At 40.2% G+C, this 125758-nt stretch overlaps 3 protein-coding genes across 22 annotated transcripts; all 3 read right to left on the reverse strand.

Moving 5' to 3' along the window:
• Positions 1 to 5674: 5674 nt before the first annotated feature.
• On the reverse strand, positions 5675 to 67976 carry eya1 (EYA transcriptional coactivator and phosphatase 1). 18 transcript variants are annotated; one of them, XM_065948885.1, is made up of 19 exons: positions 67757 to 67976; positions 63155 to 63221; positions 38894 to 39021; positions 38309 to 38374; positions 36915 to 36992; positions 34892 to 34958; positions 34365 to 34510; positions 33392 to 33529; positions 28853 to 28935; positions 28142 to 28328; positions 27310 to 27452; positions 26492 to 26575; positions 23012 to 23101; positions 13501 to 13559; positions 13225 to 13385; positions 12908 to 13022; positions 12593 to 12714; positions 11748 to 11848; positions 7454 to 9652 (listed from the first exon to the last, which is right to left on the reverse strand). In XM_065948885.1, the coding sequence occupies exons 3-19, from the start codon at positions 39015 to 39017 to the stop codon at positions 9572 to 9574; spliced, it is 1845 nt and encodes a 614-aa protein (XP_065804957.1). In that variant the 5' UTR covers positions 39018 to 39021; positions 63155 to 63221; positions 67757 to 67976; the 3' UTR covers positions 7454 to 9571. The 18 variants fall into 18 exon arrangements, with proteins under 18 accessions (XP_065804964.1, XP_065804957.1, XP_065804972.1 ...); XM_065948892.1 differs by lacking the exons at positions 7454 to 9652; positions 63155 to 63221; positions 67757 to 67976 and adding exons at positions 5675 to 6237; positions 46101 to 46446; XM_065948900.1 differs by lacking the exons at positions 63155 to 63221; positions 67757 to 67976 and adding an exon at positions 46101 to 46452 and having other exon boundaries at positions 27310 to 27449; positions 34365 to 34507.
• A 30305-nt stretch (positions 67977 to 98281) lies between these two features.
• Positions 98282 to 102095, reverse strand: LOC109993530 (transcription factor 21). The gene is made up of 2 exons (XM_020646518.3): positions 99028 to 102095; positions 98282 to 98846 (listed from the first exon to the last, which is right to left on the reverse strand). Exons 1-2 carry the CDS (start codon positions 99448 to 99450, stop codon positions 98763 to 98765), a joined length of 507 nt encoding a protein of 168 aa, XP_020502174.1. The 5' UTR covers positions 99451 to 102095; the 3' UTR covers positions 98282 to 98762.
• Positions 102096 to 102229: 134 nt separating this feature from the next.
• On the reverse strand, positions 102230 to 121123 carry trpa1b (transient receptor potential cation channel, subfamily A, member 1b). 3 transcript variants are annotated; one of them, XM_020645110.3, is made up of 29 exons: positions 121002 to 121017; positions 119107 to 119231; positions 118783 to 118950; positions 118145 to 118307; positions 117785 to 117960; positions 116248 to 116355; positions 115940 to 116048; positions 115188 to 115333; positions 113839 to 113975; positions 112323 to 112371; positions 111102 to 111201; positions 110905 to 111005; positions 110241 to 110416; positions 108840 to 109004; positions 108466 to 108580; positions 108113 to 108279; positions 107585 to 107675; positions 107354 to 107413; positions 107164 to 107259; positions 105708 to 105778; positions 105409 to 105565; positions 105150 to 105239; positions 104726 to 104895; positions 104500 to 104629; positions 103836 to 104018; positions 103653 to 103721; positions 103289 to 103390; positions 103079 to 103197; positions 102230 to 102793 (listed from the first exon to the last, which is right to left on the reverse strand). In XM_020645110.3, exons 3-29 carry the CDS (start codon positions 118876 to 118878, stop codon positions 102580 to 102582), a joined length of 3360 nt encoding a protein of 1119 aa, XP_020500766.2. In that variant the 5' UTR covers positions 118879 to 118950; positions 119107 to 119231; positions 121002 to 121017; the 3' UTR covers positions 102230 to 102579. The 3 variants fall into 3 exon arrangements, with proteins under 3 accessions (XP_020500766.2, XP_065805132.1, XP_020500773.2); XM_065949060.1 differs by lacking the exon at positions 118783 to 118950 and having other exon boundaries at positions 121002 to 121123; XM_020645117.3 differs by lacking the exon at positions 121002 to 121017 and having other exon boundaries at positions 119053 to 119222.
• Positions 121124 to 125758: the final 4635 nt, after the last annotated feature.

Here is a 125758-nt window from a genome sequence, read left to right on the forward strand (position 1 = left end):
CCCAAAAATGAATGTTATCCATGATGTTTTTTTACGTAGAAATGTAAGTGACATTTCTGTTAGCTCACTCAGCTAACATAGACGCTGCCATCTTGTTTGGGTCTGTCGACCAATCAGAGGCCGTATCTCGCTACACGTAAGAACCAATGAGAAGCCGGTGCAACAAGGAACAGATGTCACGGCCTGCTCTCAGCGTAGAAATATGAAAGAAAGAACTGTTTTGAATTGCTTCATCCTGATCTGTGCTCTGTTTACAAGCGTGTGAGTGTGAATGAAATACAGACACTCGTTTTCTTAGTATGGAAAAAAAAACAAAAACATTTTAGACAAAAACAAACAAAATATTTCTTAAATCAATGACCAGGGTTTCATTCCTGTGATATCTACAGTGTTTATTTCACTTCCCACTGATCACCAGGAAATTACATTTTTGCTTTTATTTTATATTTTGTATTTATGGTGATGTCACTTTTTTATGACTTCATCTGACATCCTTATTGTTTCTTATCTTATCTAGTTTTGTCCGTTCCTCACTGTATTGCTTCTAACTTTTGTTTGGAAAAGCAAAAAAAAAAAAAAAACCCTCTGTATCACCTTCCTGTACTTAACCTTATAGTTATTGTCATAGTAGCAGCTTCAGGCTGATGGTGCTCATAAAGAATAATACGTTATTGATAAAGATGTAGAAAACCCCTTCTCCATAGTTACCTACCTGAATGCAGGCCTTTAGACTTTGCAATGCAGCGAGTGAGCAGTGGTGGTGGAGAAGAGGGCATAGCAGGGGGTAAATGTTGGATGTGTGAGTTGTGGGTTAGGTGGGTGCTCAGGGGGAAGGGGAATGGGTGAGGTGTGGGGAAGAGGGGAAGGGGGTTGAAGCCTTGGTTTCCTGTTCCCTAAATTCCCAGCTCCTGTCTGCTGAGCAGGTACACAAAGCCTCCCTTGAAGGGTTTGGAGAGGGGCGGCAGGATGAAAAAGCAGTCACTGATGGTTAACAGATCTGTCCCCCTGGACGCTCCCCTCCCTTCCCTGCCTTTCCCCTCCTGCACTGCCATTTGTTTACACTCCCCCTAGCCTTTTTTAGCATTTTCTGGCCAGGCCGGGAGACTTGGCGGGGCTCCACGCTGCTGATTGCCATATTCCCAGACCAGAAATGTCACTTACCACTTTGCTCTCCTTCATCCGCCAGTTAAAGCCTTTGTAATCCCCCTGAAGAGCGGAGTCACCCAGGATATAGAATATTTTCTCGTGTCTCAGTGGCTACTCGCCCCCATGCTGCCCCTCCATCCCCTCTGTGTCCCGCCGCTCACACAGAGGCCGAGCAGAGAGACCATTTCAAGCCAACTGGAACGATGCATTAACATTCCTGCTGGGGAAGGAGAAAGAAACAGACCAAAGAAAAGCAACCAAAATCTTGCACAACTCTCCTGCAGATCTTTTCTATTTGCAATAACACTGACCCTGTAGGTATTCAATTGCTCAAATGTTGCTGTTTGCCCCAGCTATTTTCATACCTTTCACTACTGGTGTTTCCCACAGAATGACGGTATACCTGTAGTAGATCAGTGCATCACAAACGACTTAAATCTGCTTATCGTCCCTGCAGTTCTCATATCCTCACATGCACACACACAGCTGCACTTCGCATCTTAAATCGCACAGCTGCTTTTCTGCCCCCCCCCCCCCCACTCTTTACCAGTCTGCTACGATCCAATCTTTTTCATCGTGTGTGCATTTTATTTAAGTTGCCCAAACAACTTAACTCCCTAAAAGTTGGAATTCTGTTATCACAAGAGGTGAGTCTCATGCAGGGAGCAACCAACTGCACCAAACGATTAGCCGCAACACACTCAATGCATTTAAGGAGGAAAGTCACTGCAGGTCTCTCTTCTTCCTTTTGTCTCTCTCTCTCTCTCCCTCTACCTGCCTAGCATACAAAATCTTCAAGCGACCGACCTAGAGCAAGTTTATCGTCCACTAGTTTATCCATCCAAAATGGCGATCTTTATGGCGCATATGGACAAAAACAGAAATTAAATGGAAATATGGTTCGCAATTATACTTGGATGGCCTTAAATATACCTGGGCCGCCTGCCCATTTATAGTCTATGTGTGGGAAACACTCACTATTTTGAAGATTTCTGACAACACAGTTAAATATACAGGTCAATAGAAATTCAATTACAGATATCATACATGCCTTTTAAAATTTCAACAACATGTCAGGGTTAGTTTGGATAACTCACAGACGTCGTTGTGATCAGTTTTCATTGGAACTACTCCCTACCAAAAAACGGTTCTTATACAACCTGTTGACAGCCTGTTCTCAGGAGAATGCAGAGTTAATGGAGTTCTGTTTTTAAAAAAGTGATGTTGCTTTTGATTTATTTTTCATGGCCAATGAAACTATCGTTTTGGAGAATTTGTTCCAAGTGGAACAGGGAACTCAAAGGGGTCGCTTACCCCCATGGCTGAGATTGTTTGGACATATGTGAACACAACAATTGCACTCTGATGCAGAGCAACACAAGCGAGCTGAGATTGCCTATAGGTGGTCTCGGCTTGCTTACAGTCGAAACCCTGGAGTGGTTTTCTTTGCAGAATGCAACCAAGCCAGCTACAGGAACAGATAACTAGTGGACTCAGCTACATGAGTAGTTGTTAGTTGTACTGATAGTACACTATAAGCAGTAGTAGATATCAGCAGTAGTAGTAGCAGGCTGTTAAAAGGTGCAGTAATACAGCTACTAGCCAATACTTAATACTTGACTACAGGCAGAGAAAATAGCAATAGGCTAACATTACTCATTGCAGCCATTACAATATCAGCAGAACAGCACAGGCCTCGACAACATTAACCGGTTCAACAACTCCTTTGTTGCTTGGGGAATTTGTCCTTCTCATCACTAGAAACCTCAACTTTTGCAAAGCTGGTGTCTTAACATATTTCTGCTTTAGTTTCTCGGCCCTCACTGACACTGCTCGGCAGAGCTTTCGTTTATGCCCTGACTCACAGGTTTGTGAACTTGGTGTGTCCAGCATTTGACAAGTACGCTCATCATGTAAATGTTGATGAGGCATTTGAGCTCCTTGCTGCTTCAAGTCAAACCACAACACAATTTGTTGGTAGGTAAAATAGCTAATGTTAACTGGCATCTTGGAGCCATCCCATAATACAAAGTGCGACCAGAATTTTTGCATAACTCACAAGTTAGATGTTCATTCCTTGAGCATTGGTATTAAAAAATAATACAATATATTGTATATGTTTTTGCAGGTGTAAAATAATAAGTTAAGTCTTGGCTGACTTTTTCAGGACACAAAGCAGAAGCAGGAAAACTAAATCCAAGAGCCAGATCACACAGCCAACCTACCAAACAGGGTTCACCTTTTTCTTTATGTCTCCTTATAGAATAAAAAAAAAACACATCACACATGACTAATCGAGCATAAACAAGCCATGGTGGGACGCTGGACTGTTTTATTAACCGGATGACATCCAGGTTATTAAACTGGCTGAGAGGCTCTTTTTGCTGCCAGACCAGAGGGAGGTTGGCCCGACTCCGAGACCCGACTTGGGAGAGCCAGCCCAATTAACACCAGAGAGTGAGGTTGTTACAAACGCACACATTTACACACATACACTTTCTGACCACGTAAACACCCAGCGTATGCTAACACACAGAGCATACCGGGAGGTCTGAAGGGCAGCAGCAGGTAAATAAACCCTCAGGGAGCTGGTAGCAGCTCACAGCGCTGGGTTAGCTAAGAAGTCATGCCCGTGCATATTAATACACACTCAGTTGAAGGGTGGCCTTAGCTCGCCATATAAATCCCTGCCACTCACTTTAAAATGGAGCGCTGTGGTGGGCCCAGTAAATATGAGGGAGAGTGTGTGTTTGACCGCAGGTGCAGGTGTAGTTGTAGTGTGGTTAGGCAGAGGGTTAGCGTCGTCTCAGGTCGAGCCCTGGCAACACAATCACTCTCATTACAACAAAAACACAAACACAACTACATGGTGGTTGATGAGCTGTGGTTAGACGCTATATGCAACTGTGCTTTTGTTGCTGAATTTGCTCCAAAAATAAACTTCAAGCTTCAGCAAGTCATTCTTTTTTTTGCAGCACTTATTCAGAGTTCAATTCCAGCTTTAACTTCCAAAGAAAACTGTGTGAAATTCAAAGAAAAAAGACAATAGTCTGTGATCAAAATTAGTGGGCATCATCATCATGACTGATGATTTACCTTGAACTTTTTGCAACATATCAGTTTTATGCTCCATATTGGAATGTGAGATTGCATTTGGTCCCATTTGTTTAGTTTAGTTTATTTCTGTGTGAAGATGTTCTTTCTTGTTTTATTTTTCTGTTGCTTGTTTTAATTGTGTGTATTTTTTATAGTTTTATTGCTAAGTTTCCTGTTTTATTTTGTAGTTCTTGCTCCTGTGTTTCATGTCTAGTTGTACTTCCTCCCCTATTTGCCCTATTCAGACTGCCAATTCAAGGCACGATATTTACATAACTGTGAAGTTTTGCCTTCACTGTGAATGTCAAAGAGGTGTAATGGGGGGATGAAGTGGGGGGCACTGTACTGCCTTGAGAGGTAGTAACAGAGGCGTTGCAGGGGCTTGACTGGATGTTGCGGAGTCAGCGGGGGAGAACAGCACTGTATGTGTGCATATCTGAGTATGTGTGTATGCGGAGCCCCTGCTGTTTCTCTACTATTCGTGCTTCAGCAATGCTGTAAGGCAACGTGAATTCACAAATTCATTATGACGGCAGATCTTAGTTAACAGGCTGTCGCCGAATCACACTCTGAAAAAAGGGCTAGTTTCACAGTCTAGTTCCACTTGGGAATTCCTCATCTATGTGAGACAGGCGTCGTTGAAGAGGCCGGGCCTCTGAGTGGACACTGCTGGCAGGGATCCCTGGCAATCCACAGCTTCCTGATTACCAGCTGCCCCACTCTACCTGTCAAACCCCAGTAACTGAGAAATAAACAGACAGCAAACAAAGAACTTAGCACCACCAACCACCACATCATGACAACAGGTTTGTCACTCTCACTTGTCTGCCAAGGCTAACTGAACCATGCACTCTGGAGAGGAGGAAGAGGCCTGTCCTCATGTGAAAACCACTGGAAGGGAAGCTGCAATCAGTAACAGAAGGGTTTTTTTTTTATATTGCCTCGAGACACACAGCTTCAGCCAACTCAAAATGAAAAGAGGCAGACTTTAAAGGCACTGAAAGTGTGTTTTTGGTTATTAGATTTATCAGACAGTCGTTGCAGCTCTGTTAAGGTTGGAGCCTTTTCGTGTCCCACTCCTGATTTTTTTCTTGTTGTCTCAATCTGTGGACATCTGCGCACTACAGAGACAAATTCCCCTAACTTGAGACACACTAGCCACCAAGAGGAGAACACAGGCCTATTAATAGGCTTCCTGCTCATAAAAGAGATGTGGCGGATCAGGTTTTTTGGAGGGAGTTTGATATGCATGTAATACAATATTAGTTCAATTGTGATGCACCGTCAGAGGCCCCCTCTATGGAAATCTGCATGAAATCACTGTCTGGGCAAGGTCGTAAATCACCAACACTGTTGTTTATTATTGCAGTACAGTTTTATGGAGGGCTGGCGCTTTGTTGGGACGTCCCGGAGAGGAATGCCCAACAGAGGACCTGCGATGTAATGGCCCCCTTTCTTTCCACGAGGGGGTTGATGGGAGTTCAGTGAGGATCAGGCCTCTTGAGAATTTCATGGTTACTGTAAAGCTTGATTAAAGCACAAAAACACCTACATGCTTGGTCTGTGAGACGAATCAAAGGATGATAAATCTCACAGAGAATCAAAGTTTGGATAGAAAATGTAAGTCAGGCCAAACAGGCACACTCTAGCTCTTATTTTTATTCCCGTCTGTTTTGTAAGAGTAGCCAAAGCGGCTGGCCGACATGCCACAAAACACCCACTTTTTCTCTCACAAAATGTCTCGCCTGGTTGTCTGAGTTTGTCTGCCAGGTCCCAGAGCATCGGGAAAACTTATCAAAGAACAGACGTCTATTCTATGCTGCAGAGAGAGAGAGAGAGAGAGCACAAGGCAGCCAGGACCTCAGACACTGCTTAGTCTTTCAGCTGTTTTCGGAAGTGGGAAAAGCACATTAGGGGTCACTGGTAGCAGCCTGACTCCCCTCGTCCAGCCTGGCAGACACACACCTCAGACCGGGGCCATCACTCCAACTCCATCTGAAAACATAATTGATCTGGATATTAAACGGGCCGTGCGGCTCAAAATAAAATTCCATGCATGCTTAATTCTCCAGCGTGGTTTTGGAGGCCGGACACTTTCTTCCCTGACCGGGCTTGTGTTACATGCTGTACTGTCTTAGCTGTGACCACCTCATAAAATCAGCCTCATAAATATTTCTCATGTGTTATTTAAACTAACTCTTTGGCCTAGAGTATTTGATTTATGATAATTATGCACGGAGGCTGCTATAGACATTTGGATAGAACTATTAGAAATATTTGGCCGAGCATTGTCTTTGAAGAAAATCTAGCATGTTTTTTTTTTTCTTTTGATGAATTGAATGAAAAAGATTAAATGCATTGTTAAGCACCTAAAGCAGCATTACATTTTACATGTTAGTTACAGTCCCCAAAGAATATGCCTTTCATAAGTGGCCTCCTTGGAAGTATTATAAAGCAGATATTGTGCACATTGAAAAGATGTGATTGGCAGCGTTGATTGGCATCTTTGGCATGATTTTGGCAAAAAGTTTCATACCGAAATGTTTAGTTTAAATTTTCTCCAACTTTGGTTTGTTTACTCCTGGTAGGCTTATCTGCTGACATCACTGTCAGTCTTTATTGATGGAGGCAGATAATAATGTCACTGAAGCAATATCAACAGAAAATGGCCCATTGTGAAGAGATGTCTGATAATACATAAATATTTTACTGTCATAGTATTTAGTTTTTTTAGGAGTTAAAGCTCCTGTGAAGGTTCATATTAATTTTGGCGCCCTCAGTGTCACATCTTAACTGTCTGCTGCTCTTTTGCCCTCTGGACGAGCAAGTCATGTTACCTGAATAAAAAAAAACATCCTGCTTTCTTTTAACCGCCAAATGTATCACTCATTGAGAATCTTTGCCATGGTAACGGTAAAAAAAAAGGTTGGTTCTGCAGCACACTTTTTCTGACACCTACCCCACTGCAGCGGTTACAAGCATAAAGGGTTTCCTAAAGCGATGATCAATCACATCCCTGATGATCTTTTTTTGCTTTCGCTGGTCACAAAGAAGCATCACTATTAATCCCAGCTTCATAACTAGCTCCCTAACTATCCCACACATGAGCATTAAAAGAGTATTTTCTGCCTTTGGTTCAGTAAAAATCATTTAAAATATTTTAATTATAAGTTTTGAATTAAAAAAAAAAGAGTCAGAGGGTGACATGATGTAACAGTTCACAAATCAGTTTTATTAATTTAAACACAATCAAATAATAATGTCAAAAACATCTGTACACATATTTTGCAGACACAACAATCTTTTGCGTTTCACAATGAGGCCCGTGTAGTGTAAAGTATTTCCAGTTTGCATTTATGATTGCAACATAATAAAAAAAAAAGCGTGCTGTATGAATCTATAAAACATTTCCCCTATTTACCTTGATCTAGCAGCAATATGTAGATACCCCCCGAGTACAGGGGAAGAAGTCGTATGAAAAGATGGAGGAGGAGGAGGTTGTTTGGTGGGTGGGAATAGGAAGGGATTCCAAATTGAAATGTAAAGGCCGACAGTGATCATGTGCAAAGGAGGGAAAAAATGAGAAACACGACGGATCGGTTTCCGTTTAAGAAATTCACAGTCGATAGCACATGTCCTGTATGTTCACAAACCCTGTGAAGGTATAGTGGCTTTTCTCGCAATGTTCATTACAGTTTCCCCATCCACAGATGTAGATACATTATAAAAACAAAAGGGCTTCATGTGTTTCAGCTATTTCAAAGAAGGACACGATATATTTTCAAATAAAAACACTACATCATAGAAAATGTTGCTCGCTGTACAAGAGTCGTTAAAGCGCTTGTATAAAAGATAATAAAACCTATTCAAGCCTGCTTTTTTTTAAAACCTCAGATTTATTCAAATTTGTTGTTAAAGTGGCTCCCAGGAGGCCAGACATGTCAAGTATACACTTCCACACCATAAGTGAAACCCTTCTCAGAATTAAGTTTGCTTCCAAATTGACGGGGTCGGTGCTGCAAGCTGGTGAAATGCTGTGAGGACACATTTGAATGTGAGCTACCATTCTGAATGACAAAAAGAAGAAAAGAAAGCCTTTTGCCCCTTTAGAACATGAGTCTAAAAAAGGGCTTGCAGAAGAGAAGAGCTGTTGAAGAGAAGTTTCCTCAGGACGAGAAACATCACAGAATCAGATGAGAGCGCATTGACACTTGACATCCATGCTTTTGGTCTTGACAAAACAATTTATCACAAAATCCCATTATCTACATATTTGTTTACTGAACAAAACTTGAACACTTCAACACTTTCAGGCCTCGCACAAGCTAATGTTGCGAGAGGATGCCTTTTTTTTTTTTTTTTTTTTTTACTTTCAATGAAAAGCGTTGCCACCTTTCAAGAGCACGTACCTAAATGAATATAGGAAGGAATAGTCCAGTGATTACAAACTTACACACACAAAAAAAAAAAGATTTCCTCTATACACGATTGTCTCAGCAATGTAAATAAAGATTTTAGTTTTTTTCTTAAATTAGTAGAAAACCCCTTTTTTCTTGTTTCTTCCATCAACGTCTTCCTCTCACTGTGGTGGAAACGAATAGTACTTTGTTAAAGGCACAAGTCTTTTTGTCATCGAGGTACCTTTTTGGTAGAACGGTGCCACCCACAAAGTCTCCGTTCATAAATAAGAAGCACAGGACTCCCGGGCCGACAGTTCCTTTGTGTGTCTGTCATATGACAGAAGAGAGCGAGTAGGCAGACAAATAAGAAAAAGGGTACAGGGGGGAAAGGAGGGAGCCAGAAGGACGGAGAAATGTCACCACCAGTAGTCGGCTGAGTTCTGTGGCGGGGCGAGGCCGTCAGTAGCTCTGCTCCCCTCACAGGTGTGAACCCTGACAGAGTCCCGGCACAAACAGGAGGCCGTAAAACACTTTGACAGCTTCAGAAAGCGGCCGATTCACAGTAACCAGGGCAAGCAGCTGCAGAGCCGTAAATTCACCTCTCTCCTTCGCTTCAAGATTTAAAAAAAAAAAGAAAAAAAAAAAAGTTTCAGGTTAAGACAAAGTGTGACCGTATGTCAGCACATTAACCGTGTGCTCAGCCTCTTTTTTTTTTTTAAACCCCCATCCTCTTCTTCCTTTCTTCCTGTGGAGGGCAAGACAGACGCCAGGCAGCACTGGGGGGGGAGGGGGGGGGGGGGGGGTGGCGGTGTAGACGGGTTTTTCTGAGCTGCAGGGTCTACAGTAAGCTTGGGACAGGGCTGGAGGGCAAAGGTGGAAGGCTGCAGGGTGTGCTGAGGCGGAGTCTAGTGGATGGTGGTGGTGCAGTGCTACAAGTAATCCAGGTCTAGAGCGTGGTGGAGGGCCATGAGGTCTGAATGGCTGGAGATCCTCCAGAAGGGCATGTTGTGCTATGAGATGAATCAAAACATCACAATATGTTAAAGAAGTGCTTTGTTGATTTAATGTGCTTTAATTTTGCACCATTTTTCAGTCAAAAAAAAGGAAATCTAAGCTCCTTTTTTTGGGACATATTAGAGTATTTTCGGACATTTCAAAGGCAGAATGAACAGAAAAGACTGATATCATTACTTGACTTTTATAAATAATTGAGTGACTCTCAGGCAGTCTTAGCACTTTCAAGACATGCTAAAAAGATTTGAATCCTCACACAGCTCCTCATAAATACAATAAGTGAAGCATCGGGAAAAGCCATCATTTCAAAAACGCAGTCCGACTGCTCTTCTAGCTCCCTTGTGCATATATCTTTACAATCAAGTAGTACTTCTGTACCACTCACTAATTTCTCTGCTGCATTAAGTGCATTTTTATTCCATCCAACTAATCCAGCTGCTGTCTTCAGCTTCAAAATCAAATTAACTCCCAACAGTGTCTTTAGAATAAACCTCCTTCCTGTCAGTGTGTGTTTTAGGACAGTGCAAATGAGCTGTTGTTCCCGAGCAGAAACCTGAGAATCGCACAGAATGAAAGGAGCCTGTCAGGTAGAGTCCTCAGCCTCAGTGTGCGGAGTGACCCCCCCCCCACCCACCCCACCCCCCACCACCCCTTTATCAAAGGTACGGCCTCTCCCAGGCATATGTTCCGCTTAGGAGAGCCTGCACTGACCCTTAAAAAGCTCTTTGCTTTTTGTTTTGTAAATTGTCTTTGCTTTTAAGTTTAAAAGCTAGAGATGTTATCTCTGCCTTCTCTCCCAGGCGATGGTAATAACTGGAGGCAGGATTGTTTCAGCTTTTTTTTTTTTCTTTCTTTCTTCTTTCGTTTTAGATGAAGGAATAAGGCCTGAGAGGACTTTAAGACATTTTGCTTTTGTAGTTCCACACAGTGTCACGTCTGATATGTGCCTCATGACGGGTGAAATTGTTGTGTTATTTCACGTCCTCTCTGATGTTGACACAGAAACCTTTTACCGCATGGTGTGTCGTGGGACTCACACCACTCAGACAAGGGGGGAAAAAAAACCTCCTTATCCCTCCATCAATGTCACACTCCGACAACTCAAGACTGAGTAAAAATATTTGCATTTTTTCCCTCCACGATTATCCCTCAAGACCTTATTCCCAGGGTGTGTTCACTTTTCATAATACAGAGCTATTCTTTTACACACTTATCCAGGCGAAAGGTTGCTACTTCTTCCCTAAACGCCGCATAGTCACTCTTCATCTGTCTTCACGCTTCTCCTCATTGTTTACTGAGAAACAGGTGAAAAAGGAGCAGCAGGATTTTCAAAGGGAAAGTCCAAGTCTTCAGCCTAACACTGCGGCTCACCGACACTGACAGTGAAGTATGCTCTCGGGCCGCTGATTCATTTGCAAATGAATACGTTTGCTGTGTGCAGTTTGCACGCTACATTTGTTTTACATTCAAACTTGGCAAAAATGCTCAATTTACAAATTAGGGAGCAAGATCCAACAGGTACTCTAAGAAGTTCTTCTGAACACAGATACAGCAGGCATTGCCTTGATCTCTCCGGTGCTAACAGGCTTGTGATTGCAGTAAATATTCTAATTCCATCAACAATGATTTAAGGCTTTTTCTGCGTGCCCTGTTTACGCTGTGGCTTCAACATGCTTGAAAGGGCCTGCCGAGCATTACACACACAGCATTCATGCTGCTCAGGGCACCGAGCAGGAATATATAATTATGCCATCTCTCCCCTCCCCTGCTCTGTAAACCTGAGACGGCAGAGGAAGAGCGCTGATTACACACTACAGACTTTCTCTCTTGTACTTGGATGCACTATAAGCGGATAAACGAATGAAAGTAAAGTAAGACTGTTGAAAGGCCGAGCCAGAGCGCTGATTCCTTTCTTTGGAGAGGTATGGCAGGTATGTTTTGTGTTCTGTAAGCATTCATCCTGAACTCCTGACCTCACAGAAAGTAATAACAGGTCCAAACATTTTTCTTTACTCTTAGCGCTGTTTATTTCTCCCTCAATGATGCCATGTATTTACAGGATATGGTATCTATAATTGTCAGACTTCTTACCTTTTTCGAGCCTTGCTCCTCTTCCACACCATCGCCGACCACAATGTAAACAACTTTCCTCCCGAATCTTTGAATTACTCTCTCAAAGCAGCTCTCCTTCCCTGTGGAGGAGTCGACAGCAGCATTTCAGTGGAGCATTACACACACAGATACATAGACTCCCACTAAACACCATCAAGTTGATTCAAAGGCACAGGGTGACAAGAGCCCCTTCAAAAACACCAAGCACGCACAAAACAGGGCAGAGTGTAAACACTTTGAGCTCAGCGAGGAGATGTGATAAGATCAGCCTTTAGATAAAGCCAATCTGAAAGGCATTAACTCTGCCCTCCTTCTCCTCAAATGCACTTAAATCAGTTAAATCACTCATTCATGCTACAGGCTCTGGTAAGGAGGACCAGTGCGCTTCAGTTCAGAGGAACCCCGAGCTACACTAACCCTGCATCGACGAGGCCTGAAAATGGTGCAGGAGTGAAGCTGGATGTTTATTTTGCATTAGAAACAGTGAAGAAGGAAAAGGGGGGGAGGTGGTGGTGGGGGGCAGCTTGTTTCTGAGGAATGACATAAATGTGCAGAAGTGGTTTCATATGTATGCACACTGAACAGGAGAGGCCTGGGGAGGCCCAGTACAGGCCAAACACCAGGAAAATAATCTCAGGCTGATTAGTCTTATTCCTTCATAGAGGAACATCAATCCTCTCCAGTGACTTAATCTCCCACCCAATCCACGCCTCTGTCCTGTCACTTAGGTAGCATGTGTCTGAAATGTGTACTCTTACCAAGCTAGAAAAAGAACCATTAGTGTCACCAAAGGGATTAAAGCAAAAGAATCGCACAGTGTTTACCTATTTTGGTTGCACTATAAATATTCTCGATAGGAAAGACTATTCCCAGGCCGTAGAGCAGGACCTTAGCCAGGGCAGGGATGAGCTGCGTGGTGGTCACCAGGATATTTACACAGTTTGACCTACAGTAGAGAAAAGAGAGGAGAGCAAAGGGATTATACTGAATGAAGAGAAAAATCATCCAAAAGATAACTTGCTGCACAACAGTTTTCTTCAATAGCTCAAGAGTACAGAGTTCACTTATTTACACCCCATGTGTGTTTCTGAAAAACTGTGGTATGGGACTGGGTACAATTTTCCTCACTGGATTCCTACCTTGAGTGGATTAATGTTAGTGCTTTCAGTGCCAGTGTTAACCAGGAGTCCGTCAAGGCTTCAATTTCTGCTCGCAATTGCAACCAGGCTTCCCTTTTGGCTGGGCCCAGCAGACCTGAAACGTAGGGAAACATTGTTTGGGTTGGACATGCACTCCGAATACCACTGAAATTTTCAAAATTTACCCTGACCGGGTGGTGCGGCATGTGTGCTTTTAGAGCACACACTTGAACACGCGCAGACTCTCACACAAACGCCAACGTAATGATGGCACAACTCATTTATACTGGACAGAACTGCTCCTCGCTGGGGATTACCTCCGACGTTATTTTTGTAGGTGGTGTAGATTTCTTTTACTCGTCTGTAGCGGAAGGCAAGTTTTCTCATCCAGTCCACGCCTCCCCGCACGCCTGTGGCCAGACATAGATTGGCACTGGTCGCTGCTGCGTGGAAACCGTCAGCGCCGAAGTTATAAGTACTGAAATAAAGATGAAGGAAGAAACTATTAGTACAAGTGCACAAACATTGAACGTGAGAATATAAACAGGGTGTTTGACTGTTGATTCAAGAATGAAAGTGAAACAGTGTTGTACCTCAAATCCTGGCCGTTGTCATCAGAGGACACATCATCGATATGTACCTGGTCACATTCCTGGAATACACAGAACACAGTTTGAGAAACTAAGGAGTCACACATTTAAAGAGAGGTTTCTCCTTTTAAAAAAGGATTCCCGTGTATGTTCCAGGTCATTTTCCTCTAAAAACAACATATTTATTCAGGAATTTGTACTTTGGCCGGACATCATGCTCCTAATCCTTTTTTGCCTTGAGTTTCTCTTCATATGCTTTTGAATCACTGCCCATTTCCCTGTCCCTCACCAGCTCTGTCCAAACAAAAACTAACCTCATCATCAGTGGGGAAGCAGTGCTACCACTAGAGGGGTCCAACGATATGCACACCCACAGACAAAACCAATTAAGTCTCAATCTAAACTCTAAACACTCCCCAGGTTTTTCACTTGAGCAGCTATTTCTGCAATACTGATATATATACATACAGTAGAAGGACGTATGTGGGCTAGCTGGATGTATAAAGGACCTTGGCACTAATGGTCTGTGTGTGTGTGTGTGTGTGTGTGTGTGTGTGTGTGTGTGTGTGTGTGTGTGTGTGTGTGTGTGTGTGTGTGTGTGTGTGTGTGCATCTCTAAACATATGTGTGCACTCCTCTTCCCCCTGTGGGGGTGCCAGGCTCCTCTTGGAAAGGTAGAGGGATTCTGCAGCTCTGCACTGATTCCACCGGTACACAGTAACACAATCCAGACTTTCTGGTAAATGTAACCTACTAGAAAAATTGAACCTGATGCTAACCGCCAATGAAATTATGACCTCTGATTGCTGCTGCGCCACACACCAACACAGCCCTGGGGCCAGGCAGCCGGCAAGAGAGCTCAGGAGAAAGCAGACTGAAAATCTGTTATTAGTTTTCCATTTATAGGAGAGCGCTAGTGCCTCCCCCCCTTCCCTCCCTCCTCTCCTCTCTCTGCCCTCTCAGCCAGCTTGAAATGTGCAGGAGTCCTGCAATGGCATTCAGATCAACACTTTGCACACGGGGCAGAGCAGAGGGAGACTTGCTAAGCTTATTTTTTGCTAAATCTTAGGATTGTTAGCTTTAAGAATTAGCCTTGACAAGGGAATGTGACTTCAAAATCTGAATTTGTTCCACTCACCGCTAATCTAGAAGAAATAACAGAAAGCGCATTTAATATCTCTAAGAATTTCCCAGCAAAGTTATACATAAAATAGGTTGAGTAAATGCCATAACAGGTTAGTGTCACCTGTTTAAAGTGAAGTGAGAAAAAAATAATTTCTTGTGGAAGTTGAAACTTGCAGGAGAAAATTCCTGCGGCCCTCCTGATTTTTCAAGCTTTTTAATTAAGTTTCATCCGGTTGTTAAGACACCAAAACACAAAAAGGACTTCCTTGTTTTAAGTCAATCTAACTGATGCCAAATACTGACGTTATTGCATTCCTCTCTAATGCTGGAGCGGGGTAAGGGTAATGGCTTTGGACTGTAAACCTTTTTTATTTTACTGGTTCCCCTCTGAACAAATTTTTCATCTCCCTGGATTTGTGGGGAGAGGGAGGGTGAGAGTGACGTGCTGAGAAACTCAAACCAGCTGTTCTTTAACAGAATTAAAATCTTGACCCCCAACCCCTGCTCTAATGCAGCCATTCTCTCGCCAAGCCTCTCCCAGCAAGCCCCGAGATCCAAAGAGGAAAAGACTTTGACCCCGTGACCCCTCTCCCCTCCTCTCTGGGGCTCCGGCACCCCGATAAGGGGGAGGTTGGAGGGTAGAGAGGTGGAAATGGAAGAGAGTGGAGGGTAAAGGCTGGGGGATAGAGTCCAAAGTGACCTCACAAGGAGCAAACGCTGAGCCCTGAGTTCCAGGGGACGATCTGCCAATTGGAGACATGTTTTTAGCTCAGTTGGCTTAATCTGTTTTAAGATACTCCCCAGCAGATCTTCTATATTTGAAGAAAACAGCAATTTGTCGCAGCTTGAAGATCTGCTGCCAACAAACTGAAGGATAAATGATGTGTCACAACTCGAAAACTACCGCAGAATTCAGAACTCAGGCCAGAACTGTTGGTTTCCTTAATTCCTTAAGTAGTGAAGGCATGTCTGTTTGTTCAGCACAACAAAACCTGCTGGGTTAAGCACCTCGTAAATCTGTCTTTTAAAGACCTTCCATTCTGGTGCAAGTGACTGGAATGCTTCAATTGTGCAGTAATCACCTACTGATGAATCACACACAATTGGTCCACTTTCACTTTAATACAACCATTCAGTTCCAATTGTTTTCTACATCACTGCCTAATTATATGCTGTCTCCCTGACAACAATAGTTCCTCATGTTTTTTCTTCCCCTGTCATGTGTTTCTCTCAGAGTCTGACAGCTAGCATGGATCCAAACAGAGATCTGAGAGCAAAATTACAAAGTGTTAATTATGGGGTTACTTTAGGAGCAGGAGCTAAAATTCCAACACAAACCCAAACACAGAGATCTGAGTCATACATTGGACTATAGTCATTAAAACTGCTGCCTCATGATCAAAGATATTTAATGTATTTGAAAGTTAAACAAATGTGTGGAGAATAAAGTGGAGTGGGCTAGTTGAGGAAAAAACAGACTCCAACAATTACGGTTCCCAGCTGGGGCCGGTATAAACCTCTGCACCGGCTTCCTGGGAGGACTGGGAGCGCTGATGGAGGAGGTGGTTGTGGTTAATGTCGTACAGTAACCCTTACACGTACTCATTAGGAGCCACTTCTGAAGGCCTCGTAAACACCACAGAGCCGTGGACTCTGCAGGTTAGAGTCAGTTTAGTACAGTCGTATAGTGGAATTGGATGGGATGGAAACGAAATCTTTGGGGCGATGAACTTTACTCGCTGACTGACTCTAAAAACTTCAATTGTGGTTGAATGGAAACGGAATGGGTAGGAATGGAAATAATTAGAGAATATTTAAAAAAAAACGCATGCTGAGTAGGCCTGCATGATATGAGAAAAATATACGATTTCCAATGACATAATCAATATTGTGATAATATGAAGTTCAACAAATAATAGAGTGCATGTTAGCTATCTCTTACAACTTTTATGTCTATCTTCTGTTCTTCATGTTTTACATAAAACCCGTGTTTGGAGCATTGTTTTACTGAATTCAATTAAACACAAAAATATATATTTTTTTACCTCTAAACTGCCCCAATTAATCTGAAGGTAGCTGCTAGTCAGCTTAAGCTTCATATGACTGCATCAAAATGGTGAAAAAAAAAATTGTGATAAATTCAGACTTTTGCGAAGTGTTGACTGCAAATGCTAGTATCGCAATATTGATGAAATGATGAGTAACTGTGCAGGCCCAATACTGAGAATACGGAAAGACAAAAGGAGAAAATACTTTAAAAAAAGTGTTACCTTGTGACAAATAGGCTCTAATTCATAAGCACTCTGAGTTGCTGTCACTGACTCATTGGAAAGCTTCAAAAAGAAATAACATCCTGCTTTTATTTTGTTTGTATAGCGAATAACAAAAGAATGACAGGCCTTCATAGTGCTGGTACTTTGAGGGGCGGCCTGAGAATTTCTTAGAACCTTTTGAACATCTCTTTTTTCCATCGAATCCCCCCCATTCTCCCCTCACCAAGCAAACAGTGGTCTTTCTAAAACCTACAATCACTGCTAACTCGCACCAGATGTTCCTACTGTACTCAGGAGTGAAGACCCTCCACCAGAAGCCATCGCAATTACTCCTTATGCAAACACTGTGTCGCTCTGTTAAATTCATCAGGAGCCTTCTTTCTTTTATCAGTCTTCCCTGCTAGCAGACAGTCTGTATCTGCACAGGAAAGACGAAAAACACCCAAAAATGTGCATCAATTGAAGACAGGGTGATTCAGGATGCTCCCATCTCTACATCATTCACCCTCTCTTCCTCTCCCTGTCTCTCTGTCTTTCCACTGGTCTGCTGAAAACTCTTCACTGCCGAGGAAGTTATCAGAGCCCTCTTTGTTCCCCTGGCGTCTGTCATTAAGCAATCAGTGATGACGGCCTGAGTCTTCCTGCAGCCCTGGAGAGAGCTCAGAGTGGTGACTGCAGCAGTCAGAGGCCGGGAGAAGAAAGACTGGCGAGTCAGAAATACATGTTGCCAAAACACAGAAAGGATAGAGCTTTTTTTAAAATGTGGAACCCGGGTTTTCCCACAAAGGTTGAGGTCACCCTGTAAGACAGTGTCCACTTTTTCCTGCCCCGCTCGCCCCCTCTCTCTCAGGTGAGCTGTCGGTGGGTGGGGGGGGTGGGTGGTCAGAACCACACTGGGAGCGATAACAGCCGTCATCACAATATTCCTTGTGACCCTACAGGCTAATGCCATGTGAAAAAGACTCATCCATGGTTCGCAGGTTCTCAATACGCCACTCCACCGGCAGTGGCTGTCATCCCCCCCGCGGTCTGTGACCCCCAGCAACTTCCTTCTCCGTTCCCACCACAGGCACCCCTGTCTGGGGGGGGGGGGGGGGGGGGTGTAAGAGAGGGGTGTGCAGAAGGGAAGAGTGGGGGTTGTGATTACCTGGGGGTCAAACACAGGATGTGGGTAACAAAGGCAGAGTTCTTCGGACCCACTTCATTCCAATCCACAATCTGTGCTTGAACAGCCATGGAATTCAAACAGCGGCGCCAAACAAAGCACAGGTATAGAGACGTCCATGCCTGTTTTACAGAAATTCACACGATCGGGAGGAGGGATTCAGAGGGAGCAGGAGTGGGATTTGCTCAGAAACAGACTGAATTTGACAAAGTAGGCCATGAAGCGCTCTTGCAGTGACTGGAAAAGTTGAAACACCCAACAGGTAGGCAGCGAAAAGTATAATTAAGTTATGTGTGATGGATGAGCTGCTTTTCACTTTTCCTACTTATAGGGCTGCAAGTCCAAACCACACCTTGAGGAGGGCCACATTAAATACAATATCAAATCTCAGTCATTTCAGCATTTCTCCTCTTCAATATAAAAAAAAAAAAACAGTTTATTCTTGCCAAGTGGACTGTTGTTTGGACAAATCTGTGAAAGTATCTGTTCTGTTCTCCACATACAGGTGCTGTCCCTCCCAACTTAACATTATCATTTGTTAACAGACAGTAATGTAATATTTTCTGTGCACCTTCAACCCCTATTTGGGAGCAAGGTGGGTGTGAAGTGGAGCTCTGTGGAGGGAAGATTGACAGGGTGGCTTTGAAACCTCCACTTTCCCTTTGTAGTCTTTCCAAAACACATCAGTAGTCCCGCTTTGAGACGTGATGGATGTTGAGGAGCATGAAAGAAGTGCTGCATCAGTAACCAGGCACATGACGAAATACCCACATTAGTGTGTGGAGACCCAAAGAAGCCCATCTGACCAAATAAACTGTGTGAAAAGGCTTTTTTTCACTGCTGCAACTTGGTTTCAGCAGTGAATTTTGAAAATTTGAAGTGAGGAACTGCAAACGAATGGTTTCATAGTTTTTGACCGGTGCAGATCAACATTGTGAAGGCGTTTTAAAAATAGAAATAAATGTAAATGCTAAAAAGCTACAGTGTTAAATGGTAGCCTATCAACTGAATGACTTAATTTCCTGATTCAATGAAAAGAACAGTAAGCATTATGTTCCACCTTACTGGGAATAAAACCACAAAAAAAACACCATCAAGGAAAACACCATAAAGCTACCAATCATTTGGAATGGCGACTACAGACTGACTCTACAGTGGGAAATAAAACCAACAGAACGGCTCCACAGTAAGAGGCTCTGGAGGGCTGTTTCAGCCACGAGGAGAAAGGAATCCATGCGTTTCACAGTGTCTCTCATTAACAGGCAGCCGCTGGGTGAGAGTGACAGAGGAGGTTTCAACCCTGTGACTGCAGGCTGGGAGCTATAAAAGGCCCTCAGCTCAGTGACACAGGGTTAGTCCACAGGTACATGTGTGAGAGAGAATAAGACTTTGTGGGTGCCCTTTTGATTGTTTGCATAGTTGGTGTTTAAATGTGTGAGCGAGTGTTACATTTTGCAGCAGAAAGTGTTAAGAGTGCATGTGCACAGTGTGAAGACGTCATAGGAGTAATTCAAAATGTTCCCACCTTTAGACACCTCTCCCCCTCTCTCTCCCTGTGAGTGGTTTGCCCCCATGCCCTTTATCCTCCAGACAGGGAGGGTTGTTTTCTCACCCAGGGAAGAGGGGGAGGCAGTTAGCCCTGTGTACCCCACTGAGAGGGGAGCACAGGGGGCTCAGCCAGCAAAAAAGGGGCCCCCGTTTCCCATAGTGCTCGGCGTTAGCTTTACCTACAGTAAACTCACACCCTGAGTCACAGCAGAGCTGTCAGTCTTCACAGTGAGCTCAGCCTCAGTGGGCTTCATTATACACATCACTTCGGACCATCAGTTAACTCCATGTTCAACCCCATGACACAGACCCAGCCTCCAGTGAAGGTTATTCACTGCACTTCAAAAAGAAAGTCTTCTCACTTATTTATTCATAAATGTATTTTATAACAACAAAATAATTATTATTCATTGTAAATCATGGAAATCTAATAATACAACAAACAAGATAATACAATGAAATATATATCTTGATTGAATGTATCCATAATTAACAAATACACATTTTTAAAAGATTATTTTTTTTAGATTTTTTGTTAAGCTTAAACATAAGATTTTCCGTCATAATGAACATTTGTCAGCCACTCATGACCCTCTAATCACTTTGTCAAAAGTGTTTTCTGTTGACCTGGGAGCCTCAGGGCAGCCAGCTCTGCACACTGAAAGACAATAAGAACCTGGTGAAAAGTTAAAGAGGTGTTTTTCTGTTGTGTTGGCTTTTTTGTTGCTCATTTTTGTGTATGTATGTATTGTTGTTAAACAATTCAATAAATCTGTTTGGAAAAAAAAAAACGTTATCTATTGAAATAAAATTTCTTCTAGAGGAAAAACAAATGCAGATGAGTTTTAGGGATCACATTTCACTGAGTTACCTTACTGACACTTCCCGCATTGAGAGCATTTTGTGGATACAAAAAGATTCTTTTAAAGGGCTGAGCAGGAAGGTCAGTTTGTGTAATTTGTGTTTGTGGGTTTGCAGGGGAACTCTTTATTTCGGCATTATTTCTGCGAAATCTTAAACATAACTGTGAATAAAAAAGGAGAGCGCTGATCCAGAATAATTAGAGAAGAAAGAAAGAGAGAGAGAGAGAGAGAGAGAGAGAGAGAGAGAGAGCGATAGAGAGAGAGAGAGACGTAAAGGTGAAACTGATCCCTGTTGACCCCTTTGGCATGCCCTCTTTCTTTTTATGACTTTCCTCTGAATCGTCACTCAGCAGCTCTATCAACACGGCCCAGCCTCCACTCTCACACACTCTCTCTCACACACACTTGACCATATAATACACAAGAACAGAGTGTTTACTCAGGCTTCTGCAGGCTGAGCACAAAACGATGCTCAATTGTGATTAACAGAGGCCTGTAGATAAGCTTTGTGCATTGTTTAAAACTAATTAAACACAAAATTTAACTTAGGCAAAATGAACTGTGGTTGCCCTTATAGTGGCTGTGTGACCATATTTAATGTTCTTGAGCAGAGGCTGGCAGAACAACAGTGTTAAGACTTCGATGGAGCACTCACACACAACGCTAAGGCCACTAACTCTGCACCTGTGTTTCTGCACAGCCTTTGGGGTCTCCCTTTATGGCTTAGACTAAATTAGATGGACCATATGCATTTCTGCACATGCTTAAATACATAACTGCTGCTGGCTGCAGTATTTATAGTTGGACTCTATTTAGCTCTATCGTAGATGGAGGACTGTAAATCAGCAGAGAGGAAACACAACTGGTTAGGCATTGCTGAGAACTGGCACTTAACACTCGGACTGGCCGAGCTCATTTTAAGAGGAGAGATCAATACGCCTTCGAGAGAATGTCACTCCTCCTCTGGTGTGATTGTTAATGACAATCACTGCAGCGTCTGCAAAGAGAGCTTTACAGTACGGTTCTGAGAAAGTTTGTAGCAGACCACAGATTGTTGTTAAAATCATAAGAAAATACTCTGGCTTTAGTTTTTGTAAAAAAAAAAAAAAATCTCAAGCTTTAAAGTGTCAAAACAAAATCTAATAATTTTGTCACTGAGATAGAGCAGAAGAAACAAACTTGTTTCATTTTTAAATAATTCTATAAGCTGGCAGAGCTGCCAATTCGTCGGAGAACAGTTCCATCACACATGAAAAGAAATCAAAACACAGGACAGATGTGGTGAAAAACCACATTTAAGCATTGTCACAAACTGCCATCTTTTCAAATGATTGGGGCAGATCTGTTAAATAAAGTGCAGCTTCAACGGATTCTACACGGCCAGGGCATAAGGAAATATTTAACCAGCCAATTGCAGCCAATTAACTTTGATCACGACGACTGCGTTTGGAATCTCAGTCACTCATCCGTCTGGGAGAGTATGAACATTTTTTCCCTGTGTCTTTTTTTTTTTTTTTTTTCCGTTTCTCCCCTCCCTCTTTGGTTTGTTTCATGTAACACAGCCGAACATGGTGGTGAGTAATGAGACTTGGCAGACGGGCTGCAGATCTCCTCACACTTCAGTATCAAACAAAACATTTCCTCTACTGCGAGTGTGAGGTCAGCAGAAAGCAGGACAGTGAGGGAAGCACTCGGTCAGTGGGATCACATTCACCGGTTAAAACAGGCGGAGGGAAGGGACAAAAGGTGCTAAGACAAAAAACAATAAAAATCAAAAAGGGATAAATCTAAAAATTAGTAAATACAGAGACAAATTAATTTATTTGTAAAATCAGCAGATCTTTGGTGTTTGGTTAGGTTGGTTAAAATCTGCCCTGAATGAGAACAAATGGGCCACATGCTTTTCCGTACATACAGTCTGAGCTCTCCCCAGGGTGAAGTAGACACTCAGACACCACTACGCATGTACGCATGCACACACGCACACACACACACACACACGCATCCTTGATCCCTCTATTCCTGTGCCCCAGGGGCAGATTTTACACCAGCCATACATGAATCAGGGAGGCAAAGAGGCGTGGGAGGGGAGACGGCGGGGGATTTCATGCTGTGACCGAAAGCTCTATGGTGTGGGTGGACAGCGACACCGAGCAAACAGCATGACACACAGACACACAGACGGAGCGGCCACAGAAACACCGGAGCCTGACAAATTGTGCTAGCTTCTATGAGGGGCTGGTGACCCAGGAATGACAGAGACTGACATCATATGTAAAATTCATGGTATTCCTGGGGCTCGGAGGTAATACTTCACCACTATGGGACAGATAACTGAGAAACAGGTGTCATGCTATGTATGCTTGTTGCTGCTTTTACTGAAATCCTTGTACAATTTTTCTTCTGCTCCTGTTTGGTCATTTAAATTCTCCTCTGACCATTGGAACCATCATAAGGTGAACACAAGAGTGTGAAGAAAAGGAAAAAAGGAGAGCTAAAGAAAGCTTAAAGAAAAGAGAAACAATTAAGAAATTGTCGCACCTCTAAGTCGTTGAAGAATAAGTGTGTGTCTGCCAGGTTGAAGATCATTTCCTCCATCCTCAAGCCTAATGACACAGAGGTCGGCGGATCCTGAAAAACACACAAAATGAAATAATTACCCAACTGCTGTATACTGAGGTACTTTTTCCATTTTGAAAGAGTTAATGTGAAACAATAAATAACGCTGTTCCCTCTTAGTCACTCAATTAACGCTGAATCCCTTTAAATTCCCCAGCAGACCGTTCCCATAAAAGAAGACATTAGGCAGACTTGAAAGTTCTGGCCTCTGTTTATGAGCCTCCGAAAGAGACCAGAATAGTCATCAGAAATGCCACAGACTTGAATGAATGCAGTAAAAGCATGTCTCTTCTCAGGAGGGGTGGTCGATCTAGAAGAGTTGGGGTCACAGTCTCATCGTAAATAGTCCATTCTCCACATACTTGTGTGGATGCATCATGTGATCACTCAAGAGGGGGATATAACACAATTCCCCCTGAAGCGAACACACTGAGGCGTTTGTATTCAAATGTAAAATTCTGATGCTGATTTCCTTTATTCGGCATAGCTTCAATGTTTTCTGAAGTCGAGCTGTCCGTCAGTAACGTGACACATGCTGTAATGGTAATTAGGTTGCAGTGTCTGTAAGATAACACCCAAAGAGAAGCCAACTACACTTAAATAGTTAATGAGTCTGTGACAATGTGTGACATTTTCTTTTAAAAAAAGATCATGAAAATGCAAAAAAATAGTTATTTCAGGGCTTTTTCTCACACTTCTGCTTGACCATTTTAACAGCGTGATAATAACACTTTTCACACATTAATTGCTTATTTTAATATTAATCTATATAATGTAGATTATTTTTTTCAGCAAACAAAGGTAAAGTAATAAAAGCAGGCTGTCAAGGAGAGCTTCATGCAGCTGGTTGAGACTGCGTTAAAGAGTCTCTACTCAGGACCTGAAACAGGGATTACAGAGTTAAACCACCTAAGGACACACCTGAGCTTTCTGCTGATTAGCTGTCACACCCCACAATGCTAATGTTTTCACTAAAATGACAGAGGACAAACCACACAAGTAGAGCTCAATCCCCACTTCCAACCCTGCTTTCCTCCCTCTTCACCTCCCAGTCTGAATCAATCTTTCAGTCAGAATTCATCAAAAATAATTAGCCTCCCACATCAGCAGAACACCAGCTCCCTCTCTCTAACCTCTGGCGCTGCTCTGTGATTTAGTATTATGGTCTGGTTTGGTGGGAAAGGGAACTCTTCTCCGGGCCAAGTGAATCCTTTCCAATTAAATCTAAACAATCAGTCAGTGAGGGAGTTAAGAATACAAGCAGGCCAGAAGGCCAAAGTGCTGCTGCTGTCATTGCTGCAGCACCACCTGTCCCGAGACGTCAGTGCCATCCACAGGGGCGCCAAGTCCCCCCACTACCAATAACAACCCCCCCAACCCCACCCACTTTAAGCTCGAGCTCTGGCCAGCCCAATGGCTGCACAGCTGGCCTCAGCCATCAGCTTTAGGGGGGTGAGCTGCCTTGATGCCAATTAAAAGAGCTGATATGAGCAGCAGTGTGTTTGTGTGTGTGTGTGTGTGTGTGTGTGTGTGTGTGTGTGTGTGTGTGTGTGTGTGTGTGTGTGTGTGTGTGTGTGTGTGTGTGTGTGTGTGTGTGTGTGTGTGTGTGTGTGTGTGTGTGTAAGAGAGAGAGAAAAAGGGAGTCAAGGGGAGTGGGTGGGAGGTCACAGTGAGGGAGAGAAAGTGTGGATGCAAACACACTCAGATACACAGCTATTAATAGTAAGCTAAAAGCTGCTAGGACGAAAAACTGCTTTGTACTTATTTGTTAATGTCACTGAGATTGAGATGAGCAAAATGCCAGAAGGCTGGAGATGGATGGGTACACTGTTGTTGTGTGTCTGTGGTTCTCGGGGACGTTTGTCTGCGTCCCTCTCTTTTCTGACATAGTTTACAGATCTTCATTTCATGCTTTGTGATTGCTGTGAGTAGTAATGGCTTTCTTTTATGGTTCTGCTTCGATGAGATGTCAGGACGTGAGGAAGAGAATCGTCGGTGAACGAGAAACTGGAATGGGCAGAGGAGGAGAAAAAGAGGGAACAAAGGAGAAAAGAGAGAGTGAGAGGGACTCTAGCGGCTGTCACATTCTATATGAGCTCTGATGGAAAGGGCCCTTATGGAGTCAGGAGTGTTTCCTGTTTCAGAGGAGCACACAGGAGACCCTGTGTGTCTCAGTGTGTGTGTGTGTGTGTGTGTGTGTGTGTGTGTGTGTGTGTGTGTGTGTGTGTGTGTGTGTGAGTGCATGTGTGTGTTTGGTTGGAGAGCTCCTCATCACTGAGCCACTGCTCCCTAAGCCTCAACTCTCTCTTTACCCAGCATGCAGGGCTGAGAATAAAGTAAATAAACAGTGGAGGGTCGTGGGGCAGCCCTCTTTCACCCCAAAAACAAAACACTGCCCCCATCAAACACCGCCTCATAGCAGAACAAAGGCAAAGAGCATGTGCTGCAGACGCTAAGCTCTGAGACATATGAGGAGCAATATGTCATTTTTTGACTTCAAACCCAGACACCTCGATAGCCAAAACAACCGGTGATAGAAATGCTGCTCTCGGACTCATTTGAAAGAGATGATTCATTACTATCTTTTAAAGTTGTGTATTTGTGATGAGTTATTTTTATTCATGTGTACCCAATCTAAATGGGAAAACAAGAGCGGAAGCTGCACTTTGAAGGCTATATAGAAACCTATGACCTCAAGAAAACCATGAGAATAGGATTCTGCCTTTTTCCCAAATTGTTTGCTTTGAAAGTTTAAATTTAGAGAAGCAATTTACATGGAACAACAAATAGCAAAGCCTGGAAAGTAAACTCTTCATCGTATAAGCACACACAGTGTGACATGGGATGGAAAAGGACCTGCCAGTATGATTATAATATATGTTTGTGTATGTATTTATATATACATATGCAATAAATATTTTAATGGGAATCCTAATTAAAGCAGGTTTAAGGGAATCTTTGTGTTCCAGTTTGATTTTGGGGTGGGCTCAGACTCCTGTGGGGGTCTCCAGGGAGAGCCCAGCCTGAAAAGGATGGATTGAGAAGCACTTAATTAAACTAACAATGTGGTATTTCTGAAGGAGAAAGGAACACTTAGGATGTGTCAATAGACATCCAGAGTGCAACTGTTGTGAGCCCCTACAGCCGAGCCCTGTCCGGCCACGCATAGCTTCAACAGCTGCACAGAGCAGTCAAATACTTGCCAAGCCTCATTGGACCTATTAAAAAAAAGAAACAATTATCTGTACATTGAGTTCTGCTCAATCTTCTCACTGCGGGTTCAAGATGGAGTGAAATCTATCCTCCGCTCGATGGCCATTTCCCCCTTTTATTCCTCCTTTTAATATTTATGCGTTTTGCTGATAAAATACACCGCTACTGCCACAGTCTGATGTCACTCACCCGTCCATATCTGTTGGCATAGGAACCCGTGAGCAAGGAATGGAAAACGATGATTGTTTCATCCAGGTCCCAGATGAACACTCGCTGGAGAATTGGGGGGGGGGGGGGGGGAAGGAAGGGAGAGAAACAAAGAAAAACAGAGAGAAAAAGAGGCAAAATCAATGGTGCACTCTGTAGGGCTGCAAGGTGATCCTCCTGGTCAATAGGCCAGGAGCGTGTATTTGTGCGCCACAGGGACCAGGATCCATTTGCTTGGGTTGGTCACCGCAACACTCCTCCCATCACTCCACCGCACGCTTTCCATCTCCTGCCCTTTACATTAGAGTAATCAATAGTGACAAACTAATTAACTAGATATGTTAACATGCCGTGATGTCAGCGCAATAATGGGTGCTATTAACCTTGTTCAAATTCATATCATATTAATGAAGAGCCCTCTGAATTACCCAGAGATTATCTTGACATATGGTCACTATCAAAGTGTTTTATGGCCTCATGGTGCCATTGTTAGTCAACGCTAGTGTCCAGTATTTCATGACTAGAATATATATATTATTCACTTCATTGGTGACTAACTTAATCTCACGGCCTATGGTTTATTCACGAGGTATACGTGAGATCTTTATATAAGTTTAGTGAAGTCATATATTCCACACAAAGCATAAATAATGCATTTATAGTTAAGGAATCAAATATTTAAGAATGAATGCCCATCAAGTGTTAAAGCCAGTGTGGCAGCCATATAGTAAGTGGATTAGTGTCCACTGGCCTCAGACAGGGCGAGGCTGTCTGTCGCCAAGGTAGCAGGCTCACCCTACCTCAAGGTCAGAGTCAGGCGGCGGTGATGGGTTGTTGTTCCTTCTTCCCCGGCCACGTGACTTTCCATCCGAGGCTCGGCGCAATCGATCTGAATCTGAATCTTTAATGGGGGTTGATGGACTGTGGATGGTACTGTACTCTACTGAGAGGAAGCAAAGAAAGAAGAAGGAAAGTATAAAAAAAAAAAAAAGTGTATTGCACATGAGCTATTATTTGCTTTCAACAAGAAGTTTGAGTCACCATGTGTCTTGATGCAGAACAAAAGGCTTTCCAGGATGTTTAAGTGATTATGTAGGCTTACAGGTAACAAACATATTATACATTTAGTTGAAAAATAAAAACTAAAAGCTACTGTTGGTCACACTGATTTAATAAAAACAAGGTATGGGAGTGCAGGCCAACTATGAATAGCAAAAATGTCTTGATCTAAATGTGATGACAGTATAAAATTACTGTTCGTTAAAGCTTGACGTCTTCTGTGATGCTTCATGACAGTTACAGTACAAATGCAGTCACAAGATTTTGACTCACCTTTAAAGATACGATCAGTACTGAATTGCCAAATGATGCATTAAAGTCTTGTATAATTAGGGTCAATTGTACATCTGATCCCATGTTTTCACATATTGTGCATCAGGGTTTTTACAATTAATGGTTTAGGGCTTTTATCTCTTGGTTTATCGGGAGCAACTTCAAGTGAATGTGTTGGCACGCTTGTTGATTTAAAAAAAAGAAAAAAGAAAGAAAGAAGAAACGCGTCTCTCAGCAAGATCAAACTCTTGATATTCAGGTTTCACAAGGCATCCCTGCTGCCTGATGTTTGATTCTTACCTGCGGGGTTCTCTGTGAGCGCCTGGCTGGTGATGCCAGTGGGTGGCTCCTGGAGAGTGTAGGTGGTAGTGGTGGAGGGCGTGCTGGGGCTGGTGTTGTTACTTGTCATGTAGGGTGAAGTGTAGGGTGAGCTGTTGTAATACTGAGCATACTGCCCCTGGCCAAAGGATGGATAACTGGGGTAGTCCTGTTGAGAAAGATGGAAACAAAAAGGGAAAAAGATAAGGCAAGTGGAGTAAACGAAAAGATAAAGAAATGTAAAATGTGGTGTAAGGAAGGGGATTTAGATGAAGAAGGTGGATTAAAGAGAGACATAAGGTAGCGGAGTAGAAAAAAAAAAGAAGTAGGAGGTTTGCCACAGTAATGTGAGATATGCCCTGCACCAGTGTAGCTACTTTACAGTGCAGATTCCAAAACATAAACGCAAACATATGTCTGTTCTGTCCTACATCTGGACAACGATCTGTCTTGTTTTTTTCTTCCTCTTCTTCTCCTTTTCCTCTGTGGCATAAGACATTTGTATTGGAGGAGGCACAGTAGTTAATCCTGCATACGAAGCTTTTGACATCCTGAGTGATTTATGTCTGAATATGTCACGGATGAAATGTATGCATAAATGTTGCATAAAGATTTCCAGGCCTGCAATTCAGACTTATATAAACGGATAGCTTCATACTGATAGCAAAGAGCAGAAGGACATGCACAGATTACCTGCTGTGTGCTGTTGAAGCCGGTCGAGTTTGTCAGGGAGTTGTTTCCTGTGTACAATCCTGAAGTTGTTGTGAAAGTGCCACCTGTAGGTGAAAATGACAGACTTTTTGAGTCGTGTATTCACAATTTCATACCAGAAAAACATCAGAACATCTCTTAGTCTTAAAGAAGTGCATTGACAGAAATGAGATGGACCTCTGTTCTGGGGAGAAAAAAAAAAGATTAGGTTTTTGTGAAACAACTATTTGAGGTGGTGAACAGATGGAGGCCTTAGGGAGCGCTCCGAACCTTATCTTTGTCCTCTTCTTTTCTTATCAGTGATTGGATCAGAGCTGATGAATGACGAGGGGTGGACTGAACCTACCTACCAGCCCTCACATTGTGAAGAAGACAAGAGACTGTTTTCTGTGAGCTATTGGGGATTGTTTGTTTGTGTGTGTGTGTGTGTGTGTGTGTGTGTGTGTGTGTGTGTGTGTGTGTGTGTGTGTGTGTGTGTGTGTGTGTGTGTGTGTGTGTGTGTGTGTGTGTGTGTGTGTGTGTGAGAGTGTGTGTGTGTGTGTGTGTGTGTATTTGCTGCTGAGATCGAGCACCAATGAATATGTATGTGTCTCTTTTCACTTGCTTAAAGGATGGTTCTCCTCTATAATCAGATCATTCACAGGGGTTGATAGCATCTAATGGCTTAATAATACACATGACATGAGCTCTAGCAGCAGTGGCCCCCTGAGGGCACGATAAATCCACCTGCCCTGTTATGTTAGGCAGGAGAAGCAGCTATTAAAAGAACACTGACAGGCAGAAAGACAGGACTTAGAGCTAAAAAACAATTATTGTAGTGAAGGTAATTTATAGTTATGAGGAAAACTTTAATTAAATTATGACAAAATATAACATTTGTATATCAGGCCCTATTAATTAAAGTGGATACAAATAAGCTTTTTTTTCTTCTTCAGAAATGCAGGTGACATTTTTGATTGAAACCACTCCTGCCTGCAGCCTAAACCATGTTTATGAAGGTTCATTAAAATGTCTTTAAAGCAGAAGCCTTGTATTTGTTGTAGATCTCAGCTTTGAGAAGGGACTAATGCTTTTTTTAATCTCTTAAAGCAAATGATGAATATTGAAAGGCAATATTTGATGGACAAAGAAAAAAAGACTATAATTGTTACATGATCATTCTATGATAATTTTCCTGTATGTGAAATATGTTCCTGTATAATCAAATAAATGACATGTATTCTCTATGGAATTATAAAAATGGAAACGCTTTTGGAAGGTGTTGACTTTCTACAGCTTCGTAGCAGTGACTTGAGTTTTAAAGATTTCATCACAAACAATCCATTTAAAAAAATTGCCCTGATTGATCACAGTTCAGATCAAACTAATACAAATATGACCCCTGGGCTTTATTAATCATTTTTGTTCATTGAAAGACAAATAATGTATCCATACATACATCAATAAGAGACTGTTATTAGCACCACCATTACATTCTTTAAAAGAGCTTCAGCACTCATCACTTCAGTGTTCTTCCAAAAGCCAGAGTGAAAACGAAGGGGGAGATACATTTACTGTTTCTAAATGGGGGCGTAATTACACCTTTGTTCCTATAGACAAACAGAGGGAGTTCCTTTCATCCTGTGGTCATTGGCCCCATCAGGAGAGCCCTCCCACACCGTGACAAACGTGAAGCAGCTTTCAGAACAGGGGGAAGGTTTAGGGAAGCCTGGGGAGGGGGGGGGGGGGCATGAAGGGTACCGTATGGGAGAAAACAAAGCAAAAGAAACGACATGGCGCAGTGTTGAGCCTTGTCAGTTAGCTAGAAGAACCCAGAACTGTGGCTAAAAGAGAGAAACAAACACCTCCAAAGCCTCCATTATAACCAGGATCCGCTAATTATTTGTGCAGTTTCTCGCTCTTTGCAGATTTCATTTTGTTCTCCCGCCATGCCTCTACTGGTTATTTTCATCAGAACTGTTCGCACCCTCTCTTTGTTGTTTCATTTGATATTGCAAGACCTTGAGGGGGAATTCTCAAACTTTTCTGTTCTCCCGCAGAAAGTTCAACATCAAGTGAAAGACTTGCAGAACAATAAGACAGAGACCAGGAGGAGTACAACTGGAAAGGAAACAAATTAGCCTAATGCACAGTTCAAAAAGTCGTAAAAGCGCCCACTGGCAGGGCTGGAGGGTTGCTGAGTGGGGGACAAGGAGTCACATAAAAGCCAAGGGGACCCCTGCTAGCCCTGCGAGAATGAGCCCATGCTGTTGGGAGTGGTGGCGCTGGTTATATTCAAGGGGGAGAAAGAGGGGGTCCTGTGGTTCCCCCAGGGGGCATGTTTTCTCTCCCTCCCCCTGTCCTGCTCCAGTTAGTTCACTCACTCAAGAGCAGACACCATCCCTCCCCTCCTCTCCTCCTCCTTCCCTCCTGCCTTCTGGCTCCTCAATTGGAAGTCCATTTGCTTTGCTTGATCAGTCCCCTTGCCATGGGCTATGTCTATCATCAGTGCACAATATTTGTAGCAGAAGTTCGTATGCCCCACTTGGGAATAGGCTATCAAGTCCAGATGGGCTCTCCTTTAAAAGAAAAAAAAAAGAAAGGCAACCAAGGCTTCGGCTTCTTCAGCTTTGCACTGCTGCTGAGACAGAACGCTGGAATCCAATTATTTACCTAATTAGCATCTGCTCTCTCCGACAATCAGAAAAAAAAACTCCCTTTCTTCACACACCTCTGATATTTAAGCTTTTCTTCTGAAAGTCCAAAAACTGACACAAGGGATTCCAGAAGTGAGGCGTGACAAAAATGGCTTTATGATACTGTGCCATGACTTTAGCACCCATATAAAGCTCCATGGCATCTGACTTGAAAGCAAGGCGCTAAAACATTAATCTAATCGTCCTCCGCTTTGACAGCTGGCCACAGGCTGGTGGCAGCGACACAAACAGAGACGGGGAGTATCAGATTTGAAAGAAAAAAAAAAAAAACGACGAATATTTGGTAGGGACACCCAGGCCTCAGGCACCTCACAAGCAGATCAATAGGCCATAGAGAGTAATGGTGATGGTGTGGCAGAGGGCCAGGGCCACAGTTGGAAAAACTCATGGGCCAGAATAGTGGTCAATCTGTCATCTGACGTGACTGTCAATTACTAACGCACTTAAAGCTCTGTGGGGCTTGAAATAAATAGAGATAGCAGGAGAGTGAAGGAGAGATAGAAAGAGACAGAGGGAAATAGAAAGAGCATAATACTTGGAAGATGAATGGGCACATAATACTGTCATCGTGAGTTAAACCACTAAGAGCAGGATAGCAGCTTCTGCATTCTGCCGCACATGCTCGCTCTCTCTTGTTCCCTTTTCTTCCCCTCTCTCTCCCATTTTCTCTCTCTCTCTCTCTCTCTCTCTCACTGTGCATCTCCTTTTTCAAGTGCATCGACAGCACGCTGCAAAACTTCGACTGCGGCCGACTATTTGCTTAAGAGGCGTGGAAAAGAGGCTTCCCCGCGACACATCTGCTGTTGAGCTGGCGTTATTTATTGTGAGATGCTCTGGAGGCTTTTCAGCAACATGTAGAGATGTTTCTACTGTCACACATTAGATATAGCAGGAGAGAACTAAAATACTATGCTAGCCATTATCTGGCTGTGCTTCTCAAGTGCAGGTGGAACATAGGCTTACAAATAGAAACATTAAAAGGCATAGGGCCCTCTAAATTTAAACCAACTGGAGAGGGGAAGCAAAAAAAAAAAAAAAAGGGGGGGACAGGGTGCAACAACTCATCTTTATCGTTTCCAAGGCCGTAAATCTCGATGTTCTCAGCTCTTAAACAAATACAAATATGATCACAGGGAGAGAAAAACAAAGGCAGGGGAGTGGGAAGCGACATGGCTTGTGACTAAGTTTCCATCTGTGTTGATTCTTTTAAGAGGAGAGGAGAGCAGAGGAGAGGGAGGCAGCCGTGGTGGCTGAACATAACGACCGCCAAGATTTAGCCATCTTTCGGGGTGAGTGAGAGGGCCGTGTTGTGAATCAGTCTGACTCTGCATGCTATTAAATCAGGGACAGATACCCTTTTTTGTACCTTTTTTTTTTTTTGAAGAGCCCAAGAACCCTTATTTGGATGGGCTTAGAAGAGGGAACACATGGCAGGAGAAAAAGGAGATAAGACAAAGAAGTGAAGAAGACGATGGAAAAAAGTGGTATTGGAAATATAATGTGAAGACCAGAAGACAGAAAAGATGGGTACTTTGACAATAAGATAAAGAGGACAGAAATAGGGACCAAACGGGGAAGAAAACAGGAAGCATACCAGCATCCAGATTCCCACCATATTTTTAGATGTTGGTGCATGAAAATCTGCTTTGTGGTTTTGTAAACCTAACACAATGTCAAACATTTCAGCTGTTCAGCATTTAAAGTTGTAAAATTGGACATTGCAGTCATCTTAAAGAGGTTGGTGGCATCTCGCACAGCTTCTTAACATCCTCTGAAGGGAGTTGTGAAGATGCACAGAGAAATACATTCATTAAAATGTCCTCACCCTGCATCTGGTAACTGTAGGGAGCCTGTCCCGTCTGCGGTGTGGTGAAGCCGGAGCTGTAGCCCAGGAAGCCCGTCTGTCCCGGGGATTGGGACTGGCTCAGACCCCCTTCTGTCTTTATGCCTGCCCACAATGGACCTAAATCAGTTAGTGACACCAGATCGGTTTGATGCACAGACAACAGTCAACACAGGTTTAAATTACACTGCACACAGCAAAGGGATACAGCATCTGTCTGTTAGCATAACACAGTATTCGCAATGCAGGAGCACTGATTATCTGATCAAAGAGTGAACTACTGTATCATCAGCTTACTATTATCTCACTGCAGAGGACTTGTCTACTTGTAAGAAGCATGATTGTTTGATTTGATGTAATCATTCATTAGCGTTATCAAAATTACCATCTCAGATATGTCATTTTTGAAAAGACGCACAAATAATTAAACATTCTGCTTTTGTTTGTGAGTTGAAGTTGCCACTGCTTACATTCAATCAGTCACGATGCAGCATCTATGCAGTGGTAGGTTGCAGGACTCCATTCAAATAAACAGAGTAAATTCCTCCACATATTGGAGAGTCTTTCGGGGTCAAAACACTCTAAAGACTTTGGACAAATAAAGCCTTCAGTGAGTCATGTACTCTGTGCTTTCTCTTGCAATGCCAAAGGAAAGCAGGTTTTGTTTTCAGATTTTTATCACTAATCTTTAGGATCTATCTGAACAGCTTGACAAGCAGATTCTGTTTTATTGCAATGAAGGAGAATGTGCACGCTCTCAACAGAAACTCCACGTCTCTGCTGCTCCTGCTTTACTGGAGGAATTTTACTATATGGAAGGTGATCAAAAATAGGGAAATATACTCAGGCTGTTTTCTCTCCCTTTGCATGCATACAATGTAAAAAGTGTTAACAATATGACCTGCATATTTAAGTGAGACAAGGAAGGTTATGATGTGCCTTATGGAAATCTTACCATAGGCCGGGATGCCGTACGGCTGGCCAGGCTGGGGGTAGCTAGCATAAGCTGCGGCCTGCTGCATTCCTGTGGTGTACTGCGTCTGCCCATATGCAGCCATATTTTGGGATGAAGGGGTAGGAAGAATATGCGGATATGTTCTGCTATTTGAGAAAAGAAACAAAAGACAAAAAGTGAGTAAGGAAGGCAGGAAGAAAGGGGACCACGTTGTAACCCTACAACCAAAACACAAACTTTGCTTACTGACAAATTCCTTGTGATTGTGCTCCTTCATTTTAAACACTGAGCCAAGCTGTAAGGCAGATAGCATCGCACAGCACATACACATAGTGAAAGAATAATAAATTGCAAAGGAAATTTTTGCGAGATAATAATTACAACAGATTTAAGAGTGCGCAAGCTGCAGACATCCTGGCAAACAAAGCCGTCCGAAAACCCCCCGATCTAGCAGAAGGATCTAATTAAAGATCCAAATGAAGTTGGATGCTGCTTATTTTTTTAAAGAAAAATAAAAGAAGCCTTACTTGGAAGGGTAAATCTGCGGAGAGAACTGGTGAGTTTGTCTTGGGCTGAAGCCACTGGTTCCAATAGCTGAGGAAAGTCAAAAAGAAAAGAGGCAAGCACATATTTAAACATTAAGAAATAAGGTAAATATTATGGTTTGCCAATAGAACTTCTGGATTCCAAGGAAATAGTAATTACATTGCATTACTCTATTTATTTCACTAACCTCATTTAAGGTTGAAAACTGGAGAGCAATAATGAAGTCAAATAATCAGGTAAGAACATCAAGTTTTTCTGCTGATCTACGTATCTCTGAGATATGTCTGGGCTGCTATGACGACCGCTGGTGTAAACACACACAGGATGGTCGGAATCAGCCCTGGCCTGTAGCTTTTGTTGCCTCAGACCTTTAAACCCACACCCACATTAGAAGTGACATCACTGATTGCAGCTAATGAATGCTACTGCATAATCATTCCTTCATTAAGTGTACAACTCTGCGGTTCCACGGTGCTGTTAACTCAAAAAATACGTCTGATTTGAATCTGCAGTTAGAGCTAATATTGTTTTTTTTTTATTATGCCTAAAAAAAACTCTTGTTAATAGCAAAATGTGAATTTATATTAGAGTTGTTGTTCAGGTTACATACCGGTTTCTATTTCCAAAATGTGATACATGTTAGAACAAAAAATTCAATTAGATCCACAAAAAATGCCCAACGATACAACTGTACTTAAATTGTTTTTTTATTATTTTATAAATAATTATAGAAAGAGAAATGATTATTTATTGCAAAATTAAATATACAGTTGGAATAAAAAGAACAGATTTACGTATAAATTCCTGAATCCATTTTTGCTATTTCACTTAAAAATTGGAAGAATTGAGGAAATAATTGAGGTCTGAATTTCTGCGCATTACTCCCATTTAACTGCAGCAAAGCGGAGTGGCACAGTCTTGAAACATCTGTCTAATTGGTCGTGACATGTAAAAGAAGGGATTTGGTTGCGGGGGAGCGCTAACTGCATGTAACTGTACGCTGTAACCCCTCACACACGTTATTAATATTGAACACTTTTCCCACATCAGCAGCACCTGCCGCTGGACAAAACCTGCTCTTCTGAGCGGAGCTTTGGGTTTCCCCGAGGAGGATATGGGGTGTAAGATTACCAAATTTCATTAATATTGTCAGAGACAAAAGTCGTGGCTGTGATTTTTCTGCTTCTTGCGTAAAGTATCAAATACTTAGTTAAACAGTTAAGGAAATACAGGAAAATTAGCAGGAAGATAAAACCATGCACAGTTAGATGTGGTACTATTAATACATGTTACAGAAAATATAACTGAGTCCTGCAGAGTGACATAGATATCTGTGAGGACGGAAAAAAGGCAATGAGCTAAAAAATTATCACATTAGAGACTATTTCTTTAACAATTCCTACAATGCTCATTATACTCAGAGGTCCTGGTTTTATTTAGCAATGCCTCTGTATATGTGTCAGTGTGTGTGTGTGTGTGTGTGTGTGTGTGTGTGTGTGTGTGTGATGTTCTCCTCGCTGAGAGCAGGGTGTGAAAATCCTGGCTCTGACAGGGCGATAGGGTAACAGCCCGTGGAGAGCGGGGGCCACTGGGACGCCATGTCACTCCAGTGGACAGACAGCCTCAGTGCATTATAGGTCATAATTCAGCCCTCACTGGCATGGGAACCAGCAGGGCTAACACACACACAAAGATGTGGAAGCAAGCACAGCATATAAATATGCTGACAAAGGTAAGGTAAGAGGTGCATGTACTTTAACACTCACAGACATTGACACACACACACACACACACACACACTGTGTTTTAGCTGCAGGGACACTTCCTGGGGCCTCGGCTTATCAGTCACCCACCTGTAGGCTCATCTCTCACTAATCAGTTCTGCTGCTCTGTGTGTGTGTGTGTGTGTGTGTGTGTGTGTGTGTGTGTGTGTGTGTGTGTGTGTGTGTGTGTGTGTGTGTGCAACACATGCCACTTCTCCCTCCTCCAACCTCACAACCGTACCTGATCCTGAGAAGCTGTCTAGAGAGGTGTCTGCTATCGAGGTGGCGATTTCGCTGCTGCTCATTGGCTCACTTTTAACTGCAAACAAAGAAGCCACAGTGTCACCAAAAGCACCAAATCAAGTCTGGAAGAAAAGGAAAATAAATCCGATTAAAGTCCCACTGTCTCAGGCTCAGAGATTTTCACATTGAACAAATAATGTTTTGACAATACAGCAAAACGTTTTTCAGGTAAATCAATACCAGGCAGGAGGAAAAAGTCAAACAACATTTCAGGCTCATATAAAATAATGCCAGAGTATGAAAATGAATTATATCTGACATTAAATGTTATATCTAACCAATTTTAAATGCCTATAAATATGAATTATAATTTATTTTTTTAATCGGGATTTGCATTTAAAAATGTGCTTAGCTGCTTCCTTAGCTTGGAAATGTGTTTTAAAAAGAACGTTTTACTATTTTACAGAATGAAAAATCTAACTTTAATTTGACATTTCTTTCTACTTATCTAGAAATACTGCCTCCTTACAAAATGATTTAACTGTCATGATAAATGACCGTCTTTCTGTACTGTAATGTAGCATGAATCGCCAATAAAAAAATCGCTCCACAGGGAGCTAAAAGTACAATTGAAATGTCAAGGTAACGTATGGTGTATAAACTCTTTTTAAGAGTGTAGCGAACGCTGTGTGACCCGGGCTCCCTCGAACAGATCAGCGTTAGATCTGTAAAGACAATTTCACAGCTTTGTGACAGCTCAGGAATCTTTGAAATCAATCCATTTCTCTTCAGGCTGGCGGGAGGATTTTTTTTTTTTCCCCTCCTTTTTTTGGCAAAACAAATTGACAATGTGGGCAAGGGAGTCATGCTCAGTGGAATCCCTCATGGCTGAAGAAGCCGTTTGCTGTCATGTTTTACATGTTTCAGCTATGCTTGTTCAGTGCAGAAACACGTGTTGACAAAGGGGCAATTCTTTGCAACAGCAATGCGAGATAAAGGAAAGTGGTAAGGTGCATGCATACACTAGCACACACTCAGGCCACAGAGCACAAAAATATCCACGATGTTCAGGGAACAGCAAGGAACTTCAAATTAAAATTAAATGTATCATACGAGGATGCCATCGCGACCATTCATTAACGATGGACTCAAATCAACTGTGTGTAAAACCATGCTCCAAACAAACACAACAACAATAACAGCAAATACCAGAGTTTCTGAATGAAAGGCACAATAGTTGAGGCAACTTTAGGATTTTGTAGTAGGAATTTTTTTAGGACTTTGGTTCAAAGTTACTCATTGGAACTTTGGTTTAAGATGGTAGACTCTTTTGATTAAGTGGGAGAAACACCAAGTATTGTCCTTTCATTGTGTTACTAAGAATAGACAAACCTGCAGAGGACTGTGAGTTAGAACCTAACAACCAGTCTGCAGTGGTAAGCATTGTGATGCTATCACCTACGGGACAGAAAGAGTTGCAGAGGGACACATGACAGTTTGCACTGTGTCGGGTCCTGTCTCATGAAAACACACATACTAATGAAAATAAAACCTGAGGTCAAAGCACAGAGTAAACTGAAGATTACATGACCGGGGGTGGGTGGGGGTGGGGCTTCACTAGACAAAGGCTCAGATTTAAGCACAGGTGAATCACCTGAGTAAATAACTATGTACAGTAGAGACCTTATGCAAAGCTCTGTCATTTCCATTCTGTTGGCTTTGAATAATTACATGGTTACTTAAATAAACAGCTACTAGACAGAGGACAACAACTACTAGTAGCACTGAATTGAAAATAATCTACGCCTCAAACCAGATACACAAACTGCATCTATTGGCTGATTAAGACTATATTTATAATTGAGGGGAACAACACTCTGATCAGATAGTATCACTAATATCACAATTCTCAGCCCCCTTTATCTGAAATGTAGAATTGGACACACTACACAAAGCAAATAAGCATCACACACATACCTTCAGTGCCATTGGGTGTCATGGAATTGTTATTGATGTGGGAGTTGTCGAGGTTGGGACCATTAGGAGATTCACTGCTTCCACTTACTCGGCTGTGAGGACTGGCTAGATCCTGCATTTCCATAGACCTATCGAGACACACACACACCAAATCAAATTACACATATCACTCTGGTTTCACGGAAGACACGGAGCACTGATTCACAATGCAGTGCACACAACGTATAGATCAAGTTAAATCAAATGATAATAATAACACAAAGTAAGAATCATATAAATATGTGTTAATATATAAATAAGTCACCCAGGAAAAAAAAAAGTCAATTTCAATTATATTAAATATCTATAATTCACTGCGATAAATAAATAAAAATAATGGCATTTTTATATGAAAATGATGAATACAATACAAAATTTCACCCATACACACACACACACACACTCACACACACACTATGTACAAAGAAAACAGCAGAACTTCAGGCAAAGGAAAAGTAAACATTTCGACATGACAATTCCTGATTTCTCTCATCACAAAAATCACACAAAGTGTTTACTGTCAATTGACTGTGTTGGATGTAAAAGTGAAAATTGCCCTGAGTGTATATATATCTTTTTGTGTGGTATCGAAGACTGTTAACAGATGTTTGCTGGTTTGAGGCTATGCTTAATGTGCCTGTTAAAAGTGCAGCTCTCTGCCTGATTGTACGAGCCCATGCCTCAGTGAGGGGCAGATGAGAAGCTCATGAGGCGTGTGTTTGCTCTGGCAAACTCCTTAATTGTTTCTGTGTTTATACAAAAGACCACGCCACTAAAAACATTATTCCATCTTCTCTTTTGTGCGCTCAAAGGATTTGATCAAGTATAGACAGCGGGGTGTAAAGAAGGCACAAGTGATTGGAAAACCACGTCCACTAACTCTGGACCCCATTTGTCTCTGCCACTATGAAATAGCGAGTTAATGAAATTAGGACAAAATGTTTTGTACATTATACTGTCATTTCCAATTATATCCCAGGGTTCTGGGTATCTGTGCTATCGACACACATCAGCCTTTACACAAGGCCACAAAGATAAATGCTCAAGAAACTCTGAGCAGTCTGAGTGCTATCAGATGGCACGAAGAAACCAGAATTATGAGATAAAAAGATTCAATTATGATATGCATTTACTCTATTTAATATGTTATTCCACTGTTATGATATTATGATACTTTGCAGTATAGATTGGCAGATATAGCTCTTTCTTGTGGTTTAAGTCCAATTTGATTATTAACAGAAAGAAAATGTGCTTTTAAAAACAAAAACAAAAAACTAAAATATGAGTCGTAAAATAAATCTGTGTTAACTATAAAACTTATAACAAAGAGCTAAGTCACTTTTAGTGACACATGCATAATGGAAGCTTCATTGTTCTTTTCCCAGAAGTATATTAATTTACTTCACCACTAAAAATAACCCACCAAGCATACAACAGCAGAGTTACTGTTCAAGCACATTGAGGACTGTGCAGAAAAAAAAATTCTATTTCCACATTTCACACTCACTACTTAATCCTGTTTCCTCCTCTTTTGCCCAAACTTTATTCTCATTAGCAGTTGGCTAAAAAGCCTTCACTGACAACACAGTAGGCTTAAATAACGTGTCAGCTGTTAAGCAGAGTGTCTGAGTGAAATCTCTGATGCCCTGCAGAGCGCTACAAGTCTCTGATGCTCCTGGCACTGGCTCAACATTGCTCTTACCTGCACCTAGAAGGATTTGCGTCCTCACAAACCACACTCCACCTCTCTGTACTCTGCCTCCACCTGCCCCAGCAGAAACAATGTCACTCCTTGTTATTGCAGCTCGATGTCACAGTCCAGAGCCATCCATGACACAAAAAGGCTTGTCTGAGAAAACATTATTATTATTCTGGAGCAGAATGGGAAGAGAGGGCTTGCGGGGGGAACAGAGGCGCACATTGTCTCCACTCTCCGAGCCGCAGCCACTACTCTGCTGTTGTTTCCTCCTTCAGGTCCTCCCTCCTCCTCCCTGAGCGAGGGGAGCACAGCCAAATGACGGAAAGGTGATTCATCATTGGTCTACGACAGCTGCAAACTGGATTAGCCCTCCCCCAATCAACATGCAAAGAGGCTTAGCCAAGGTAAGCAGGAAGGGGCGGGTGGGGTGTGCGGGGGTGAAGGTAGGCAGAGAGGGGTGAGGGGTTGGGGGAGAGCTTTGCTGCTTGAGGTAGCCTGCTGCTGGAAGGGAAGATGGGACTTGTTGAGCAGAGGCAAGCCAAGCGTGACACCCCCAGCATCTTCAGCAGATCTTTCATCTGCAATTGACACTATCTGAAATTTATCAGCACTCCCCCCTCCCCGCATACTGACAGCTCCTAATGACCGTCAGGGCTGCTTCCCGCGGGCCTGCCCCAGCCTGGGGCCATGGCACAGAAACACACAACTTCCCAACTGCACGGTGGACACAAAGGCACAAAGAGAACAATATATACACTCTCACACAGACATTATATAAATCTTTTCTCTCTCTGTGGCTTCTGTCTTTTTCTTTTTTATTCTCTTTTCTTAAACACATAACTCATGTCCGTATGTCTCTGCACACACACTTACACACAGGGCACTTCAGAGGCCCCCAGATCAGTGGTGCAAATGCACGCAAACACACACACACATAGACAAAGTCACACACGCAGGGCACTTTAGAGGCCCCCAGATCAGTGGTGCATCTCAGACAATGAACGAGACTGGAAACAAGAACACGGAGAGCATATGGAGCCACATATGTTTCCTATGACGCTGTGAATGCCTCTATTACTCTCCTTTAGCTGACAGTTACATTTCGCTGTCCACTCCCGCTCTGCTCTTCTCTCTGCAAACATCAAGCAGAGCCATATACATGCACGGCTAGAACACTATATTAGCCCTGACTCAGGCCCACCGTGGGGATACAGGGTCCAAAAAAAGGTCAAAGGTATTCAACTGGTCAGGAAAAATGAAATATATATTTATATAAAGTTTTTTTTTTCCTGGCATAATTTTTAATGGCTGACTGTTTACATGAGCCAGGGTAACCTGAGCTGCATGGTCTTACGTTTTTTTTTTTCTTTTTTTCAACAGGCTTTGCTCTTCACACCAAGGGAAAGCCTTCATGAATACCATTCTAGCTGTGCATGCTGCCTACTAAATGCTTATGGAAAAGGTTTCCCTTGAAAAAACATTATGTTTCATTCTCACTTTGGAAGCTACAGGCAACAGCAGCGTCTCCTTGCATTTCCAACGCTAAAAAATGCAGGGGATGTCAAAAAAAAAGAAAAGAAAGAAAGACAAAAATATCAATGGAAAAGAAAGGCCACAGAGGTAAAAAGCCATAGACGAAAGAGAAACACATTCTGCCACAGCACATTAACAGCGATCACAGAGCTGTGGAGAGAGTGTGTTGTGGTGGAGTGATGTGGTATAATGTGTGTGAGTGTGTGTGTGTGGTGGCTGGTTGGTTGGTTGGTTTCTCTGTTTAGTAGTGAAGGCCAATGCAGCCATTATCATGCTGATGTTTGAGCCATCGCCAGCAGGTGAAACCAGCCAGGTGAAAAGAGGGGGGGGGGGGGGGGAAGAGAAGGGAGGGAGACAGGGATTTAAAAGCAAAATCAAGCCTTTCTTCTGCGCCGCTAAATATTTATTGTTTAAAAGGAAGAAAAGGGGTCCGCATTCACATTCATCTTTGATGTGCATCTTAGTTCAACCTGAACAGGTCTTTGAAGCTAACAAGAACAAAGCCGGGCTAGATGAAGCGCTGCAAGTGTCATCAAGAGGGGAGGAAAAAGAAATGCCACAACACGTTTCTCTCACGGTTGTTTGCTGGCCCCTTGTTTCGCTTAACTTATTCCAAGACCTGCGTTTCCAAAGGTAAACAAAGCCCCAGCCGAGCTTTTAGTAAAGATCAAGTCAGCATGCAGGCTGTCTGACCCGGCACAAATCTCTTCTTCACCTTTGGAATATAGATATTTTTACTTTTCAGCCCAGAGTTATAATTTTTTATATTTTAAAGTTTATGTTTAAACTAAAATAAACATACTAAAGAGGAGGGGGGGGGTGATGTGTGAATATGCTTTTTTTTTCGTCCTCCATGCCCTGTGTCATCCTTCATATAGGTAATAATTTTACAGGATCACAGCCTCCACTCCTTTGAATTTTTCAGTCTAAGTAAGCCATGTGTTGTGAGTTACAACTTTTAAAAAACAATGCTTTAATCAAAATCTAACTTTAAAACAACTAATCCCCACTTAAGCTGGTCAGCTGAATCCACATGGTGGCCCAGGAAAAATAAATCCACTCTCAAAGAATGTAGATGGAGACAACAATTGGACACAGATGTGAGTGGATTTAGGCACAGTTTACAAAATGCTACACTTCACTTGTGTCTCAATACGTGGCTAAGAAAATGACGGCTGCCAACGAACGCAACATTGAACAGCTTTGTGTTTTTTTATTGTTTGGATAAGGTAATTAAAAAAAAAAAAAAAATTAAAACTTCATTGGGTTACTTTTAAAAATACAAAGTCACTTTAAACATATAAAAATAAATAAAAAACATGTATATCCAAAATGTTCTGTTCAAATTAAAAAAAACAATCAATTTAAATTGCATCCTGTGAATACTTATTCATACAGATGCACTGCACTAGTTTATGAAATAAAACTTGTGGCGACAAGTTATCAAAGCACCCGGTGTTTCACACACAATTTAAAATATTCAACTTGTCTGTAATTAAAAGCACAATTATTAACAAATGTCCTGTTTGTCGATGTGTAATTTGTCCCTCTTATTGGGTTCAATCTGACATGGTGCTCCAGCAATTCTCTCAATAGCTACATTAAATCTGTTAATACTGTGCTCTTCAACCCTCCAAATTATTTCCAGAAGGCCGGTTCACCTTTGAGGGGCCATCAAACAAGATTTAAGGTGCACATTTTATCACAACCTGCCTACCACCGTGACCACCGCAGACCGAGAGGGGCTTTACACACAAAAGATAAAATACAGCCCAGTAACAAATCTTGACGATTAAATCACCTTAATGCTCGGGGCATGTTATTTTAATTCTCACTAATCAGATAAAGTGATCTATCATGTTTATAAAATTATTATCTCAACAGGATAGGAAGCTGATGAAATTCTAAAATGCAAAAGACGCAGTTTTTTTAAAGGCAAAAAATGAAATGTAAATCATCAGTTGGGCAGTTTTCTTTAAGCACATTTGCAGGGCATGAAATTTTGATCAAATCTATTTTCAGACTTCTAACTCTGCGGGTTTTCTGATTATCTTGCGCATGTAAACATCATTCCATTTACAAACAAACACACAAGAGAGTATTAGTGATTGAGGCTTTGTAATGACAATCAACAGAAATCTCTAAAGCTCATTTCCTGCTCTTTCAGCCACATATTCCAGATCCAAACAGTGGTGTGTTAACAAAATAAGAGCCCATAGTATTTAGTAAACACCCCCTGCCCACTAATCACCCAGTTAGAGCTACTTAATAAGAGGTCCCCTATTTCCGTCTTCTTTCTCTCGCGCTCTCTCGCTCGCCCCCTCTGCTTCTTCCTCGCTGGATCAATTAGCCCTCTGTGTCTTTCACCGTTTTCAATCTCCTCTCTGAGAGAAGAGGACGAGGGCTCAGCCCCGGCTAGACACATCAATACGGAAGACATCAGGCCTTTGGGCAAACAATGCCACCGTCACCGCCAACCACTCCTGCTTGCACACACTGCAGCTACACATGCATGGAGAGATCCTGATCTCTGCCTGCACAAAGCAAATACACAGAGTAAACAGCCCCCCAAATCAGCCGCCTCATTATCTGTTAATTGGATAAATAAGGTTATTGTGTGAGTGAATGGCTGCTGCAGGCAGTCACACACACTGTCATGTTTGTCTACATGGAGCGGAGGCCATTCTGCAAGCAGTCTGGCTTTCTATTTCCTCTCTTTTATCTACAAACACACCTTTTTAAACAGCCAAAAAGGGCAGCAGTTTTTGAAATTATAGGAATTAGTGGAAAAAAGTAAATAGAAAAAAAACCCAATTTAAAGAGATGAAAAGTGTTTTACACACACATAATAATTCCCTGACTTGAGATGTAAGCCTGCGATCATACACACAACATTAAACCAGAACATCCTTCAATTAGAGGCTGGTGATTACAGCCGCTGAGTCATCTTTACTACACGCTGGATACGGGCGAGCGGAGACGCAGCACGGCCGGGAGTCCAGGCCTGTTGTCTCTGAGAGACGCTGAGAAGCTCTCAGGTCTCCCTTCAGCATTCCTGGCCTCAGCAGATGGCATTACATGTCAACTGCTTTAACTGTGTTAGTTTTGTTTGTTCCGCCAGTCCAAAAAAAAAGAGACTCCTGCAGGGACCGATGTGTTTGATCCGAAATGTAAACGAGGCCGAGCAGAAGAGGATCACATGTTTCAGAGGGGAAATCTGAATACATACGTAACTAGCAAACTACTAAATTACAATTCTTTAAATGTTAATTCAAATCTTTTGAATTTGTTTTGATAAAAAAGGTTGGGATAACCAAAGTTATATATTTTTTTAAATAGAGATTAAAGGAGACAATTTACTTAAATGTCTATCATATTTACAGAGGAAATTGAGTGCAAAATATCTGAAATTGCTGCCTGTTCTAAATGTAATATTAAAACACATTATAGTTAGATTTGATTATCATTAAATGTATTGTGCCAGACTATCAGTGTTTTTTAAATAGTATCATATTTTATTTTGAAATGTACTTCTTTATGAGATTTGTATTTTTTTTAAGTAAAATAAAAAAATACTTTTTTTTAATCTCTTATTATCAGTGTCTTAAATCTGAAATGTAAACATTGAAGCCTCTCTCATATTACCATTAATTTAACATTCTCATTAGCTCTACAGTTTGACATTTTTCACAATAATTCAGATTTAGTAGGATTCTGTCGTGTACGATGACAGTTAATGATAAGATTAGTGACAAAATGTAATAATAATAATGTAATAATTACTTGAGAATTAAATGTTGAATTAAATGTCCATACAAATGAATGTAATGTTTGAGATGATTCTTCACACAGTGAAACACTAAAAACAGACAATGGGAAAAGACAGCACTTAAACGAACATGTCAGACATAAGGCGGAAATTAAAATGATACTCACTACAATTATGGTTGAATCCCTGTGTGTTTATCCCTTCTTAGATCTTCTTTAAAAAAAAAAAAATCATCTACAGGAAGGTTATCAGTCCAGCAGAACGGACAGCAAACTTTCTAAAAGAGCTCTTCAGGTGTTGGTAGAATCAGTAGCACAATAAATGTAAACTACAAGACTACTTTTTTCTTTTTCATTTTAGGTGTTGGAACCCATGGAGCCCCACGCGCTATCTCAGGAGACCCAGTCCTAGTGAGAAAGAGAGTTGTCCGATTACTGCTTCAGGCAGTGACTAGTGAGTGTCTGAGGAAGAGGGAAAAAAAGAGAGAGAGAGAGAGTGAGAGAGTGAGGGAGAGGGAGGGAGGGAGTGAACGAGGGAGGGAGAGGGAGGCTGCTGCTGCTGCTGCTGCTGTTTGAAAAAGCAGAAAAGTTGCTCGGCGCTCTCTCACAGGAAGACTTTGGGTCTGGAGGAGGCACAGGGGAGTTGTGCCTCACACCAGCTCCCCATATGTCATTCACTCACAGCTTAAAGCAATAGAGCCCTCTCCAGATTGTATCAGTGGAGACTTAAGACAATGAAACGGCAGATCTCCACTGGCCTGTCTGTCCACTGGAACACACGGCTCCGCTCACACACCCCAAGGGCCCACACTTTTCTTCATCCCCCCCTTTTGTTTTTGTTATTTTCTTTTTTTCCACCACAAACCACATTTTTTCGTGTAAGTCGTAGGCTGCTGCTGGATTTCTCTTTCTCAGAGAGGGACTTCAGAGAGGGACTTCAGAGCGTAAACAACAGCTTAGGTCATCAGCTTAGGTGACGAGAAACCGGAGGTCTAGCAGCGGCCGAGCGGCTCGACTCTGTCCGTCTCCGCGGCAGACTAGTGGAAGTCCTCCGTCAACACATACACGCCGCGTCTGTGTGCGAGGTAATGACTGCCTTCTGTCTGCTCCAGGTTATTATTTCAACTGTGCGAAGCTGCCGCACAAGGCCACGCTGCTACTGATGAGCTCAAACTGGTGATTTATTCAAGCTGGTGATGAAGCTTTGCAGCTTTTTGCTCCAATATGTCATGCTGTTTTTTTACCCAAGAATATCAATCAGAGTAATGGATGGTTGAGAGGTCAATGGAGCATTTTAAATTTGTTTGATTTCCACATAATAAAACTGAGGGTGAAATAACAACTGCTATACTGAAAAATGATTACCCAGATAGAGGAAATCATACATTTACGACAGTAAAGAGGTGGTGAGAGAAGAAGAACACCCACGGCTAGAAGAATATATAGTTTACTGTGTTAGCAGTTGGCGCATGTATGCACTGCTTGTCTCCTCTGTAACTTTATAGTCAGTATGTGATGAAAAGAATAATAAAAAAAACCGAGGATGTGTGTCACTAAAAGAGCTTATTCATTGAATTTTATGGGATGAAAAATAACCCCCAAAAAAAAGGCAAACGTCGTCTTGATCAGCTGCAGAGTTCACCACTTAAACTGAAAGCAGGTCAACACCATGCAGCCTCTGTAGCAGCAGTCAACAAGGAGCTGACAGAAATAGATCCGAGCTGCAGTGCTCCTGATTTAAATACACCGCAGTAATGATGTGGACGTGCTGAAAATGCAAGTGCGACCTCCTCTTCTGCCCACAGGTAAATCCATATTTGCTCACGTTTCAGTATCCTGGCATGAAATAAACTGCACATTGAACAGGCTCTTGATAACTCGACTGACTAATTGAAGCTTGGGGACTCTCAGGTGAATATTTCTAATAGCAGAGGAGGGGTACACATGCCAGTCGAGCTCGTCCTTTTACTCCGCTGCTCGCTTTTTCAATAAGCAGCTGTATAAAATTAGCCTGAGATGTAATTTTGCAAGTGAGTTATTTTCAAATTGCACAGTATAATTATCCAGAGTTGTTTATGTCTCAACGACTAAACTCAGATTTTCCTGCAGTGCTCTCCTGCATGCAGAGCTCCACGGTATGTTTTGAATCAAGGCTCCAATCAGGCTGGCGGTATCTGAGGATGTTCACTCCTGACTATTTTCATGTTATACAGTATATTCTTAAGGTGTAAAAATACAAATGATCTGTGCAGAAAAGGAAGAATATGATGTTCAGTTGTGACTATTTTCAAGTTATACAGTATCAAGTTAAGGTTTAAAATGCAAATTGTGTCGGGCAGAAAAGGAAAATTAAGATGTTGAGGTTTTTTAGCTGTTTTTTAACCGTTTTATATGAAAAAAGTGCAAATTTAAAAAGGCACAAAGAAATTTTGTACATATAAAACCTCGTTAGTTGCATACATTAGAACAGTTTAATCATCTTTCCTGCAGCTATAAAAACTGTGTACTTAACAGAACCTTCTTCATGTGCCAAATGGAGGCTTAACAAAAGATGCACTGATACCGTTCGACTGACATCAGCGCTAAAACGCCACTTGCCAAAAACTATATCAAGTAAGAAATTTGAGAAGTGGGCTAAGATTAAATGTGAAGCCGTTCTTTATTAAGGATTATCTTGATGGGACTCAATGGTCTTCATGTGGGGTTTCAGAGATGCCTGCTTGCAATTTAGAGTGAAGAGAGATCTGCACTGTCCTCCACTGCCAACAGGTTATCCACTCGGCTTCACACACACATGAAAATAGACTCACTTCCAAATGTCTGATTCCTTTTTGCAGATAAGGATTGGAGAGTTAATGTACATCTAACTGCAATCCTAGTACTTGGAAAGATTTAAAACCCTCTATATTTTTGTATTTTATTTTTTCTGATGTTCCACAAGTGAGTTTACTTATCTTGACATAGAAAACGTAAACAGTGTGAAAGGTGCAGGAACGCCGTGACAAGGGATCAAATGATACAGATGAAACAAAACGCTAACACCCCCAGTGACACAGTTGCAATATTTTCATATGCATATGCTGCAAATTTGTTTGGTTAGAACCACTACAGTGTTTATACAATGTCACACATCGGGGGGATCATGTTCCTTTTCTGACAGAAGTCTCAACAGAGCGTTACACTCTGAACCTTCCCCCAAGAAGGGAAATCTGAACGTGGGATAACTCTGGATAAAATAACAGTTTTTATATATTTACACAGGCATTACCAGGTGAAGTGTTCACCTATTGACTAAGGGGAAAAAAACAACAAAAAAAACTTAACTACACAAAACTCCCACATTTCAGCCTTGCCCCTGACACAAGTGGCACATTAAGGTGTGCAGGATGGCAATTTGTCAAAGAGCTCTGTGAGCGCTATGTTCTAGTTATTCCTCAATGATTCATGTGCACAGTTTCCCTGTGAAAGTTGACTGAGTGACATATCTCAACCAAGGGAAATTCAAGATTAATTCAGGACTTTTCCAGTCCTCTTCTGATCCTGCTGCTTGTGTTTTTCATGAGAACCCAAAAGCACAACAACCAACATCCTGTCAGGGCCCCCCAAAAAACCTTACCTTGAGTTTAAGATGCCTTTCTTCATGTCGTATATTCAACACAAAATAACACTAACCCATTTATCTGCCATGCTTTCATCAAACTCTCAGGAGAAACTTTGATGATGACACGTTTTCACCACAATAAAGATTTTGAAAGTGCAGACAGATAATTTTGAAGTCCCTCAAGGTAAATTAGAAGCAAGTCAAGTGCTTTCAAGTGGTGAATGAAAGTTAACAGTGAAGCCCGGATTCCTTATAAACAAACATCAGGTCGGCCTGCCTCGCTGAGGAGCAGTGATGAAAGTAAACACAGCATACCTCAACATGAAAATGCTTCGGAGCTTTCCTCCACCAAAAGAGGAACAAAGGAAATGGTAAACCTCAGCGGACGTCACAGACTTAAATTCATGTTGTAGTCAAACATAACAAGAAGAACATGATTTAAATATCCATTGAAGAACACTGTAAGGCAACTTTTTAGAAATAATTTCAAAAGTCATCTCTAAATGCTGTGTTTCCTTGCTTAAAAATTCTATAGTATTATGTTGGAGAGGGATCCATGGGTACATTTATCCATGCACCATCAGAGACAAGTTGTATTTTATGACCGGTGAGGCACACCTGGAGAAAGTCTACGAGGACCCCGAAAAAATCCTCAGACAGACACTTTATTGCTCTCCAATGGCCCCAAAAAAAGGCAAACAAGCACACTTTAGAGACCTATTACTCAGAATGAGACATCACTGAGGTTGGAAGTATCACCAAGGGCAATACACTCAGGATATATAGTCTGTTAAAAGATAAAGAGAATAACAAGAGTAAATTCAGCCTAATAAGTCACTTCAATAAGATTTGTTCAATACGTGTTATGATTTATGTAAAGAAAATAAACAAATTAGTATTTGATTTAAGAAGGCCAGAATATACATTTATATTATATCAGTGATATATCAGTGATACTACACTCTATCTGGACAGGTATTTTAAGATTTGTAACATTTTAAAAGGATGTTTTTTTTTGGTTTCTCTGCAGACAATCTTCTTCTGTTCAGCGGCTTCTTTCAGGGCTCTACAAGAGTCTACCCCGGTTATAGCTAGATATCCTTCAGCCTTATCTATTCTGCATCAAATACAGCTCATACATAGTCTATTTTAACCCAAATACATTCAATTCAGTCTTGAATTAAGCTTTTTTCACTGGTGCAGCATAAAACTTAACCAATGTGTTTGCAGTCAGGAAATGAACTAGTCAAGTGAATTAGTTGAAATAGTTTTTTTTTTTTTTTTTTTTTTAACAAAATGCAATCAAAAGAGTGGCACATATCTAAGTTCACCAAAAAAACAAAAGTACATTTTGTATGTTTTATTTTTTTCTACTTGAAGCTGCCCTACAGTCTGATCATCTTCGAACAGCGAAAAACATTCAGGTTTAATAAAAGTAAGTTGAAGTTGATTCCTGTACAATGAATCTTCTGCATCCATGCCATACTTTCAAATATGTTCACCTCGATACAGTAACTTTTTAAGTTGAGCATGTGTTAATAAAGTGGTTGCTGTGAGCTGTGAACCTTTCTGGTAATATTCTGGTATACAGTTTAAAGAGTGAGCCTCATCAGCAATGCCACTAAATCACAGTCAGCTGCACCCTAAAATACCAATATGTTTGGTAATAAATTTTCAGCACCCCTCTAATGGCAGCATTTGTCAGGGCTGCCCCAACTGTCTGGGACGGCTTCTGACTTGCGCGACCCAGGCGGCCAGAAATGTGGCACTCCCCGTCTCCTCCACAGCTGCCCGCACAGTTGGGCCCAGGTCAGCAGAGCGCTGGGGGCCGGGCTGTTCATCACCAGGCTTTAGTGGAGCTGGGCCTGTGAGGAAGGAGGGGCCACTCATATCATTGGGAACTTATGTTCAGCACACCACCAACTCTCAGTGGATTAGAGTACAAAATGCAGAGGTTATAGACTTCTGCCTTGCAACCCCACCCCCTCAGGCTGCCTCTCTGTTTCTGTTGCTCCCCCCTGAGTCACTCACCACACCCCCACTAGTCCAGCCACTGTGACATTTGTGAAGCCAGGAGTCCACATAACAAAAACACATTAGGCAAATGTCTGGGGTCAAACGTCTGTTTGAATTGGCCAGATGAAAGCCACTTAGATTGGGTCTGTGCCATTCTGCTTAGCAACTAAATACAGTTACAAAAGAGGCAGAGCTGTGCGAGCCAGCGGTTTGTCTCACTGACAGAATATGCTACCGCATTCAAGTTCTGAACCCGTGTGTGCCAAGGGACGAACACAAGAGCTTTGACAAGGCTATTTAAGCCTGGGGTGTTACCAATCAGCTCCATGTCCTGCATAAATATAACAGAATTAAGATAGAGCGGAAATAACTTATATTTAACCTACATGCACATTTGTTCTTTAGGAAGCAAATGCAAGTGAACCCAGCAGGGGTATTTGCTGTGATGAATGGGCATTCCCATCAGACACCAGTTTTCAGTCATTTTTAACTCCTGGACAGACTTAACAGCTGGGCTTATCGGGCACTTAAAAAAGACGAAGCTCAGATTATCCAGGCACCAAATGTCACTCGTTTTATAGAACAGCAGGAAACATGCTGAGCTGCACAGTTTTTCACAGCCCAGAGTACAGTGTGAACTATTAGCGGCTTGCTGAACTGGAGGCTCCATCCAATCAGGCCACAGACCGACTTGAAGCATGACAAGAAGTTCGGAAATAACCAATGCAGTAATCGCAGTTTAAGAGTTTGTGAGACGAGTGTTGACATTTATGCTAATAGCTTGAACTGAACTACCTCTAAGTGACTTCTGTGCATGTGTCTGGTACTTGTCCACATCGTTGTCTGTGAGTAACGGAGACAGCCTTTCAGTTATCGTTTTTACTAAAACTACTGCTGCACTATCAATATCCGGTGAACAGGAAGAGCTGTCCAAGCGACTTAACGAATAAAAAAGCAAAGACTGCATCATCCATACGAAAAGACGAGGAAGAGTGGGTAACAAACGGAAGGAAATAAGAAGAAAAACTGTAATTCATTGAGATTTAACATCAATTTTGTCCATTTAAATCAGTGTTATTATAATCCTAGTCCATTCAGTTAATACGGACAAACATATCATTGTGAAAGACATCAATAGAACCAACTGGACCAAATGATATGCCAACTTTCCATGTTTGTTTCCTCTTGATGTGTTTGGAGCAGCAGTGGGACTGCTAAAAGGTGACTTCCTGCATGAGGAAATGGAATTTGCAATGCATTGCTTACAGAACACACTCCCTTTGTACTGGGTTGAAAAGATGTTGTATTTCATCTGGCTTGTACGTCTTACAAGTGATTGGAGGAAATACAGCTTTGTATTTTAAGATGGGTGGATATGGATTTTCAGAATAAGAACTTATGCTAAACATGAGAAAAAAGTTTTATGCATGGTGCTCCTGAACTGTTCACTTTTTTTTTTGCTACTAAGAAAAAAGTCATTTTTTTCAACACATACAAAATTTGTCTGGAAAGCAAAAAATCATACATTAACTCTACCAGGCAGGACACTAAGAAGCCAGATTATAGCCAACAGAATACAGCCTGAGTGCAATAACAGTTAGGATTTCTGCTTAAATTATCACCATGCCAGGAGTTATTTCTTCCAACTTCTCATCCTCTTATTGTAGTTGATGCAGAGCAGCTTTACTGGAATTCATTATTCTGTACAGTAAAAGGAGCACTACAGGAGGGAAGAAACAAACTGACTATGGTAGGTGAATAACCGCAATTATGGACTGAAGAGTGAGCATAGCTTTGAATGTATTGACATGTAAGATTTACGTGCATTAAAAAGCTTTAAAGAGGGGAATGATTGATTGTTAGTTAAGTTAATGTATCGCGTCCATAAACTAAATGGATTCCTATTGATATCCCACCTCTTTTAACAGTCCATCTCATTCCATCTATTGTGAAACCTCTTTAAATATTATCTTTGGACTCCAAAGGTTCTTCCTGTATCTAAATTTGCTTTCAAGAAGCACTATTGATTTCTTTTAAATTGAAGTCTACATGTCTTAAACTGAACATCAAATATTAAGTGAAACAAAATGAAAGAATTCCAGTAACATGCATGAAGACAACGTTGGATGTACTGCTAAAATACAGGAGAAAAAAAAGAAAAAGAGACAGAGTTTGAAATTGGAGAGAAGTTTGTAGAAGCTGCCAAATGCCTTGAGGGGGATCCCTTCCTGAACTTTGTACTTGACACCTTTGATAATGAATCTAACCTTTTCAACCCTGTGAGTCAGAGATAAATTATCAATTTAATATGGAGGGATTCCTGATTAACATTTCCCTCAAGATGCACAAGGTGAACAGATGTGATGAACTGCCAAGGACCTCTGATGATGAACGTATGAATCATCAATACCAGCAGCTTCGCACGTCTTTGCTAAAAACACAAACCAAACCACAACAAAGAAATTCCGGCCATCCGGGGCATTGCCTTTGACTCCAAAATAAACATTACGTCTTGTTGCAGGGATCCGCTTCTGGATTGAGGGGTGAAAAACAGACAGTTGGGAAAAGAGTGTGAAACCTTCTTCCTACTTCACTTTGTGACTCAATTCCTGAAGCCCCAGGTGTTTTTTGGTTTTTGGTTCTCAAAACATCCAGTCGGGTCTCTAGTCAACTTTCAGTCCGGCAGAAGCACAAGAGAATTTCTCTCTCCCGAATGAATGAATAAAAATTGTTGGTAATGCTTTCTGTGCTGACTTGTACCAGCTAGAAAGATCTATATATAGCGAAGCAGCCTGCCATGGAAACAAACAACCACGGAGCCAGGGATCAGTTACAGGAGTAGCAACTTTTTATAGGTCACCAAAACTTCCAGTTGCCTAGGAAACAATGTTGAAGAATAGCACTCTTTTGGACGAGGAACAGGTAGTACTGGTCAGGGCAATTAGAGGGCTCATTTTGTTGAATGGGAGTTATCAGAGAGCTGGGCTGGGGGTAATTGAGGGGTTTGCTCATTCACTGAACTCGGACGTTGCTGTGAATGCTGCACCTGGACCGAGGCACCTTGAACAACTCACAATGGAGAGAAATGCCAGTTTGTTTTCTGATAGCCAGGGGGAGTATCTGGTGGAGTATCTGGAATCTTGGATTGACAAAAAGCCACTATCTGCAAACTATCTGGTAATATTGTTCATTCTGTAGCCAAGCTAAAGTGGATAGCAAATGATCTGCTGTGACTAAGATTGCAGAGGACTGATCTTGTAGCGTGTTACTTTTTTTTTTGCTTTTTATGAAACATAAATTTATGTACATATTCTTTCTGCTCATTTCTCCATTAAATTACTTATGCATATCAGAAGCTTTAATACTAACATAACTGTGTTTTTTAGGTAGCAGGTGTCTTTACATTTTTCCCCTGCACGCCTCTTTATAAAGATCTTTTGTTTCATTTGTTGTAAGAGCGACTGGTTAAAATCAGGTTAAACCTCTTCCTGTTCCTGAATAATCCAAATAGCCAACCTGAATTCACTCCTTTGACTCTCAGAGCACCCTGGCCTGTCCATTGCATGATGACTATGCAATTTACAAAATTACAAGCTAGCTGAAACCCTGCCCTAAAGAAGCCCCAGACTTGGCCTGAATTATTAATCAGCTATTGATGAAGGCCTGATAAATGCACCCGGCTCACTGTCCCAATGACATTCTTGTCTCCTGCCCTGGGCCTCTTCTACCGCTCTGCCTGCTTATATGTTGCTAAAGTTATGAACATGTAAAATGTGCTCATTTCAATCACAAAAGGTAATTGTCTTCAACAAAGTATCAGCTTACAGATCTCCACTGCTGCTGCTACCTCTCTCTAGCTCGGGAACTCAAATAAACACACTTCCATGCCAGCTAATTACAGTTTCACACTGTGTGACAGTCGACAATCTTCCCCATTTCTGTTGGCTGGACACCAAACTCTTCTAAATTGCTCACACAAGGGGAATCAACATGCCAATTTGATAGAAGTATACAAACAACAGCAGAGAATTACAGTCATCATTTTGATTACTTATCTGCCTTTAGGTATTAATATAAAATCCACAAAGCTTTAAGAAACTTAAGAAAACATTACTGGGCACCTGAGGATTGCTTCAATTGCGACATTGGTTTTTGGAACAAATAAAGCAAGATGAAACGTCTGCTTACTCCATTTGATACATAAATACAAACATCTTGGTTTGATTTGCAACAAAATGCAGATTTTCAGATGATAGTCAAGCCCTTCTTACTGACCTCTGGGCCTGGTCGCCCATATCTCCACCACCATCACCTCCAACAGCTGCAGAGCACTTAATAAATTGCACCTTTAACAAAAGGAAAAGGTGATGAATTGAAAAATGTTTAGCCCGTTCATGCATCATTAATGCAGTCTCTCCCTCAAATCGGCCACTGATAAATAATTAAAACTAATCTCATTACTGGAGTTTTCATTATGGGATAATTTAATTAAATGAAAGCCGAAGGACCTCTGAGGGCCTGGAGCCGCTAGGGGCCCCATGCCCTGCTCCTCTAATGGGTCGAGGACAGGGTAGTGCATTGGTAATGCACAGGAGCCCATACATTATTTAATGGATCCCACTAAGTAAGGATGGATCAATGATAACTTGTCATCTCGTCAATGTGTTGAAAGCAATCCAAAGCCGGCAGCAAGACAAATCCCAATACTGGAGGAAAAAAATATCAGCACAACTAAAGAGCAATCATGTGAAGATGCAGGAATGAATATTCTCTGTTAGTGCTAAAAAGTTATCCCCAATCGAGGATGCCTGTGCACTCCACTGATGGGGAAGCATTGGAGGGAAAAGACTTGACATCTGTTGCCAGCATTAAAGTTTAGGTCAGACGTGCTTCAGAGCAAATGGTGAAGGGTACAAGGTGTACATCTGATACCAAACAATAAATGATATCAGAGTCAAATGGGAGCCATTAAAAACCTTCCGAGTGAATGAGTGGAGAGGCTAAAGAGGAAGAGGGTATCTTGGTTAGTCTCAAGGAGCACTTACAGCACTCTAATTATCACACAGTAGATGCACACATCCAGCTCTCATTGAGGAGTCTTCACCTGCTGTCAGATACACAAGGAAATAGTTCTCTACTAGAACAGAAATAAATAACAGCTTATACAAATATAGATATTCACTTTTTGTGTGTACTAAGCAAACATTTGTCACAAAGACTAAAAAGCTGCATTTTTTTAAAACCATTTTTACTCTTTGTTATGAATAAAAACCTAAGAGTTGGTCCAGTGTGTCTCTTCACAAAAATCTGAATACTTTTAATAATGGTTGAAATATTTCAGCTTTACGGTCAATAGCCCATTATATAGGAGGCTCATTTTGTTCACTTATGATTCAGAACTGGTTTGAATCTCTCCTGTTCTCAGAGGGTTTTTTTTTTTTTTTAATAAATCAAATGTATTTGATTTGATTCTTTAAATCTGTTTCCATCTGAAGATGTCGATAATGATGTTAATAATATTTAAATATTTAAAGTCCATGTTGAACAGTTGAGATTATTACTCAGACTATATTGTTATTGCCATTCTATAAAATTAAAGAGATGCAATGATTAAGTTTAAACAACAAAGTGGGAGGTGTGTGATAATGAAAAAGTAAGGTGACAGAGAATTTCACATCATGTATATGCATCTCAGGCCTGAATTTCAAAGAGGAAATCTTTAACGTAAACATTAGCATTTTGTGAAAACAACTGAGTAATTAGTTTAGGGCATAATAAGCTGGAGGAGGCACACAATGAAAGAAAGCATTCTGGCTTTAAAATGAATAAAAATTGATTGAGTCCCAATAAAAAACGAATTGGCGGAGTGTTAACTGGATTCCACATAAACGTCTGTAGCAGTCCCTGGCCGCTTTATTGTGTGCTAATGCAATAGAGAACACTTAGCAATAAATGCTCCTCTCTGATGAGCTCACAAAGGCTTTCCAAGATGGCCTGATGAAATTGTAAAAATTAGATTTGAGCTAGCTGCTAATGACTCCTAAAACAAAGGAAAATCTCTAAATAGAATTAGCCTGCCCTCTTCTTCTCTAAATACATCATATGTAAATTACTGTCATTTGGAGAAATATGCTTGCCTGGAAGGTAAAGCCTTCATTAGAGATCTCTGTAGATTTGGGACTTGAACAGGAACTCCCCCAGGACATTTAAAAAGTTTGAGCACTCAGAGAAGGTACAGGTATTGTTCACTCAAGACAACAGAGAAATGACTAAGAAATCTATTTTTCATTATTTCACTGGATTTTGTTCCAAAGCTGAGGGCATTGACAACAAATTGACAATATAACAATACTGTGTGTGAAATTCTGTTCTTCCAGTCCACATAAAGCTGTACTGATACCAGATGATATGAATGCTGAATCAAGTATTGGCAAGAACATGAATTGACGTACTGATCTGATACTCATACTAGCCCGCCAAAAATGATGCCTCCTCACAATAATACTAATATAGCATATATAATATTGCAGCTACAAGCAAACACTGTTTTACAGCCACAAACAAAACTGGTTTCGGGTTATTATGTAACAATGACAAAGAAAAGCAATGCAGTGCTAGCAGAGAGTGTATGGTCTGTCAAAGCTAACACAATTAATGTCCAAAGAAATGTGTTCAAGAAATGTTATCGCGCTGAGATCTGAGAGGTACACAGTGTTGGTCAATACTCAAGTCTCTGTATCAGAAGAAAAACATGGTCTCTGAATATCTTTCATTTGTATTAAATTTGAAATACGGTTGTTCTGAAAACACCAGGTCAATGTTCATTTTATTTGAAGCGCCACAAACACCAGAATAGTGTCTGAAGGTTATAGAGTGTAGTTAACCCATTAGTTGAAAGTCTGTGCAAGATACTATGACCATTAAGCGCATACAATATTTTATTTAAGGCTTTTTAAAATAACATGGGGTTAACTGGTTGCGTCATGTTTTCTGTGGATGATTTTTTTCTAGATTGTAATAAACTTTAAGACTTTAATTATTTAAAATTAAAACCCTAATAAGGTGGTTATATGGGTTTAATAGGGAGTTTTTATTTATTTATTATTTCATAGCTGAATAAGTATTAGACCACATTCTGGACTGGTCAAGACATCTTTTTTATTTCAGTCATTTTAGGAAGTCAGAAATACGTTTAAATTATACAGCAATGTAGCAGACTACAACAAATGATTTAGTCACTCAGATTGCACCAGAATAAACAATAACACTTTGTCCTCTAAAGGTTCAAAAGTGACCAATTATTTGCCACCTCTAGAGATCCTCCACTTAACCACTCAAAGACCATTCACTCTACTCTGTATTGTTTGGGCAGCTCAAGAAAAACAGACATGTATGACAACTTTGCAGGAATTACGCACCAATTAAACAGGATAAGTCGTGTTTGCAGGAGCTGCTCAACTGTTTCCTAACACAAACACAGTCCTGCCAGTTGCCTAGCTTCAGGACACAGACTTTGTGTGTTCCTACCAGGTAGGTAATTCACTTATCTGGCCATTGTTCTCTGTTCATCCCTGTTTGAATCACCGGGCTTTGCTGTGAGATTTGCCCAGCTTTAGGAAAAACCTCCACCAAATATAAGCACAGACCTCACAGGGTTTCCTAAAATAAAAGCATGCAGAAGGTTTAGAAGCCTTGAATGTCGGAAATAAGATTCATACCATGCATTTGAACGAAACATGCACAAATGGACTGTCACCGATATTCAATATCTAACTGTGAAGAGAAGCTGTACATCTGTAGATTCATTTTGCATCATGAATATTTGTCGGACACATGTCTGTTTCGCTGCAATTGAGACTTGTTCTATGTGGTGGTGAGGTCTGACAGGAGGATCACATATGTAGCAACAGCCAGACTGCAGCTGTGGGGTATTTCCACTGCCTATAAGCACCTATCTATTAGTGGGCTTCAAGAAACCTGTCAAACTGTTACTGCACATTTATTAACACTTAGATGCGACAATTCTTTATCAGACAAAAGGCCTGCAGATGTTCTAATCTACACAACATCTCCCGTTTCTTCGCTTACATAAACAGCGCAAGAAGTAGTTTAAAACTGAGCTACCGATAAAAGAGGTTAAAGGAAAATGTTACTTTATAAAAATGTGCCAAACTTACACCTTTATTTAACAGTATAGATATTTTTTTTGGAGGCAATAAATAATTGACATGCTAAAAATATAGCTCTATCACTTTCTGATATGTAGTGTAGGTGTCACATTTGATGTATGTAAACATCTAATCGTTCCTGATATTCTTGAAGGAATCAAGCAGCGGATTACAGTAATTGAAAGTCCATACTGTGACAGAAATAACTGTTCTCACACAGGGGCTAGACCCTCTGGTGCCTTTTGCTGTCTGTTGGCGAGAACTAAATATATTTTCTGCATTCTGAATGGCATTCCTCTCTAACGCATACGTGCCAGGAGTTAACAGTGTGAGAATAAATAACTTTCTCAGCCAAGCCTTGAGACCTGTCAAAGATGGATGCATATCTGTGTTATTTATTAGTTTGTTTGTGTAAATCTATATCAAGTGTATAAGCAGGTGTAAAGAAACGTTCATGTCGTTATTGTAATTTTGTCTTTTATCAGTTTACATTAGTAGTAAGTCTGATAAACTTGCCTTCATACATATTGACAGAGTAATGACCCTTTTGGCAGAGCAACAGGGCCTAATTTTTAAGGATCAAAACACTGAGCCAGAATTATGTCACTCTGACCACCTGTTCCTCCGAAAAACGTCACTGGCCTTAAGTAGTTCCGGCACGCATCCAAAATGTGAACTTCTGAACCGGAGTGCTTACTTTCTCATTTGTGTAGAAGCAGGAGGCGGCAGCGTGTACTGTAGCAACAGCCACTCTAATTTCGTGGTGGTAGAGGAAGGGTTTACATAAGGGATGTGCTGCTCTGTGCCTGTCACTCAACCCGCCTCTGATTGGCAAACTCAAGACTGAGGTTGATGCTGTTTCATGTCAGCTAAAGGCTAATGAGAGATTAAACATCAGTAGCAGAAATACTAAATATTGTTCCAGTATTTCAGAGAACAGGAGTTCACATTTGCTTCTGTGGAAATCACCCACGGAACATTTCCTTTTGGGATAAGTGGAAATAGCGCTCATAATTAGAAGCTTATTCAACCTTTTTCTTTCTTGTTTTATAGAAATCATCTGTGCAGATTAGAAAAAAAACATGAATAACACATGTGGTAATTGTTCGAACCAATGAACACTTACAATATCTACCAAAAATAGCAGAGGCAATCACCTCAGGAAAGACAGGCTTCATTTATTAATAATTGCCTGCGCATTAGTTTTGACAGAGGGTCACAAATATAATAGCTGAGCTCAACAGAGCTAATCCTCCCTCTGTCGGGGGAAAACACTCAACGTTCTGCTGCTAACGCCGTCTTTCTACAACACCAGCTTGCATTGCAGGTGTAGCAGTACAGTATATTTCTTTTGGATTGGAGGAGCTCTAAAATAGCTGTGCAAGCATTTGTGGGCCACACACAGCTGTTAGTGGTGTGGAGCTGCTTACATCATTGGAGTTTATGCCAATTAGCTTTTCTCCCTCTTTGAGCGCGCTCGTCATGAATTAATGACACACATAAAAATAGAAGGTCGTGTGGGCTTGCTCCGACTGGCAATAAAAGTCCAAGAAATTCATGTTTTGTTAAAAGATATGGCCAATATCAGAGTTGACTTTTAAATACAAGTTACTTGAATTTGTGTGTTTGTAAGTTTGTCAAAGAGACAAACTGCTATGATAGCACAGTACATGTTCCTGTTAAATTAAACAGGCTCACTGAGGAAACCCGCCCAGCAGTGGTGCATTATGGGGAGCAGGGAGACCCCCCTGTGATGTCCTTGATGAGGACCCTCGATCCACTCACACTAAAGCCAATGTGCTGACAGTGGGGATCAGGGTGGTCAGAGTTATTCCAGGGGTCCTGCCTCTCAGCCCAGAGCCTGACCTGTACAAGAGGCTGATAAGCCACAGACACAGAGTGGCGGTCTCCACACTGTAAACTACAACCAAACCTGAAGTAATGTTTCAATCTGTGGGCGACAGCAGACAGGAGGGGAGGCAGGCAGGCAGAAGAGGGCACTGTTTTTCTTCACTGTTACACACTGTGAAGTGCAATGACTAAATTATTATCTGATCACCACGAGAAACAGAACCTTTAGCTTTTAAAATTGTACTGCAGCCAGCAGATTTTGAAATCATTAAGTGTTTTTTTTGTTTTTTTTGTTTTTAAAATTGAATTAATACATTTGGATTTATTCACCTTTTATGTTTATGTGGTTACTGCTGGCTGTACTACAAATTACCTTAGCGTTAAAAAAGATGTTCTTGATCCTGATATTTAAATGGAGTAAAACATGCTGTCAGTATATCAAAGAAATGTGGATTTTCAGTCACTTATTGACAGAAAAATCACAATTTTGTTTTAATATAAGAGACAGACCTCTCCCATGTTTAAATATTACATTCAAACATCGTAGCACACCTTCTGAATGAATCTATAACCTCCTGAGTATGGAGGTCAGTCTGTGCTGTAACAGTGAAGAGAAGTAGCCACATACCTCGCTCCATTTGCTCCATGTGTTAAGGTGTCTATCATGTGTGAAACAAGCTATTTTTCTTCAGCCGTGCCTTTTTGACTCGGGTGACATAATGCTTTAGAGAGTGGGGTCTGCTGGTGGGGAACTTTCCCCACACTTACTTTTATACACCTTCATAAGAACAGCAGCCTTTCACACCGAGTTCAGCAGGAAGAGGTAGTAAAAAGAAATGGCCGAGACCTACAGTATTTCATAATTAATGGGCAGCAGTGCGGGGAGAGCGGTCCACGCTGACGTAAAAAGATCAACAACGTGTAAAAGTGATCATTCATTCTTCAGAAAATAACAGAAGGGAGACCTTGTGCCATTTGTTATTCCTTTCACAAGTAGAAAATAGAGCAAATTTGAAATATGCATCAGGCCTTTTTTTTTTTTAAATCTCTGATTGCTCTGCTTTATTTGGAAGTCCTACAGAGCTGCTACTCTGCTTGCTTATACAATTTAATTTGTTACTGAGGTGGTCCCAAGCTCATACAGGGTCACCACCTGCAAGTAGTACTGTAAATTACTTGGTGGGCCTAATTGTCCATGTCCTCTGTATTACTATAAACCACTAGTGCTGTGCTAACTCTATTGTCAGGTACTTAATCAAGGCCACCAGATTTATTTCCCTGCACTAACTCTGGGGACAACCACAAGCAGGGGCCTGAGTAATTGGATCACATTTTGCATCTAAAATTAACCACCTATTCTAAGTGAGATCCAGAGTTTGAAACGATAACAATAATGATATCAACCAATACCTTATGAGGCATTGCCTTTCATTCTGGGAGTTGCATAATGCGTAATAAGCCCAGATGTTGCTCGGACTGACCTCACCTGGGGGGGTATGGTGCCATTATGCCAATCAAACGCTGAAACACTTGATCAGTCACAGGCCTAAAGCAGACCGGAGGAACTCAATTATTCAGACTCTTACCTCACACGGACACAGCAGCAGCAGGAGCCGCAGGAATTAAGGTTAGCCCAGTCCCTCTTGCACGGACCTAATGAAGGAATTGACAAAGGAGACAAATTAATTACTACAGTTAAACTTAGAGAGACAGGGGCATTATTACAAACATACTGAGGATTGAATGTTTCAAAAATGTTCATCAAAAAATCAAGTTTAGCATTTTTCATTCTTTATCAGATAAATTACAGAGGGATCGCTTGTTAAATGAGTTTGGTAAAAAAGAGTTGTGAATGGGCATGAACTGAGAAAAGTAAAAGATTAAGGTCACATTAAATAAAATAGCTGTATTAGAAGTTGTAGTTTTTTCAGTGTTATTTCGGTGTACAAAGACTTAAAAAATAGACAAACAAAATAGACAAGAGCAACAGAGTGAGCGCATAGGATTGTTACTTCTCTTTACATTTCACTCCCAAACTGAACCTCAAACGCTTCAGACACAAACTGATCTAGTTTCAACATTTTACACGTCAACAATGCAGTGCGGCGTACGCAACTGAAACACATTTTGTTTGTATGTTTGGAAAGATGTTGTGAAGGAACAACCGCAACACTTTTACATCATAGATTGACTGTATGGCAAGACTACATTTTACAATCAATAAAGTCATTTAAAAATGCTTTCCGTTCTATTTTCCTCATTCAGTGACTGCATATAGCACTCTGTAATAGAACTCCTTTTTGTCAATGTGAAAGAGTGAGAGCAGTGAGAGCAGAGTGAGCACTGAGCATGCAGAGGGAATGTGGTCTGTGTTGGGATGTCAGAAGCATAATGGCCAGCTGAGTCATAGGTTATAAAAAGCTGTCATTAGGGATTTCTGTCCTCAGCAGCTCATCACACAGAGCTGTGAATTATTTATTACGCTGGAAACTCAAGTGCCCCGTTACTCAAGAGCGCCTGGTTTCCTGCACTTCCCTTTCCTCGGGCTTGTTTAATAAAAGCATTTACTTGTTGTAATTAAAGTCCTTGAGAGGATACCATATATAAATAGGAATTGATTTCATTAATGTAACTGCAGTAGTGACTTTTTTAAGTGGATATAACAAATTATGCCCTCACAGTGTTAGCAACTAATGAGAGGTTTTATACAATGGAAACGTACAATCAAAGTGTTTGTATGATTAGGATGGACCTTATATTTACTTTGCTCGCAGTCCAAATGACCCGCCATTTAACACTCACATTGCATTTATACATTTATCTGATCAGGCTGCATAAGAGTCAAGCCTTATGGAAAGAATTTGAACCTCTTAAAAATGATTTGTAGCATGCATGACATCATGCAGACTACACAGGTGACACTCTCTGTTCTAAAAAAATAAATAAATAAATGAAGATCCACCAAATCAGTTTCACTTCATTTTCTCTCCTCAGTTTTTGATTGCAAAGTCAATGCAAATCAGCTCTGGCATTTTTCCCCAGTCTGTTTTCTTCTCAGTATATGAAAATGGTTAAAAATCCCATGGGTCAGTGAAAATGATCCCTCCACTCCAGTCGCCTGCTCTAAGTCAGCCAAAACATTCCAGACTTCAAAAGGCGGCTTTGCCTACCAGGGCCATTCAGTGTCCCAACCTCCATGGCCCAGGAGGACTTGGTTATTTGGATAAATTAATTTCTGGAGTCTGCCTAAGTTGCAAAAACAACCTCCTGCCTGACAGCAAATTAGTCTAACTGAAAAACCTTAAATGCATAAGGTAAAGGAAACAAAACTTATTTTTTTCTTTGCAAAGAAAATTGGTTTCTGTTTATTACCTGCTCCGCTTGGTTTACGGTTTGATATATTTCTGGAAATTTTATAAAGAGAATAAAAAATATTGCTGAATACATCTGTAAACCTATCTGCTGGCAGGTGAGGAGTTTCAATAGGCAACATCAGCACACAGGCTGTAAAACACACAGGCTGTGTACAATACACAGCTGACAGGCTGTGCACCATAAAACAGACTGATGATAAAGTTTAACAACTGTCAGTGGTATGGGGAAAAAATATAATAAAATTGAAATCTGTTGAATATTTGGGCGTTTCTGAAAGAGATAAAAAAAAAACAACTTAAAGCACAGACTGTGAAAATTGGGAAGAAAAATGGTTACGGAGGGAAAATTATGCAAACAGATGAAGACAATCCAGAATTAATGGTCCGCAACATTTTCAGGCACTCGAAGAGCTGTCCAAGGACACCATAGGGGAGACTGCATGGCCCCAGTAATTGGAGGAGCATGTAACTTCAAAAGTGAGGAGAACAGACTGGAGAACTTCCCTCTGAAGTCAAGTCTTAAAGAAAACGTGAAGCACATGTACAGTATTGAAGGGAATCTGGTACATGTGTGAATGAAAATTGTTCTATTCATTGCTGCAGACATGATACACTGCAGTGTTCCTGCTGTGCTACCACACTTTTAAAAGCCAAGTGAATTCAGACTTTGGTTCTTAAGGTCACAGCTGTTCCAGCTCAGGTCAGAGATTGAAAATGTGAAATGCAGCATAAAGAAAAAAAAAAAACTGGGTCAAAACAAAACAAGGCATTCCCAAAAGCAAATAAAAACCTCTATAAAATATATCATTCAGAGGATGTGACATCACCCTAAGAAAAACAAACAGCCTTCAAATGAAATAACCGTAAGTCACATTAAATGTGTCATTTATAAGCTTATAGATTTGGACTATGTTCCCCTTCTTTCATAAAATGGATGATATTTCTTCAGGGCAATCCAAGTACAGGAAAGGAAAAATGGGGCCTTGTTAGATAACAGTTTCATTGCAATATGAGAAGAAAACGATATAGGTAGTAATTCAAAAATTATAAGCTGATTAATCAGTTAGTGGTTGAAAAGAAAATAATGTTTCATTCAACAATAAAAAAACCAAAATGTCATGTTGGTCTTTAAACATAAAAACTGTGCAAATGCCATGTTGGCCTTTGCTAAAATATGGTGGGCGTTTTCTGACATTTTATTAAACAATTTATCAATGGGGGGAAAAAAAATCCTATGATTAATCTCCTATGACTATAATCTGCATAGCAACCTCAATTAGTACTGGTGGGGTGACTGGTGAGCGACCAGAGGGATTTTTGTGCAAGAATTGAAGCTGCTTCCTGCTCTTTCTGCTGGCAGGTATCGTTTTTGTCACTTGTTTGCCAATAATGTGGATATGTCCAATTACACATAGACAGAAACTGTCATTATAGCGTCACTTTCTGTTCCTTCGTCTGCCATTTCATCTTCATCCTTTTTTAAGTCATGTCCTACCTCCTGAGATTCCCCACCGCCCAATCCCGCTGGACAGAGAAAGTCCTCCTTCTGTTTGGTGCATGTGTGAACAGAAAGTAAATAAGATTGCAGGGCATCATGTCCCGAAAAATCTGCTACTTAATTCAGCCAAAACTGAGCAGTGACCTCACAATAAAGCTGCATCAGGTGCATCAATTCGGCAGCTTCTTGATTTGACATGTAGACACTGGAGCACTACTAATAACAAACTTTTTTTGTGTAAGAAAAAACACACTTAATATAGAACAACCAGCATTAACAGTTGAGCCGCTGTTTCTTAGTGCTGCATTGCTACATGGCCTCCTTCTGCAACCTAGACTGTAATCATGATGGCATAACTTTGACATAACCTACACTTCTGTCTTGATGATGTGCTTCAGCTATACATCATGAAAATGAGTCCAAGTCAGGAGAAAATGAAAACAAACTGTATTATATTGGAATGGGAAAAGCAGAGGGGAACACAATCTTTCCAAGGTCTTTTGGTCTGAGGGAAGAACACCATGCATGCTTGATTCAATCCAACATACACCGACTGAGGAGAAAATGTCCATTTTTAACCTGTTATCCATCACTGTCAAGTGTGGTGCACAGTGAAAGAGGAAGCAATTAGACAGAAAAATGACTGCAGCCCGGGGCAGAATGAATGAGAGTAAAACCCAGGTACAACTGATGTTAACTTAAGGCAAACGATATTTTGATAAATGTTCTGTATGCAACTCCTACTACCTGCATTGACCTATTTTGGGGAGTGAAACATGTTAATCTTACCATATGCTACTGAAGGAAAATATGAGACAACATATGCAATAGAATGAAGGCGCACTCATAGGCTTGCTTTAATAAAGGATTATGTTCACTGTTAGGTATGCTCAGGTAAAGTGCTCCTAATTCACTCTAGCACCCAAGAAAATGACCCTTCCATTTTAATCTTTAAATATAATCTAAGGAACCTTTACAGACTAAGAATAATTTACAAAAACATAATCAACTCAATTGTATTATTTGGGTTCAAGTTTAGTTGTTATTTGTTCAATGTATTTCTCATCCTAACCATTTTTAATATATCACTGCGGATGGATACATGGTGTATCAATCCGTCAGACACAGCTACTACTAGATCTATGATTTATAGTCCCTCTCTATGTACTGCTGTCTCCGCCCATTTTGAAAAACGGCACAACACCACGCTGTCAAACTTCAGCACTTACGCAACATTACACTAGGTAGGTGGACGAACACGAATTAAACAAGTAGACCTGATGTACGTACACTCGTGTCTTTAGTGCGAACCTTACCGTATCACCGCTGTCACCACATGCAACAAGTCTCTCTCTCCATTAAATTTCACGTCTTCCAACACGTCAGCGACTGATGCTTTTTCTGTCCACGCCTGCAGGAAAACGTGTTCCTGAAAATAAACACCAACGCAAACAGCTACATGGGCATGGAAAGCGTTTCAGTGTCCGTCCTGGAACCCGAAAAGTTTTGCGGAGCTGCGGAATCGGAAGGTTACAGTGAATTGACAAACTGGATGCGCATGCACGTGTGCGCGCGCGCTGCCCACCGGTATCAAATGTGTGAGGCACGAGATCAACTTTACACCCTCTGTTTTGAAGTGGTCCACTGTTATCGTTAACAGGTCTTATTGCAGTGTCATACATTTTTATTATATCTTACTGTAGCTTTCAGATATTGTAGTTTAAAAACAGTTACTTCAAGACTTTATTTATTGTTTCTTAATATTTGATTTAATAAACCCCCTAATCCCCCTTACAAGTCTTATGGATGCTGAGTTATTTTGGTCCTGTAATATAAAAGATTTCATCTTTCTATATTTCTCTGGATATGAACTACAGCGCCACCTATAAGTACCTCTACAGTCATGAAGGTTGTTAAATGAGCTTCTTTTGAGATTAAACTATTTCGAGGATAAATTAGACACAACAAAATATGTTTCACCTCTAATGGTTGTATGTCTCCAATATAATTTTATGCACACACAAAAGAAGTCTAGGCCCAATGCTTAAGTTAAGTTATTGTTTAAATTTACTTAAAGGAGGATTATCCTACTAAACTTTTTTAAAAGTGCACATGCAGAGGGTAAAGTAAAATGAATTTGAAATGACCAACAACAATGATATGTTGTATACAATAAAAGTTGTTTTCTGTAAGTGTTTCGGGAGTTTTAAGTTTTTTAATTGACTAGCAAACTAATACAGTAAAGCCAACACTTTGAAGCACATTGGAAAGAAAAAAGAAAATTCCAGTTTTAGTATAACAGCTGAATGAATGCATCCATACTTGGGTGAATGGCCTCCATATAATAAAGCAATTCTCATTCTACTCATTTGATAATATCAGCTCATTGGACTGGATGATTGGATGGACAGCCCTTAACAGCCTTCAGCAATACATCACAAGACAATTCTGATGATTTGTTGCATCAATTGACTGTTCTGGTAATCTCATTTAGGCTGGAAAATGCACTCATCCAAAGGTTCCAGTGCAGGCCTTCATTTCCACACAGCAGCCCACACACCTTCAGATAAAGGGGTTCAAGTGGATGCAAAGCGCCACATATCCTTGAGAGCATTTTTTAATTTCTTGGTGCTCCATCTGTTGAAATGATAAAGTGCAGCCATAATGGAGTGCAACAAGATTAAATTAATCAGGTTTGTCCATTACACCGCCGCAGGCTCTTCACAGATGATTGCAATTTTCTCTGTCAGGCCCATTATTGTGAGATCTGTTTAGTGGGTTGATGCAATTAAAATGGACTTAATGTAAATTTAACAATACAAATAACACTTCTGTCTGTGTATGTTTGAGAGGGGAGCGGCTGGAGGGTCCTGAAGTGCAACGGTAAACACCCACTGTAACCATTTTTAACTTCAAACAAACCAGGGTGCTATTTGATTAGTGCGGACGCTGTGATCAATAACTATGTTTCATGTTTTCATGTTCTCTGTGATGTCAAAGGCTCCGGTTGCACAGACCACCCTTGTCTGGACACGGGCAGAAAGGAACACAACACCTTCCACAAGCGTATCATGATGTCCATAGATCATTTGAACCTGCAGAGGGGGGTGGGGGGGATGGGGGGGTTTAATGGAGTCGCTCTGATGAAAGCATATAAAGTGCACGCCTTCACTCTTCTGTATGAATCTCACGGTTCACTACGGTAGGTGAGGCAGACTTGAGAGAATTTTTTTTTTATTAATTTTTCCCGGAGCTGATCTAATATTTTCCTGATTGGTTGCTTCCTCCCGCTGGATCAGGTCACTGCCAAGGGACAAAGCATACAGGATGTGCGCTTAACAGGAGGAGATCTCGGCCTAGCGCCACAAAGCTCCAAACGCCACTTAAACACGGGAACGGCGGAACTGTCACGCTAAAAATGTCAGATGCTTTTTATTCTCAGCACCTCCATAATTTTTGATTTATGCCACACAGTAAAATATAACAATGCACCGATGCTTCTCAATGCATGTAGATACTCCTACTCTCTAAGGGAACAGGTTTTTGGTTATACCTCTGCTGGGAGACGCATTTTTCATAGATCTAGAACCTCAGAGCAACATCTGTTTTAGGTGATTTCACTGGATTTGAGGCGGCTGAGCTTTAGGTTATTGTGACTAAATGAAGAATTACCATAGCCAATCAGACAATGCACTTTATTACATTATATGCTGCATTTCACATTGAGGTCAGGTGTTTTGTATTAGTCTCCTATCACATTACAAGCAAAGTAAAATAACCTACACCTGGAGAAAGACAACAGGGAAGAGGCAATGTTTTTTTTATTATCATTTTCTTTTTCTTCTTCTGTACACTTTTTTGTTTCAATCGCACAATTAGATTCATAATACCTGTGTGCCGCCCAGGTAACCCGAGGAGCTTCGCACAGTGTGTTCTGGAGGCACCTTTCACACAAGGTGCATTCCAGTGGTCATGCAGGGCCAACAACAAGTCAATCAATCACATCTTGTACTCCAGTAATCTAGTATGTGTCACCCTATCTCTTTTGTTAGCCACAGGGACAGCAGCGTTAGGAGGAGAAGTAGGCGACAAACGTCACAACAAAATGCTTTTCAAACAGCTGAGGACACAGAAAACAATATGAAGTCCCTCCCAAAGATCCGATTATAAAATGTTTTCTTTGGTTTTTCTTGAAATGCTTTGCTACAACCACACACAATTTACAAGAGAACACATTTTTGCATTAAAAAAAGAAACAGAAATGTATCACATTTTTTGTATGATTATAGTATAACTCGATTTGTATCTATAAAGAAGCATCCTAAGAATGAAGGAGTTAAGCGATAGACTGGCAAAAGAAAGTCGGTCAGTCAGTTAAAGGGTTTAATCATCTTTCCTTTTGATATTTTTTTCCAGATTTAAATATTCATTTATTTTTTGTGTCCTGAAACTTACTGCAATTTAGATATTTCCTTTTTATGTTCTAAACTGGGGTTCTTAAAGTTAGGTGGGAGTGGTTTATTTTTGAAGACTGCTAAGTTTTCTGAGGAGGCTTTTAAAACATTAAGCAACCCTGTGAGACTTCCCTTGTAATACTTGAGATAAAAGACAGAATATTGTAATGTTGTGGTATATATTTAGGTATTTGCAGTGTATAACTAGAAATGCGTTTTTAATTAACTACCTAAGATCTGAATCAACCACAAAACAAACCAATCTGTCCATTAATAACCATGTTGCCATTCGTGGTTGTCAATATGTTTGACTTTTTAGACATTCTGCCCAAATATACACACATAATAAGAATAGAAAATCTTAGATTAATTACCCTTATGGTATACGGCCTTGAGGGGATGGCTGTCCCATTGCCAAATCAAATAGCCCTGCAGGTATGAAAAACCCTGAAATATGCGGTTCAATCTGTCCTCTATCAGCGCTTATTTTGGAGAGGAAGTATGGCCAATTTTTGAGTGGAGCGCAAAATAATGAGCCGTCCACTCCAAAATATGTTTAATACAAACATACAAGCACCAGAACCAAATGCCAAATTCTCCCACAAAATAGCTTATGAAGGCCCCATCCAGTGGGATAACATAGAGTATGGGAAATGTTGTGAGCTGGAGAAGTGCTCTGAAACTGCTCAGTACAATCACTCAGCTTGTGTGGATCTTTTCTTGATATGTCATGAAGAAAACTGGTGAATGCAAGACCTCTCCTTCGCCTTTAGCTGAGTCGGGATGGTTTTTAGTGACGCTTTCAAAAGGAGGATCTTCTAAACTTTGCCAAAGTGTGCAGAGTTTTTTCATGTATGACTTTTTCACCATTGCAGGAGAGTTATGACTATTTTAAAACAAGTGGCATTGCATTACCTTTTTTGGCTTTTAATATAAAATAGATCTTTGAGGAAGAAGTGTATGTGAGGTTGAAAAAAATATAAGAAATTCCAAAGTGGGGTAACCTTATTGGTTTTTCTAGGATGTAATATAATTTGACAGATTTGCCATCTGCAACTAACTTCTTAAATCTCACTTCTTTCCTTGGTATTGACACCATTTCTGCCAGGTTTGCCTTACATATCTGTGGTTTTATATAATAAAACAATAACTGGTAGATGTACAGACAACATTATTTCTTTTAAAAACCATTATACATATAAATGTAGTTCTGACAGCTTAGCTATCTTTCTTTAAAAGCATTTATGTGTCACTCACAGGTTTTATCATGGCACTTTCTACCAGAAGGTTATATTTCATGGTGATGTAATATTTTTTCTTTCAGGGAGGGGATGGGACTTATTGGATTTGTAAAGCACCCACCCTGCTATTTTATAATAAAGACAAAGTAACCTCTGCCATAAAAACAGGCCACAACCCATATGTAGCTGACTTAATAATATACCTTCACCCAGGCTTGAATGTATTGAAAACATCTATATCCTGAAGTGGGAAACACGCACTGAGTAAAAATGTGTTTGCCTTGTAGCAATAGGTCAGCAATAGGTGTGGTTGAGTCTGCAGACGGATGGTGATCATGTGAATTAAACAGCATTTAGCCACACTTGTCTCATGGGATTTTACCTTGGCTACATGCAGGCAGACACTGAGCCAAAACCCAGATCAGTATTTTGACAGCAGAGCCAGAAAAAACAAAAGTGTTTTGCTTTTCCGTTAAGAAAAAAAAGCGTGGCAGAAAGAAATGAAGATGTAGTGGAGAGAAACGGTAGTCCCCTCAGCCACTGCCTTACTCAATCCATATGCGAGGCTTAGAGGCAGGAAATACCCACAATTCAGTGTAATCAGGGTAGAGGCCGCCTATACCCCATTGGAACAGACCTGGTGGAACTGATTGGGCACCATTGGGTGAGCAAGAGCAAAATGTGCAGCACTCTCAAAGTGCTACATTTTCATACAGCCAGTCAAAGTAATGGAAGGGAACAATTTATATCTCCCTTGAAAACTTAAGTAGAAGTGGATTTGTGATGGTTTTTCTGTATGATCTTTAGGTTGACCCCTAAGCTCGCGGCTCCACATTGCTGCCAAATGGAATGAGTCCTATGGGCAGTGTTGTGCAAGTTCACACTTAAAATAAGCACGCTCAAAGTTCAGTTCATAGCTTTTAATGAAGTAATTCCCGTTCATAGTATAACATTTTGATTTTGAACCAAGTTCACTGTCCAAAAAATTATATGGTTCAATTTTTTCTTAAAAAGTAGTCATCATTGATTGTAGTCATCTTTCACTCACCAGTTTTACCCAAACTAAGGCCATAAACTTTAAACTGTTAAAATGTCTTGTTTTTTAAAATAAATATTCCAAAGATTAATTCTTAACAGGAAACGATAAGGAGATGTGTGTGCTCAACTGTAAATTATTATAATTATATAATAAAACATTACATAGGCTATATTAATATCATGATAATAGTATAAGACATGTCAATAAAATAGTCACATGTATCCCTCTTCACATGAAAATGTTGTTTGCCCTCCCGCAGCGCTGGTTTCAGTTGTTTTACAAGTTTATGGGAATGGGCTTTTAGAAAAATATCTTTTTTTTTTTTTTTACATCAAAACATCAAACATTCAGCCACAAAAACAACTGAATGCAGAGGAGAATCAAAGAGGAAGGCAGAGAGCGGGAGATAGAATTAAAAATAATAAATATTGACTGTAACTTTTTTTTTTAATGAGTAACTAAATTATATCGAAGAAAGTTTAGCAGACACCCCAAAAAAGAGCCAAGAAACTTTGCAAGCGACAGAATTCAAAAAATTGTATCTGGAACAAACTCAGAATAAAAGCATTGTAGGAAAACACAGGTAGTGTCATCATAGAAGAACAAGAACAGATTGAGTTTTTGCTTCAAAAAGCACACCATATTATACATTTAAGGCCTGATAAGTTTTGTGCAGATGCATAGAGGGTATTTTATATATGACTTTGGCACACTGTGCTCGGTGACTCTTGTTACTTCTCAGAACGTGAGCTGTCATGTTCTGCCTCCAGAGTGAACTGAACTCACATTCTTGTTGATGAGTTAAAAATGTAACTGTCCAGTCAAAAATATGAGTGCATTCATAAATCGCTACATTTCCAAAAAATGATTGTTTTATCCCTGCAAGGGCATTTGTGTAACCCCTGCATACTCTCTGTTAGTTTAAAATAACAAATTAGCATTGGTATTTTCTCTGGTGTCATCTCTATTCACAAACACACTTTTTAGTGTGGCACAAACTCATAAACAACAAGTAAGACTTCAACACAGAAACTGACAATGTGTATCCTTGAAACAGTTGTTTGACAGGTCGATTGGTTTGTAATATGATGATGGAGAACTGCTAGCATCATAATACTTCCCACAAGCTAGCGTGATAGCTGTAGCTCTGTGTCAGAATCTCAAAGGGGTTTCCCAGTTCTACAAACAGGGTCTGGCTAGCTTGTTGTCTGTAAAGTTTGATGTTAATAGAATTTGAGAGGTCTGCATGTTTACTGATAGTTGGTTTTTGATTCTTTTGAGGAATTATTGGGGAGACTGAGGGGAACTAGGGGGCCAACAGCTGATGTGGTTTGGTCAAAGGGAAAGGGAACATCTGCCTTTGATTTAATGTGTGGCCCAATAAAGACTAATAGCACTGGTGCAGTTTATGTCTTTCTCTCTCTGACTTCTCACTCTTTGTCTCACACTGACTTCAAAAAAGGATATATTGTCAACCATCATGCAGCCCAGAACTTCTTTTTCATATTTTCTTTTGTCTTCTGCTCTGTAAATGTAAATACTGGCCAGTACATTTTGACTAGGAGCGAGGACTGGAGTAGTTAAATTCTTGATTTGTACCTCTCGAAAAGTCAGTCTCACAAGTCCCCTGTGCGCCTCCACCCCCGCTCTCCACCTCCTCCTACACAATTCCCAGGTCAACAAAGCTCTCAATATGAGGCACGTCTGGTCTACTGTGACAGCATATGGTTATCCACTCAAGGTGTCCAGAGACGCTCATTCTTAATACATTTCAAATAAACAACAGAGTAAGGGGCTTATTCAATCAAAGCAGGAAGAAGCATAGAAAAATTAGTAAGTGTTTTTTGCTTAGAATCTAGCATTTCTCATAAAATGATAATGCTGTTTGATTGAAGGGACTTTGATTTAATTATTTCAACTTTTTTTTTATCCCTGTCTATAATCAAAGTATCCCCTTTTTTGCAGTGAACCGTCTGGCAAAAAAGCGGGCTATACTGTAGAGTAAACACTCTAAATTGGACACTGATTACATCATATTTTCAATCAGGGGGCTTGAATGGCATCTCATGACATTTTATAGGCACTGTCAGTTACCTTTTAAATGCACTCACCATTGAGATGATGCTTATTTTAAGAAAACAATTGTGCATATTGCCTATTAGAGGCACAGTGCTTGGCAGCTCTGTTCAGATTTTTGCAGTGTAAACACAAAGTTAATATTAGAATGATGTAAACCCAGAAGGTCTACAGGCTATTACCACCTCTACTGCCTTAACTTAACATTAAAGCTGATTCCATCACAGTTAGTCTTCTCCTGCAGATTGGAGTTGCATATTCTCTGATTGAACGATAGACAGATGCTGCCTTATGGAGTTTGTGTGCTGTAGTTGTTATGGGGACAGAGAGACAGGCATGATGGAGACATGTGCTTAGTCTGATAGCATCTCTGAAAGGCATCTCCCCTGAGTTAATGGGGGAGTTATCCTATTAGAGCCCCTCCTCTGCTCCATTCCTCATCTTTCTGCAAGAGAGCACCCAATGTTGTCTACTCCCTCTGGCAGGGAGAAGAGGCTAATGGCCTCAAGAGTGCAGACTACAGCCAGAGCCAGACTGTCCAGTAGGACCACCATCAGCGTGACCGTTGGACGGATCAGCTGTTTAGGCCAAAAAATAAAGTATTTTCCTGATTTTATGGAAGCTAATACTTTTAGTCACAATTTAGTTTTTTGTTTTTTGATACTTGACACATTACAATGATAAATCAACTGTATCTATTAGCACCACAACAAATGTACAACTGTAGTTACATAGAATTTAATTAAAGGATTTTAAATAAAAAGATTAAGATTACCTCATAAAACACTTCTATTACTATTGCTTGACAGAGAAAAACGTTTAGCCGCACCACAACCAGACACAGCAGTAAACTACTTCTCTCTTATAAATACAACAGCATGAATAAACCAATATTATATACAGCAGAAAAGTGCACCAGTAGCAAGGGTCAATTTTTGTATTGTAGGTGCCCTTACGTGTGTACACTTTACTTTATTTTACATGTTGTGTAATATTTCATCATATTTTAAATGAATACTTTCTCTTTGATAATTTTACTTTGGAAAAGTAAAGCTGTTTTAGATCATTTTGAATGACTCAGGTCCTCTCCATTATCTCATGGTGTTCCACAGGGTTCTGTCTTGGGGCCCTTTCTTTTCTCTCTTAAGACCTGGGGTAATAAAGCCTCTCAGACGATAGCTCCTTAACTCTGGTGCACTCTGCTCACATCCCTGAGGCCTGCTGAATCTGTTGAATCTGTTGAATCTTCAAACATCAGTTAAAGACATACCTGTTAATCAACCTACATTTTGCTATTTTACTGTGTATATTATATATTTCATCTGGGGACTGAGTTTTAAATGTGTTGTTTGTTTTATTTGTGTGGCTCATGAGGCCATTTTACCTTTCATGTTTATATTTCTGCATGTTATGTTCATGTAAAGGACTGTGTGACTTATTTTCTGAATAACTTTTATTGGAAGAATATTTAAATAAAACAGCTACATGTGGTCTGTTTAGAACATTTGGCTAGATTTAGATTGTCAGTTGGAATTATTATCCTTGTCCAGCTCTGAGAACATCCCTCTTCATCCTCTCTGTACAAGTCCCCTGTCTGTCTCTGTCTCTCTAACCTTTTCTCTTTACCTATCGCTCTCCACTACTTCTTCCCAACAACTGATTCTGTGGATCAATAATCTCGTCTGGTGCCCTTACATTTCCCTCAACAACATACATGCTGGGCCATAAATCACTGCTCTGGATCTCCGGCAGGAAGGATTCCTTAGCTAGAAAACATCTCAAGCAACCACAGGTCAGGTGGAAAGGTGAGGACAGCTTAACGGACTGTCCCCAATAACGCGCCCTCTTCTATTGCTTACTTAAAGGCTTTTTTCCCATGTGGTCTTGACTCAATGGATGGATAGGGGAGGTAAATTAGGAAGACACATTAAGCAGTCACCTCAGACTTTGAAGAACAGCTTTTCAAAGTTAATTGTGCTTTTTAGACACCAAACTGAGCAAGTAGTAGAAATATAAGAAGATGGGGATTTTAGAGGTTTTTTTAAGATGTATCGTTTTTAAAATAATTTTAGACAAATATCAATGAAGAATGTATTACTGAGTTGCTATTGACCAATTCTATAAGGTGCAGAAAACCAAGAGATTTAATCATGTGAAAATAAAACTATTGCTATTTTTATATATTAAAATATATTTAAATGTACTATTTCATATTATGTTTGGTCTCTGATCTTCTTTCATCCAGAAAGGGAATGTACAAATAAACTATGTAATAGTAAAATATTATTGATATTATTTTAAAATAATTCCTCTTTTAGAGAGGTATTCAAAGAAACAGCATCCTGCTGTATTAAGCTTAACCCGGCTGCTGTGTAAATCACACTTCCTCTGAGTTACCATCATATAAAGCATTCTTACTGCACATATGTTCAATGAAAGTCAAAGGAAGCAATCTTTGAAGAAGTCAGGAGTATGCATCTGTGCTGTTCCCTCCCTGCTTTAAAGCTGCAAGTTATTTCCCCATGGCTCCTGAATGCAGCATAAGACATTGACCTGGGCCTCAGCAATGGCCCCCTGATGGCCAGCCTGTCTTGGGATGATGGCCATCTTCAGCATATTTGAGCACTTTAGGTCTTGACATTTTTACAGCATAATTTATACAACTCAAAGAAATCAGCAAGGATACACTTGCAAAATGCTGAAGTAATGGAAGTGAGAATCAAACTGGAAGGATTAAAACAATCTTCGACTTGTGCCTGCATGAGGCTAGCTTGGTCAATCACAAATTGTTCTTTAGGATGGATTTTTTAGGACATCAAAGGTGGTATGGGGAAGGTGACTCACCCTCAGCAGGGGAGGCTGATATATGGTGTGAGAAGGGAGACGGTTTAGGGCTCATAGAGGGGTTTATGCGGAAACTTCTTGGACAAACTCTCACCGCTCCGTGTGTGACCTTTAGACCCATGTTCAGCGGGAGAGAAGAAATATTTTTAACAATTTCCTCATCAAAAGATGCCCCAAAGCAATAGTCTATCACCATCCAAGGTTTTGGTTTATACTGTAAGCATGAGGGGTAGAATACATTATACAAGAATCATGTTCCGTGTTACCACATATTTAAAAAGTTATCATAATCAATGGGGCATGCAGTCCTCCTTGGGCCTCAAATCAACCCTTTTCGTTTCTGCAGGAGGTGAATAGCAGCTTAGACAGGCCAAAAACAAACAAGCAGCACAAAAAGTGTAAAGTTTGATGGGTTTTTTTTTATGATTTTGAGTCAAAGGTATTTCCTGGAGAGGCCAATGTTTTTCCTACCAGGCTATAATTGTGGTGATTTACACCAAATGGCTACAGAAACATTTAATTTCCCCCTTTCTCTGTCCTTTGCTGCAGCACAGGGAGACCATTGTGTGTCTGCATTACGATAAAGAATACACAGATAAGTGGAGACTCGTAGCAGACAATGGCTTTTCTATTGCGAGTGTATGTAATCGTTTTGTGGAGGGAGGCACTGTGTTTTGGCAAACTGCATCAGATTCATCAGGCTGCAGGCATCCCCTTTCCTGTTTGCTCCTCGGGTTTCCTCCTCCTCATCACAGTGTGGAACTTTACTATACTGCTTGCTCTCAATAGGCAGGGCCGACGCTAAGATTTCAGATGCTGGCCAACCTTTCTGAGTGAACAGGTGTTCCCTCTGTCTGCCTGTGGTCGAGGTCCCGCAGTGGAAGCATGGGAAAGGGCAACCACCGCAGAGGTTCTACCCCAGCGGACAGGTAACAGTGTGCCTTTCAACTCAGCCTGAATTCAGCTAAATTGGCATCCTTTTAGGAACCCCGGGAAGCAGTCGGATCTAGGAAATAAAGAGCGGAAATTCGCAGTGAGATTCCCAGTTGGATTGAGGAGCACGGTGCTCCAATAATGGGAAAGGAGAGAAACTATTTTGATGTGTAAATGAGATAAGAAAATAATAGGCTTTGGTGAGGATAGCTTTACTTGTTGCTTAAATGGATCAAACAAGACTACAGTAATCGTGAATTCCGTAAATAAATCAGTTATTGGAAAACAACTGCACTCAGTGAACTCATTTTAACATTATAGGTGTCATTTCCTCAAGACAGACCTTTTTTTTTTTTACATCTGATATTAGACAGAAGGGATTTTAGGCCTAGTGGTGAGCAGGTCAATAAGAAGAGAGATCAAAAGAGCAGCAGTGTCAGCCCTCAAGCAAGCAGCCCATCGGTGTGACCTGTGATCCCAGGTGCAGGTGGGGAGGAGAACACTATGTCACATATATATCTTTGAGGTGAACACCTTAAACCAACAGTGGTGCCTGGGAAAATAGTATTGCTACAGAAAAAGATTTGATTATCCCCTGTATAGAATTCAAATGCATATTTCTGAATGTACAATCAATTTCATGCTATACGACTGATCAAATCAAATTCAATCAAAAAATTAAGTTATTATTAGTTACCCCAGATTTTAGCAAGAACAACTGTAGCACTTCTGTGAATACTTACTGACAAGCTCATTAATTTAACATGATTGAGGTAACAGCATTTTTAACCCTCTGCTAGTTAGCAGCTGCCTGCCAGCTGATGTTAGCCAAAGGCTGAATTACATAAAGTAGCTTCCTTCCAGCTGACCTATTAACCTACTAGGTTTACGTTCAGCCATGAGGCTAACTTATAGTATTAATGCATTGCGGTCAGACAGTCCTCTACATCTTCCTTCTCACTCTCTTCCATCTGTAAAATCACAATATCTCCACCACATTAGAATCCTAATTATTGAAATAAGAAATCTGTTAACGGTTTCTACCGACATGACTCTATTTTCCTTCATTTCTAAGTGATAGCAAAAGTACAGCCGTACATAATCAGCCTTTTAGCTTGAGCACACTATAATGCAATAACTTGTGGTATTTCCCTGAATTGTTTCATTTTTTTTCGTGACTCCCACAACAAGAAAATATTTAGAGTAATAAATATTAACATGTCCCACAACATATCTAATCAGACTTGAAACGATATGAACTAACCAATCACAATCGCAAAACATGGACCACAGATACAGTCTATGAAGTACTATTACATAAAACAAGTTATGACAAAAGTTTGTTTTCTTAAATAGCCTAAACATGGAGGCAAAGTATCTCTATAATGACATTTAACTATTGATAAGCACCAATTTGTATCCACTCTCCAGGTTGCAATGTGTAAAGTTTAGAAAACAGCTAGTTCTGTTTAAAAAACTGAAGGTATTTCTTTAGCACTACAACAGTTATTAATGGTAACTCTCGATGACATCACTCCTCTTGTGATCCCCTCCATTCACAAGTATAGCCCAACATAAACAGCTAAATCATCAAAGTCAAGCATGGCCTGAAGAAAGCTCTGGGGTTGTAGAACAAAGACATTTGCAAATGTCTTGTGTGACCTCCATGCTCACATTCTGCACACTGATAATATATTGATGGGAATGCCATTAAAAAACAGTTTCGAGCTCCTCCTGGATTCATTTGCACTGACCCAGAATGCAGTATTTTCTTAACACAAGCAGCAGGCTGCTTTGATGTTATCTCCCTATGCAAACAGTGGAGGGCCGGCTGCCCCCGCCCCGCCTGTGGCCGCGGAGGACGGCGTCGATTAATCACAGTGAAGCCTGCGAGGGCATGCTCATAAATCGCCTCGCCGCTTCTTAAACAGGAGAGTCCCAGGGCGCAACGCCGTCATTTATCAACACTCTCCACTCCGGATGAGGAGTAAATAAAACTCAGAATTTGTAACGGAGGGAAAATAGGGGGCTGGCGTCCTGGGATGTTGAGCATATCCACTGGTGTAATTGTAAATAAAGAAGTGCCTAAACTCTGATCTCCAAGCAGTCGTCAATTTAACCTGTTAATTTAATGGAAATTTCCTTTAAAGTCTTTCTTTCTTGAACTTATCTCACATCACTTTCATGTTACAATACATGTATTACTTATGTCTTAAATATAAATCTATTTGGATCTCGGGGAAAACTTAAATGAAACGTGTGTTTTTTCTATTAGCTTGGCGGTAAAGATGAATGTTAACTTTTAATGAATTAATTTAACACTTCTGTCACTTTTCTTTTAAAGCTAGAACTCTAAACATTAAATAGTGTGTGCTCTATTTACCTTTGTATGACATACCATTGACAATTAATTGATCAATTAACTCTGAAAATAATATGCACAATTCATCATTTGTGCCCATTTTGAATATTTGCTTGGTATCTTTTTCAACCCTGCAGAAGCTGCTTCTAATCAGATGTGCCTTTACTGGCAGCTGTGTGGCAGAGAAACAAATGACTACCATAGCTGCATAATGTTTCCCTCAAGTGGAGATAAGGGAAAATGCATTGGTCCAAGTTTGAGAATGTCCCCAGCTTGAAATGTGACTCAAAATTCAAACTATATGCTGTGGAATCTACATGAGATATTTTTTGTTAAGGAAGAATTCACACGGGGTCAGTCAGGTTTAAGATCTAATGGATTTTGTTATGTATTGTAGAGAAAAGGAATCCAAGTATGTGGGTTAAGTGTAATGCATGACAGTTCAACAAGCTTATGGTGATGCCTGCTGTGATGTTAAAGACAGCAAGATGGTTCAAACCTCATGTTGTTTTTTGATAGGGCTAACATGGCCAGGCCATTTACCCATTGAATATACACCCTACTTACAAATAAAAAAAACCATGAATACCACAGTCTCATTGGATTCCTCTTTGGGTCAGGCTGCGGAAGTAAACTTTGCTCCTTGTGTCTGGCAACACTGGCGTCCTGTGAGAATCTGGGAGAAGCAGCAGCAGAAAGCACTATCTCCATCATCGGTGCTCACCAGGCCTGTCCTCACACTGGCAACCCCACAAAGCCTGTCCGGAGACAGATGACAGCGCCACAAAGACAACACAGGTGGCTGGCTGCAGACCACCTGGAGCAGAAAAGCACAACCACACTAAGATCTCTGGGAGACAGCACAGTGAGAGGAAAGTTTGGAAATGGGGGGATTGAGAGGGAGAAAATGATGAAGGGAGTGAGGGGGTAGACATAGTGAAGGGTAGGATGAGGAAACAAAGGATAGCAAGGTAGGAGCTGTGCGGTAGAAAAAGTTGCAGGTCATAAGTAAATAATTGTTATGCAACATATTTTGAGAGGTTTTTAATGCTTACTAGCTATAACTCAAATGCTCAATGAGCAACGTTTAAATTTTTGGTACGAACCACTAGAGGTGGAAAAAAAAATAGTTTTATATAAAAATCGAGATTCTTATCTTCTGAGATTTTAAATCAATTCATAACTTCCAAAAATAAAATAAACACTTGGGGCTAATCAGTCACTCCCTGCTAAGTGCCAAGGCTAGCTCTTTAACTCAGTAGAATGCCAAATGGAGCAGCAAGAAATCCAGCCAGTCTCGCAGATGGCTGGAGTAGATCTTGAAGTATGTACTAATTCAAAAATAGACTTTGAATCCATGGATCCATGAATCCAGAATGGTTTTGAATCAAAAATCAATTCTGAATCGAACTGTGACCCCAAGAATCAAAATCGAATCGCGAGACACCCAAACATTCCCAGCCCTACCAACCACTCTAAACCACTCTAAAGCTTACCAGTTAGCCTAGCTAAGCACAACAACTAAAAACAGGGGAAAAGAAAGCTTTCTCTCAAGGTTACAAAAAATCTGCCTAGCAGTACCCGCTAGAGCTGGTTAATAACATGTTATATCCTGTTTTATTTTATATGTAGCCTATAAAAAAGTGTTAAGGCAAAAGTTGATGCTTCAATTATAAACACAACTATTTTTTTGATCTGGGAGTAGTGACTTCTTGTAGTTGCAACTATTATTTTACATAATATATCCATTTATTTAAAAAAATATAAAAACATTAGCTATTACTATTTACTATTTTTTTAAACTATTATCCCATCCATAGCTGGGCCTTCTCTGTTTCCAGTGTTTTGCGCTAAGCCAAGTTAACTGGCCATAGTCTTAAATTAAACATAGACACCATCCAAATATACTCATTCAACTCTTAAAAAAGCAAAAAAAAGCCCTTATCCATAAATAATGCTCAAGTAACAAAGTTTGGGACCACAGGTTGTTGAGGATAGGATAAAAAAAACTTGTATTTTTCTCAATCTGTTTTAGTTGTAAGATTTGTTAGCATAAATAGTGTAAGAAAAAAATCTTAAAGGTTTTTCTTCTCCATACTATTACTCATAGTGAGGGATAAAATCAGCAATGTTTACACAAATCTATCACCGCTATCAGTGGAGGACTTGTCTCAAATGCCACAATAAAGCCGCTACCATCAAATCTGACCTCTGTCTCCTATTTCCTAGAACAATACATTTAATAATGATATGGTCCGTCACAGTTCACATTGCGATTACATGCCTTCCTTTTAAGAGTTTTTTTCCTGACCAAGATGAATCTCTCTTCAGGACTCACATTCATGCCCACCTTTGAACTGCAGGAGATACTTTAGTGGCGTGGCCTCGATCCATTCCACCTTTAGAGTGAGGTGAACATTTATCCAGACGCCACAATCCCCTGGATCAAATTCTGTAAAAAATGATGGAGAATTTCTGGAGCCAGTGGGTCTTCAAAGCAAAGACGGACTTCCGATTTAGGTGAAGTGGACTTGGTAGCTCTTCAGACCTTAGATTAAGTTGTAAAAGGAGAAAGAAAGAGACAGGTGAAAATAGGTTGGACAGAGCAGTGGTGTGGGACTGATTCGAAACAGAGGAAGTCTAAACTGCAAGCAGACATGACAACCATAGACGATATAAAACATGGATGAAGTCTCAGTGATGTCACCTATTTGTTTCTGAAGGGGACCTCTGAAGCCCATTGAAGGCAGTTGCCATACTGGGAATGAAGAGATCTTTGACGTCAGTACGTTAAATGTGTGTTTTCGTAATCGTAAGGGGTGTGACGTCAACGCTACGGCTCTTCCAGCCAATCCTTACTGTGCAGACTCTGGTAGAAAATACACAAAGAGGGCCACAGCAATCCTCTCCCTTCATCCGGCTCAACAGAAGGACTCTTTAGGAAGCTATCGGTGTAGCAATTTGTGATTGAGGCTATTTGAGTCAAATTACCAATTTGGTTTCAGTACAATATATTTTACAACCTTGTTTCTATTGCTAAATGAAAGATAATATAATAATTAATTACTTCTTCACCAACTTCCTAGCTAACAGTTATAATAGTGTTTTTTGAGTGCTCATGTTTTAGTATACTTGTACTAGTATTAGTGTTGATTTACTACAACACCACATTTTACAAACTATTGGTTAATGTTAGATGACAGCCTTCAGTCACTTTCTAGCTAACGATAGTAATGTATCTTGGAATGTTAACGGTTTGTATCTTCTGACTGATGGGTAAGGAAATTGTCACTTTTGTTTTAGTGCAACAACCTATCAAATAACTTATTAGCGATGGCTAGATGACAACTCATTTTAGCTTTTAGCAACTCCCTAGCAAGACCATTTTTTTTATATTTGATGACAGCTAATGTTAGAATTTAACACACAGCTAACTAGCTAACACTTACATTAGTTTAGTCATTTAGCCTATGGCTTTATCATTGCTTTGAGTTACACAAACAAATGGGCATTTAAGCTTTCAGCCACGTATTTTCAAATATCAAATGATAGTCTTACATTAGCTCTTTATGGCTTTAAAAGTCATTAAATTGCCAATGTTGATATAGAGAATGCAATGATGTCATTTCAGATATTCATATTTCGGTACACAACTAATATATTTAACTTTCCTTTTTTAAAGTTTTGCGAGCTTTCACAGGATAGGAAATCGTAAATGACATTGTGCATCCTCATCTGTGCATTACAAAACAAAAATAGCTGCATGGTTCAATTACAACTTCTAGTCAGACAATCCCATTTTTTGCCTTCATTCATCAATACTTCTTCCATTTTGAGCTGCAGACTACTGTGTATGTGCACTTCTGGGTCCAGTAGCCTTTCTACTCCAGCATGAGGCCTAACAGTCTGCAAGCCTCCTCAACAGCTGTCATGAAAACCAAACAGACACTCTTAATTGGTGTTCCAGACTCAAGGAAACTGGACTAAAATATTTGCATAATTTCACAGAGGACTGAGGAAATTGTTAAAACATGTGAGCCCTGGCTGTTGTAACCCAATACCTGCAGGCCAAGTGGCTCTTGGGTGCCACCCAGCGCCAATGTTGCCAGGATGGAGTGATGGAGGGGGAAGAGAGAGAGTCGAGGAGTGGAAAGGTCATACAGGCTGATCCTAGAGTGTCTCACCTTCTCATACTGCTCAGAGCCAGAGAAGACCTGACACAGGCCAAGCCAAGCCTGCAGTATCATATGAACACATCACTGGCTGCTTCTTGGGTAGGGTAAACAACACATTCATGTCTACAACAAATGTCTTCTATTGTTTTGCAATTATTGTGTACATACTGTACTTTTTGGGGGGTGTTTCAGGCTCAACAGGAATCTTGTGTTTTAATAAATAAAGTAGATTATGCAGATGAGAGATGCTTGTGTCTTAGTTTATTTGATGAATCATATGTGCACAAAAATAAGAATCATTAGTGAGGAAACAAAGAAAAAGCTATGATCTCTGACTTTATTAAGGATATTTATTTTAGGATTTATTTTTCCTTAAATGCTGGAAATATGAGACCACGTCTAATTATACTCAAGCAAAAACCCTGCAGCTGACCGTAGAAATGTGTAACCTTTGAGAAGGATTCATAGCTTGCCTTAACTTAAGCTTAAATATCCTCAAACCAAACAGGTTTTGAGCCTGTGGCTTCTATAATAGCTGAGTATTTAGAAAGGAATATGATGCATTTCTAGCAAATCAATTTCAAGGATAATTGATGAAGGGCCTGAGATGCTCATGCTTTTAGTTGATCTTTAGAAAAAAAATATGATAAGTCTTTTGAAACAAAAGTTGCCAGCATAAAGTAAACAACCATTCCATCCAGTCATCATCAGTGCTCCAAAACCTTTCCTGATTTTGAACATACATTTCAGTTTTCAAAGGTGTTCATTACTCATGGGTTAACAGGGACAATACAGAAAAAAATGAATTAATTCTTACCTTCTGAGATGTTTGCTTTAACATAAAATCAAGCATGAAGCTCTCTAGCACACGGAGAATTCTGCACTTTACTCCCCCCAAGAATGTTCTTACTGATAATATTATCAGACATTAATGAAGCGATTCTACAGTCTAATCATGTCACATTTCTATGTATCGTATTGGACATATTTGTAATGATGTGCATGGGCGTATGCATGTTTGGTTGGCGTGCTCTTGCCTATATATCCTCTGATTTACTGGACAATAAAAGAATAAAGTCAGCGTTTAAAGCAAATAGATTAAGCATATATTTTACTGAATGTTTTAAGATCTTATTAAAAGGTAAAAGTGTCTTAACATTGTGCATCTGAATGCCAATAGGGATATGTGTAAATCAGGTTAGAATACAATGTCATACAATAAAGGACTATATAACATGCTTCAAAACTTTGATGTTCTTTCATCATAAAGTATTAAAGTATACTCGTTTATATTAGTATTAGTACATCTGGTCCGTGTCCTCCTCCATCCTGGTTCCCACATACTGAACCAGGGATGTGGGCGTCCGCAGTCACAGCTGAGGCAGGGCAGGGTAATTAAAGTAGTCCGAGCCATGTGGAAAAGACATAGAGCTTTAAACGCCCTCACTGGAGATAACATGAGCGCCATGCAGATCACATGGGAGGCCCCATTTACTGGGGATGCCAGCTGCACTGAGACACTGCAGCAGCTTTGTCACCTTGTAAACGAAAGTGGAGAGACATAGACGTGTGGGGAAGTCAATGAGTGGTACTACAGTCTGTCTTTTTGTTGCACACCAGAGGCAGCAGGGAGCAGAGAGGGAAGCACGGGGTCTGAAATTGTACGGTACTCAATAAAAACGCGGAGGAGGCAAGTATGAGACGCATGAAGTAGCTCAAACAAGCATCAGGTGTCTGTGGGATTTCAAAGGAAATTTCATGCTGCAAAAGAGTATTTTATGGGTCTCAGCTAAGAGAGGTTGTGAAATACAAGCCTGTGATTGTTGACATTAGATATTATATAGTTTCTGTTTTTCAATATAGCTGCAAATAAGCCACCACTATTTAAAAATTGATGTATAGATAAAAGGGTGCATTAATTATTCACCAGAGAGACACATTATTATTATAAAAAACAACTTTGTATTACAGAGGAGTGATTAGATCTAATCAAGTGTTGATAAAGTGAGTAAACGGATCATGAAGCGTCCGCTCCTTATGAATACAACAGAATTATTAAGTGATTATGGCAATTACACACCCACTAGGGTTTTGTGCTTGTCTTTATTATCAAACAGATTAATCAACCCCACAGGCTCAGGCAGCTGGCTGAAATAACATTCACAGTGCAGAAGATAAATATTGAGGATTAAAAACCTTTTTTATATATTTTTTATATTTGAAAATGTAGATATTTTACACATAAGCATGACAAAAATACAAGTTTACCAAATAGAAACATGTTAAAGAGAAAACTAAAATGGGCCTTAAATTGAACCTTGCGGTACACCACAGGTGAAAGGCAGTGAATGGCAGTGTAATGTTTTTGATGCCAACCCAAGTTTTATGAAGCTCTAGAAATAAAATGAGCCTCTTTTTCAAATTCTGCCCTGTGGTCTAAAGGAATTAAAACAAAATTCTTACTCAGGAGTCATGATTCCCTTTACACTGTTTAAAAGGGTCCCAAGCCAGAAATGGGGACCAGTGATTAAAACATGTATATGCATACTAAACGATTGTTGTAGTTTTTTAATTTATCAATGTAGTTTCAATGTTAAATTTAATGTTGATTTCAAAAAGTATGGCAAAATATTGATATGATGAAATATAGATATTGATGTGATGATGAGTAGATATTATAAATTAGTTTAGATATGGTTGAGAATTTGTTCTTCAGAAAAAAACAAATATTTTTTTAAATGCTTTTACTCTGCATCATTATTTATAAATGGTTATCATTATATAAGTTGTTTCTCCATTATGTGGCTCATAAAAATCATTGTCACAGGCGCAAATAGTGTGAGAAAGATGATGGATGGTTATTGGGAGAAAGTGTTGAAAGAGATCGAGCGCATCTGTGCCAGTATGATGTACTGTTGAAGGAGGGGAGAGAGTGTGTATTTTAAGAAGGAAGAGACAGTAAGAGAAACAGAGTGCGTGTGGCTTTCAAGTGTGTCTCTTTCTACAGCGACAGAACAAACAACCTCCCCTATCATTCCCAGCCTTGAGAAAACCTCCATGGATTTAAAGCTCCATCAGCCCAAGGGGGGTGGAGGAAGGGGCTCTTTGGCTGTCCTTGGAGCTGCCTGTTTGTCTCTTTCCACACCGTCGACTAGCCAAACAGCATGGTCCTCCACCTCTCCCACGGGTCAGGTCCCTCTCAGCCTCTGGCAGGCTTTGATCTGACGGACAGAAGAAGGGGGTCTGAGAGGACTTGGGGAACTCTGAGCTCTGTGTGTGAGTGTGATCAGACAGAAAGGCAGGGGGATGGTCTGGGTCAGGTAGGGTCAAAGGCCGACGTCCATTCCGATTGTCTTATTTGTTGCCTACTGAAGAACAGCTACTGCAGATTGCACAATCGGAAAGACACCCACTTATAATTATATGATAACACAGACGGTTTAAAGCCACCAAAAACTGAAAGTTGAAATTTTCTATAGAGAAAGATTTTATTGCGGCTATAATCTATATTTGTACAATATTACATATAAATTATATTAAGTATGTAAAATTGAAAAGATACAGATAGCCAACCTGTAAAGAACCCACAGAGAATTATTGTATATCCTGTATCTGCAGCTAGTGTTAGCCTATAGCATAGTGTTGTAGCTTTTGGGCTTATTGTTTTGATCTTGGGCTCTAAGCTGTTTTGATCCATTCTCTCAAGTATCAGTTGCGTTTTCAGGCAGCGCAATTTTAAAAAAAGCCCTAAATTCTTAATATTTTGGCAGATAATGGCAAATACATTAAAAAATATATATTATTATTTAACCTTTATTTAACCAGGTAATTAACCAATTGAGACCAAGATCTCACAACGGTGACCTGACCAATAGGGCAGCAGCACATGTCATAAAAAACACAAAAGAGCTGTGTTAAATGAACATTTAAATGAACATTTAAGACTGGAATGGATTAAAAGCGGGAACATTTATTTTGTCATTTCATGGGGATTATTAAAGTTGCTGATCATTTTTAAAATGATGTTCTCTGCTGGTTTAGAAGGACCAAAAGCTTCGTTTTTGGGATTCTGATTTATTTAAAAAATAATAATACAACTGTTTTATTTGATACGAGCAAACGAGCAATAAGCTATTAAACAAAATAAAGGTATTTAGCATTTAAAGAGCCATATATTTTTCCTGAGACCAAAACATTATATTTTTAAAACACACATCTAAATTAACACTGATGTCGATAGCTTAGTTTAAGCTGAAACTGTTTAATTGCAAAACTGAACTCATAGGTTTTTTGATAATTTTTTTTGAATTTTCTTTGTTGCTCTAGAAGGATCAAAACTTTATTTTTTGACTTTGAACCTTAACAAATTTAACAACATATTGTGCATCACGCCCTTGCATTTAAATACTATTAGCTCGACGTTAGGGGTGAGCAAACATGTTGTAATTGTACTGATTATCTTACATCTTTTAGAATATGTCTCACAGCCAACCAAACCAACAACATATGGGGAAAGAGACAGAGAGCAAGTCTGATCAGATTTGTCACCTGTGTGACTGGTTGCATATCTGCGTGATCACTGGGTATGTGTGTATTAGATCTCCCCATGTGCCCCCTCATCCCCACACCTTTTCCCCACGGGCCACCTCTCTGACCACCACACAGCCATCAGCCCTCCACTCACTTCTGCACAGGACAGCCTCCTTTTGAAGGCTGAGTAATTAGCGTGCCATCTGATACACCATCCGGCCGTAGAGGCTCTCCAGAGGGACACACACACACGCACACACACACACATACAACCCACATGAACACTTGCACGCTTACACGCACAGGCGATCCATCAAACGGCGTTAACTGGCCAAGTGTTGCTGTCAGCTGTGTCTCGGTGTATGATGGTGACCCCGAGGTCAGCCCAGAGAGACCATCATGGGCCATAATGACAATCCCCTCTTCAGCAATTTGGAACTGGACGCACCATAAAACTAATCCTAAAGATGTGGTGTCTGGTTGAAGGTCTCTAACAATCAGCCTGAAGGGATAGTTTGGTATGAGGAACAGTTTCATATCTAAAGAATAATATACACGTGTGGTTAAGGACACCACAGTTTCATTGTTGGGTTATTTGTAATTGTAATATTTTTATTTCACAAATAAAGAATACATAAATTACATACATTTTTTAAACTTCTTTATGTCATATTTGTATGGTAAATTAAATTTATATTAAATATTCAGGGATGACTGTGAATAGGCAAATAGAGTTCTATCTATGATAGACAGTAAACTATTTTGTATTTTACAATAAAATTAAAATTTTGATTAGTAAAAGCCATTTTTGATCTGAATATTTTATGTATAAAATGTATACATTTTAAACTACATACTGTTTTACTGAAGTCGAGTGGAAGAAAAAACTGAATCAAACTCCCCCAAACTGAACTTAATCTTGTGACATTTTGTATAAAATTAAAAACATCATTACAAAGAGAAAACACTTCGAGAAATACTTTTCAAAATGATTTTAGATGTGATCGATGTGAATGTTGTCTGGGAGATTTTTTTTTCTTTAAAAAGAACACACTTTTGTGAAGTGTTAACTATTTCTCTAAACCACAGACCACAGTTCAAACACATTAACATGAAATTGTAAATTAAATGGATCTATCCTTTCGCTCAGTTTGAAAGGCCAACATTTATCTTGCACCTGTGCTGACAGGAAAACGTTCCTCTAAGGCAATAAACAAGGGGGGGAAAACACATCTCAATAAATGTCTTTCTTCTTCCTAGACTTTTTAAGACATCACGTTCGACACGATGACCATGAAATCACTTTGATTTCTCCTGTGGTCATGGAGAGTTCAAGCCTCTTTGAAATAAGGTTGGATTTGGGGTTTGGTTGCTTGGTTGTGGCCATCAGAGCAACTTTGACAGACTATTTTTTACACAAGGTCAAAGGTGATTCAGCGATGTCAAAATAAAACTGATGGAGAGACAATACGTCCTTCCCGACATTTATTCAGACTAGCAAAAAAACATAAAATCATTAAGGACGTGTGATTAGATGGACTGAAGTGATGGTCTTGTAAAATGAAACTCTTTCAACATATTAAAGAAATAAACGTCTAAATGAAGGTTCTTTTTGATTACTCGTGAATCTTAAATAAAATAAAAAGACAAAAGCAATTAAAAACTGGAAAATAATAGTTTGCATATCTTGTTCAGCATGGCTGTTGGTGTTGACCTGTTTTTTTTTTTTTGTCTCAAGTCTCAAAGCCGACTTTTGATGTGGCGAACACTGCCATAGGCCATGTGTCAGGGAAGAAAGAGAAAAAGACAAGAGAGAAGAAAAAGGAGGGCAAAAAAAGATCTAATCCATAGTTGCAGGTGTGTTACACTTTTGTTGCCCCAGCAGAAGTTCACAACAGACTTGATGACAAAGGGCCGGGCCCCATGCAGCCCCATTGTGGCCTGGAGAACAATATGGAGGCTGTGAATGGCTAATCCCTCTGGTGCGCTGACAGGTTGGGCCTTTAAGCAACCTGGGGACTCATTTCTCTGCTGGGCAGGGCCGTCGTCTGACAGGGATGGGAAAACCCGGAGATGCTTATAGCGACTGAGCCTTCGCCCAGAGCGGAGACTGGGAGACCATTGTGAAGGAGAAAATATTATCTCTATTGTCAGGTTGTGGCCGTCTTTGTAATGTCAGAAGATGAACTGGGGTAGAATGTGGCACCAGAAGGGGGGGGGGGGGGGCAGGAACACAGATAGAACAGCTCAGACTGTGTGAATGAAATTCAGACAGGGGGAAGAGTTGTTTTGTTCTAAAACGTTGTCTCAAAACACATATCTTTGATCTCATCGTTGTTCCCATGAGTGTTACCCAAATGTCAAGGAATTTATCACACAAAAAGATTTGTGATAATATATATATTTATTTATTTTTACGGTATTTTCTAGGCCAAGTTTATTATTGCAGATGACTGTTCACCATTGAGTCTGCTTCTGCTCGAAGTTGCTGCCTGTTATTTACAAGAAATTTGCCGGTTGGATTAATGTAGAGTCTCTCTAAGCAAAATTAGAAATGGGTGTATCGATTGGTTCATTTTATATATTTTGAACCATTATTTATTATGCCAATTATCATATTTTATCGTACATTTTATTGCCTGAATCAAATTTCTCAAACCACAAAACAGCATCCAATGAATAGAAATCCTCCTGAACCTCTATCTGTATGTTTATCATACATCTCCTTGCATGTCTGCAACAGCCTATCTCACAGCCCATCTTACATATCCAGAGACTCAGACACAATGGGAGAAATGTGTCGTGAGTGTGTGTGTGTAAAGCAAACCCTTCTGAAAGAACCTGCTGGTGTAAATCTCTCTGTGTGAGAGACAGAAAGGCGAGGACAACATAATAGGCCAGGGAGCACCGCCCAGTGCTTGTAAACAGGGATAAGTCCACATGCCCTGAGAGCAAACACAAATATCTGTTTCTTCTGGGCTAACACTGGCACCAGGACTCCACCAAAGAAGACAACAAACAGCATTCAGAGCTGATATTCGCTTCCTGTTGTGCCGCTCACAGTCATTGAGACAGTGCAGGACGAGGGCCAGAAGAAAGCCTCAGGGTTTGTGTTTGGATGTTGTTTTGTCAATCTCCTCCTCCTCACCCCTCCTCAACAATTTATGCATCTTCCTTCCCTTCTTCTTTTTTATCCCTTCACGATTGGCTCATCCTTCCCTTTCAGAGCGTCCAGCTCATCACGCCACAAAGCGCCTCCATTCTCTCCTGAGAGGAGGCTGCGAGTCCTGCGCTGTAACCAGATCAGCTCTGGAACAGAAGAGTGTGTCATCTCCACAGAGGAGCAGGAAGTCTCGTGCAAAAAAGGCAGATCTCAGTCTCTGTGTCTCTCTTAGTCACATTTACACACCAGAGGGCATGAGTACTCATACACAAAATGTTTGAATATGTTGGGAAAACAGCATCACGTTTGACGCTTGGGTATTTTTTACAGCTTGCTTGGAGATTTACACTGATGTGATTTTGTTCTTTAAAAGATGAAGTGGTTAATTTTCTTTCCTTTTCTATATTTGGAAGAAAAGCAAAGAAATAGACCTGTGTAGTTTATTCCTCTGAACATTTAGACCTCCATGTTTTCTAAAACCCAACTGAAGTCACATTATTGACTGAGTTTTGAACAAAGTCAGACATATTGCTTCATTTAATGAACAAAGTCACGGCAGTTAATCTGATTACATTCATACTTGTTTGGTATCCTTTTTCATTGTACATAGAAGACCATTATTAGGTGTGCGTTTGTGTGTGCGCACGTGTGTGTGTGTGTGTGTACATATGGTTGTATGCTCTTCGTGGGCATGGAGGAAGGCGTGGTAGGTTTTAGGTTAGGGAATGTTTATGATATTATCTGGGTTTTTTTTAGCTCTTAATTATATTTTGTAATGATTAATTGTGTATCCTATTTTTTCTATCATTTGTGTGTTTACCTGCCCAGGTACTACAGATAAATTAACTAGAAAATTAGCTAAATCTGGTTCAATGCATCGCCTCTCATTGATTGAGTTTAACAATAAACTAAATTAAAATAATTCCACTTACACCTTACAGCAGATATAAATCAACAGAAAACTACAATTTACTCCTGTTGAAACTGCATTTGATGATAAAAATAGTCACCATCAGTTTTTAGCATTAAAGGCATTTCGGTTAAAAAAGAGAACACTGTACATTAAAATTAGTAAATCTTAAAAATGGAAATTATTTACAGACTATAAACTTGAGTTTTCTATTATCTTTCTATGGTATTTGTTGATAGCAAAATACACTCCTTTATCAATAGTCGCATCATTTTGGTCGTTGTTTTTTTTTTTTATAGAGAGATGTTTGTCTTGCCATTTAAAACCACAAGCTTTAAAATGGATGTTTTGTAATCATAACATTTATAAAAACTTGAAAATGGCATACAATTTTCAATACATGCACACATAAATATGTCCTTATCGTTCACTGACCTTCAGGAGGAGAAACATTCTCACCACAATATTCAGTCAGACTCCAGGTTTGGATCAGTTGCAGTTACATTTCTGGTTTCTCAGTTCAGGGCCAGGTTCCTGGAGAGCTATTACAAAGTGAGTGTGGTTACAGCCAGGAATGAAAAAAAAAAAAACCCAACAACATCCATATCCATATTGCACTACAATCCCACAGAAATAATTGCAACTACAGCAGCTTTTCCAAAGACATAGACTGATTGTTACCTTAAATGTCTGTTCTAGGTGAAACAGGGGTCAGAACTTTCATACCTGGAAAGAATGCATTTCGTAAACAAAGGCCGGACACTGCAGAGGAACTTATGTGGAAGTGTATACATTAAGCGAACGTGATTGAACTAGTTTGGGATTTACATATCCCTTCTCTCATTAGCAGCATTGAGTGAGTGGATATTGAATAACAAACATGCTGAGAGTGGGTTTGGAAAGCTCAAAGCGAGCAGGCTGGATTCCTGCTGACTGTAAGGCCTAAACTTAAAGCAGCAAAGGCAGACTCACTGAACCCTGATGTTAGCTTTGGACCCGTGGTTCCTTCCTGTTCATGCAAATTCTTCTACAAAAATGTGTCAGTAGTACTAAAATGAATTTTGCTGAGACTCGGTGGTTGGAAATGCAGATTTAGATCAAGGAAGTATACTTTGAATTAACTGAATTGAAATCTAAAAATATTGATTTAACGAATAGTTTTAACAAACAAGAAAACATCTCTGAGTTAAAAGCATATACAGATCAACAATGGAATTTGCACAGTAGCTGAAATCTTATTTGCATGTCCATGTATTTGTTCAAAAAGAAAAGTTTACAGAGATGGTGATATTTGGTGGCCATATTTGGAGTTTAGAAATGAAGCAGAATGATTATTTGGTTTGTCCTGAAAATGTGTTTTGCACAGTGAAGGAAAATCCCCTTTTTGTGTTGAACACATGCACCATTGTAGAGATATGCTGCCATCTGCTGGACAAAAACATTACGGCTCTCCAAATCAGGATTTTAAAGAAGTTGTTCTCTAATCGACAAATTCTTGTTCATATTTGTGTTTAAACTTTTGGGCTACTTCATCTGTTTAAGGTTAAATAGAGTTGAGCGTTGCTGCATGATGTTTAAAATCAGGAAAGTTTCCATGCATTTCCATTGAACTGATCGTACCTACAAATGTTTTTCTATTGTCCATGTGCTGTTGTTAAGATCCATACTTTTCCCAATACAATTAAAAGAAAGTGTATGTAAATGTTTAGCACAGACTCTGACAAACAACATGACATGTCTGACATGGTTATAAACAAGTACGTGTGTATTTGTGAATTAGAATGTGTATTGAGGATGTATGTCTGTGTTCTTTGTTTTTTACATTGATTGTGCTGACGGAGAACCTGTAACACGATCAAAATCTCTAATGTTAGATTGTGTTATTGTAACTACGGGCTCCAGGTGGTGCTTTTGTTTCTTTGTGTGTGTGTGTGTGTGTGTGTGTGTGTGTGTGTGTGTGTGTGTGTGTGTGTGTGTGTGTGTGTGTGTGTGTGTGTGTGTGTGTGTATTGTTTTTTTGTATATCTGTTTCTGGGGGTTGTTTTCTGTTTCTATACATGTGTTTTTTTTATTTCTGTAATTTCTGAAAATTATATTTTCAACTTGTTTCTTTTTGTTCATTCATTTAGATGTCTTGTAAATCTTGTCAAATCAAATTAAATGTGATCACAAGTCTAATACAAACCAGATAACACAAACATCTAAGTTCCACCACATGTGTTTTCTGTTGTGTAACATGTCAAAGTGTCTTTATACTGTATGTCTATCAAATACTTATCATTTAGCTCTATTTAAACTAGTTGACTTACCACAGATTTGCCAATGGCATATGATTATTTAAAACGTATTTCCCAGGGATTAGTTATATTATGCTGCTATATTATAAATTGGCAGGAAGATAAAAGGGCTGGTCCAAAATGTTGAAGGGAAATATTAAAGCAAAAAGATATTAAATGGACTTGAGCTTGTATGGTGCTTTTCTAGTCTTCTGACTTCTCAAAGCGCATGTCACAACATTCACGCACTGATGGCAGAGGTCGCTTTGTAAAGTGACCATCATAAGTAACTTATCCCATAAATACACATGCATACACCGCTGACGTATCGGACATGTGGCTGCAGCTGGGGATCGAACCCCCGACCTTCCGGTTGAGAGAGGACCAACTCCACCAACTGAGACAAAGCGGCCCCATTAGCAGTCATAGTTACAAAAGTTTTAGGACTGTTACTTTTTGTTTTACGGGCCAAGTCTTCAAAAAAACAATTAATTAGTTTTATTTATTTCTCAATTAAAATTCACGCTGCATTCACTGCACATCGACGGTTTTTGATGCTTAAAGTGATGAAAATAATCATTCATTTGAAGCTTTTTGTCCTGCTACATTTACCTGTGTTCATGTTCCTCACCACTAGATGGTGCTCTTGCAACTTTACAATGTGCACCGGCTGAGGTGGAATTTCTACAGCATTTCTCCTTAGCAGCAGTTTTTTTAATGTCCCACTTAGCCTGCCATAGATTTTGCACAAACTATTTTTTAGTTTATCTGTGAAATGACTAAACCAATCTCAGCCATCATCATTTTGTTGACATGTCATGTTTTGATAAATGGCCCCTCATTTTCAGTGCAGTCAGCAAGTACATGAGATGTACAAGTCTCTTTCCCTCTGTGGCACATTTGGAGTTGATGGTGCGAGGACGGAGCAGGCCGAGTGTGAGAAGGCATCAGCTCATTAGCCGTGTGGGTCCGGCAGAGCGGTTTCTCCCTCCCAGGAGAGCAGCTCAGACTTCTGGGAAACTCACCAGCTCGCCAACAGCTGTGGCTCTACATGAACCTGATGAAAAGTCTCCCTCTCTCTCTCTCTCTGACTACTTCCTTCATCTTCTTCAGTCTGTCCCGCAGCGGATCTCCATCCGTCTGTACTCACATCAGGTTTAACTGAATGAAAGGAGTCAGATCAAGAGATGGCTGTTAAACTTTCTAGAGTGGATGTTTGTCAGAATGTGTGTAACTTTGGCTGTGTGTGTGTGTGTGTGTGTGTGTGTGTGTGTGTGTGTGTGTGTGTGAGAGAGAGAGAGAGAGAGAGAAAGGGGGTTCAGCTTTGCCTCTGCCTGAACTTTTGACCAATACTTAGCGAAGGATTTTGTTTTGACTGAAATATGAACAACTGCAGCTAGTCTGATGTGGCAGCTCTGGATCTCTGGAGTCCTGCTGTCGATACAAAATGTGATATAGTACAGATTTAGATGATTTCATTGCATCTAAATCTACAAAGCTCATCAAATTGAGTTTGTGTGAAGAATTCACAATTTTGATGGCTCTATTGGAGATTTTAATGATCATAAATACGGCCTGCAGAAAGCTTTATGGCAAAGACACACACAGCTGCATCTGCATTACATCTGATTTTATGCTCCCAACTAACGTAATGACAGAATATCCATCTGTTAACAGGTTCCTTCCAAAATGCAAACTGTGAGCTTGGTTACATGCAGGAACCACCTACATATGAGTGAGTGATGCAGCTACTGGAGCATTAGATTCAGCTGCAGAGATTCATGGAAACCAAGGAAATTGCAAAAGTTTGGAATTGATTGAACACACGGACATAAGACACACACTGTCAGAATCATTTTATAGCAACAATATTAACCACAATGCAAACAAAATAAATACTGTAGATCTACAGCTTATATTGCTGGTTACAAATCAGAGAAGCACAAGAGATGAAAATATTGAGTTGTGGGATGACTGAGCTCATCTAACTGAAGTATACATCAAGTTCGTGATCAAGTAGTAGTCAATAGATGAAAAACAAGTTGATGGTGAATCCAAATCAGGTTATATCCAAAAGTAAATGAGCTTACACACAGTGTAAACATGGCAAAATACTTATTACAGCAAACATGCACACAAGAAAATACATCTGAAAACACCATTCCACCACTGTCTTTGTTGTTCTTGCAAACCGGGTCAAAGGTCGTGTTCAAAGCCTTTTCTGGGTGGACAGGTTGAGGCTGAGCCACAGATATGTAGACGATTATCCAAAGATGGCCACTAACTGGACAAGAGGATTCTACTTTTGAAGGGTGGAGGGCTAAGCTGTAGCTCCACACAGTCTTACAGTAGAAGAGATATCTTGGCTGTCCTCTGATCGTCCTGTCATCATAAAAGGCCAAGTCTGTCAGGGCAAAAACAAAAGGTTCAATGGAAAGGAAAGCAACACATCCAGCACATAACGAAACCGTTATATTCAAGTTTATGAACAGCTAGAGGTCTTTCAATATACTGAGATATTTAGGCTTAACACTTTGATTGCGTAGGTGAAAAGACTCAATTTTTACAAAGTTGTATCTGCTTACCAAGTTGACAGGGTGCGCAAATCGATTCTCGAAGCGTTCCTCCTGCAGTAGCTGTCTCAGGTGAGAGATGTAGCTCGAGGCGAGTCTCAGCGTGTCCAGTTTGGACAGTTTGGTGTCCGCAGGTACCCAAGGCAGGCTCGTTTTCAGTCTGGAAAAAGCCTTGCTCAGCACTCTCATGCGCGACCTCTCTCGGGCGTTGGCCGCGTTTCTCTGCGTTTGGCGCGCGTCCCTCTGGTGGTGCGCTTTGTTGGCGAGTTTGCGCTCAGGATGCTTCGTCCGACCCTCCACGGCGTCGCCCTCCAACTCCTCATCCGAATAGCGGTTGAGATTGTAGCAGGTTGTCTTGTGTTTTTTCCTCTCCAGAGTCCGTCGGTGACATGTCTCATAGTCCTCAGCATCACTCGCTGCAGAGCCGGTGGACATGGTGCGCCACCTGTGCCTCTGTCGCGCACACGAGTGGCTTTTTAACGACAGCAGTAAATGAAGTTCTAGATTCTAAGCGTGCGATTTGTTGGAAAACTGGACAAGTGAGCTAAACTGTTGACATATTAAAACTTCGATTACGGAATCCTACAAGTTATGTCTTCAGTGTTACAGCAACAACTTCCTGGGGTCAAGTCTGAAATTGCACCTCTCTCCAAATCTGAAGCATGCCCCCCTTGCTTTGCCGCCCCTCTAATTTAAGTGTCCAGGACTTGGCATGTGTACAGTTTTTTTCATAAACTCTCTCCTCCCCCTTTTCCCAAAGCCACCATGACCTCAGCCAGACCACAACTGTCTTCTTGTGTTTACCTTTGAAGACTTCATTTTCTCATCTGCAGCTTGATAATGAGACTAATCTGTGCATGTAATCGTGGTTAAATCAAGTGGGATGTATACATGATGAAATCATTAATTACTTGCAAGGATTGATTCCCTGAAACACAGACAATGCTCTCAAATGTTGCTCAAAATATGAGAATATAATCATAGACACAAGCTACTTCAGAAAACACACATTAATATTGAATAATTCTTTTGGTCGCACAGATGTGTTAAGTTGATAGAAATGTCTTGATGACCTTATCAAAAGTGCCTAATCCTCCACTGCTTTCACAGAGGGATTGAGTTTCTGCAGATGGAGCGGCCTTTCACACGCAGCCTGCCTGCACCAGCACCAGCTGTTATCGGTTCCCATGACATCTGGAGCGTTGGCATGGCAAGGGTGTGGCAGAAGCAAGAAAGGCACTATGTTACTTCCCACAGAAGCACATTATGTTTTTACAGAGCATTGTGGCCACTTTAGCTTTTGCTTTTCTATACTTTTCTGAGAGAACCGAAAGACAGAGATCAGACAGGGTAGAACACTTTTGTGAGGACTGAGATAAAAAGAAAAAAGTTTGGAATAAAACTGAGATTGCTCCGAGCCTCAGAGCTACTTGAGTGCAGTGTGTGTTTGCAGAGATACCGCACTGACAGAAAGCTTTCGGAGAAACAGTAAACAGAGAGAAAATCTGTTCAAGTAAACCAAAGACAAACACAAGGAGAAGAGTGTGTCAGAAAGTGCAAAACAAGCTTTGGATCCAAACTATAAGGGCGCTTTGAAGCGTGTGAGCACAGTATCTCTGGATAAATGGAAACTTCTGTGGTCTTACAGTTCTGACAAGAACCCCCCCTTTGCTTTCTCAACATATTCCCAGAAAATCCCAAGTCCCTGATAGCTATTACTCCACATAATATGTGTGAAATCAAGATTTTTTTTTTTTTATTATAAGAGCTAGACTCTGCCAAGAAATACCCAACTGCAGCTGAAATCCATGCTGGATTTGGGAAGCAAGTCATGCCAGGGAAAATGCATTCAAAACTCTTCTGAATGCTGTACTGTACTTCAACATACCCTGTAAGGTTTAAGTTATTAGTTACTAATATGTTAAGTTTTAAAATGTATTATACCTTTGTGTTGCTTGATTATAATGATAAAATGGATTTCTGCAGCATCAAAATGCAAGTAACTGTATTTTATATCTGTATATCTGTATATCCAGCTCCTTTATGCCGTTTTCACAAGACCTGACATCAGCTGGACATTTGAGGGATTTTTTCACCGAGTTTATCCTTGAATGTGTCATGAATGACACATTCAATCCTGTGTCAGGATGAAATGTTAGGGTTGGAGCTTCAGGCCGGGTGCCATGTCCTCCCCTGTCACTGCATCCATCAGCAGACCCAATGGTCTGACTGACACACCTGAAGGCACACACTAAGGGATACTGCGGCTGGATTTACTCTTCATTTCAGAAACTGTCATTTTCTTGTACATAGGAGGAGAAGGTAGTGGATTTGTGACATATATTTCAACCTGCTGCTTCGCTCATTGTCAACAGCAGAGCAAGCTGGGTTCAAATAAGAGCGATCATTTGTCATCCTTTAGAGGGAGCTCGAAACATTGTCCAAAACATGACTGTAATTGATGGTTACATGGTTGTAGTATTAGCCCTGGGAGTAATTAAATTCAGGCCCAACAGTAATAAATATCACTTGAAAGTTGGACTTAAAGGAAGAGCTAGCATTTGTCAATCAGCAGAGACTTTCAGGGGTCGTGACCTCTATCTGGGCCCAGTGTTGGGAGAAGCAGAGGGACAGGTGCAGGCTGATGATGTCAGAAACTTTTCTAAAACCTCCCCTTGATTCCCATGAAGCTGCTCAAGTGCACACATCTGCTCAAGTGCACAAATAAGAGGGAAAAATACGTCAAGGTTTTTGGACATTTAACCACAAGCATTAATCCAGGCAATATATAGAAGAACGTTTTACTCATGTATGACTTACTTTTAGCCAACCCTCAACCCACAGACTTCTGATTCAATCTTTAAAACCTTAAAAAAGGAGTGGTGTCATTTTTAATCTAAGAGAATAAAGTCTTGTGATTGTCATAGAATCAGTCAACATGTTTACAAGTTGTATACATCAATGTTTAAAGACTTAAATAAAGTTGTGACAAGGCGAACAATCTCAGTGATTCACAGTTACTGATGGGTTTAAATATCTTCATGTGTTGGTCCTGACAACTGTCCAAATATGATCGTCTTGATGTAAGATTTTATTAACCTGGAGAAATTCTTTGCTTCCTTCACCTTGATTTCAATTCATTAAAACTGTTAGCATTCACATCCTACAGTTCTAGTTTTAGTCTTTTTGATTACAAAATCAAACTTGTTTTAAAAAAAACTGCTGAGACTAGATTTTGTTTTGTATCTTTTTAGATAATTTACATGTTTAATGATGAAACAAGGCAATACTAGACATGACAAGTCATATTTAAGACACAATAGAGGACATATTGCACATAGACACACACAGCAGCATTAGATTAACAGTTACATGTGTGCATAACGGAAAAAAGCTGCATGAGCCCCCTTAACAAGAGCACTCAAGTTACAGAAGCTGTATATAGTAGATGAAGTTTTAAATCTCTAAATTATTGAATATATTCTGTATGTCATGCCATGATTAATAGACTTCTTTAGTTTATATCTTTTACTTTATAAATATTTCTTATCTGTCTGATGCTCCTCATTTCTTTTGAGCTTCGATGGCCTTCATCAGAGGGACCCAGCGAGACACACTGTGTCCTTTCGGTTTGACCTGACTCAGGCTAGGCCACATGCTGCCCCTGACGTTCACAGGGCCGTCGTGCTCGTCGGCCTCTGAGGTGATCTCCATCTTCTGGATGACGAGCTTCAGGAGGTCGTGCTGCTTCTCCATCATGCTTGACATCTCCTTCATCCTGAAGAGGAACATGTCAGACGTGGACTCGATATAAGCTTGAGTAGATTTGTAATCAGGTGTCTAAAGCGCTGAGTGCTTCCATGTGCTTATCATTGAGGGAATGACAGTGAGTCACAGGCCTTCTTTCTCTGTGACCACTAGGGGCCGCTGTTGCATCAAAAACTACGATTCAACTGTTAGATAAACCACAGTTTTGGATTCCTTATGTTTTGGATACTTAATGATTCCACAGAACAAAATAAAACTCACATGGGATCGACATGTTCACCCTCTTGTGCTTTACCTTTTCTTCTGCTTCACGAGCTCGTTCTGTATCACAGAGCAGCGCTGTGACTTGGCCTGCACACGACTCCACACTTCCTGTGTCTCTGCATCACCCATGAAAAGGTGAACAAAAAAGCGCTGGCAGAGAGAAAAGGAAGGAAATATTACTATAAAAAAGGACACATCGAATGTTTTACTAATAAACTATTATAGAAAATATGTCACCTACCTTGGAGCACTTGCGGTTTGGGTAGATGATCAGGGAGGGCTTGTCAACTCGTTTTAAAAACCAATAAGGCAGCTTGTCTTCCAGAGCAGTGTGGAGGTCGATCTGGGCTCAGATTTTCAGAGATACAGTCATGAATTATACTTTAAAGAACATTTTAAAGCCATCCAAATGTCTTGACTTACATTTTTAAATGCATCTGTCCCACCATTTACACTCAATATTCCAACTAATGTCTTTTGTATCATCACAAGATGTATTATCTGTTCAAATCTAAATACTACTAAAATTATATTTGGGGTTTTGTTACTTTGTTACTACTTTTAAAAAAGTGCTTTAGGACCAGAATCACTTTGTCTCCACATACCTGCATAGCTATTCTCTTTAGGGCTGCATTTCTTTGTACTTCAGCAATGTCTCCAACAGCTAAACCGATCTACAACACAACCAAACATACAAAGAACCATTATAACCATCACATTAAGTCATGCAGCTTTTGGAGATGCTGATGTCTTCAAGTAGTGGATTTAAAATGGCCGTAAATACTTACCATCAGGTTCACCAGTAGGATCGGCATGAGCAGAACAAAGTTCACGAAAATGAAGTAAGTCAGAAGGCCGAAAGGAAGCTGGTTCTTCAGAAAAGGTTCCAGGAAGTTGTTTTGGTAGTTCAGTTCCCCAACCATCATGACAAAGGTTTGCATCACTGAGAGCGGCACGCTGTCAAACTCTTTCTAAGGGTAGAAAAGGAAGCACATTTCATCTCTGTTTATTTCAAATGCGCCTGTGCTTTTTCTGAAGATCAGTATAACAACCCATAATAGTAAGACATGAATGGGTGTGATGCCAATGTTTAAACCAACCAAAACTTTGTCAATTTTCTTAAAGACAGTAGATCACTGTAGAACTGTGTGTGATCTTACTGTAAACAGAGTCCACCAAAATACAAAACATGTTGTGCATGTAACATAAGTCCAGAGCATGATACAATACCATACAGTATGATACTCTAGATATTCCAACTCCAATGCTGCATAGATTAAGCTTCAAAACAAGTGCTATGCTCTGCATGATTAGAAGATAGAGGAATAGACAGATAGATAGCGGTTAACCATTAAACTTGAGTGGTAAGAATCACTGGTGCCTAGTGGGCTGACTCAATAGGATTTAAACTCTAAGTGTTTTTAGGAATGTGCTCCCCGCCCCCTTTCCTACCCGGTTGAGCATCAGGGCATGGAAGGCCAGACCAAATGCTAACAGCAGGTACATAAAGAGCATTACAATACGCAGCAATGTCTTCATGATCTCCCCAAACATCACAACATAGATGCCAACGCCCTCAAATCTGGAGAAAACGGGAGATCAAAGCAGTTAGTGGTCTTCAACACTTTGAAGATACATGATGTTGAAAATAGTTTGTTGAAGTTAGATTGGAACGTACCTCTGGAGATAAAGGAGAAATCCGACCCAGGAGTTCAACACTGCCAGGGCTCCTGCTTGCCAGTGAAAAGAACCCTCTACATTGAGGATGACAGGAACGATGAAGAGGAGGGACAAGATGGCTGAAAACCAGTCATTGTGGTTGGAATAATCCTTGAAGTATTTCCATCGCTTTTGAATGATAAGAAAAGAAAAAAAAAACAGCTAAGTCACAAAACTCTTCGACAGACCAACTTTCTGCTACTTATAACCAAAACGACTGAAGGTTGGAGGTGACTTTCTGACTGTGGTCATTCGTGTGACATTTAAATCAGAGGTTGCTCCATCCATCACGCTTGATTGCTAAAGCGTCCACACGGACCTGCTGCTCAACAGATTTATTGGCATATGCTTCATCTGAGGTAACGACATGTGAGTTACCGTACCTGCTCCAATATCCGCACCACTTCCTTCACTAAGGCGTAGATGCTCATAACCACGACCATCACCATGCAGAGGGACAGGAGCAAGCTTTGCTGTGAAATGAAGACGAGTGAGATGTAGTTTATCTTCATAGATAACAACACTGAAAAATATTGTGTTTCTGTTCATGTAGTCTGCACAGCGGTGAACAGTTTCCGGCTCTGAACTTAAAAACAAACAGAGCTACAGAGCTTTTATAAAGATCTTCTCTGTCATTAGTACCTCAATGAAAGAAATGGGAACCATGACGATATCATGCTCGCCTGTATCTGTGGTGTTCAGGGTGGGCCTTAGATTTATGATCAGGTGAGTGAGGGGCAGCAGGCCTAACAGGTACATGAACATGTTGATCACATGAGCAATGCTCCCATATGCAACCCTGAGGATTCGAACAAAGAAAGAGACAGACCTGTTACATTTGAAGACCTTAAAGATACACATTCTAAATGATAAGTGATCTTTCTTGCAACATATCAGAAGAAGAAATCTCCTTTCAGGGGTTAAATCACATATACACGTACCATTTCATTGCTAGGTACTTCTTGCAGACAGGGTGGTTGAGGAGTTCAATGCGGTTGTATTGCACCATTGCCTGACGAAAGACAAACAGAAGAAATAGCCTGATGTTAACTGCACATTTTCTGCAGGCAGCCTGACAGCCGGAGCCTAAAAGATTTAAAAGTGAATACATCTTATTGATCTCCACGGGCATAATGTAGGTTGACATCAGCCGGCACAGAAATGCCATGAGGAGTTTCTAACAAATAATGGCAGATGAGGTTGTTTGTTTTGCTAACAAATAGAATAATTTAATGCAACTGTGTATTAAAAGAAGCTGCAAGCTACAAGTCATCTAATAAGACTCTGTAGACTCATGAAATTACATCTGTGAACATTTGCATGCAGAATGAATCTATTGTAAACTAACTGTTGTTATATTCAGGATAACAATGTGACAGGAATGATGAAAAGGTAAGCAATAAACCTGCCTATATGTGGCAGGGTTATTTCTTACTCCTGCTTCTCTTTAGCTGCAGGATGTGTCTAAGGGGTGGCCTGGAATGGCATGGACCCCTGAAATCTGATTGGACAATTTAGGAATTACCCTATTATCTAAAAGTGTGATTAGCTATTTGCCTAATGAGAGGTGGGACACAAGTTCAAACAAACCTTTTGGGGTGAGTTGTAACTGTAGCCTATATATGATGCCTTGAGTCAGGCTTTTTTTTTTCTCATCACTTTGCTTGTCTGGAGCCATAAGTGACCATATTTGTATGAAAGTGTGGAGCTCTCGGGGTTGGCAAATGACAAGTTGTCAAAGCTGGTATACATCAGTGGCTCATTCATTAGCTGGTGACAGAGCTAGTTTATGTTTGTGTTTCCCACAGAGTGAGATTCTTTTTATGGTGATTGACTACAGCTGTGTTTTTTTAAAATCCGACTGAAGAAGCTTAGCTTGTCCCTAGCTTGTCTACAAACCCCCCCAATTATGAAATGAAGAAAATCTTGTCCATCTTTTGTCTGCTCCACTTTTCAGAAGATGTGTGCTCAAACAGGCCGTTTGGTTATTTTTCCCTTCATGACATCACAAAGGGCAATAACCTCTCCCCCAGGTGGGCGACGCTCCCACAGCTTGGTGTTCTTTCTGCCCTTTGAGTCCGCCTTTGCACCGTAAACAACTAGGCGCGGAGTGAGAAAGCCCAAGCCACCCAATCCCTTCCAGAGAAGGGCGTGGTCAGACACAGAACATTTACATTTAAAGCTACAGACACAGAAACAGCCTGTTCTGAGCAGGGCTGAAATAGAGGGGTTTTATGGACATGATAAAATACAGGATCAGAGTGGATTTATAACAAGGAACTTCAGAGACATGTTTTGGGGAGCTCTAAAACGTGTTTAAACTTGTTGAAAAGGAGGATAATATGTGAACTTTAAAAAAAAAAAAGAAGATTTTTAAGGACACTAAAAGTTGCTTACGTTCAGTGCAGCCAGGGGAGGAGTCTTCGTTATATTGTCAGTTGACTTCTTCACCTTAATAAGAGGAGCTTGGAGAAATCCAAAGTCGTATTCGATCTACATTACACAAAGAATTTGTTTTAGATTTAGATTGTTGGGTACAATAAAGATTACTGTTATTTTCAAATTGTTAAACTCGAAGTCTAACTACATGATAGTCGGGACTGTTGTAGTCGTCATCAGATTCCTTCACACAGCTGTCCAAAAGGTGCTGTTACAGAAAGCAAAAAAACACAGTGACCGAAATGAGAGCCATCAACGAGGAACAAAGTTATTCTAAATGTGAACAGTGTATACAAAATGAACTGCAAACAAAAGTTATTAGGTCTGCTGTGAGCACATATTTAGGAGCTGTATATTGTGTTCCTTGGCTAGTTGCAACCTTGTATGTTTCAGGAAGAAATTCAATCATATCTTGTATGACACAACGCTGGCTAGAGCCAGGGATGAACAGTCTCAGAGCCTCAGACAATCTGTAAGAAAGAAAATAACAAAAACAAATTTAACAGAACAGTTTGCCTTAAAGTTTAACCTTTAAAAATGATGGTCAACCCATTGGAATTTATAAAAAGAAATTGTGGCAAACAGAAATCCACACTACTTCTTCCACAGCTCAAATTACAGCAAATACAAAAAAGGCATTTACATCTTAAGATCTCGCTATCAAGCTTCCAACCCCTAGAGCACATAAACACTTCAAACCATCATGTAGTTTGAAGTGCATCAGCACTGCAGAGCCACGAAGCATAAGACAGGTTATTTTTTTGTTAGCCAGAAAAAAGTTGAGGTTTTGAAGGTTCACGGTTTTCACAGCACAACCTTGATGAATACATGGCGTATAAACTGCAGTGCAAGATCTATTGAAAGTGTGTTCTTCTCTACTGAACTGTCACTTGCATTAGTCACGTACCTGTCACTGTCAATCACAGCATTGACAACATCTGTCCTCCCGTTTTGCACAGCTTCATGGAGGAATGACGTGTCATTTTTGTTTAAGATGAGCACTGCTCCACGGTCAAGCATGAGCCGGACTGCAGCCACGTGACCCCCTCTCGCTGAGATGTGGAGTGCAGTGTTCTGGTGTATCAAGACATGACAGAAGTGAAAATCTGCATTTATTGTAAAACGGGGATGCCTATCACATGTAGTTTTTTAGCAATCCAATTTTCCAGAAACAGGATCAATACAGACTCTTTCTCACAGCTCATCATGAACTGCAAACACAGAAATCACAACAAATATTATAGAAATAGAAAGTTATACCCCATCCTCATCTGTTTTATCCATTAATTTCGGATTGGCTGACAAAAGGACTTCCATAGTTTGAGTGTATCCTGCAGATGCAGCATGATGCAAGCAAGTCCAGCCTTTGTAATCACTGAAAAATAAAAGACAAACACAAGTACAACCAACAAGGTTCAATCTTTAACGTGTATTATACTCAACAAAAGTAGCAAGGAGTAGCATGGTATCTAGTTTTGAGGGTGTGACTATTTTTGTTTTATTTATCATAATATTAATGCATTTTGCATTTGTCGAGTCCTAGGGCTAAAAAACAGGATCTCAGGCTTCCTGTAGTGTCTATCAGTCTACATGCCGGTTTAGATGATTTATCATACACACATGTTTGAGTGTACCTGTGAAAGAGAGCTCCTTTGCGCAGCAGAAGCTGTACCACTTTGATGTGTCCCTCCTTTGAAGCCAGATGGAGAGGAGTCAGGCCACGCTCATCCCCTTCATTTAGCAGTCGAGAGTCCGTGATGGTCTCCAGTAACCTGTGACATGTATTGATGCGCCCATATCTTAAAGAAGAGAGGGATGAGTTGAAGCTTTAGCTTGTGAAAGGAACTTTTCTCCCTCTTATGATCTGCTGATCTCTCAAATGGAAATGTATTTTTTGCACGGCCTACAGCACAGCAAAGCCAGAGGCCAGGACCAGTTAGAGCACGGTTCATCTTGGCCATTGAGTATCTCGCTCAGCGACTGCTGTTGCAGGACTTGAACCTGCAGGTAAAATATAGGTTTAAAGTGTTTGGGAATGTAAATGACTAATGGTGTAGCACACCGAAAGATCAGATTAGTGACACATTGGCTTGTGCTGTGATTTTTCTTTGTCTCTGAACCTTTTAAGAAGGTCAGCAGCACTCTGTGTCAGTGCAGTGGGATTGGTGGGGAAAGAGATTGAGCTGTCTGTAAGAGTTAAGGCATGATATCATACCATGGCCTTCATTTGCCCTCTAGCTCTAATGAAAGAGGTGTACATGATAGAAAAATCAATAGTAATGATGTTGAATGTCCACTCATTTCACACTATTGGTTACATTTCTTTACATGCGCCTTGCTAATTGAATTCTATTCTTGTGACAGTTCCTCAGGGGTCACTGTATAATAGGTATGTCACATCAATTAATCATGAAAAGGCTTTTGAGTAGAGCTCACTGGATTAAAACTGCAGTGAGGTAACAGTTTCAAATGAAGCCAGGTACTCATTTTTCATCTGAACAGTGTTGTTCAGTTATACAGATAAAAGTCTTGGCTTTAGTAAGATTGTAAGTCAAAGTTCTCAATGGAGCTGTTTTTGATTTAAGTTTCATTCCCTTGTGGTATCACTAATCAATAATACACACTTGTTAGAGAATAACAATGACAGAAGGTGGCTCTAAAGATGCTCATGAAAATTGATTTCTTTTTTTTAATACAAGGAAGATGTGTACAGAAGCTATATTTTCCTTCTAAAACTCTGTTTTAATGGTCATAGAGGGGGATTCATGGGAACATTTCTGACAAACTGATGGCTGCAGTTTTTCTGCTAATTCAATATTGTAGCTATAAAAAAACACACATCAAAACCAATATGAAAGGAAGAGGTTAAACACTCATTCCTCACTGGACAATTTGATAAGCAGGGACATCGTTGGTACTTCTTTGATCAAATAAGCAAAGTTTGTGCAACTTTGAGCGGAAAAAATCAGGTCAGATCAGAGTTATTTAGTCCATTGGTATGGAAAGTCATGCCCTCAGGGACCAATCGAACTCACTGAGCAGCAAAGTGCAGTGCAGACTTCTTGTCCTTGGACTTGCATGCGAGGCCGACCTGCCCCGAGAGGCCCAGCATGTTCTTTACCGAGTCGTGGATTCCCAGTCTGCACGCGTAGTGGAGCGGGGTGCAGCCCTCGTTATCCTCGCAGCTCAGTAGTGCCTTCACACTGTTATGCTGAAGTCAGACATATTATTAACACATTTATGTATTCATACATTATGATATACAGTAATATGCATATTTAACAAAGTAGGCTGCAGCAGTCATGCAGCAAAGGGCACGTATTATATAACCATTGGTGCAGTTATACACATATATAAATTGCGCGTCGTCAGAGATTATATTAAAACTAATGTAGTGAAACAATGTTTGATCAGAGTTATGTGTGTATCTTATACCCAGTGTAAATATCAGCTATCCTCTATGGATCATTTTAAAGGCATCATTGTGGCTTAAGGTAAAGCTTACACTGTTTTCAAGGATCATCTGGATTAGTTATAGAGTATAATAAACTTAATCAGCTGGCCTTTACTGTGTGCAACTAGGCTCAAGGCAAATTCATCAAGGATGGTTTTGCTATTCAATTCAAGTCTTAATGAAAGCTATGTCTTAGAAGTATACAATGAACTGAATGAGTCACAAACAGGATTGTTTGAGGGTACCTGCAGTACTTCTTCTGGGAGGTTTTTCAGACCTTTAGGCTGCAGAATGGCCAAGTGGAGGAAGTTACGGCCAAATCCGTCTCTCACATTGATATTTGCCCCTAAAAGACATTTAAAAGGAAACATGCATTCTTAAAATGAGCAGTTTACAGACTAGACAAGCCATGCTGGTGTTGAAGTACAGCACAGTAGCTTACCTTTAGTTAGTAGCAGAGACCCCGTTTTCCATGCTCCACAACTAGTAGCAAGCAGCAAGGGAGAGTTCCCTTTACAATCAAAGCAGTTAAGGTCTGCACCCTGAGGGGGGAAAACACCTCATTGATTAACCTATCAGTTTCTTTGGACACACAATGCTTTAATTATTTCAACAAATAGGGCTATGGCGGAATAAGCAACATCTTATAGATTATACACAGTGGACTATCGCACAAGTTTAATTAAATGGAGTTAATAAAACAAACACCAAAGGAACCCCTAGTCTCTCATGATGTCAGAATAATGAGTAATATGAGGCGTGCAGAGAAAGTTTGTGGCTGATGAAATTAAATGTAAATATTTGTTGTCATCAGAAATGTAGGAGTGTATGAATGCATATTAATTTAAGCTTAAGATCTTTAAGCTTAGTCTCCATGAAAAAAATACATCATACACGAGTAGAAGCGTAAAGACTGGATTCAACTTTTATTCTGTCTTTGCTAATGTAGAAAACTTAAATCATTAGCTTCTATAGCTCATTAGCATGCTACTAAATGGACTATTTGCCAGGCAAAGGAGAAAATTATTAGCTAGCATGAACATTAGCTTGTAACAGATTACATTTCTTTAATTTGTTGTAAACTAAGACTGACAAGTTTTACATCACAGTCGAGCAACCGCAGCTAACGCTAACCAAGCTAGCAATGGCCTAATGTTAGAAACGAAGAACAAGTAGGGTCACAAAGCAGCCAAACAGGGAGATGTAAGAACAAAATAACATTATTATTTTACACTGTTAACAGGACTACAGTTATGAATCACCAGCTAATGAGGATGCTATCTCTTCGATGTTAAGCTTTAGCTTCATATTTGCTGTTTGCTGAGATCATTCTTAATTAAATACACTCAAAATGTATTTTCTCTTGGAGTGTTTGCTATCAAAATGAGCTGACAAAAGATTAAACATTGACTCCAGCTTTTTCCAACTTAATTATCTTAACGAGTTGTGAAGTGTAACAGATGGTAGCAGATGGTCAACATCAAATGGATAGTATCTACAACAAGCCAAAAGGTGTGTCTTAAACTGCAGATATAGTTTAGCTGTAGGCCTAGATCCTGCAATTACGGCAATAGATTAATAACACAGTCCTTGATACTGGGGGTGGGGATGCCATGTGCATGACAGCTGTGGGATGTGTTTTGTGTGTGTTTGCCTTATTTACCAAAGAAATTAGGTACTCTGCCAATTCAGCGTGGTCAAATATTGTAGCCCTGGAAGAGTAAACACAGTTGTTGTAAAACCAGCCACACAACACGTGATATGTGTGCCAAGGCCTCAACTACCATCTGATGTCAAATAAGGATCCAATTTTAATTCTGCCTGGTCATAGCATGATATTACAAATCTGATTGTTTTCCCCTTTAAATATGCATTTTGATAACGGGTAGGCTGTTTACAATCTGCATAAAGATAATGATTTAATTGGAAGAAGAATGTTTACATGGCTGGATGGTGTTCTGCAGAGACTTGAACAATTCTAAAGGCTAGCTAAAATTCACTGAAGGGGCTGATGAAAGAAGAGAGCATGGCTGTTGTGTTGAAAAGAAAGTAAACTGGGTTAAATAGATCTGTCCTCTCCTCTTGTCTAAGTATCAGGTCATACTTTCAGAATGTCTCTGACAACACAAATAGCTCTCAGATAAAACCAAAGTTGGAGCTTAATTTTGTATTCATATCTGGCCCCTAATTAAAGAATCAATAGTCAACATGTCATATACCCCAGAGTTTTATATCTATGCCCCTCTTGTTTGTCAGATTATTGATATTATGCAGATAGATTGGTCTATTCACAGCATGAGCAAGCAGATCAGAGTCCCGAAGATATTACAAATCTTCTTGAACACTTTGTTCTTCATTTTAAAGGCACAGTGAGATTCATTCCTTGTTTGTGTTGGGGGCTTGGGGAGTTGCTTTTTAGTGCTTTCAGTCACTAACTGGCTAGGGTCAATATTTGTACCAATCTGTTCTTACATCCTCTACATCATATTTGTGGAGCTATTCATTATTTGATGTATATTAAATGTCAGAAATATGATTGGATAGTTCAATAAAACATATAGCAGCTTGTCCCATAGTATTTGGACTCTCAGTAACTGCAACATTTTCCCCAAAACACTGTTGGGATGGCTTTCAGTTGGTTAGCAGTATTTGTTAATGTAATTGCAAAGACCAAGGTAAAAAAACAACTTAGATAAACCATTAGCTACTGTTAGACAACAGCTCTAACAGTATAGCTTCAGTAGCATCCTAGCTAACATTACCATATCAGTTACATTATACGAGAGGGAAGGCGTAACTTTCTGGCTAACACTTATGCTAGCGAGCAGAAAATGTTGCAAGGCATTGGTTGAAAACGATAGCTGCTGTTTCTTATTTGTTGGTACCCAATGAATAATCAAAATTGCTGCTTTAGCTCGAAACAAAGCCAGTCGTTCCTCAAAATGTCAGTTCTAAAGGGTAATCGTAAAACTCAGATATAAAGTCCACTCAGGAAAATCAGCAGAATGCATTGTATCAAGTCAAATTAGCAGATAAATAACCGACTAAAGGCAATTCCATTTAGTGTCTATCAACACGTAAAATGAATGGCAGGGATATCATAGTATAGGATAGTAGTATCAATGGACTACCAAAGAACTACTTCGAGAACAAGGGTGTAGAGATAGGAATGAGCCCACCTGTGTAGGGGGGTCTGATTTGCACCATCAGTCAGGTTAATGATGTCTTCCACTTGGTCAATGGAGGATAGCATCAGTTTGACTACCTCGGTAGCACCCTGGGAACAAGCCAAATGAAGCGGCGTGGACCTGTCATTCTGTATCCAACAAACATGGAAACATTATGAGGGATGAATAATGAATAAAAATTATGAATATTCAGGAACTCTTCAGACATGATTATGTCTGCTTCATACAGAGACACTGTGACAGATTGTGTAAGACAGAGCAGAACATGAATTAGTATGCATACAGGCACTCATAATACTCACTTACACACATACATATTGTACACTTCCCTAGTGTAACATTAGTAGAGTATCTCCCAGGCGTGAAGCCTGAACTGGGGGCTATAACACAGGCCTAATGAGATAACCAGGGCTGGCAGAGGGGGGGAGGCCAGTGATAGCTCCACTCAGCCCAACTGTGTTTGTGGAGGTAATTTGTATCAATTTAGCCAAACAAATCCATTACAGTACCCACTACTCCTGCTGCAGCTCTGGCCACTACCCCAGGACTGGTTGTAACGATAACTGCTAGATTGGCATGATAAGATTGACATGCTCTAACAATAGAGACTGTGACCATTTGCCAGGGAAATGCTTAACATGTGTAGGCAAATAGGATTTAGATTGAACAAAATAAACAATGCAAATATGAAAAAGCTTGCACGCACAGATGTCACATTATTAGCAATGGCTGGAAGCCGTAGCTTCCAGCTGCTAATATGTTTAGAGTGGTAGGAAAATCAGTGGTGACAACCAAATGAAGCTTTGGCATTCTTAACACTTTCAACAAAAATAGATATTTACATGGTGGATTTTTTTTTTGTCTAAGGCAATCAGCAATCTCAAAACCCATCGGATATTGTCTGCTGAGGATAGTCTCTGGGAGACAGACAATTTTCAGGACTGTGTCAGCTGTAATTCAGTTATGCAATACCCCAACACATTTCAAAACTTTTTTTGAGCGCTGGTCATTGTTTACAGTCTCACAAGTAACTACCATGAATTAAGTTGGGTGGAAAAATGTCGTCTATGAGCCAACTGTAAGCAGCACATAAATAAACACCTTCTTATAGAGATAAATTAAGCTCTAAAAAGTTGTCTAACATGGCCAATGGACTCTGGGACTCTAGTTAGATCTTCCCACAAACTGTTTTTCTTGCAAACAAACCGCGTCACAGGAAAGCTACGGAACAATGCTACTCTGGACACTAACATAACCCTGACGACACCAAAAGTTGTGGCCAACTTACAGAATGTGTTTTTGAATTCAGAATCTGTTTATAAATAAATATTTGCTAGTACCTGTTGTTGGTCAATTTTGGCCCCCATAGCAATGCACAGACCGATGGCCTCAATATTTCCACCACGTACAGCCAGATGGAGGGGGCTGCTCTTTGACTTGTCTATGTAGTTGATGTGAGCTTCAGTTTCATGGCCTAACTTCCCACCTGCCAGCAGACAATCAAAAACAAATTCCTGAATAATAAACTCAATACACGTCTGCTTTTGTTTCAGACAAGCTTTGAAAGTAATTTTATATCCATGGTCTCCATCTTAAACCTTCCTTGTTTGATCTCATTATTTAGGTGTTTGGTTTTTGTGTTGAAGATAGTAATGAGTAACTGTGTTCATTTATGGTGGGCTCCTCATTAATCCCCTCGCTGAGCATTCACAGAAATATTCTAAATATTTTTGTGCTCTGACTAAAGCTGCCACCACCAACACAACATTTACCAAACAGACCTCCCACTGTGGATAAACACACTTTGAGTCTGTGGCATCTGGCCTGTGTATGAAGTCGCACAAGCATTTCTTCTGCTTTGTTATGGCTGAGGTGAACTCTCTTGATATTTATCAGTGTAATGTGCTGTATGGCCCTAATAATAATAAAATATAACAAAGAGTACTTTTTGTCAAGTATCTCAAGATAAAATTTGTAAGGAATTGGTGCTATACAAATCACGATTGAATGATGTTCGGCCTTGTTTCAACTTTTCATTTTCTTTTCAGAATTCTCAATTGTTTTTTATGAACGATGGTTCCTGTTGACGTACCGGCATTCAGTATCACTTCCATGGCTTTCTTTGCACCTGCAAAGGCAGCTGCGTGGATGGGGAAGTGGCCGAGCTTGTTCTGCTGGCAGAGCCGCGCTCCATGCGTTAACTTTGACAGAGAGGAGAATGGATGGAGAGAAAGACAAACAGAGATGATTCTTTGTCAGAGACAAAGCTGCAGAGGGCTGGCATTCAGTTGAAAGAACAGCTACATAATCTGTCCTGTACAGCTGGACATTATCCTTTACAGGCTGCTGCAGGTAGACAGAATGAATACATGAGTGTGGATGCACCACTCTTGTACACACCAACATGCTGAGCGCCTCGCAGTTATTGATGGAGCAGGCCAGAATCAACGGGGTGTTCCCAAGGTCTCCCTGTAGATTACAGTCTGTGGCGTTGTAGGTCAGCAGCAGCTGCAGGGGGGGGGGGGGGGAGAGATAAAAACTTTAACAGTCCATCCTCTTTCTGTCCTCAACTCTCTTTTACAAACACCCCTGTGTCCTCCTATATCTTCTCACATACTGCTTCTGTGTCACTTTGTGGAAAACAGCCAAATGCTACGGGGACGACAGGGCAAGGTCTTTTCAAGTAGAAAGTTGAGTCAGGTTTTTTTTTTTTCAGATCTGTAAAAAAGTTGTCAGTTGCCTTTGGAGTGAAGTGGCTACTCCAAGTGACAAGTTCATGTGCTGATTAAGATGTGATGAGATAACAATACTGCCATTTTAACCTCCTATTACAGTTTTTAGCCTGCCATCATTCATTTCAGTAGGGAATAGACATGAGTTAGGGGGGTTGGGGATTGTATGAAAGCTTATTTGTTGGTAAGTTGTGCTGATTTGATTTATTTATTAGTTAAAGTAGTAGAAGCCATGGTATTTGCATTTATTCTCTAGACCATCTGATTAACTTAGAATTATAAAGCAATAACCTTCACCTAAAAACACAGAAAATACTGTATATTCCCCCCACGTTCAAAAAATGCAGCAACTGTATGACTTTTTTAGAATTAGATATTTTTTATTTAAAGACTAAAATATCCCCAGCTTGCCTTCCCTAAAGGTTACCCTCCATCCAGTAAAAACAGAAATGACTGCTCTCGCTCCCTTTTCTGTCGCTCCAAAGTTTTCATAAAGTCTCTTAGTTAAACAAATACTGAACTGGTGCGCTGGTGGAGCAGTGGTAAGTGCGCACGCCCCACGTGTGGAGGCTGTGGTCCTCCAAGCGGGCGGCCTGGGTTCAACCTGTTCCGACCTGTTGCTTCTTTCCATGTCATTCCCCACTCTCTCTCCCTGATTTCCAACTCTATCCACCGTCCAATAAAGGCACAAAAAGCCTGAAAAAATCCTAAAAAAAATAAATAAAAAACACTGAACTTATTTGTCCTTTACTTGAAGGTCTTGTGTGGAGTTTGTAGCTCATGTATTCTTGTGAGTTCAGTTTTTTGTCAATCAAAACTTAGAAAAATATATATTTTCGTGCATCAGAGAACTATTTGCAAATAGATTGTCCTACTTTGTCGGAGGGGGGCGCACATATCAACACAACCTAAAAGATGTTAACTGGAGCTTTAAGGTATAAACATAAATTAGCTGTACATACTCTAACAGTAATCATATTTGGGGTTTTTTCTCAGTGCTATTCTTTGATGTTATTACATAGACAAAAAAAGGCATCCCTTCACTTTGCATGAAATTGCAACCTGCCTTGAAATAACAAACACTGTATGGCATGTGCCATTTGCGCCTGGTGCATCTACAAAAAGCTAGTGAAAACACAAAAACTCTTGAGTAAATCCACTTGATATAAATTGTTATTTCAGCTGGACACTATCAGCCTCCCCACCTCCACCAGGTTGTTGTGTCCCAGGCTGACAGCCAGGTGCAGAGGGGACAGGAGGGCCGTGTTGAGGATGTTGGGGTCAGCTCCCAGGTCCAGCAGAACCCTGCAGCTCTCCTGCTTGTTTTTTTCCACTGCCCAGTGCAGAGGCACGTTGCCCTGCTCATCACAGCTGTTCCACTCTTAAATACAGGAATGCATGCACTTACACACACACACTTATGAGAAACTGCCCATGTAGATATATGCATCTGTAATATAATTATCAAACAAACTGCCAATTACAGTTATTTATACATTTATTTACGATGCATATATCTTTACAGTGTAAGTGAAATCTATGATGGATGACAGAGGTGTGCCTACCCTGAGGGTCCATGACAGTTGTGATAAATTGGATGAGGTTGACGTAGCCCCCTGCGGCAGCATGATGAAGGGGACTGGCTCCCAATTCATCTTTTTCACCCAGGACCTCTGGGCTCTTCCTCACCAGGTTCTCCAGGAGAGCCAGGTCACCCTTCTCGGCCAACTAGACGATCATACAGAATGTCATTTAATAGAAGAAGAGCAGAAAACTCATTTGTATGTATCAGATTTGACCACAGATTATATGATAATTGGGTTAAAAGCCTTTTTAAAAGCAATGACAGCTTTAAGTATGTTGCTCTGTTGCAATAGTAAACATTACCTAATGTCTCTTTTTTACTGGCCAGAACAATCTAAATTTAACTCCTGCAACTCATGTCAGATTATTATACAACACTAGAGCTGTCATGAGGTCTCTTCAGCTCTTTGTAATGACATTAGGTTACATAGGCAGGGATTACAGATAGGGTGCTACATGAAAACTCCTCTTAATATAAGCACTTTCTGAAGAGAGAAACAACATATTCAAATGCTGCATTTTAGACTTCACCAGTTTGATTTGTGTCCATTTATTTTAAGAAATATATGTTTTTTTTTTTTTTTTAAATGTGTTCCATGCAGTTTGGAGACAACTTCACCTCGAACACGTTAAGGCTTGCCAGGGCTGGTTCCTCATCCTCGATCACATACGTATAACAACTGGTCTGCCGGGTCACCTCCCTGCTGAAGTTCATCACTTAGGTGACACTCAGTGGAGATGAACCGTGGGTGACCACATAAAGGGTGACGTCAAAGGATGGATATATCTTCATGCAGGAAACAAAAGCCAAATCCACTTTAGTTCAAAGGAAGTAATATAACTGTGTATAAGTCCTGCATTACAAGCTATAGGAATTTAAGGATAATACTTTAAGCTATACGCTGCTCTGGCCACGAGGGGATACAGATGACTTTGTCTTTACCCGAAAGGGCATTCACATCCGCCGAGTGTTTGGAGGTTGAAGCCCCTCTGTTGAAGAAAGCAATTATCTGCGTGGAGCTGGGGGGGCGCCTTGTTCGAGCTGGTCCCAGGTGTCCTCAGGCGATCCTGGGTGAGCAAGATTGAGAAGAGACCTTGTAATTGTGATATCGTTTAAGGGACGACTCAGTGGCATGAGAAGAGCAAATAAGAGCTGACATTTTTTTCGTGAGCAAATGATTACATATTCTCTTTGGGGTTCCATGTATTGTGTTTGTACTGGCCCCCTAAAAACTCACCTTTTTAACACTGCCTACAACCACTGACTCTTATCCCCCTTCCTTTACATTACTTCTCTGTTATATTGTTCTCTTAGTTTTTTGCTTAGTTTTTTGTTGTTGTTTCCTGTCAAAGCGTCTTTGAGTATTTAGAAAAGCGCTATATAAATCTACTTTATTATTATTATTACTGTGACTGGTAAAACAAAATATTACCCTGTGTTGATGGAAGTCATTTTTAAACTAACATTTGTCACTTCATTTATATTTAAACAATATGCTGTGGCTCAGTTCACCTGGATTGAGGTTCTAAAGCGGTCTGATCTCATGCCAGCTCCTCTAAGGTAAGCAGTTCAACTCTCCTGAGATAAAAGATCAATAATTAACTCTAACCTCTTTGAGCTGTGGTCACCGTGTCAGTCAATTTAATTCACTTCTCTACAGGCTGCTCTGCAGATTATTAATGGATTTGTCTTACCAGTAAATAAAGAAAAAGAATCATAAAGTCAAGGTGTTGCTCACATTTGTCAATCAGGTTCATACTCTAGATACACATGTAGACTATAGATGGCTATATTACAGGAGAGGCTGAAAATGAACCAGGATTCTAATCTAATTCAGTTCATGCTGGAAATGAATAAATCTACCAAATACATCATCAGCTGTCAATATATTATAATATTCTACTTGTGTTGATTCTTTGTTCAGGCTGTTGCTTATTCAAGTGTCAACCACAATGCTAATCAAAATTTAATTTCAACTCCTCTGCAGTCCATGACGAATTTGAGATTACATTTTCTTCTAATTTTACGGAGTCGATAATGATCCTCTGTTTGTCATCCTCCGCATCACTTCCGAAAAACAGCGGTGAATAAGTGTCATTGGTTTGTGTAATTGAGCCTGACAGTCATCTGTTTGCAGACGGATAGTATACAGGAAGAGCACTAATGGTCGGCGGTAAACACATTTACCAAACACTTGAGGACAAACACATTTAAGAATGACATGTTTGTGATACAAAGCTTTTCGGATTTCTCAAATAGAAAGACATTCGGAACTTTATCAGACACATCTGAGATATTTCTCATCTAAAAATACATTTTTTTGATGATTAAAATTAAATATATACAATGATCAATCACAATGGTATGATAGATGGGTCTTTTTCTTGAGTATACTTTTGCAGCAGTTAAGTAAAAAATGTGTAAAATGAACTCTATGAACTCCTATGAACTCATAATAAAGATAAAGAGGAATAAAAATAACAAAGTTCTTTAAAACTTAGTGAATAATGTCTTCACATATTATGATGATGTCAAACTTGAGCTCATTTAAAACTTAAATTGAAACTTAAGTATATGCTAATAAAAAAACAATGAGGAAGTGTATTACCTCCCTTAATGTGGACACTTGTTGAATATTACTTTAAACTTGTCTTAATAAGTAAGTTTAATAAAAACAACCAAAATAAATTAAGTGAGATTAGTTTCTTCAGTAACACTTTAAACTTCAACTGGTTTCCCATAAAGTTAAAATATCACGCTCATTAGTTATCTGATCAACCTTAAAGTTTTTCATACATAAATGATGAACACCAAAAGTGAAAGAAGTAGTTACTCACTGTGTTTGTGTGATGCTGGAGTCCAGCTGAGCACTCTGGATGCTTTCCTCACTGCAGCAAAAAGGCTTTAAATAGTGTTGGGAGCGAGCTATTACCCAGTCTGTCTCCTAATGCAAAGACGCTGCCCCTTGTGACCGAATGACAATCATGATGTTTCTTACAGAGGCTGAGGCGAGCCCATGTTGAAATGTGAGAGGAAATTTGGCTGCCTGCAATTCTTTTAGCAGAAAATATGATACTTCTGCCTCCATCACAATAATTGAGTATAAATGGATTAAGTCTGAAATGTGAGTTTTTAATCCAGGACACAAGAGTGGGTATACATGTTTGTGTGTGGTTTTTTTTGTGGCTAATTTACAGTTAGCCACAAAAATAATAATAATTTGCAGAGCTGTTTATGTTGAAATAACATTTTTAGCAAAGCAAATCATCCAGCTGCTCATTACACATTATGTCATTTATCAAACGTTTACTGTGTGGTGGAAAAAATCCCCTACTTCCTGTTGTTGTCTCTCCTGCCGAGACAGAAAGAAAGAAAACCTGTAAGATCTTCTTGTTGATCAGGGGATTAAAGAATATTCCACAGAGAATCTTTATCATGCAGGATTATCAGATAAGGTATATCATTAACTACGGATTATAGGAGTGTGTCTACCAGTATTATCATCATGGGAGTTAAGTATCTTCTGAGAATGGAGACTTGTCTTTAGCCACACAAAATGGTTATTCTTACAGCCATGATAGAGATTCCGACTTTTAGATTTTATCGTAGAAGGTATGTCGATACAGGACACTCAGTCTGTGAACAACAGGTGACAGGTTTGTTGTTTTTTCAAACATTTTCAAGGCACAAAAGAGGATAAATTGGGACTTTTGTGATCCTACGACTTTTTTTTCACAGAGATTGAATTTTTCGGGAAATATCTCAACAACTATTGTAGTATTGTTATTGAATGTGGACACTGATGCACTGGTTGAACTGGGTCACTTTGGCAATACTAAATAACTAAATATACTGTGCCCTATTCGCAAAACTAAACACACTCCTGTCATGAAAAATAAATCAATAAACTGTGGCACACTGAAAATAACTGAACTGTATGTTATTGTGAGCTAACAATGTGTTTCACTTGTAGCTTCCTCAGTGTTTCCTCAGCAGCCTAACCTGAGGAAGCTACAAGCGAAACGCAATTACATTACGCAAAACACAATTACGTTATTTTCAGTCTGCCACAGATCATTTATTTATTTTTCATGGTATGTTCCTGCAACCGAGAACATATAGGTAGTGCACGTTGGTTGGCCATTAAGACACTCCTGTCATATTCAGCTGTTCTTTGCATTTGATGCTTTTGTTGAGAGCTCATCACTTGTTAGCATGCTAACATGCTGAGATAATGATGATTTTTACAATAAACATTGTTTGTTTTACACTTTTTATACAAACAATACAGCTCAAAGTGCTTTTAAAAGAATGGGAAAAAAAGCACACAATGAAAAAACGACGAGGAGCAAAACCACATTGGTAATATTCATGAGAATTAAATGAAAAATATATGAATATCATCAGTAAAACAAACAAGACACATTTGATTGAATTTTGATTTGAATAGAAAACTAACTTTAAATACATTGAATTTAGTACATACAAAAGTTAAACCCATCTAGCCATAGTTATAATAATAATAATAACAATATGAAAGTGAATACCTGACATGACCTCATTAAGGAAAACACTTAAACTGACACAGTTCTGCTTTATTGCACACCAATCTACAAACCATTAAATCTGCAAACAAGAAAAACAATCATCTAGGTATACTTAAAATGTTATTTTGTAATTTTCTGCAGCCAAACCACAAAGTATCCATCATAATAAATGTCTCCAGGTGTACTTCTCTCAGACCGTGAGTCTGGGCCTAGCATACATCGAGCAGCTAAAAACCAATATTTGCCCGGTTATTGTTCTCTCAGGTTATCTTTGAGATGTGCTGTTGTCCGGGCAATATTTGCAAGAGAAAAGTGGGGGAAGTGTCACAAAAGCCAGCATTGTGTCCCTCATTGTGCCTGCAGGTTGTGTTATGACCTGCATTGACAATATAGTTGTGTTTGTGTTGGAGATTTGCCTGCAGTGATTAAGCACAGGTTAAAAGAGAGGGCGAGGAAGACAAAGTGATGAGCATGTGAGCGTTTTGACTAAATTTGTTTCTGGGTCTGACTTCAGTCAATATGTGCTTTTGTTTGTAATAAAAGTATGATTTGAATATTCAGTGGATCAGACAGAGGCCATGTGTATTTAGTGAAGTGGCTCCCATGTTTGGATGCTTCACTGCACCTGTCGAACCACGCAACAACTGCTGACGAGTCTGCAACTGAGGTGCTGGGAGGGCTACTGCGGACTAAATTATACATTCATTGCCGTTATGCAGAGGACATTCACACAGCAAAAACCCCCCACTCCATGAAATTTCTCACATGCCTCCCCACATGTTCACCCACCCATTTGATACTCCTATTACTAATACACATAAAAATTGTATTTCCAATTTGACACGTGTACCCTGATTTACATATTGAGTGTTTCGTTGGTACCAGAACACCAGGACATCCTCAGGCAACATGGAGTATCGTTTGTAAAAGCATGAGGCGCGTAAGAGTGATTTAAAGTGACATGCTCGGTGTAGAAAAGCCTCTTGATGGTGTACAAAGTGTAAAAAAAAGGAACAGGTTAACGTGTTGCTGTACAGAAAAAGTGGCTGAGAACAGCGATAAGCAGAGTGCTTTACCTGCAGAGCTGTCAATCTAAAGTTCAAAGCTAAGTAGGGGTTAGTGTGTTTGTGTGTGTGTGTGTGTGTGTGTGTGTGTGTGTGTGTGTGTGTGCATGTGCGTACTAGGTGGCATGTGGCTCTGCATTGGTGTTCCATCACTTATAGATGAAGTAACCTCTTAAGAGTGGGGGTGTCCTTGGGGAGTGTGCAGCATGCAGGCTGTGCTGCCAGCCTGCTTTCTGACACTTTATTTGTCCCCTGCTGAAAACACACTCAGCATGTTTGACTTTTCACATCACTGAATTATAAACAAACAAAAACTAAACCTAACACTAAACTAAACTTACTGAAGCCATCAGACCTTCTTTTTTTTTTTCTCAGAGATTTTCCTGACAGTGATGAGCATGTAAGTCACTCTCTCAAGGGTGCAGATTCAATCTAAATATGTTTGCAGAGGGATTTTTCTTAGTCATTCTGGGGATTGAATTCTTTCTAAGCATATAATTAAGAGCTCAAAGTCTCCTTTTCAGGCTTTTCTTAGATATGGATTTGTGCCGGAGACACACATTTGAATGCTTTCCTCTTCTGAAAGGAAAAATGCATTATGCTTACATTTCCCCCAGGCAATTAAAACATTCTGAATGGTGCTTTTACTTGCAGAGATATAAAGGAGGAAATTGTCATTCTTTGAGCTTTTCCATACGACGCTAAATGAATTAGGAATGCCTGTGATGTAAATGTGATGCACTGCCTGTGCACACAGCAGTGTTGGCATCTCACACCTGAAGGGGAACTTATCTTATTTAAAAGTTAACTGAGGTATTACTTCTTCTTATCAGTTGTCTTCTGCTCCACTATAGCAATCATTACAGAGAAGAGTCTGCACTAGTGTCAGTATTTGGAATCACCCTGCACAGATTTTGAAGCATTAGAATCTAAGAATAGATTTTTAACATGTAGAACCTGTTAAGAGGAATATTTGCATGGCACATGCATGACATGGAGGCTCAGAGATGAAAATATAAAAAAAGGAAAATTAGCAATTAATTCAAATTAAATGTCCAGTTGAAAAACGTGACATAAATTTTTACAGTAAAAGTCAATATAAGAGTTTTTAAGTGCTTTTGTCATTAAAGTTATTTTAAGTGTACCATGGTTTATAATTTACTTTTCATTAATATAAATGACTTTAAAGCTCCTATAGGAGTTTTTGAGCTGGTTATGAAATGGACTGAAACTAATATTGATGCCTCTTTTATAAGCTACAAAAGCAAAAACAGACCATCAGTATAAAGATCGTTTTTTGTCTATAGTAAATTTTGATGCTTGAAGCTGCTGTCGTAGGGTAGGTGTCAGATAGTCATTAACATCATGCTAACAAAAAAGGCTTTTACCTTTATTTCTATTTTTACATTTTCCACTGCAAATATTCTTGATGAGTGACAGAAAAAAAATCAGCAAAGAGAAAAGAGGTACCACTTTGTCCACAGGGCACACAAACCAAAAGTTCCTCACATAAGCTTTTAGAAATGTATTAACATAAAGTAATTACATCTAAACTAATGAAGGGGGAGAATATGATTTTTTTTTTTAAAAAGATAGTTTTTCAAAAAAGAAAATGTATTCAAGATTTTCCCTGTACAGGATTAGACAGCCAGATAACGTTTCAAAAGTCCTCCAACATAAACACAAGGCTTGACTTTTCTTTGCTTCTGATATTCAGATTTTACGTTACAAAGAGAATAACAATACGTCAGAACAGACAACTAGCATGTGTTTTCTAAATGCAAGTATTGCTATCTAAAGACAGGGAAGTACTGAACTGCATAAAAATACTGAAAAATCAATACAAAGCTACAAGCTAACGCGGCAATGAAGGAAAACTGTTAGCTGCTACAGTTAGCATTAGCTAACAAAGCACATGTAGACAAAATCAACGAAAAGTTTCTTACATTATTTTTCTTTTATATTTGGACAGTTTTATAAAAA

The sequence above is a fragment of the Labrus bergylta genome, chromosome 20 (genome assembly GCF_963930695.1).
Source record: "Labrus bergylta chromosome 20, fLabBer1.1, whole genome shotgun sequence".
Taxonomy (NCBI): domain Eukaryota; kingdom Metazoa; phylum Chordata; class Actinopteri; order Labriformes; family Labridae; genus Labrus; species Labrus bergylta.

What these genes read in the sequence shown, in the direction of transcription:
- LOC109993530 (XM_020646518.3), bottom strand. Translation starts at nt 99,450, where the DNA reads ATGTCCACCGGCTCTGCAGCGAGTGATGCTGAGGACTATGAGACATGT. An exon ending in TTGCGCACCCTGTCAACTTG is followed by an intron (nt 98,847 to 99,027) that starts GTAAGCAGATAC and finishes TTGCCCTGACAG; the next exon opens with ACTTGGCCTTTTATGATGAC.
- eya1 (XM_065948885.1), bottom strand. Translation starts at nt 39,017, where the DNA reads ATGGAAATGCAGGATCTAGCCAGTCCTCACAGCCGAGTAAGTGGAAGC. An exon ending in GACACCCAATGGCACTGAAG is followed by an intron (nt 38,375 to 38,893) that starts GTATGTGTGTGA and finishes TCTGTCCCGTAG; the next exon opens with GTGATAGCATCACAATGCTT. An exon ending in CCGCAGATTTACCCTTCCAA is followed by an intron (nt 34,511 to 34,891) that starts GTAAGGCTTCTT and finishes TTTCTCAAATAG; the next exon opens with CAGAACATATCCGCATATTC.
- trpa1b (XM_020645110.3), bottom strand. Translation starts at nt 118,878, where the DNA reads ATGAACTTCAGCAGGGAGGTGACCCGGCAGACCAGTTGTTATACGTAT. An exon ending in ATAAAACAGATGAGGATGGG is followed by an intron (nt 108,280 to 108,465) that starts GTATAACTTTCT and finishes TTGATACACCAG; the next exon opens with AACACTGCACTCCACATCTC. An exon ending in TTTCTCCTTTATCTCCAGAG is followed by an intron (nt 104,630 to 104,725) that starts GTACGTTCCAAT and finishes CGTTTTCTCCAG; the next exon opens with ATTTGAGGGCGTTGGCATCT.